The following is a 144,179-nucleotide window of genomic DNA, read 5'->3' as shown; positions in this document are numbered from 1 at the left end:
CCCCAACACACATAAAACGCACACAGCACACACAGAAACACATAACACACACACATAACCCCCAATACACATAAAACACACACAGCACACACAAAACCCACATATATACACACACCATACATAACCCAACATACACACAACACACACAGACACACATACACAAATATACACAAGACACACACAAGTACACATAACACACCCAAACACACACACACACACACACACACACACACACACACAAACACACACACAAATTCCTTTTCTTTTCAAGCATCTTTGCTCAAATGTGAAGAAATGAGACAATAACATAAGAAGAGCGAATCATCTGAGGAAGACGACAATTTTCTCTGCCTTTGAATCTCTAAGTATTTGGCACAATCTTTAGAAATAGTTCAGAGCTATTTCCCCTTACCAGCTGTAAGTTAAATATTAGAAGTGAGCATCCTCATTGTGGAGACAGGCACAATGCAAGAGCATAAAGCTGTCATTTCAAAGCAGATTCTCTTTCTTCTGCAGCTGGTATTTTGTGAAAGAAATTGGGAACATGGTGCTTTTCTTTGCGCTCATGTGTAAACCTTGTGTTGCAGTGCCCACAGCCTGAAGTCAGATCTCTCTCTGTAGAAGGTTTCAAATAATGCTTCACTCAAAGCATAGGTAGAGTGCTGGTCAGGGCCTGGAGGCCATGAATATTAACACTGCCATCCAAGCTCTGCCACCATCCTGGAGTACTGGTTAGAACCCAGCTCAGTCTCTAGAAATGGAAACACACAGAGATATGAAGGAGATTAAGCCAAACAGTTTACAGAACATAGTTGGTGGAACAGGCTGAATGGTTGCCCTCCAAGAAATGCCTGCTGCCTAGAACCTATGAACCAGACCTTACGTAGAAGAATGGTCTTAACAGAAATAATTGTGGCCCTTGAGATGAGATCATGCTGGAATGCCTTTGTGAGTCCCAAACCAACAAGAAGCATCCTTACAAAAGGCAGAGAGAAGACATGGACTGGAGGGAAGAAAACAGAAGATAGGGCCAACCTCAGGCTTGTGTAGTAGTCTCCCCCAAACTACCAAGGAGTCCCCATGAAAACTACCTGTCAAGAGCACACACCCTAGTGACCTAGAATCCATGTCCCAAAGATGCCACGGCACTTCCAAGAGTGCCACACTGGAGACCACGATTCCACCTGTGACAGGCCCTGAGGATCCCTTACACCACACTCAAACCATGGCAGTGAAAGAGAAGCAGGCCATGTTCTTGCACATTTGTGCACTATCAGCTGGTATGCAGGTGACAGTTCTACGCATCAAGCACCATCTTCACATGCCACCCACCCCAAGTCATTTAATCTTTATAACCAGTGTGGACGGTATGCACAGCCTGACAGATGGGAAAACTAACACGCAGAGAAACTGATGAATGTGCTCACGATTGCCAAGAGGGATTCATCATTCTAGAATGCATGCCTGCCATCGCCATGTTTGCTTTCTAGGGATGTGCACACAGTAACGTAAACCAGAGGGCTTCAACTTTCTCGTGTCTCTGAAGACCATAAGTCCAACAGGGTGTCGCTGGCCAGGTTATCCTTTCTCAGGGCTATGGGGGAAAGGGCTCTTTAGTTTGTACACAGCCACCTTCTCAAAGAGTGTTTTGCTTTTTCGTCATTTTATTAAACAATCAAGTTCACCTGTGTCCACACGTCCCTTTCTATGAGAATGCTAGAAGTATTGGACAACAGCTTGTGCTAATGATTTCATTTTACATTGGTTACTTCTGTAAAGACCTTGTCCCCACATATGACCCCACTCTGAGGTCACAGAGGTTAAGATTTCAGCATGTGAATTTGGGAAATATCACAAATTCATGATTGTTATGACACATTGGTCCCTACAATGAACGAATTAATTAATGAAAAGGTGAATTACTGTCCCTTTCCACCAGGAGTCCTGGATCCTAAGGCACACCTCCACTGCTCCTCTCTTATTTCATGCAGTTGAAGGCCAGTACAGAACCAGCAGGTTAGGAATGTCTTTAGTACATGTGAGCACATGCACCACAATCAGTTCCCAGCTCTGACCCTTTCTTTATCTGTGTGACTTTCACAAATACCTCAGCCTTTGAGAGTGCCTCTTTCCTTTTCTGACCTCACATGACAATGGAGAGGCTAATAAGTAAGAGCCTCTGAGGGAGGCGGAGTGCCCAGCAGGGCTTTAGACCTGCTCCTGTATTTATAACCACTCTCCCACTGCACACCAGTTCCGGGGTCATGCTGCTACCCTCTCACATGGGCAGACCACACGTCCTCCCCTCAGCTTCCCACAGTGTTTCCAAATGATGCCAGCCTCCATTGTACCATCACTGGGATCAGAGACTTTCTCAGGAACCAACCTTGATGCAACAGGGAACTACAGGTCTAGTAGCAGAACTGCCAAGCGTCAAGTTGCCCAAATTACGGGGCCCAGATATACAGCAAAATCTCAAGGCTGACTTGGGCCAGTGTCTGTGCCCAAAGAGATACAAATGAGGTGAGACTTCCTGGCTATTCTTTTGTCCCTCAAAACTCCTGTGAGCATGACAGAGCAAATGCTGCTACATTCAGTTTCGAAAGAGTGCAAGGACTTGATTGGGGCCAGTCCAAACACAATGTTCAAAACTGATGACAGAGTCAGTGTCAAGGTGCACAGCTATCAGAGACAACCAGTTAGCTCAGCTCCATTGGCTGAACAAATACTGACTGATAACAAATAAAGCTATTAGTCTCCGTGCCAGAAAACAGCAACCTGAACACGAGTTCTGAGACATTTCGTTCTCCATAGTCAGAGCACTCACAGAGAGGAGCAGACGTGTGCATAGTCTAGGAGGAGCACAGCCTGTGGTGGGAGCACTCACTTGGAGAAAGAGCACACATGTGTGTATTCTACGAGGAGCACAGCCTGTAGTCAGAGCACTCACTTGGAGAAAGAGCACACATGTGTATATTCTACGAGGAGCACAGCCTGTGGTGGGAGCACTCACAGGGAGAAGGAGCATACATGTGCATATTCTGGGAGGAGCACAGCCTGTGGTGGGAGCACTCACTTGGAGAAAGAGCACACATGTGTATATTCTACGAGGAGCACAGCCTGTGGTGGGAGCACTCACCAGGAGAAGGAGCACACATGTGTATATTCTAGGAGGAGCACAGCCTGTGGTGGGAGCACTCTCAGGGAGAAGGAGCAGATGTGTGCATATTCTAGGAGGAGTGCATTCAAGGTCCTAGAGAGACAGGGCTTAGCCCTTCAAGTCCAGGGAAACCTGCGGAGACCTGGACATGCAGAGACAGAAGGTGCTCCCAGTCATCTGGCTTGGGTTACTGGGTAGATCATGTGTGCTCATCTTGACTGGTGGGTGTTGAGGATGAAGCCCTGGGAGATGACCAGGTAGAACAACGGCAGGTTTTTAATCTCTTCTGATGACTTACTCTCACATAAATGCATGAGCTGGAGATTTGCATTAGGAAGTAGCTTGTTTGTAGAGTCATTTTAGTGACCCATTTCTGTAGCAATTGTGGAATCATATGTTATTGCATTAGAATAATGTGATAATTTATCATTTCCTGTAGCATATATTTTAAGTACAAGAGTTCATCAATATTCTGGGGAAATGCCAAATTAAAAAAATACTCCAGATTTTTGCATTCTTCTGCTAGTCACTTTCTTAAAATAGTATTTACCAGTGAAGTTGAGATGCAATATGGCTTATTTTATGCAGAGAAGATCTCCTCCTTGGGAATAAACTAGGTCATCTGAGCACCACAATGGAAAATTTGAAATTTGTCTGTTATTGTTTTATTAATAATTTTATCCTTCATAGACTTTCATTAAACTATACAACAGACTTGAAATTGCAACAAGCAACATTTTTCAGTTTTTTTTTTAAACTGACATCTTAAGTTTCATTTTTCTTTACTATTATTAAAAATACACAAATGGTTTTACTTATCAGGAAACCACTATAATATAAAATAGAAACAAAATGCATCATAGGACTGCCATGCAAAGGTTGGCGAACATCAATTCCAGTGCGACATCTATCACTTCAACACAACTCTTCACCACTCCTCTTCTGTACAGGGTTAGAACTCTGTAGTTTTTTTAAGGCGAAGGTTTATGTGTGCTGTAGTCAGTCATTTCCCATGCTCCTGAGACACCTGTTTCGATGCCTGAACAATGCAGGTTTTGGCACGCCACCAAAGGTCACTCAGCCCTCTTGTCTTCTCTTTTCCTCTGGCCACACTCCTTGCTGGTCTTCCCTGATGAAGATTTCTCTTGCTGTGCCCTTGCTGGACCCTGTGCCTGATCCTGGAAACACCCCACTTGATATCACACTCAATTTCACTATCTGTCGCTCTCTGGCAGCACTGTTGCCTTTCTGACTGTTCTCTCCAACATGAAAGGCAAGGCTTGGTACAAAAAGGACTCTCAGCAAGTGGCAGAGTGAGAGAACCTGGTGTGGCATACACAGGGAGCCTGGGGCCTCCTCCATGCTCAGTTCTAGAACAAGAAGATGACAGAAATTCGCTGATCTTCTTTCTTGGCCTTGTATGACTTTTCCAGTTTTCTCTCCTAAAATCACTTAATATAATACAAGGATATAAGATCTGAACCCTGAGATCCCGACCTACAAAGCACCGTGTTTGTAACTTTTGACCCTCAATGGACACCATTGCAAAACCAAGTGTTGTGGGCTGGAGTTATGAATCTGCAGTTAAGAATACTTGCTGTTCTTGCAGAGAACCCAGATTTGGTTTTCAGCACCCAAATGGCAGCTCACAACAATCTCTAACTCTAGCACCAGGGAATCTGGTGTCCTCTTCTGCTGTCAAATGTCACCCCAACACTTGCTTTAAAATTTTTTAAGAATATTTATTTATGTTTTATGCATGTAAGTGTTTTGCTTGTGTATGTCTATATACTTTGTAGATGCCTGGTGCTGCTTGACGGCAGAAGAGGGTACCGGATTCCCTGGTGCTGGATTTGGATGTGAATAAAAGGTCTAACCTACAAAGATCTTTGCAAGTCTCTGGACAATTATACCTTGCACAGGCAATTGTTCTTAGAGTTTGTGTGTTCATGCACATCAGTGTGGGCACACGTGCTACAGCGCATGTGGAAACCACAGCTTGAGTCTCAGTCCTTACTTTCACCTTGTTGAAAAGCAGACTCCTGTTTTCACCACTGCCTTCCCCAGGCTAGCTGGCCCAGGGTTCTGGGACGTCTTCTCTCTCTGCCCAACTCCCCTGCATCTTATCATGGGTGTACTGGTATTACAGCTGGATGTTATCATGTCTGGTTTTAGTGAGTTCTGAGGCTCCAAATTCAGAGTCTCTCATTTGCACAGCAAACACTTTATCCAATGAGCCATCATCTTGGCTCCTGGAGCATGACCTAACAAATATTCCTTAGCTGGATGTGGTTTTGCATGCCTTTAATCCCAGCACTCAGTTTTCCAGGCCAGCCTGGTCTCCATAGTGAGTTCCATGACACCCGGACTATGGAGAGAAAGAAAGAGACACTGTCTCAAAATAAATAAACATACAAACAAACAAAAAATGAATGAATATTCCTTAAATGATGACTGCATGAATGATTTACAAATGATTAAGTGTCAGACACTTCCTTAAGAGTTTTCTGGGTAGCAATTTATCTCATTACTTCACGCAGACAACTATGCTACAATATGGGGCACCCTGTCCAGGGCACACTCAACAAAGATCACACCTATCTCCTATGGTGTTGGCTCTGTGTTTCTTATTTAATAAGACTGTGGTATTGTGTTCCCACAAAATATTCTATGTTCCCTGAAATAAACTTATCTGGGGTCAGAGAACAGACAGCCACTAGATACAAAGCCACAAATGGTGGCTAGAAAATGGGAAGAGTAAGCCATAGCAGAAGTTGGGCGGTGGTGGTGAATGCCTTTAATCCCAGCACTTGGGAGACAGAGCTAGGTGGATCTCTGTGAGTTCAAGGCCACATTGGAAACAGCCAGGCATGGTGACACACGCCTTTAATCCCAGAAATCGAACCTTCAATCCCAAGGAGTGGAGGCAGAAAGGGAAAGATTATATAAGGCATGAAGGCCAGAAACTAGCAGCATTTGGCTGGTTAAGCTTTTAGGCTTTGGAGCAACACAGTTCAGCTGAGAGCCATTGGGATGAGGACACAGAAGCTTCCAGTCTGAGGAAACAAGACCAGCTGAGGAACTGGTGAGATGAGGTAGCTGTGGCTTGTTCTGTGTCTCTGATCTTCCAGCATTCACCCCAATAACTGGCCTCGGGTTCGTTCTTATTAATAAGACCTGTAAGATTCCTGCTACATAAGACCATTTAGAATTATATCTACAATCTCCATCTATCAAAATCCTGTTAGCTGCTAACCTCAGACTCCAGACTTTACTCCCTCTCAGCTCTGTGTTGAGGTCCCTCTCAGCCTAGAACTAACTCATTGTGAGGAACCACAACCATTTCCTTCAGGGTGGACCCAGTTTTCTCCCCTCTAGGGTCTAACTCAAAAGGCATGGACCAAACAATGATAATCATTCCCAAAGCAATTCCAAAGTCTGACTTCTTCAGCTTTAAATCACACCATGTGTGGGAATCCACCAGTCCAGTTCCAGGAAAATGCCCTGAACCCATCTCATTATCTTCCCTCCCACGCAAGGAGAGGGAACAGCAGACCTACCCTACCCCGAGCCATGGCCAAGTTTCCAGTAAAGGCTCAGACAGGAGCTCTTGCTGACTTTCCATACCTCCCTCTCTCCCTTTCACCCCACTCCCCGAAACATACACACAGACATGTTCACCCCCGCCCCCATCCTTTCTCTCTCTCTCTCTCTCTCTCTCTCTCTCTCTCTCTCTCTCTCTCTCACAAACACACACACATACACACACACACACACACACACACACACACACACACACAAATAATGAATAAGCAATGATTTTCAGTTGTAGAGTGTTTTCAATCATGAATCAAAGAGGAAAAATATCATGAATACAATTCCACTAGAGCATAATTCCTAACTCCCACAATTCATATTCATATCCCATCACTCAACAGGGTACACTGCTTTTGCCTGCCTTGATATTTACAGCTCCTCAGGTGGTTCCAGGCAGAACAGTTGCCCATCTAAGCTCCCCTCCCGAACTCATCCCCTGACCTTCACCCAATCTCTGCTAAAGTAAGCTGCTTCCTGTGCTCTCTAAATTGCTATCATGCTAGGTCAATGAGGAATCCTGGCAGAGATGAGAGAGGGTATGGACTCTCCAGCCCTCTTGCTCTCTCCTGCAAGGTTACCTGAAGCTGGCTGGGCTCCTCCTCCTTCAGGAATCTTCTGATCCTCTAACCATATGTAGCCTTCTCTACAAAGACTCCCCCAGGTCTCAGGGACCACCCACATACACCATCCCCCACCACCACCACCAACTCCAGTCCCTTCAGATCAAGAGATAGTAACATTGATTTGTTAGTACTTGGCTCTGGCACTATCCCTTGGGGTTTCCCCAAGTGGACTCACATCTCTGTAATCCCTTTGGCATCCTCATGGAAGGTGCCAGCCCTTTACTATCCACATGCTAATGGATACCAGAACTGTCCAGGAACAGAGCTCCTGGCTGGAAAAGATAAAACCCCAGGCCCACGTTCAGACACAAGAAAAGGCTTCTGGTATCATCACAAAATTATTGCAAGTCCCATGAAACTATTATTTAATCCAGTCACTTTCTCTCTCCCTCATATTGCCGGACATTTGTTCCTAAATACAACAAAGGAAAGTGTCTGAAAGGAGACAATACAAGTTTTGGCACCTATAGGCAAAATATATTATCATGCTTGTTTCTGTATGCCCTGGAAAAGAAGCAACATGAAGAAAGAGGAGCTTTTATTAGGTGCTGGACAGTCTCCCATTCTGCATTTGTTGCTAATGTTCAGAGCTTATTGCTTTACAGTCTTTTTATATGGAGCAGTGGCCACAGGCACATCTTGTCTTTCATAACCACTTGCCTTGTATATATTATTAAATGTTTAAGCATGGAATGGGATTCTATTGTATTTTTAAATTTTAATGTTTCTCAAATGATACGGGGGGGAAAAAATCTCCATTTGGAGCAAAGTTAAAAGACTCCAGAGATACTGATAGTCTAGTAGTTTTAACAAAGGAATGGCAATTGGGTTTATCCTATGAATCACCCCTCTGGGTGTTAGGAATCCACATGCTATCTAAGAGAATGTTCAGGAGAGCTGGATGTGAACAGGGTGATCTATGCAAAGCAGAAATGGGGCAATGCATGGAGGAAGCTCCCTAGGGACAATCTATGTAGGACAGCTGTGACCTGCTTTAAGATGGCCTTTGTGTTTGGACGTTCACAGCTGTCTCTCCATGCACACTGCACAGCAGTGAGAGTGGACACCACACAAATGAGTACAGAAGCAGCATTGTCAGCTCCTTGTGGGATTCATCTCTGCTCCAGAGAAGGGCAGATCACACCAGCCTTGGAACACTGGTTTACCTCCCCTTGCAAGTCATTTCACTCCTGACTTCCATGCTAATTGACTAGGGCTCACACTGGAATAACTGTGGCCATTGATGCTACTTGGTGTTATCTTGACTGATTATAGGGTCCCCATATTGTGCTTCCTAGGTGTGGCTGAGGTATTCCTAGAGTTGGCTGACATTTGAACATGAGGGATCAGTAATGCAGTGGCCCTAATCCATGTGCATGGGCATTATCTGATGGTTTGGGGATCTGTAGAAAGCGAGGCAGAGGAAAAAGAGACTTAGCCCTTGTTTTGCCTCCCTCTAACTGTGGGTTGAGGCATCTCATCATGTGGACTGGGATTCACACCCTCAGATGGCTCCTGTGTTGTCCAGACTTCAGACATGACTTGGGTCACACCACCAGACTTCATTGTTCTTCAGGTTTGTACACAGTGGACGGGGGATTTCCCAGTCTCCATAATCGCATGAACCAATGCCTCGTCTAATCCTCCTTCACATGCATAAAAACATAGATTGATCTCCTATTGGCTGTGTTTCTTTGGAGACCCCTGACTAGGGCTATAACTAACACAGTTTTGTTGAATATTTGTCTTACCATGCAAAGCATGTCTTGCATTTGTTCAATTATGTAAAGATGTTTTACTTTGCCTGCCTAAGGCACTGATTGGTCTAATAAAAAGCTGAATGGCCAATAGCAAGGATCAAGGTATAGGCAGGACTTCCAGGCCAGGAGAGTAAGTCGGCGGAGTTTAGACAGAGGAAGACAGAGGAAAAGAGAGAGACACTAGGAGACAGACAGACAGACAGACAGACAGACATGGAAGAAGTAGGAAAGCAAGACACACAGAATGAAAGAAAGGTAAGAAGCCCCAAGGCAAACTGTAGATGAATAGAAATAGGCTAAACTAAGTTGTAAGAGCTAGTGGGACAAGCCTAAGCTAAAGGCCAAGCTTTCACAATTATTAAGTCTCTTAATTGGGAGCTGGTTGGCAGCTCAAAGGAAAATGCCAACCACACACAGTCATTTTTCACTCAGTGTTAAGTGACGGTTCTTGGTTCTTGACCTGGGCAGGCCTGTCCTCTCTGTTCTTAGGAGGCTGATGCAGGGGAATCACAGGTTCAAGTCCTGTCTGCTTTACAGAGTGAGTTCAAGGTGAGCACAGGACACTTAAAAAGACCCTGTCTCAAAATCAAAATGGAAGAGGGGTCTGGGACATAGCTCAGTGGTGGAGCACTTGGCTGGAGCACATGTATGCTAGGTTCACTCTCATTACTACAAAGAACAAATAAGAGAAACTAAGAGGCTCTCAATCCCTTGCAGGGTTTTCAAAAGTCTCCCAGCGTTTTAAGGAGACAGAAAAGCCTATACCCTCATCCATACTGCTTTCTGTCATACCTGGAAAGGAGGACAAAAGCTGTAGGAAGTTATGGTGGTTTGAATAGGGATGACCTCAATAGGCCCACAGATTTGAATATTTGGTCACCAGAGAATATCACTATTAGGAGGTGTGGCCTTGTTGGCAGAAGTATGCCACTGGGGGTGGGATTTGGCTCAGCGTTTCTCTCTCTCCCTGCTGCCTGTCAATCCTGATGGAGAACTCTCAGCCCCTTCTCTAGTACCATATCTGCCTGCATGCTGTGAGAACTCCTGCCATGATAATGGACTAAACATCTGAACCTGTAAGCCAACTCCAATGTATGCTGTCTTTTATAAGAGTTGCCATGGTCATGGAGTCTCTTCACAGCAAGAGAACCCTAACTAAGATAGAAGGAGACTAGAATAAGACACTGGAAAGTCAAAGGAGGCCAAGAACATCCACCTTGGTGAATGAAACCGGACTGGCCACAGGCAGAGAGCAGGAGCTAGCATCTTTACCTAACTGCGTTTCTTACATTCTCATAGTTCCATTTCCTTGCTGGGAAGATAGACATCAGATCACTCAGGTGACATATAGAACAGGCCAAGGGTCCGATAAAGGGACCAGCAAAATCAGTGCACTGTTCTTCAACAGTGTGTCAGAGTCTCAAAACTCCACCTTCTTGTACTCATTAAAATCCCTGTAACCCCTCAGCAGACAGCTGCTCGGCAGTGGGTATCATACCAGAGAACATCTCTGAGGACCAACTGTGTTTAGTGACTAGCTCTAGGCAGAGTTCCCCACATTCTGCACCAGGCAACACCTCTAAGAACAGATAGGAGATATGTAGGTAAGACAAGGCTAATGCGAAAGAAAGAAAGAAAGAAAGAAAGGAAGGAAGGAAGGAAGGAAGGAAGGAAGGAAGGAAGGAAGGAAGGAAGGAAGGAAGGAAGGAAGGCGCAAAGTGTCCCAAACTACAACAGACATGGATGCATGAGCACACAGAGCCTAGACTCTAAAGAAAGACACCAGTGATCTGCTGCTGGCTTTTGCTCTTTGCCATGAGAAGCTCTGGTGCCTTGATCACACTTTCCCAACACCCTGGAACCCTGTACAGTCAGGTCCATAAGCACCACTTCACAGTAGAGGAGACTAAAGGGCAGAGAGACCAGGCCTTGCTCTGTCTACACAGCTCCATTCTCCCACTCCGCCTACTGCCTTCTGAGAGCTGAACTGTTGTGGAGTGGAAAGTGTGCTTGTGAATCTGAGGCTAGGAACAATGGGAGGAAGCTGAAGGAAGGCAGATCTCAGGCCCACGTCGGGAAGAACTCCAATGCTGGGGCTGTTCCCAGACAGAAGGCACTGCCTGTGGAGACGTAGTTCCCCACTGCTGGAGACACTGGAACATTGTTTGGGGGTTCAGGGGCTGGAAAGGAGAGTGGACTAACAAAATCCCTTCTGGACCAGATGTCTTTTTAGGTTACTTCCCACCCTCTTGGACTCATTGCCTGTGAAAGTCATTTTCCAAATTCAGAGGAGAAAGAATCACCTTTACCCTCACCGTGTTTCCTTCCAGCAACCAAACAGGACACTGCAGAGAGGAGCTTGTCCCCAGGGCTGGCTTCTGCCCGTTCCACAAGCTGTGGGAAGCTGACTCCAGCACCTTGCATGAACATCTCAGCTGGGAAGTGTCCTGAGCCTCCCACCTCCACAGCAGGACCATTGGCAGTCTCTTTTGCCTTCATGATCATGCATTTGGGAGTGGTAACCCAATACCTTACAAAAGCTTAGCAATCGAATGCAATATAAACTATGAACCAGCACAAGCTCCCTGCATGCGACGCTTTGCAAAGAAAGCTGGCCCAAGTGCTTTAAGCACCTCACAACGTTCACATTGTATTGTGGAATTATTTTTAATGAAGCTGTTATTATGCTACAAGAATGCAATAAAACATCTGAAACCTGAAATTTCCTATTTTTATCACCTCCTGAAAAAAATTTCCAAAAAATGAAAAGATTTGTTTCCAAATGTATACAGGAATAATTGGATAGAGTTTTTCCATGCCAACTTTCCATTTGCAATGAAATCTAGAGAGTGTTGCTTCATAAACCAAAAATATGAGGAAAGGGTGAAGTATCATGGAACATTAATATAATCAAGTATAATGTACCTTAGAAGGAACCACTGATTTACCATCTCCCAGTGCCGATCAGCACAGGGACCTCTTTTATATGACAAAGTGTTTACAAATTACCAGGTTTTACCTGAGTCTCGAATAGTTCTAGGTAGAAAAGCTGTCTGTGTGAAATCTACACATGAACACTGAATGTGAAGGGCTAATTCTATACTGGTCAATCCAGAAGCACAATGCTATTCTGAGTGGTTCAGAGAGACAATCGACCAGTGCCCTCAGATTCCTCTTCCCAACTCTAATCTTAGCTGCCCTTTGCTATAAACTGGTGAAACTGTTATGTAAAGACGCACAACCACAAGTGCTGAGCAAATGTGCTTAGGCACACACATGACTGCACAGTCTGTATTTGCCATGGTATGTGCTTAGGCACACACATGACTGCACAGTCTGTATTTGCCATGTATGTGCTTAGGCATACACATGACAGTGCACAGTCTGGATGCCATGGTATGTGCTCAGGCATACACATGACTGCACAGTCTGTATGCCATGGTATGTGCTAAGGTATACACATGACAGTGCACAGTCTGTATTTGCCATGGTATGTGCTTAGGCATACACATGACAGTGCACAGTCTGTATGCCATGGCATGTGCTTAGGCACACACATGACTGCACAGTCTGTATTTGCCATGGTATGTGATTAGGCACACACATGACTGCACACAGTCTGTATGCCATGGTATGTGCTCTAAGAGCCTCTGTGAGATGACAAGGTCATTACCACATCCTTAGAGGTGTGACTGTACAATAAGGTCATGCCTATGCTATGATTTTAGGTTTCATTTTCAAACTCACACCTTTCTTCAAACCATCCTCAAACTCAGAGACAGCTGCAATCTAAATCCACTTCTTCGTTCTGCAGATGTCTTTTCCAGAACATTTGTTTCAGCCAAAAGATCCAAGGAAAGCTTTCCGATGAGCAACCTCCAACATGAAGTACAGCATGCCTGCCTGCCTGCCTGCCATCTGGCCCTACAAGCAGAAAGTGTTTTCTGTATGAAAGTACACCCGTCCATAGACTAGACTTGCAACCTTTCCAAGGATGCTACTGGTCTCCTCTTTCCAAGGTGACATTATTGATGGGCTAGCAATACAAGGTGAACAGTTTGGAGTCTTACTATGTGTGCTTCAGTAGCTAGAATCACTCAAGAGTATCACTGCCCTTGGAAAATCAACCTAATATTTCGTTTTTGTTATGTGACAATTGAGTTATTTTTCCAAAACAGTTGAAGAAACTCCATCCAATAGAAGCAGCCTAGGTTTCAGTGAGTTGTTGCAGATTGGTTGTTGAAAAGCCCAACACTTACAGGTTGATCTAGAACTGGATCATTTTCCACCCCTTGGTAACAAGTTCTAGCCACAGAAGTCTATCCTAGCATTCTAAATATAGCCACATTGGGGGGGGGGGGCATGAAAAAAAGACATCAGTGAGATGCTCTAATGCCTTGACTGTGTACATTCATAAAAATGAGAAGTGAGTGTAGGTTTCAGTCCTGGTGCTGACTTTTCTTTCTTTCCTTATCATCTTTGGTCACAATCAGAACAATACATGCTACGCTGACAGAAAGAATCAAGGCTGTGCAGCCTGAGATCTACTTGCTGCGACCACTGTGGAAACTTTCAGGTGACAGTTTTGAGACACTTAAGCCACATGAGAAGGGAAAGATTCTTAAGGAAACCTGCCCATCAGCATTGCCTGTCTGTTCAGGGTGGGTCCAAAGTGTGAGTGATCTGGCCCTCTGTCCTGGGAGCTTGTGACTTCACTGTGGTGCACACTCTCTGGGCAAGAAGAGCACCTAGGTTGCACGTGTGGGTGTAATCATGTGCCAGAGTGCACATGTGCTGACGGCTGGCCACAGGGCAAGCCAGGCAAGCTCTTCCATTTGTCTCTGCCTTGGTGTTTCCATAAAGCAAGCTCTTGTCTATGATGTTGTTGGGAGGACTTAATATGTCACCATTCACTACAGAAAATATTTAGAAAGAAGGCATGTTTCAGCCCCGGGCCTGTACGACTGCCATTCCTGGGAGAGAAAGCTCCCTATGGACTCAAAATATAATTCAAAAGTCTGAAACAGCTGGATGAGTCCACTGTTCATATGCTTCTCTACCTCCCAAGATGCTTTCGACTCTGCCCCGCTGTCCTAGCTCTGCACGACACTGTTTACACCCTTCCCCAGAGGCTTGGAGTTCAGCTTGTAGAGAAAGAATGCAGACTTACTTGACTAAGGTCATGCCTATCAGCCCAGGGCCGCATGAAATTTTAGTTGTAGGAAGAGCGTCCAACTGCTTTTTGCATCATGGCAGTTCACCCCACTCTTTAAAGCCTCAGATATACCAGTTAGATATGTGGATTTCACTCAAAAGGACAATTCCAGGGGCCAATGTGTTTCGTAGCTTCCAACATCCTGTATTTTATATCACAATTCAAATACAATGAGAATCATTTTGTTTCTTTTTCGTCAATTATAGTTTTGTTCATAATAATGGAAAAATACCTCATAGTTTCCAGATGGGCACTCTGTAGCAGTTAAAACAATAGTTTAACCTCCTCAGACTAATCCGTCTTTGCCATCTCTCCCTGAAGCTGTCTGTATCTTCTTGTGTTTGAGAAGCAGCTTTGGTGAATGACCCTGGTGCCCATGCATGTTTTGCCTTCTCGCCACTAGGGGGAGCGAAGGCTGATATCAGTGACCCCGGGAGAGCAGGAAGGTGGAAGAGGATGAACACAGCCCACGGGAATGACGGAGGCAGGAGAGCTTTGCTGGACACTGGGGCTCTTTAAGGAGTTCACCCTGATGATGATGCAGTTGTCTGGTAAAGAAATCACAGCCTGGAGGACACACGCCAGAGAGAGACGTGAGTTCCCTTTTCCTGAGGTGAGCAAGGGGTGTCTTCTGCTCTTCCCTTGCCTCTTAGGGATGAAGAATGCACTGAGGTCAAGGTGTGTATGATGTGTACCGTGTGTCTGTGTGTGGTATTGGATGTGTGGTATGGCATGTCTTGTGTGGTGTGGCGTGTGGGGCCTGGAGAGTGGGGTGTGGGGCATCTGTGAAGTCTGTATGTCTGTGTGTATGTAGCTAGGTCAGGCACTACACAAGGGTCTCATGTACACTAAGCACATGCTATACTCCCTGCTACAGAAGACAGATTTCAGAGAAACAATCACCTTCAACATGTAACCCAATCATACCCACGCATGCCTTGTTTTCCTATTTAATAAAATTGCCTCTTGTAACATGCATTCCTTCATAACTGTGGAGATGAGGTGTGTGTGTGTGTGTGTGTGTGTGTGTCCATAAGCCCCAGCGGTAGACCTGGGGAGAGGGCAGCACTGGATGTCCATGCTCAGACTCCACTAGCACAGAGCTCTTCGCCCAGAAGTTGCATCCCTGTCCTATTCTTTAGAAATTATGGCAAAAGTCACTGGTGACAGGGACTCAGACACCAAAAGGAGCAAGTCCTCCGAGGGCAGCAAGTTTCTTGTCACTTGGGCTTATGGGCAGTATTGTCCCAGCCCAGGAGGATGCCTCCCACCAGGAGGAAAGAAGGGAGGGGAGCTGAGAGGAAATCAGAGGCATCTTACGGCACTCCAGGCTGTAGAATTCTGACATCAGTTTCGTCCGTTGTTAGAAGAGGAGCCATGGTCCCTCCCCAGAACACCCATGTGAATTCGTACCTCAGATTCTTGTTCTCCAGAGTAACAGAACTCACAGTGATGGTTCCAGGACAAAGGGAGGAAACAGATTGTGACATGGGTCGTGGGGCTACAAACGAACGCCATGACCGCAGCAGGTGAAGCATGGTCACCTCAATGGGCAGGACACATGTCCCTGTCACAGCTTTGGCTGGTGACAAACTCAGAGGGCGTGTGATGGGGGAGATGCCCCAGAGATGTGACATCTCAAGCTTTCAGAGATTCAGAAAAGACACCAGTTATGAGGACAATGGAATTTGAATGGCTCTGGGCGGAGTTATTGATATTTAGAGAAAGACAATGTGAGGCCCTGGGTTATGAGTCATCATCGAAAGCTAAGTGTGGAAGTTAGAGTCTCTTCCTGAGGCACCTAAGAGACTCCTCATCTCCAGGGGCAGGAAGGTAGAGATGCTGCGGGTAAGGTTCAGGACACAACTTTGTAAGAACAGTGGCTTTCCCAAGAAAGTCCCGTTCTTTACTGAAGCCAACCTTCTCCAACAATGTCAAGGGTCCCAGGGGAAGGAGTGGGGCTCTGCAACCTAGAGGCGGACAGAGCATCATCATGAATGCTCTAACACTTTAAACCTTGCTTGGGGGCTTCTGGGTCTGCAGCAGTGGCTCTGCCCACAGCTTAAACACCGCATTTGAGTGTCGACATTGCAGGACAACACAACTCACCCATTGATCAACACTACCTTCCATTCCTATCAGAGAACTAATTCATGTAAGAATAATACGTGTCAGGGAGCTGTTTGGTGAAGAGAGATAAGAAAGGGATGGTAACTCCTTTGGTATTGCAGGAGAAGGCCAATATGTGCCATCTAAACCAAGACTGCTTGTATGGTAGGATTGGATGGCACATAAAATTGGAGGAGGGTGGGCATATTTACATGGGGCAGCCTTATGTGAGAGATGACTTGCCATTCCTTGGGGGTTCAAGGGGAGGCTTTTATTATGGTAGTAGATTGACTCTTAGAATTCCAGAGAGAATTGCAGCTCACTCTAAGGTGAAATGCCAGAACTGTTATGATAAATGATAGAAGAGGAGATAAGATAAATCTTGTTTCCTGAGACAGTGTTCTGACCCAGAAACTCACTAATTAAAAGAGAGGTCAGGTCCTCAGCAAGGGAGTACAATAATGATGCTGGCATTCCTTTTCACAAGACCTGTGGTCATTTATCTGGGCAACTATAGACTGGAAATGCAGAATTTGCTAACATTTTTAGAAATGCTGGATATGTGATCTGATTTGCCATTCATATCCAGAGAACTCCAGGCTGGTGGAGTTCCCTTATGGAGTGGAGTTTATATAATCAGAGAACCAGTGGGTCCCTGGCCGTCATCTAGGTTGCGGATGTCATCTGGGCCCATGGTCTCACCCAGAACTCATTGTCCTGTCTCCAAAATGCACAATTGGAATAGATGCTGTGATGGTTAGTTTAACTGCCAATTCAAGATCTAGGAGGTAATTTTCCAGGCACATCTGTGAAGAATTATCTAAAGTACCTGAGTATGTGTATGAGGGATTGTTACACACTTGGGGAGGGTCAGAGATCAGTGCCATCTTTAAACACCTAAAAGATATGGGTCTGGTAAGCCCCACCATTTCTCACTGAATGCGCCACTTTGGACTTGACAGAAGTCAGGCAGATATTAAAGGATGATACTGGACTACACGAAACCCAGCCACATGGCACCTCTAGTTGAGGCTGTTGTGGCAGGCAAGATGCCTTTGCCAGAGCATATCAGGAGTCAAAATGGGTCACATTTACATAGAACAAAAATGTCCCCTGCCTGTGAGGACCAGAGTTCACAATCCCGTTGATCCACAGTACAATAAAAATGGACAGCGCATCACATTGGTCCACCATATCATGATGTCATATTAGTGAAAGAGGAGCAAAAAAAGGGAAGGACACTAGAGGCCCATGAAGTATGTGCACCTCTGAACATTTGCAATAAACAGTAAGACCCAGAGACACGCCGTAGCAGAGAGGATTTCGTGTGTGTATTCTGTGGTGTTTCTTTTTCAATCATATTAATTATACAAAATAGAGAATTTCACTGTAACATTCCCACACGTTCATATACCTGTGCATTGTGCTCACACAAAAACTACCCAGAGGACTCTCACCCGCATCTTAGAAAACTAATCAAATTCTGCATCTTAGAAAATCCTTTTTCTAGTCTCATCTTTTCTTAGAAAGTGAAGATTTTTGAGAATCAGTGACCCAGAAAAGATAGGTCATTCTTTTTCCAAAGCAAAGGGCAAATTATCATTTTTCTATATCCCTACTAAGAAGAATGAACGGGCTTAGGAGATAGCTCAGCAAAGAAAGATCGTGCAGCAAATGTGAGGACTGAAATTCATAAGCCCAGCACCCATGTAGATGTGGTTTTGGGTGCTGTGGCCCACAAGTGACTCTATCACTAAAGGAACAGAAACTGGGGATTCATGGATCAAAGTGGCTAGCTGGAATACCCTAAGCAAGCACTGGATCCAAGTGAGAGACCCTGCCTCAGAGTATAAGGTGGGGAGCCATTGAGGAAGATACCCAGTTTTGACCTCTGGCTCCCACATCATGCATGCACACATGGGCACACATACTCAAATATACGTGTGCCTACACACATGCATACCAACAACACATGCAAAAAAAAAAAAAAAAAAAAAAAGCCAATGACAGCCTCCTCAGATGCTGAAGACAGTATATTCTACACTTGAGATACATGTGCTAACCCACTAAGTGTATGACACCAAAGGCTGTCAGCTTGAGTAGCAATTAGATGAGGAAATAACCATGAACCAGGTCTGGGGTGTATAGTAGATTTTATGCTTCAGGACATATGTCTTGCAGACTCTATAATGTCTGAAGTCTCTATTATGAGAAAGGATGCTTTGGGGAATTGGCAACAAGCCTCAGTATTTATTACTCACTATAAACCCCTAGAATTATAGAGAAAAAGAATGCTCACTTCCAGGAGAATTATGTTCTGTTTTGGAGAGCACCGCTTGGGGAGGTACTAATCGATGAAAGAGGTAGAGCACTGGACTATGGTACCTCAACTATCATGTATCCAGACCTGCCCATGTCTCACCCAAAATCCAAAGGAAGATGTAAGTGGTCGCTTCCAATCATGATTAAGAGGCCTGAAAGTCACAGCAAGCAACAAAGTCAAGTGGCCCAGACTGATACGTTGCCCATCCTTACACCAGTTTTTTTTTTATTAACTTTTATTTTATGTGCATTGGGGTGAAGGTGTCAGATACCCCCTAGAACTGGGGTTACAGACAGTTGTGAGTTGCAATGTGGGTGCTGGGAATTGAACTCTGGTCCTTTGGAAGAGCAGCCAGTGCTCTTAACCACTGAGCCATCTCTCCAGCCTCGCTTGAACTGCTTTTATGGCTTCATGCATGGGGAGCCTTACAACAATCTGACAGAAGAGAAAGAAGTGTTGCTCAGTGTGAGATAAAAGATAAAACTAACCACTATTGACTTCAGATCCACTAGGGTATGACCCTAAAAGAGCATTAAAGAAGTCTCTGTGGGCAGAGCTTAAATGGCATATCTTTTTATCCATTTCAGCTCTTTGATGGGAATGTGGAATACAGTAAGAAGGTGAATGGACTCATGGGCACTAGTGAACAGGTCAGTGGATTGTCCAGGCATCTAGGAAGAGAAAGATGGAAAGATTATCTTTGGGGGTGGGGAGTCGGGAAGTATGTAGATTGAATGTAGGTATGTGTACAAAATGTCAAGATTCCCTATTGCATGTAGATAACCATAGAAGACCATCACTATGGAAAGGAACTGGCTCAGCTAATCAACATCAGCTATTTCCTGTGGTTGGCTGCTCCAATTCGGGTACAGATGGGCGTGACCAGAATAGCTGTGGTAGCAGGGATGGAGATAAGACTACATGTTTCTAAAGCATGGGTTCCTGGTTTTTAGTGCTAACACAACTTCTGCTGTGTGTGACCAGGATGTGAGCAACAGAGACCAAGCCTGAGCCCTCAATACTGCCATTCTCAAGGAGACCAGTTAATCTGCTAGTGCCAAGATGACTATGTATACCCCACCTATAACCATGTCTTGTGAGACAGTGGCCATAATACACAGTTTCGTGTTTCTTTCAGGCTCTTTGTCATTCCTAATACCCAAAGGCCAGCATAATAATAACTGGCCCATGGACATTGAATTCCCCCATCACATAAAGTAGTGTACATCTCCTAAAGTAAGTATAGCAATGAGCACAAGATCGTGGGACCCACCAGGTTTGTCATATTTCTAGAAACTGACAGCCTGTTAGAGAGAACTTTGATAGGTAAAACTCAGATTCTAGCAGGGAGGTAAATCCTATATTGGGAGCATTTTCAGGGCTGCAGTTTACACTCAAGATCAAGATCTACTAGGGTACAGAAACATGCCAAAGGAGATGCTCCAGTTATTAGTGTGCACTGAACTCTGAAATAACTTGAAATTCTCATCATGATAACACTGGACCATATGGATTCAGATACCCTGATAAATGAAGGAATATTTTTAGGAAGGAGTCTCTGTAAGAGACAGAAAATTTCAAGCTATGCCATCTGCATGGGCACTTTGATCTTCTCATGCTACCCACTGGGCAATGAAAGGAATTAGCATCCTGGTAGGGTTGTTGACTTTGAATGGTGAGAGAAGGTACATTTGCTTTTACATCTTGGGGCAAAGAAGAATATGTTTGGTACCCAGGTAATCCACTAGGTGTCTGTTATTTACACTGCCAAAACTGAACCAGTATAGATAAGTGCAGCATAAGAAGGGCAATGCGATCATGAGCTTATGCTTCTCAAAAATGGATGACCTCATCAACTAAAGCCCCTGGGCCAGCAGAAGTGCCAGGTGATGGTGGAAGGGATGTAGGATGACAATGACTGTCAACTGAGGTCTAAGATGACTTTACAGTTTGCAGTTCAACTCATCATGCTTCCTCTTATACTGGGAAAGAGATCAAACAAAGCCCTCTGGAAGCTGTACCCAAATTTTTGCCTATAAAACAATAGATAATAAAATCTTGCATGGTGGCACATTTCTGTAATCCTATCACTTGAGAGACACTGGCAAGAGGGTCAGACACTACAAAGGGAGTGTGAAGCCAGCTGGGATATGTGAAACCCTGTCTAGGGAGGGGGTGGGGAGCGGGAAATGGATGGACTACAGGGCATGCTGTGGTGAGCTACAGTTGAAGTCAGCTTGAGTTTATGGTCCCATTCTGGAGAGAAGCCCTGACTGAACAACTAACTAACCCATAGGTGAATGAGGTAATAAAGACCCATTCTTTGAATGGTGATGCTAGTCTAAGTTACCTATGACATCAGAAACTAAGAAGAAATAGCTAATAGCAGAAGTGATCATGAAGACAGAAGTCATATCCCAGAAACTAGAGATGAGCAGTCTAGAGAAGTCTCCTGGGCCCAGGCATGGTGGCATATGCAGTTAATCCTATCACTTGGAAGCCAGCCTTGTCTACATAGTGAGTTCCTGGACAGCCAGTGAATTCCTGGATAGTCAGGACTACATGGAGAGGCCCTGTTCCGAAGGGAGGGAGGGAGGGAGGGAGGGAGGGAGGGAGGGAGGGAGGGAGGTCTTCTGGGATTTACTTCAGTGTAATCTGATTAGAAGGAGAAAGAGGAGTGGATGTGATTACAAACAAAAACAGATTGATCACTATAATTGTAAAGATGGGTAATGGATACAACGGATCTCATCCATATTTTTTCTACTTTAGACATACTTGCAATTTTACAAAACAGAGAGTGGGTATCAGTAAGTCCTGCCTAAGTACCAAATGGAAAGCAGCTCTTCCCTTTTCTTCATCCCTGGGGTGCTGTCCGCAGCTCCCTCGGCAGCCCCGAACATAACTGGAAGACAGGCTTAGCCTTACAAAGATGTTCTCATGAGATGCAGACATAAACAAGGTAATTAGCACGAGGACAGCATCTTTGTGCTATCTTCGTGTTGAATTTGCTTTTTATCCCTCCTCTGAGGACGCAGATGGAGCCTTTGGGAAGTACAGCTGATTGCGATCAAAGAAGTACAATGAAAACCTCACAGGACAGCAGTGAGATCACAGGTTGTGTGCATAAGCTCTGCCTGCACATGCTAACCAACAGGGAGCAGAAATGCAGTCTCCAGTCTCTCCATCTAACAGGACTCACAGTATGAAAGCACCAGTTTCAGGATTCTTTGTGAAATAAGCACTCCTACACCATTGAGCATAGAAGGGAGATGTCACCAGTGGACCAAAGCCAGGTTAGCTGTTGAAAGACTTCTGTCCTGTATCACTCATGTGAAACAAAATGAGTTTGTATTCTTTTTTCATACTCTAAAGCCACAAGGTGAGATGGACAAGCAAGGAAGATCTTACAGAAGTATATGTGACAGGCAGCAGGTTGCTAAGGGTAGCAACCCATTGTTCAGATCTTTCTCCAGCTCATTCTGTTCCAGGTAGCAAGTGAAGTTATGCTTGGCAAATAGGCAGTACAAGCAGTCCTCTAGGTAAATCATAAATCAATAAATAACTACTTAATAACTGACCCTTTCTACATTACTTCACCACCTGTAAGGAATCTGAAGTCAATTATGTATTCACTGGGTTGGTTTTGCTAGAGGACCCACAAGGTGCACATGATAATAGCTGATTCATGCAAGATGACTGGGAAGACCTTATGCAGAAGCTCTGTTGTGTGTAGCTGGTTCTGCTTAGGCCACATATCACACTCTAAATCAACCATTTTCACCAGAAGAGACTGTCCCGGTGGCTGGGATCTTGGCTCCTTCCTTAGGCTGAGGATCCAGTTGCCTTCAAGTGTGGGAGCCCATAGAGGTTTCCTAGTAAGATCTGAGCTTACTTTGCCAGCAGGACTGCATCAGAGGATGACTGGACCATGGCCCTGAGTACCAGGTGTTTGGAAGAGTCTACACTTGGTTGTATCTAGCAAGGGGGAGGTCTTTTGCCTCGCCCCTTGGCATTGTTATAAAAAGCCCTTTTGAATAAAGTTCTGGGCCAGTGAATAAGGATCCTGGCTCTCCCGAGGCTATCCTGTGTTTCTGTCTTTTTCTCTCCCCTCTATACTTCTATCTAAATCTCTTATGCCTCACTCCTCAAGAGTACCCTGGGGGAAAAGGTAGGAGTGGGTCCCCTACACTCAAGTACATGGACTAATCACACACCAGTGGCAAAATTTCTTTCTATATTAGAATCAACAGTAGGTGAGGGCTTTAAGGAAACAAGAGGGGGTTCGAGTTTCTTTTCTGTTGCTGGGATAAATACCGTGACCAAAAGCCTCTCGGGAAGGAAAAGTTTCTTTTGCCCTATAAGCCACCGCCCATCATCCAGGAGAGCCAGGGTAGGTTCTCAAGGCAGGAGACTGAAGGGGAACTGAAGCAGAAATCACGGAGGAGGGTTTCTAACTGGTTTCCTCTCTCCCGGGTGTGCTTGGCTGCCTGTCTTTTAGAACCCACACTCGCTTGTCTTGGGATGGTACCGCCCACAGTGAGCTGGGCACTCCCAGCAGCCATTAATTAAGAAACTGCTTCCTAGATATACCTGCAGTTCAATCCACAGAAGGCTGTTCTTTGATTGAAGTCTCCTCTTCCCAAGTGTTCGAGGTGACAACCAAGATTAGCCACCACAGAGAGATTTTCAGCACAGGTGTCACCACTCATAAAGGGATTTTGGAACTCTGTGGGAATATTTCTGACTGACAAATGATTAAAGAACAACCAGTAGAATGTAGAAGTCGGGAGCCATGGATGCCAAGTCCTTCTGTGCAGGAGCATCTGCACAGGGAAGACAGCTGACCATCGTCCTGTATAACCATGAATCTAGCCCAACATTAGGACAGTGTCCCCCACAGTAGTGTGACACTGAATGAGGGATGCTAGTGTTGAATGATACAGCATCGCCATCCTGATCCATGCCATATGCACACAAAAAAAGAAAGAAGAAAAGACAGCCTTTAGATCTTAAAATAATATGCAAGTCTATATTCATTTATGAGATAAGCATAGTGCCTCATTTTGTCCATCTCACCAAACTAGCATTTCTGGCCTAAATACCACAATGGTCTGACAGCTGGCTTGGTGGTATGATGCATGAACTTCTTTCAACCCATCTGCTTGGTCAGAATCTAGGGCCCCGTTTCAACATACCAGCCTGAGAGCCCAGGGGTGGTGATGCAGGCCTTTAACCACAGCACTCGGAGACAGAGGCAGAAAGAGCTCTGTGAGTTCAAGCTAATCTGGTCTACGTATCTCCAAGGACAGCCAGGACTACACAGAGAGACCCTGTGTCTTAGTCAGGGTGATTATTTCTATGATGATACACCATGACCAGAAAAGAAAGAAAAAGAAAATTTAACAATGACTGCTTTGGGGCCTGGAGAGTTGGCACAGTGGTTAAGAGCACTTGTTCTTGCAAAGGACCCAGGTTCAATTCCCAGCAGGCACATGGAAGCTCCCTGCCTCCTCAGGTACCAGGCATTCATATATACTCAGACATACATGCAGGCAAAACACTCATACACACAAAATAATAAAATAAATTTTAAAAAATTATTGCTTTGACCTTTAATCCCAGCACTCGAGAGGCAGCAACAGGTGGATCTCTGTGAGTTCGAGGCCAGCCTGGGCTATCAAGTGAGTTCCAGGAAAAGGCACAAAGCTACACAGGGAAAACCTGTCTCAAAAAACCAAAAAAAAACAAAAAACAAAAAATATTGCTTTGAATCTATAGATCCTTTTGGATAGTATAGACAATCCAATTCCAATCCAATTCATATGTCATTTGTTGTGACTTACTGTCTTCATGTTTTAGGTTTCTTATCAAGCCTTTATCTGAGCCAGGGATGTAGCTCACTTGTGTGATAGAGCCCTGGCCTCAAACACACGAGGCCTTAGACCAACCCCTAGCCCTGGAAAAGAAACTCTCTTCTTTTTTTGGTTTAGTTTATTTCTACAATTATTTTAATGTATTTTTGTGAATGGAATTTTTTTTTTTCGATTTCTCTTTCTGATAATTCATTGTTGTTGTAGAGTTACAATGATTTGAGTATGTTTGTTTACTACAAATTCAGAGAACTCAATCATTAGTTCTAACAGGTTTTGGAAAGACAACCTGGATGTAAAGTCTTGTTACAGGCAGTGGCTCTTAGAGTTTCGGGAGATTTCTCAATAGCATCGATGGAGTCTGGGTGGCAGAATCAAATATTTCAATGATAACTGCAATAACTATCAACCTAAAATACCTTTCAAGGACAAGAGCAAAGTAAGAATACTTCTAGGCAAAGCCTGACAGTTTATCATTGGCAGATCCTCTGTGGAGCCTAAAGACAGTAAAAGGTGACTCATAATATGAAATTTGATTAAAGCTGTGGTAGCACACCCCTTTTATCTCAGCACTCAGGAGCCAGAGGCAGGAGGCTCTTTGTGAGACCAGCCTGATCTACATAGTGAGTTCCAGAATAGTCAGGGCTATGTAGAACTTGATCCTCTCAAAAAAAAAAAAAAAAAAAAAAAAAAAAAAAAAGGAAGCTGGAAATGTAAGAAAACACCACGAAATTAAAAAAATTGAAAGCAGAATGGCTATCAAGTCCTCCACTCCCTCCACTTTACTGCCAAACCAAGTCACAGATTGACTTGGGACTTTGGTAATCTAAGAACATGCAACCAAACTTCTGAAATTAATCTTTATCATTTTAATTGGTTTATCTTTCCCTGTTCATATTTATTTGCTAAATTAAAGCTTTAATGTGAAAGGCAAGATTTCAAAACATTAAATATGGAAGTTGTTCATGACCTTGAGGTTAGGAAATGTTCTTTAAAATAAGACACAAAGACCGTGATAGACAAGTGTTGTCAACTGTCACTTGGGCATACCTGTGAGGAGGTTGTCTAGACTAAGGTTAGCCTCTTAGACCCATCTTAACCATGACTGGGCACAATTCCCAGGGGAGGGGAGCTTGTGCTGTGTAGGTAGAGCGGTTGGGCTAAGAACTAGCATGCATGTACTCATTGTTCTGTTTGAAGGCAGTAGTATGACCAGCTAGTCCCTCTTCTATTATTATACCTTCCTTCTTTCTCCCTTTCTCCTCTTCCTTCATTTATGGTCCAGTGAGTGTTAAGACTGTTTACATGAGCATGGATGAGGTTATTTCCAACAGCATAGGTAATTCACCAGTGGCTATACCTGTTAGTATTTATTTTGGCGCTAGGAACATGTCCCGAACACGACAAGACCACGGAAGAGTTTTATTAAAGAGGATAGAGGTGACAGACTTGCATGAAACACACGTGGGTGAGGAGATAAGGAGAGAGAGACTGAGAGGCTCATGCAAGATGGCACCGGCGTTTTAAAGGTTGGGCCACGCATGCGTACAGGAACTCCTGTGGGTACTCCACGCATGCGCGTAGATTACATGGCTGCTGCGTGCTTTACGCAACCTCGTAAAGCCACAGAGTCCCGGTCCCGCAAGATGTCTGACCCAGAGATGGCTATTCTGAACCGGAAATAGTTAGGCGGTCCGCCGGGCAAGCCCAACCGTGTGGACATGTAATTATCTATCAATACCAGTAAAGAATATTTCTCTCTTTCAGGCCAATCAGGAGCTAGCCTAAAGATCCTCAGAGAGAAGTGAGGCCTTGTGAGCCCCTCCCCTAGTAACTGTTAACTGCCTAATCCTCAGGGAAGGATGAGATCTGATGAGTCCCTTCTTCCCTCCATGATGGGAGGTAATAGACCCAATCTTGTGGGCAACAGTCATGCCATACCAGGTAGAGAGCACTCTGGAAGTTGTTCTCTGACTTAGACACACACACACACACACACACACACACACACACACACACACACACGTGTATATGCACACACACAATTTTTACTAACAGAAAAAGTTTAAAAATCTAAAAATAATACAAATGTTCTTCAATGGTAAAATTATAAGTAATACAGATATATTCAAATGATGCTATCTTATACACTGAACATAATACAGCTATAGACATCAACATAATAAAATCTCAGGAATTCTGTATTCAGAAAAAAAAACTAGTCCTATAATACACACAATAATAGTATGTTTTGTTAAGCAAACTAAAAATGTGTAGTTTGTGGGATGACACACAAATGTGGGGAAACATCTATGAAGGCATGGAGACAGTTGTCACACTACATTTAGAAACTACTGTAGACACAAGCAAAGTGGCACATAAGGACTGCTAAGGTGTTAACAGTGTATTTTTGACATGACTTTGTTATGATTTAGACCTCGAAATGTTCATGTGTTAGTACCCTGTGAGTGGTGCTATTGGGAGATGGTGGAAACTTCGGGAAGACAGGTCAACTAGGAGGAAATAAATACAGTAGTGGGGTGTGCATGTAAGGGGATATTGGAGCCCTGACTCCTTCTTGTCTCTTAATCAATTTTTAATAAACTGTTACCTATTCTTGTAGTTTCTTGGAAGGTCTCAAGAACTGTAGTGGTAGAGGAGCCCAAAGAGGCTTAGCAGGAGGGCTGCCAAGAAGACAGAGTCAAAGGTGAACAGCAAGAGCTAAGGACAGATTCTTTTCGAGGTTGCCCGAGGCTCTGAGTCAGACATCTCTAGGAGTCCTACTGAGAGCAGCCGCTGAGTAAACACACAAGAATACACAGCAGCAGCAAGATAGGGGCAGATCAGGAGACACTGAGCTTTGGGCAGGAAAGGGGCCAGACGCCTGTCTCTACATCACTGACCTAGCTTTTCAGTGTAGGAGCAGATTCCCAGGAAGCCACAGAGTGCAACCTCAAGACCCCCACATGGAAGAGTCAGGTTCATCTAGAGCTTTGTGGTACCACTCCAACATCTGCAAAAGAAAAGTATGAGTGAGTTGTTTTATGAAAGGTCAGGACATGTATAGCAAGAAAAGAAAGCTGTCAGTCTACAAAATCCCTGAAGCCTCAGGAATGGGCAATTGTACCTGGTAAGTAAAATTCCCAGTGTTGGGGCTGTAGAGATAGCTCAGCAGTTAATGAGAGCTGACTAGTCTTGCCAAGGACCGGGGATGAGTTCCAGCATCCACATGATGGCTCCTAACCATCTGTAACTCCAGTTTCACACAATCCAATGCCTCTTCTGACATCCAAGAGCTTCTGAATAAACGTGGTGCACATACACACACTTGGGCACACATACATGCACATAAAATATGTATTTTTTTTTGGTGTGCAGCTTTGGAGTGCAGCAATAATCCAGCACTTACAAGGTCCTAGGTTCCGTCTCCAGCACTACAGGAAAGAGCTCAGGACCCATAAGTACCCCAATACCTTGAATGAATGAATGAATGAATGAATGAATGAATGAATGAACGAATGGACAGACAGATAGATAGATAAAGTGCCTCCCTGTTAGGAGTTCTTATTAGGGGAAAGAATGAGCAGATTCAGAAGATGATCAAAAAGAATTTATTCTCTACGAGATCACCTCCATTTTCCAGCTGGTCTTGCATATTTATATCAAGTGTGTTCATCATCTATACACTATTTCACAACCTTTCTTTGCATATAAAATACAAGTGGGTTTTACTGGAGTTGGTAAACACACACCTTGCATAACCATTAGGGATGCCAAAACTTACAATTTTAACATAGTGCATTAAACAAATCCCTCACTTTAGGCTGTTTGGGACTGATGATATTTGTGGTCTTTTAGTGTATATGAAAACCTAGTAAACCAAAATGGAAACACTTGTATTTCTAAACTTACTTTACTAGGGCAAATTTCTAAAAGATAGGTTACTTAGTTAAAAGAGATGCATTTTTAAGAATTGCTGGGGTCCTTTGTCAGTTGCCCAGCACAAGCTTTACTTTCCAGCCAACTGCCTACAAATGTGTTTACTTGCTCTGACTTTCAACCATGTCTTTGTCATGTTTCACACTGTTTTCTGTTGATTTACATGTCTTTGCCCTAGGAAAACAAACATTTTTGAGTATTCTGAATATTCAATATGAAAGAAGTAAAATGAATAAGCCTTGCTGAGTGGCAAGATGTGAGATGGAAGAAAGCAGAGCATGGAATTCACGTACTGGGGTGAGTTGGTCTCTGGTAATTGGCATCTGAAAAAGACAGTAATGGGCTGGATGTGGTGGTTCATGCCTGTAATTCCAGCACGATGAGGTAATTGCAGACTGAAGTAGTATTACCCGGTCAGCCTGGGCTACAGTTTAAAACCTTGTTTTAAAAATCAAAGAGGGGTGGAAGGAGAGAAAGGAAGGAAGGAAATCAACATCAGCAATGGGAAAATGTACAAGCAAGTTTAGGCAATGATACTCTGGGCAAGGAGGGCTTGAGGCATAAGAAGGAATATGGTGGGTATGTTCTGAACAATTTCATACTCGGGCTGGGAAGTCAGTCAGGCTCACGTGAACTCGGAGGCAGGTCTGTGACTCACACACAATCTGCTAAAGAGTCTGGTGAGCTGCAGAGGGCCATGAGTGCAGGAGCAGTGGGTCTCACAGACCAACTCACAGAGCAGAAAGACAAAGAGGGAATCAGCCTTCAAAGGCAAATGTCAGCCATTACAGTTAGCAGGATCTTTTTATTTTTAATTAAAGAAAGAATGTTTTTCATTTTACATAACAACCACAGTGTCCTCTCCTTCAGCTCCTTCCCTATCTCAACCCCCCACATCCACTCCTCAGAGATGGTAAGGCTCCCATGGGAGTCAACAACATCTGGCACATCAAGCCCCTCCCCACTGCATCAAGGCTGATCTAGGTGTCCCTCCATAGGGAATGGGCTCCAAGAAGCCAGATCATGCACTAGGGACAAATGATGATCCAACTGCCAGGGGCCCCACAAATGCCCAAGCCACACAACTGTCACCCACATTCAGAGGGCCTAGTTCAGATCAGTTCTCTACCCTGAAGTATAAATGGTAGTGAAAGTGGATTCTTTGACTTAATTATTTTTTACTATGGTAGATAAATTTAAGTATAAAAATAAAATAAGAGACTTCAATGCTTTAAATGTGACTCAATTTCCTAAATTTCACTTTCCTCATTTTACTGACCTCTGTGCTAAGGACCAACAGTGAGGTTATGTGGATGAAGAAATTCAGCATCCCTCAACCTGGTCTAGCTTGTGGGTCCACTCAGTCTTACTCAATAACTTATTCTGGCACTGATCATGTAATACATTACCAAAGCAGCTAAGGAAAATGTACAAATTACTATGAGGTAGGTAGCAATCTACCAGAGAATATAAAGTAGATGCTATACTAGATTCTAAATAAGTACTAATAAACAAAACCTAATACATAAAGAACTAGGTGAATCCAGGAAATCACTCTCTCACTGCACCGAGCTATAAAACACTGGGTCCTGGAACTCATGTTTCCTTCTCCTCTGTGCCTCTGCCTCCTTAGGAACTTTTCTTCCTTAGAAAAGAAAACAGCACACACCTTTAATCCTCATACTAGGAAGACAAAGGCAAAGGGATCTCTATGAGCTACAGAGCAAGCAGGTATGCACAGTGAGTTCCAGGCCAGGCAAGGCTACATAGTGAGACCCTGACTCCAAACAAACAAAACCAAACATGAAACAAAGAAAGACAATGGTAGACTTCATAAACTTGCTGGGCTGCCTTAGCAATTTACTGCTATAGCCCAGGATGCTTTAACTCAGACATGTACTTCTTCATAGTTCTGTGGACTAGAAACCTGATAACAAAATGCAGGGAAGCATAGTCCCTTCCAAGGCCTCTGCCCTTGGCTTACAAGTGTTAGCCAGCCTCTGCCTTTCTTCCCTGGCCAAGCATCTGTGCAGATCTGTGTCACAATCTCCTTCTCAGAGGGATATCAGTCATACCAGATTAGAACTCATCCATGTGACCTCATCTGACCTGGGTTCTCTAAACGACTTTATGTCCAAATACATTCATTTTCATAAGCTCAGGGAATTTCAACATAAGAATTTGAGTGAGACACCATTCAGTCCCATAACATGTGTTAAGAATTCAATGAAAAATTCCAAAGAAATCAGTAGCTATTTACTCCACAGTTCCCATTAGAGGGCTCCTTGAAAGCCCTGGAGACCAAGGAGTTTGAATGGGCCAGGCTTCTGTCAGGTCATAAAAGGGGGCACACATGTGGCCCTTCACTTAAACATTGAAGTCAGAGCTCACAGAAGCCCACCTGAGGTGGAAAGAGGCCGGAAGAAGCCATTCCTAGAATTGCTCTGGGCGGTGAAAGGTATGGGGCAGCAGGCACCTGCTGTGCTGCACCTGGAGCTGAGGACTGCAAATATAAACGTGGTCTGTGGAATAGGAGGCACGACAACCAGCTCATCTCTTCTGCAGGTACCTCCCTGGAATATGCTCTGCTGCCGCTACAGGACAGGAGAACCTACCTGAAGTCAGGGTGGGGCCTGCAATAGAGGAATGATTATCATGGATTCTATGGGCCCTCAGTGCCCAAGCAGTGTAACACAGGGCTGGGGCTCATCCTGGGCCTTCAGAGTTTGTCAGCAGCATTTGTAGAGCCCAAAAGAGGTCAGCTCAGCTTTAGTGTGCCTGCTCAGAAGAAGAGTATCATTCTCAGTAAGAAACACAGAAAGTAGAACATCAGATTTTCCCAGAAGCCTGCAGGAAGCTTTTGTGGCTGCTGTACCAAAGTTTCACAAACATGGCAGCAGTGATAACTTAATCTTCACTATCCTAAAGGCCTGAAGTTCATAGTTCAGGCACTGGTAAGGTCACTCACTGCCTTCAAAGGGCATGGAGAATGGCTACAATTTAAAATGCCTGAATTCTATTGTACCTTTTTTTTTTTTTTGGTCATCAAAAGAATGGGAAACACAGAGTCTCACTACAGTTACCAATCTCAATGAACACCAGTCACGTCTCCATGAAAAATTTAACTGAGAAAATGAAATTGCACACACTGCACAAAAATACTGTTACCTTTTCCTCTGGTTTTAAAAAATAAACTTGAAGCATAAGGGTTATTAACGTATCTAAATGAGACAATGACTCCATAAGTATTTTAAAATGAGACACTGACTCCATAGGCATTATAAATATTAAACAATTTAGGCTAAAGGAAACTTGGTCCTATGTTTCATTTCTTTTCAGAACTTTCACCTGTTTTTTTATAACTTCAAAAAAATTCTTTAATATTCCCTATGTAGAAAAAAAAAGTTACAATCTTACTGTGTCTAGCTGAAAGGAAACTACTACTCTAATTTAAATATAGGAACTTAATACTTCAACTAATGGCAACTTCAAAGTTATTATCAGGATAGAAATAGGGTCTTATCAGCTTTACAGAAGGAAAATTATTCTACTATTTTGAAATACGACAGAAATAATATCTAAGTGCAATGAATATTAAAAATACCAAGAGTGTGTGACGGAAGCCATAAGCCTAAGCAACCCTTGACTCACATGCTGCCATATTTGGACTTCTCTTTTCTTAGATCTAGTCCTTGCTTAAGTCTCCATAGAACCAGAACCTCTTCTCAGATATCAGGTGAATGAGCTGCAGTTAAGCAATTAGGCAGTTAGGCAAGGATAGATAGATAACCTTCAGAGCAACATTTCCTGCTGGCCGAACAGGCTATAATTAAGTCCCTTCCTGCTTGCAACCCCCATAATTAAGTCCCTTCCTGCTCGCAACCCCCTTTTTGCCTACCTATATATGCCTTGAGAGAAAAATAAAATGTTGGAGTTTGATCAGATGTCCTGTCTTGCTCTCATTCTTTGTGTCTCTTGTCCCTCTCATTCGACGGCCCTCCCTTTAGGTCCCTGTTGAAGAAGACCCTGCTGGCCAGGGCAAGTGTGAACAATCTTTAAAGCTTAAATTGCCATAAATAGGGAAAATTTTTAACTAAACACCTGGTAAGATTATGATTGGACTTCAATTCTCACACGACTTGCTGAAAGAGGTAAATATTCTAGTGTCTAAATAACCTTGATCAGATCAGATTTTATAATAAAAAAAAAAAAAAAAAAAACGGGGGGGGGGGGGGGGGAGAGAGGGTGAATGCAGGAGGGCAGCAGTTTCCACCCCAAAGGCTAAACTGGGTAAAGATAAGGTTGGTTGTTCTCAGCTCTAGTTATGTTGGCCTCTTGCAAAATGACAGGCAAAATCGTACTTGTTTTTACAATTGTGTCCACATATGTTACACTGAAAAGGATTGTCATACCCATGGCATCCCATATGAATAGTGTAAAGGACATTGTCTACAAAGTACATGTCACAGTGCTGGCAATGGTAGAGAAGCTGAGGGTCCTCCATCGGCAAAGTTAGGGCCGGAGTGCTAGGCTGGCTGTTTCCAAAGATGGGGGTGCTGGTGCAGTCACTTGGCTGGCTGCTGGGCCCTGCAAATGGACTGCAGTCCCTCTGACTAAATGGTGGGAGAGGAGGCTCCAGGGCTATGGGGGAGCTCTGTGGGGCACTCCCTTGGGCAGAGAGCTGTTGAATCATGAAAAGGTTTTCCTCCAGGCTGGAGTCTCCATCAGCGGAGGCCAGGTTTTGGTGCTCGGGTGGCAACCTAGACAAGCATCCCCCGAGAGTAGACATCTGATTCAAAGCATTGTCCACAAGCAAGAGTTCTTCAGGGTCCCTCGGCAGTCCGCACACCGAAGCTTTATCCATGCGGTCGTAGAAGTCATTCTGAACACTGGGGACCTTGTGCATAAAATCACTGGGGTAGTCTGGTTTCTGAACGACCACAGAGGGTGGACCTAAGGTGATGAGCAGCCCTCGTTTGCCATCCTCCGCGTTGTTTTTACTCTGCAGGTCCCCCCACGTTTTCATGCTGGTGAAGGAGGCGGCCCGGGGCCCGGTCAGCGGCAACGGCTTGTGCCTGCGCCTTCGATGGTGGGACAGGTTGCTCCTGTAGTTGCAGCGATAGGCGCACAGTTCACACTTGTACGGCTTCTCTCCCGTGTGCGAGCGCATGTGGGCTTCGAGGTAGCGCTCGTAGGCGGAGGCGAAGGGGCAGAGGTGGCACCGGTGCGGCTTCTCGCCCGTGTGGATCCGGGTGTGCTCGACCAGCCGCTCCGTCCTCTGGCTGGCGTAGCTGCAGTACGGGCACTGCAGCTTCCGGTCCCAGGTCCTTTCCAAGTCGCCCAGCATCGGCACCGGGGGCCCGTCCAGGGCCTCCCCGGGCACTCGGGGGCCTCGGGCCTGTCCCGCTAGGTCCCAGGCCAGCGAGTTCACCCGGCGGCCCACTCAGGTGCTCCCGGAAGTTCCCCCTGCCTCTCGGCTTCCGCTCCTCCGCGTGGATGGAAGTCACTTCCTCTCGGGCCTACTTCCGTCTCCTCCCGGCCTTCACGAGGTCCCCCAGCTCTCCTCTGGCTGCCCACCCCGGGTCGCTTCTCCCTTCTCCTGCCCCCTCCCCAGGGACAGCGGCGGGAGCCCGGGGGATCCTCCTGAGACACGCTGAGGAACTCCAAAGGCCTGGCCCCACTCAGCCTTCGCCCACCATATTGTCTCCTTCCCAGCTTGGGCAGACCCAAGTCTCGCGAGAGTCAGACAGGGGCCGGGAGGAGGAGGAGCCGTGAGGAGAGGGCAGGGTCGGATGATGATGATGCCTCCTGCCAGTGGGATGATGCCACGCCACACCCCTTGCAGGCCAGGTGCAGTGCACGTGTGCGGGCATGGTGGTGGATGGCTCCATGGGGAAGTGTGAGGGACGGGCACACTGCGCTGGGCATCGTTGGACTTCATCTGCCTTTCCAGCCCAGATCACTTAGTTCTCTCTCCTTCCGCGGCCCCAGCATCCCAGACTCTGGATGCTTGCCCACGGTGGACCTGTCAGTGATGTAGAGAGATGCAAGCAGGGATGGGCCGTGCCGCGTACCAGCTTTGAACCCTCCCGTTACCGACCTCGCCTGTCTGCTGCCTTCTCCCATCCCCCGGCCTCATCGTCTTGGCTTCTTGATTCTCCATCGGGAAATGTTTAGACTTCTGAGTCCTCTCTCCACCTCGCTAACCCAGCCAGCTCCCATTTTGCTTACAGCCTCCAAAAGTGCAGTGAACGTGTCTGATACCACTCCTATTCTTTTTGTTTTTGTGTTCGTTGTTTACACCTTTTGTTAAAATTACCCTCCATCATTTCCTTGGGACTTGGGGAGGGTATGGAAACTGTTAATTGTGTGTTTGTGCCTGTTTAAATAAGCTTTACTTGTGTGGGGGGGGGGGGGGAAATGGGGAAGAGATCTAAAAAACAGTAATGATTAAACTTTATTCCCTTTCATAAGAAAAAAGCTTTGTTTTTAATCCAGTCATTAAGTTTTGCTGAATAAAAGTACTCAATCAAGAGCATTCATGACCACATTTGGATTTCACCTACCCACATACATGCAGGGATTCAGAAACTAACCAAAGGACCCCGGCATAAAGTAAAATGAGCTCTGACTCCTAGCATTTGCGTGTGTAGATTGTTGAGGCACAAATGTTAACTTTACATAGGGACATAAACTGATGTGATGAATGCATGACTTTCTGTCTCTGGTCCATCACTGTGGAGTACCCGCCTCTCCTGAAGTAAACTTAAGCAATGGAGGCATCCCACACCTTAAAATGCACCAAAGTCTCTATTCATGCAAACAAAAGCATAAGCTTGAACTTCAAGATCAAGTGACCCCTGTGAAAAGATCATTCAACCCATAGAGGGGTCGTGCCCAACAGGTTGAGAACCACTGTCTTAAAGGACTATTCCCTACCTCAGATTAGACATTCAGGGAATGAGAGGACCAGCAGTTCTCTGGTACACCTTCCTTTATAAGAGTTTCTGTGGGCATGGTGTCTCTTCATAGCAATAGAAACCCTAACAATGACAATGTTTTAAAGAAACTTGCTGTGCCATAAGATGATGGAGCAGAAATCATGTCATATTTATGTATAAGTAGAAATTAACATATGTTATTTTTTTTTAGCATTTATTTGTTTAGGGGCATGTATGGAGGTGTCTTAGTTAAGGTTTCTATTGCTGTGATGAAACACCATGACCAAAAAGCAAGTTGGGAAAGAAAGGGTTTATTTGGCTTACACTTCTACATCGCTATTCACCACTGAAGGAAATCAGGGCAGTTTCCTGGAGGCAGGAGCTGATGTAGAGGCCATGGGGAGGTGCAGCTTACTGACTTGCTCCTCACAGCTTGCTCAGCCTGCTTTCTTATAGCACCCAGGACCACCAGTCCAGGGATGGCTCCACCCACCATGGGCTGGGCCCTCCCCCATCAATCACTAATTGAGAAAATGCCTTAGATCTGGATCTCATGGAGGCATTTCCTCAATAGAGCTTCCTTCCACCCTTATGACTCTAGCTTATGTCAAGTTGGCACACAAAACCAGCCAGTACAGAGGTCAGAGAACAACTTGCAAGAGTTGGTTCTTGGGTCTAGAGAGATGGCTCAGTGGTTAAGAGCACTGACTGCTCTTCCAGAGGACCTTGGTATAGCTAGAGTTTTCTCTCCAGGTCCTGCCAACCCCCGGCAGTCCAACAGCCCACTTATAAAATAAACACACAAGATGCTTATATTATTTAAACTATTTGGCCTAATGGCTCAGGCTTCTTGATAGCTGTTCTTCTATCTTAAATTAACCCATTTCTATTAATCTATGAGTTGCCATGTGGCTCATGGCTTACTGGTACCTTACATCTCGCTTGTCATGGTGGCTGGTGACTGGCAGTGTCTCTCTACCTCAGCCTTCCACTTCCCAGAATTCTCTTCTCTCCTTGTCCCGCCCATACTTCCTGCCTGGCTACTGGCCAATCAGTGTTTTATTTATTAATCAGCCAGAGCAACACACGAAACATACAGAACATCCCACAGCACCTGGGTTCAATTCCCAGCATCCACATGGCAGCTCACATGGTCTATAACTCCAGAATCCAATACCCTCACACAGACATACATCCAGGTAAAACACCAATGAACATAACATAAAAATAAATAAAATTATTTTTTAAAAAAAGAGTTGGTTCTTTCCTTCTGCTGTGTAAGTTCCAGGGACAGAACTCAGGATGTCAGTCTTGATGACAAGTACCTTTACCTACTTAAGCCATCTTGCCAGACCTTTTCTTATTGAAATAGCTGCTCATATTTTTTGGCTACTGAGATATTCACACTTCTTACTGATTTATAAGCTGTCTTTATTTAAAATATTAAGATGTGGTGGTCTGAATGAGAATGGCCCCTATATGTCATGTATTTGAACACTTGATCCCCAGGTGGTGGAACTGTTTGGGAAGGATTAGGAGGTGTGGCTTTCTTGGAGGAGGTGTCCAACACTGAGGGTGGGCTTTGAAGTTTCAAAAGACTCACACCATTTTCAGCTCTCTCTGCTTCATGCATGTGTCTCAGAATGTGAGCTGTCAGCTGCTACTCCAGTGCCATGCCTCCCCACCTGTGGCCATGCTCCACACCACAGTGGTCATAGACTCACCTCCTGGAACTATAAGCTTCAAATAAACATTTTCTTCTATAAGTTACCTTAGTCATGGTACCTCATCACATCAATAGGAAAGTAACTAAGAAAAAAGGAAAAGGCATCTATGAAGAAAGGAAAAACAAGAGAAACACGGACCCTCAGGTCCAAAATGGCAAGACAAACCCAAACATAACCAAAAGGTGGGGGGGGCGGGGATCATACAAAAATAATGATAAATCAGAAGATTAAACAAGGAATAAAGGAATATAGAAAGAGCAACAAAAAAAATAAGTGAGGAAATCAGATCACTGAAATAGAAATTAAAAGTTTTTAAGAGTTGGCCATGGCAATGTACAACTTTAATTTCAGTACTCGAGAGGTAGAGGCAGGTGGATTTCTATCATTTTTAAGCCAAACAAATTTCAGGATAGAGATACATAGAGACATCCTGTCTCAAAATAAATATATAAAATTTAAAAGATTAGGACAGAGGTGAAAGATAGCCAAGAATTTTCAAGACCATGGTTACATGTTCCTTTCTGTCATATGCATAGTGATACTGACAGTGAAACAGAACACATATGCAAAGACATAATGAAAAGAAGTATGTGTATTGTTATTTTATAAGTGCCAATAAGAGAAAAATATAGACATTAACTATATCAAATGCATAAAAGGCAACCAAACCCAAGTGTATAATGAGAGAAAATACACCAAGAGTGGAAATCCACATAAAGTGGTATGACAGGGTGTGTTTGTTAATTGTTAAATGAAATAGGAGCACATTGTGGAAGAAGAGGTGGAAATAGTATAAGAGCCAGTGGGGATGGAGGACACCAGGAAAACTAAGGCCCTCTGCATCAACCAAGCAGAGCCCATATGAGCTCACAGAGACTGAGGCAGCATACACAGGGCCTGCAAGGTCCTGTGAGTATATATTATACTACCAGGTCCTCTGAGTATATATTATAAACTTCAGCTTAATATTTTTATGGGACCCCTGAGTGTGTGAACAAGTAGGTCTCTGATTCTCGTGCCTGTTGTTCAAATCTTAGATGGTCTTTTAATAAAAAACCCTGGTCCAGATATCAGGGTGGAAGCTGAAAGATGATCAAGGAAGCAGAACAGACAGCCACTAGATCTTACCTCTATGAAATTCCCAGCCTAAAGAGAGTGAATTTCTGTTTCCTCACACCTCTTCTCTGCCCTGCCATATTACTTCTTGGGATTAAAGGTGTGTGTGCTTCCCAAGCAAAGACATGAGATCTCAAGTCCTAGGGTTAATGGTGTGTGCCACCACTGCCTGACCTCTATGTCTAATCCAGTGGCTGGCTCTGTCCTCTGGTCCTCAGGCAAGTTTATTAGGGTACACAATATATCACCACATGTGCCTTCTCTTGGGGTTCTTTTCCTTCTGCTGGGTTGCCTTGCCCAGCCTGGATGTGATGGGTTTTGTTTTACTAATATTTATCATAAACATGACAAAATAAACTATTCTAAGATAAAGAAGCTGTGATAGAGTACTATGACCATGGTAACTCACAGAAAGAAGGATTTATTTGGGCCTAAGGTTCCAGAGGTTAGCTTTCATGATGGTGGTTGTAGATGAGGCAATAGGAGCTGGAGGCTGAGGGCTTATGTCTTGAACCACAAGCACAAAGCAAAGAGAATGAACTGGAAATGGCGTGAGTCTTTTCCACCTCTATGACATACTTCTCCCAGCAAGGTCACACCTCCTTATCCTTCCTAAAACAGTTCCACCAACTGCGAACCTAGTGTTATAGTTTCAACTGCCTGAGACTATAAGGAACTTTTCGAATCCAAACCACTGCATTCCATGCTCTGGCCCTCACAGGCCTGGTGACCATATCACAGTGCAGAATACATAGTCCAACTTCAAACTCATCATCAGCCTCTCACAGTCACAACACTGGTTTTAAATCCCAACTCCTTTCTGAGACTCAAAGCAATCTCTTAATTATCACCCCCTGTGAAATCAAAAAGCAAATTACATACTTCCAACAGGAAGTGGTACAGAATCCTCATTATTGTTCCAAAAGGGAGGAATGGGGGCATAATGAGGAAATACTGGACCAAAGCAAGACAGAAACCCAGCAGTCAAATACCAAATCCTGTAGCTCCATGTCCGATGTCAGAAGGCTTAGGTGGCTCTCCCTTAGGCCAGTTCTTTAACAGACATCCCATAGCTCTCCAGGGCAACACAGGTTTCACTTTCACAGCTTCATGCAATGGCCTCTCAGGACCTCTTGCTCTCAGGTTTTCAAGGACACCACTGCCATATATGTCTTGCCATTGGCAGCCCTCTGAAGCCATGGGGAAAGATCCCATGACCCCTTATCTTTTATGACTCTAAAAACTAGCACCATGTGGACAAAACTGCTGAGTTCAGCTACCAACTTGGGATGGACCCTGGCTCCTTTGAATCACATCAGCATCAGCTTTGGATGGCAGCTGCTTTTCAGGAGCAGAAAATGCCTTCTGCTGTCTTTCAGGAGCTCAGCTGGGTGGGACCTTCCCCTGAGGGTGCCTTCCCTTCTATTCTTATGTAGATCAGTACTTTGTTTATTGGTGACAATATTCTCACGGTCACAGTCTCTCCATCAATGCAAGCTCCCCTGTAATGCCAAGCTTGCTAGTGTTCTTTTCTTTCAAAACTGTCTATATTTTTTCATTTCTTTCTGCCCTAATTGTTCTTTTTCATTGTAGACCTGCATAAGAGTGATCACTAATAAACATATGACAGAGTCCCTATTACAGCATCTTAGAATCTCCTCTGCCAAAGATATTAGTCCATTACTTTTAATTTTTTAAGAAAAGGTTTATTTTATTCTAGGAGTATGGGTGTTTTGCATGTATGTGGGTATATGTGTGCTCCTGTTGCCAACTGGAGGTCAGAGGAGGGTGTCGAGTCCCCTAGAACTGGAATTATGGTTCCCATGTAGGTGCTGGGATCCAGTTTTGAATCTCTGCAGGGACAAGTGCTTTTAAGCGCTGAGCCATCTCCCCAGCCCCTAGTTCATTGTCATTACACTTAGCCTCAGGTAAGTTCTTAGGACATGAGTGGAAAGCAGCCACAATCTTTGTCAAAAATACCACAGAACAGGTCTCTAACCCAGTTTCTAGCTAATATTGCTTCTCTCTGAACCCTCTTGAGTGGAGTCTCCACAGTCGGAATTGTCCTAGGCACTGACTCCCAGGATTCCACTAGGATGTCCCATTAAGCCCTGCTTTCCTAGTCCAAAGACCCAAAGGCTTCTCCATTCCCAAGTGAAAAGCAGCACTGCCAGGTCTGTCACCACAAGAGTTCCACTCCTGCTACCAACTTCTGTCTTAGTTACTTTTGTTGATCCACGACCAAGGCGACTTAGAGAAGGAAAGGCTTATTTGGGATGCAGCTGCACAGGATCAGAGTCTACAAATGGTAGAACATGGCAGCAGGAATGGGCTAAAGCTCAGGGCTCCCCCCTAAAACCACAGGCAGGAGAGTGAACTGGGAATGGTGCATGTCTCTAAATTCTCAAGGTCCATCTCCAGTGACACACTTCCTCCAGCAAGGCCACACCTCTTAAGACTTCCCATGCAAGAGCACTAACTATTGACCAAATGTTTACATGCCCAAGACTATGGGCATGTAACTACCCACAAGCTGTAAAACAGATTTTGAAAATAATGCTCAAATTTACCCTCAGCAAGAAAATATACAACTAGGTTGACCCATCAATGTCTCATTCATCTACTCAGGGAAAAAAAATTCAAGTTGGGCAACCTGCTGCTCAGACCAGCTGTGGGAATGGTGGTATGGTCTTGGGCTGGCTGGAGTGTCTAACCATATTCCAAAGTGAAGTTGCCAGCTTGCACATCTCCCAGATCTGCTACAGCTACATCACCTGACTGTCAATGAGTCCTAGTTGTTCACAAGCACAAGGACAGCTTTGACAGAAGACAGCGAGAAAGATACGCAGTTAATGTTGGGAGACGTAGCAAACAAAACTGCAGGATTCCTAGGTAGTTTGAATTTCAGATAAATAACACATTGTTTTGGTATAAATATGTCTCATATATTGTGTAGACTCAATACAGTATTTGCAACATGATTACGCTAGAAATAAATCATTGTTAATCTGGAGTCGAAATTGAGTGTTCTATAGTTTACCTGTGAAGTCTGTTAATGCCTAGAGCTGCCAAGAAGCATGGAGTCATGTAGCAGAGCATTATCATCCTGACAACTTGATTTCAGGAACCCCATTACTTAGCAACTGCACGCTTTTTTTTTTTTTTTTCTTTATGTGATTCTGTGCACACTACCTGGAAAGTCCAGCTATTTGTGAAGTATAAAAGGAAGAAGTAAATGTCAGATGTTCCTTCCTGGACTTTATTTACATGAGTGGGTGTATCTATACTCACAGGTTCTCACATGGCTTGTCACCTTCTGTGAGTGCAGTGGTCTGGGTGACTTCCCTATAACCAAGCCCCAGGTCAGCAAAAGCCCGGAGGAGTAACAGGGCTTGTTTGCTCTGGCTGGTGAGATCCTTGACCACAATCACCAGAATGCAGAAAGAAAGAGCTGTGGTGGGGTCAAGAGCCCCCAAGCTTCACCAAGCCCAGGCAAGTAGGTTGCCTTCCTTAGGTTTTAAATCCTATGTTGTAAAGTCTGCTTTGTGGTGAACATGGCGGCTTCCAGCCAAAAGCAGGCTCTGTCTTTGTTGGTTTTTGTGGTTTTCTTCTCCTTTATTTGTCTATTTGGACACATGTGAGTCAGACTAGACTCAGCCCTGGTTCAAACGATGGTGAACTGTGAACAAAACCTGTCTGTTCTGTGCTTTAATACACTATGCACACTTCTATTGAAAGGAAAAAATACCATTCACCTACTCAAGCAGGGTAAGGCAGGCATGATGGCAGTGTTGTGGTGGGTGTAGTGACTCCAGGGTTTGCAGCAGAGAGAGAGATAAGGCTTAACTTCAGAGGAAGCAAGGGAAAGTGGGAGGACTGTGAGTCGAGAAAACAGGGGTAGGAAGAAAGTAGAAAACGCTGTAGCAAAACCTCCTAAACATGGAGGGTAATATGAGCAAGGTACAAAATATGCACATGAAAATGTAACAACAAAACCTCTCTTTTGTGTAATTTCTAAAAAAACAAACAAACCTCGAGGGAGCTCAGGCTCTCCTTTGCCACATGAGGAGGACACAGCCTGAAATTGCCATCTTTGATGCATGTTCTCCACAGACATTGCATCTGCTGGTCCCTTGATCTTGGACTCCCCAGCTCCCACAAGAGTGAGCAAAACACTTTTAGTACTGATAATTCCTGTTGAGGCAGGGTGCACTGTGTAGCCCTGACTAGCCTGGAACTCAGTGTGGAGACCACACATGCCTCAAACCCACAGAGATCTGTCTGCCTCTACCCAAGCATTGGAGTAAAGATGTGGACCACCACATTTGGCAGATAAGTGTTTCAAAGGACAGAGGTCTGTACCTAAGGAGAAGAGAAGAGGTTAATGGGGAGAAAATGACCAAGACGAGGCTTGAGAGACAGGGGATGCAGCTAGATCAGCGTCACAGGATTCATGCTAAAGGCAGGCTACCTGGGCTATAGTCCAAGGGTAGGACTGTATCTCCTCAAATGCTCTCTTAGTCAGGGTTTCTATTGCTGTGAAGAGACACCATGACCACAATAACTCTTACAAAGGAAAACATTTAACTGGGGCTGGCTTACAGTTCGGAGATTTAGTCCATTATCGTCATGGCAGGAAGCATGGTGGTATGAAGCATTTATCTAAATTTTTTATTATTTGGAGTAAAATCCTGATTGACCAGAGAAGTGTCAGAGAAGTGACCAGACCTCTTCTCGCCTTCCTTGAACCAAAAGGGCCCAGAAATCTTTCTAAGCTCCTCCCTACCACTTCCTGTGTCTCTCTCCACATATCCTGGGTCCTCCAAATCTCTAATGGCTAATTCAGATCTGCTAATTGCTAATGCTGCCCCCTGATTGTGGTGGTTTGAAAGAAAATGGCCTCCAAAGGGAGTGGCACTATTAGGAGATGTGGCCTTATTGGAGAAAGTGTGTCACTGTGGGGCCGGCTGTGAGGTTTCTTTTTCTCAAGCTTTCCTCAGTGTGATTGTCAGTCGACTTCCTAATGCCTCTGAGTCAAGAGGTAAGGACTCTCAGCTCCAGCACCACATCTGCTTGCATGCTGCCATGTCCCCTGCCATGATGATAATTGACTGAACCTCTGAAACTGTAAGCAAGCCACCTCAATTAAATGTTTTATTTATAAGAGTTGCTGTGGTCATAATGTCCTAACTATGATATTAATTCAAGGTTAAACTTTATTAACAGTCTCACAGTGTCACTGTGCAATCAAATATCCTGCAACTGTGGCATGCAGGCAGACAGGGTGCTGGAGAGGGAGCTGAGAGTTCCACATCCAGATTGGCAGGCAGGGCAGCAGGAAGAGAAAGAGACACTGGGCCTGGCTTGAGCATCTGAAAGTTCAAAGTCCACCCCCAGTTGCACACTTCCTCCAACAAGGTCACACCTCCTAATAGAGCTACTCCCTGTGGGGGAATATTTTCTTTCTTTCTTTTTTTTTTTTTTTTTTTGAGACAGGGTTTCTCTATGTAGTTCTGGTGCCTGTCCTGGATCTCACTCTAAAGACCAGGCTCTGCCTCCCAAGTGCCGGGGAATATTATTTTCAGATGTGTTACTTTTGTTTATGTTGAATTTGTTTAACTCTGTGAAGCTGTGTTACTGTGCCTGTCTAGAACATCTGATGGCCTAATAAAGAGCTGAATAGCCAGTATCAAGGCAGGAGAAAGGATGGATAGAGCTGCTAGGAAGAATTAGTAGAAGGAAAAATCTGAGAAAAGAGAGATCTAGGAGCAAGAGGAGGAGGATATCAGGGGCCAGCTACACAGCAATCCATGGAGTAAGAAACAAAGAAAGATACATAGGAATAGAAAGAGATAAGAGCCCAAAGGCCAAAGATAAATGGGGCAATTTAAGGAAAGGTGGCTAGAAACAATCCAAGCTAAGCCTGGGCATTTATAATTAAGAATAAGCCTCTGTGTGTAATATATTTGGGAGCTGGGTGGACCCCACCCAAAGGAGTAATCAACAACAACAACAACAGCAACAACTCCCTACAGGCCTGAGGGCATTTTCATCCAAACCACCACAGACACCCAGGGTGATGCAATGACAAAGAGGGGGCTACTAGGGCTAAGCTGACTTGTCAGCACTGGAAAACGCAGAAAATATCCAGAAGAGCTTGTTGAAGTTGGCTTAGGCTCGGAAAGGATCTTTATCCACACACTCATCCCATTCAGAGGTCCTTACAAAGGCAGAGCTTCCTTTAGTGTTTGATTGATTAACTTGCCATTCTCCTGACTCACTATAAGGTATGTCTGTGTTGAGACTGTCCTACCCACATCATCTTTGCTGTGTAGGAACATATCTGAACTCAGTCACAAAGCACATAAATACACAAAACAAGGCCTGAAGACTCAGATTCAAGGACAAGCTGTTTAGAGTCTGGTGGGGAAGTGGAAGATTGTAATGGGAAGAGAGAGCAGGCAAATTACTAAGCCACTGCCTTTGTGGGCAGCTGAGACCTCAAACTGCCAGAGGGACTAGGAAGTAACAAAACTTACCTGGGAGTCACCCACCCGAGGGAGGCAGGGAAGAGCAACAAGCTTGGGGCTTAGCATGCTTGTAGGACAGGGCTCTTCCCAAGCTGAGGATGTCATCCTGGCTGGATAGTAGAGTGTGGACTGAGATACAGAGGCTGTATTTAGAGACCACTGGACCTCAGCGGAGAACCTTGGATTAAAGAGAGCTGGCCGCTAGGGAGGGCTGCATAAATAAGGAATAATGTCCCACTCTAGGATGGAAAGAAAGAGCATAGAGAAAAATCAAGGAGAAAAATCAGCTTAAAGAAAGAACAAATAGGTTCAGGGCCACTTAGGAGTACGGATTTTGGTTGAAAATAACCAAAGACATGACTTCATATGGCACACATGTGCACAAACATTTGTCATACGGTCTCAGGGTTATGGCAATGTTTATGTTCATACAGTGGCTGAGTCAGTGGTTCAGCAATGCCATCAGGGATGAAGGGGCAGGGGCAGGGGCAGGCCCATGGAACCCTGTGTTCAAAAGGCCGGCACTTGTCTTAAAGCTCATGTGCTCCTCCAAGCTTAGTGACACAATCCTCAGGAGGCTGAGTCAGACAGATCCCCATGAATTCAAGGGCAGCCTGGTCTACATAATGAGTTCCAGGCCAGCCAAGGCTGCACAGTGAGACCCTGTCTCAAACACACTAACAAGCAAAAATGCATGTGCTTCCCTCCTGACATTGTTCTTTGGGGGGCAGATGGGGTAGGGGTGGGAGGATAAGACAGCGTTTCTCTGTGTGGCCCTGGCTATCCTGGAATTACCTTTGTAGTCCACGTTGGCCTAGAACTCAGAGCCCACTTCTGCTTCCTGGGATTAAAGGGGGCCAAGGACCCATTGTTCATGACCAGCCAGATTCACAACAGCCAGATGCCAGAACACCATCACCACCATACAAGGTTAACCCTGTGAGCATGGACAACAAGGGAGACTAAGAAATAGCATCAGTGTCCTTGATGAATGACAGCTATGTAGTGTTTTTAATAATAATGAGACGGAACAGAATCGAAGGACTGAGACTGCATGTGTTTTTACTTCACTGTCCTAGATGGCTGTGTGTGCCACAAAAACTTCCTCTCAGATACATTTTGGTTGTAAATGCAGTCTAGAATCCGAACATTTTGAATGGCACATTTGCAGGAAGAAACAAAAACCGTAGTTCTGTAAAGGCCTTGGGGAGCCCACCAAGGACAACCCTTCATCTTGTAGTTGAGGAAATTAAGGGCTCCAGAGGTGTACACCTCAGTCAGAATCCCAGGCTGGGTGCTGCAAGGTCTGTCTGTCACCTCGGTGTTCGGGAGATACATGCAGGAAGGTTTCACTTTTGACGCCAGCCTACATAGCAAGTTTGAGGTCAGTCTAGGTGTCATCCAGGGCTCCACAGTGACACCCTGCCTCAAAAACAAACAAACAACAAAACACACACACACACACACACACAAAACAAAAAACAAAAACAAACAAACAAAAAAACAATGAAGGGGCTGGAGAGGCAGCTTAGCAGTTAAGAGCACTGGATACTTTCCAGAAGACCTGGGTTTGATTCCAGAAACCACCCTCTCTAAGTCCTGGCCTCTCAGAGTATGTGGGGCATGACACACATGCAAGCAGACTCTTACGCATAAAATAAGAATAAATAAATGTTTTAGTTAGGGTTTTATTTCTGTGAAGAGACACCATGACCACAGCAACTCTTATAAAGGGAAACATTTCATTGGGGCTGGCTTACGGTTCAGAGGGTTTTGTTGTTGCTTGTTTTTATTAACTAATTAATTTTTTCACAGTCCAATCACACTTCCTCCTTCCTCCTTCCTCCTTCCTCTCAGTACCTCTCCCTGGCAGTCTGCCTCCCACCCCATCCATTCCTCCTCCTTTCTCTTCAGAAGAAAAGCAGGCCTCCCATGGGTATCAGACAGCCATGGCAGGTCAAGTTGCTGTAAGAGCAGGCACCTCCTCTCCTATTAAGGCTGGATGAGGCAACCCAGCCGGAGAAAGGGGCCCAAAAGCAGGTAACAGAGTCTGAGACAGCCCCTGCTCCCTCTCTTAAGTCCCACAAGAGGACCGAGTTTCACAACTGGAACATATGTGCAGAGGGCCTACCTAGGTCAGTCCCATGCAAGTTCTCTGATTAGCAGAGTCTCTGTGAGCCCAGGTTGGTTGATTCTGTGGGTTTTCTTGTGGTGTCCTTAGTCCCTCTGTCTCTATAATCCTTTACCCCCTCTTGGTTAGGGTTTCTAATGCTGTGAATAGACACCATGACCACAGCAATTCTTATAAAGGAAAACATTTAATTGAGGTGGTGGCTTACAGTTCAGAGATTCAGTCCATTATCATCATGGCAGGGAGCATGGCACCCTGCAGGCAGACATGGTGCTGACTACATCTTGATCAGAAGGCAACAAGAAGTGGACTGTCTCAATGGGAGTAGCTTCAGCATAGGAGACCTCAAAGCCCACACCCACAGTGACACACTTCCTTCAACGAGGCCACGCCTCCTAATAGTGCCACTCTCTTTGGATGCCATTTTCTTTCAAACTCCCCCTGTTCCACAGGATTCCCTGAGGTCCACCTAATGTTTGGCTGTGGGTATCTGCATCTGTTTCCATCATTTGCTGGGTGAAGCCTCTCGGGTGACAATTGGGCTAGGCTCCAATCTATGAGTATAGCAGAATATCATTAGTAATCCTTTAATTACCTTTTTTCTTTTTCTCCAGTCACATTTGGTTCTATCTCGGGTCTCTGGCTGTCCAGCCTCTGGGTCCTGGGCCTCCAGGCAGTGCCAAGGTGTGCTGCCTCTCATGGTATGGGTCTCAAGCTGGAGCAGGCATTGGCTGGCCACTCCAGTAATTTCTCAGCCACCTTTGTCCCAGCGTCCCTTGCAGGCAATTGTACATCTGAAGTTTTATAGCTCGGTTGGAGTCCCAATCCCTCTTTTAGAAGTCTTGCCGAGTTACAAGAGATGGCGGGTTCAGGCTCCATATCTGCCATTGCTAGGCGTGTTACCGAAGGTCACCCTCATTGATTTCTGGGCGTTCCCCTTGCACTAGAGCTCATCCCAGAGATTCGTCTTTCCTAGGACTCCCCCTTCATCCTCCTGCTACCTGATCCCTCCTGGTCCCATGCCCACCCCTCAATCCAGACCCCTCCCCTCATCCTCCTGTGATGTCCAATCTATTTTACCTTCACGGTGAGATTCATGTATCCCTCCTTGAGCCCTCCTTGTTATTTAGCGTCTTTGGGTCTGTGGATTATAGCCTGGTTATCCTTTACTATGTGGCTAATATCCACCTATAAGTGAGTACATACCTTTTTATCTTTCTGGGTCTGGGTTACTTTGCTCGGGATGATCTTTTCTAGTTCCATCCATTTGCCTGCAAATTTCATGATGTCATTGTTTTTAACAGACAAGTAATACTCCATTGTGTATACAGTTCAGAGGTTTAGTCCATTTTTGTCAGGGCAGGAAGCATGGTGGCATGCAGGCAGACATGGTGGTGGAGAGTAGTTGAGAGCTCTACATCTTGATCCTCTGGCAGCAGGAAGTGAACTGTGAGCCACTAGGCATGGCTTGAGCATTTTAAACCTCAAAGCCTAGTGATACATTTCCTCCAACAAAACCACACCTACTCCAATAAGGCCACACCTCCTAATAAGTGTCACTCCCTACAGACCAAGTATTCAAACACATGAGTCTATGGGGGACATTCCTTTTCAAACCACCACAATAAACACAGTTAAAGGCCACATGCAGATACAGCTGGTAGACACAGCTGGGATTTTGGACGGTGTAGACTGCCAGGCATATGACTGTAAACACTGGCCCCTTCTGCCTCCTGACACCTGGTTTCCCCAGCTGAGCTCCAGACACTGTAGGGCAGAGGCCAGCCCCTTGAACTGTGATCTGCCTGAACACATGCCCCACATCCTGCACAATGAAATGACTGTTCTCTGCCAATCATTTTTGTGATGACTTTCAATTCTGAAGTAGGAATAGGAAGTGGTTTATATTTCTTCCTATTACAGACTTTTGGATGGTGAGCTAGGAAGAAAAATCCATTCCCAGTCTTATTTTATCCTCACTCAAGGCCGAGGAGTGCCCAAATTCTGTGCTTGATTTGAAAAAAGAAACGAAATAAAACCCGGTTCTGAATTTTAAACGGCTGCAGCACTGACTCTTTGAGCAGCAAATACTTGGCAATCTTGGGAGGATTTGTTAAATGTCATAAAATTTCAGAGGGTGATAAACACTTGCTTAGTAATACAGTTCCTCAGTGAAAATCTCGGTAATTAATCACACTCATCTCTTCTTTCTGCCTCATGTACAACGTTTTCCCCCTTAGGGGACAATTTTTTTTTTTTTTGTTAAAAATTCAAATATGACCAAAAAAAAGTTATGTATAAAAATGCTAATATTTTTAAGTTCTTTTAAAAATAAAAGTAAGTGATGTGTTTCTCTAAAGACCAGCATGGTTAGTTCACTTTCAGAGTGTCTTAGCTCTGCACTTCACTCCCAGCCTTACAGTTTAGATGTATGGCTGGGCGGTGGTGGTGCAGGCCTGTAATCCCAGCACTTGGGAGGCAGAGCCAGATGGATCTCTGTGAGTTTGAGGCCAGCCTGGTCTACCAAGTGAGTTCCAGGAAAGGCACAAAGCTACACAGAGAGACCCCATCTCAAAAAAAACAACAAACAAAAAGATGTAGAATGTCCCCCAAGGACCCTTGTGTTGAAGGCTTCCTCCCAAGACTGATGTACCTAAGAGATGGTGGAAACTTTAGGAGGTGGGGTCTAGCAGAAGGCGTTAAGATCATTGGTGGTACACCCTCGGGGGGATTATGAGACCCCTGCACTTACCCAAGCAACAGGACTAACGACCACGGGCTGCAACCTCTAACACACATTTTCTCTGTAAACTGATTTTCTCAGGTACTTGCTATAACCATGGGAAGTTTGCTGTTATAGTTAAAGTGACTATTGCTTCAATGAAACACCATGACCAAAATCACAGTTCCATATAAGAGTTCATCATCAAAAAGCAGCAAGGTCATAAACTCACACAGGGTGAAACCTGGAGGCAGGAGCTGATGCAGAGGCCATGGCTGAAAAATGTTGCTTGTTGTAATTTCAAGTCTGTTGTATAGTTTAATGAAAGTCTATGAAGGATAAAATTTATTATTATTATTATTATTATTTTGGTTTTTTGAGATAGGGTTTCTCTGTGTAGTTTTGGTGCCTTTCCTGGATCTTGCTCTGTAGACCAGGCTGGCCTCGAATTCACAGAGATCCTCCTGGCTCTGCCTCCCAAGTGCTGGGATTACAGGCGTGCGCCACCACCTCCTGGTGGCTAAAATCTTTTTAGATTATGGATTAGCCTATAGGAAAATGTCTGTTGTAAATCAAACAGTGAAGGGGAAGAATCTCACACAAGTTAAGTAATACATAGCTCTCTGAAAAGATGAAGATAGGTTTCTTTTGTAACCCAGAATCTAATCAATATTTATATGTGTAATTCAGCTATCATTTGGCTTAAAAGGGCTTATTGGGAAATGTTATCATTTTTAATATTTTCTAGAGAAAATATTTTCCAGTTTCAAATAACTCTGGACTTTGGAATTATAATTTGTTTTTATGTTAAAAACAAATTTAAGTGAAAAATGCTGAAGGACCACTGAACTGGATGTTGTATTTACATATCTATATCTGTATAAAATAATCATTATAAATGTTTGTTTAAAAAGGTGAAGTGCAAATGTGAATTTAACAAGGAGTTGTAAATTTTCAATACTGTACACAAACTCCTTTGTTACAATATTTATGCTTCATATAAAAAAAAGAGAGAGAAAGAAATAGGTGGTCCTTTGGAGACAGCTCAGTGGGTTAAAAAAAGAAAAAAAAAAAAGTGGGACTGTAGCCCACTTCAATCCCAGCACTCAGGAGGCAGAGGCAGGCAGATCTCTGAGTTTGAGGTCAGCCTGGAGTTTAGGACAGCCAGGACTGTTTCCCAGAGAAACTGTGTCTCAAAAATCCCAAAAGAAGAAGCAGGGCGGGATGGCTTTTCGGAAGAGATTAAGCCCTGGGGGCTCTGGCTTCAAAAATGGGATTAGATTTTAAGCTGTTGCTGGGGAATCCTTGTCTTAATATTCACTCCTCCTAAGGCTACAGCACTATGGTCTCCTGTTGGGAGCCCAAGCAGAGCCACCACGACTCAACAGAGGACTTCTCAGCCTCCAAAAGTGTGGGTAACAACTTTCTGTTGGGTATAAAATAACGAGTTATTGATATTTTGTTCAAGAGCTCAAAAGCTAAAAGACCCTCCTGAGACAAGTCTTTACTTTCCCTGGTCTTTCCCTAGACCCTTGGGGCTAGGCCTGGAGCTCACTATGGCGCCCTGGCTGGCCTTGAAGTTTTTGAAAATCCACAGTGATGTAATCTTTTAAATAAAACTTAAAAGTATTTAATTAGCTCTAACACATACATCCCGAGGTTAATTTGGGACCTCCTCTGGGAATTGCTCTAATTTTGTGGTTGGCATATGTATGCTATGCATATATGCACAGACTTTATGAGTTTGTATAAATACATGTATTAAGTATGTATCCCCAGCTGGCCTCCAGCTTACTACATAGACCATGTTGACCTTGAACAGATCCTCAGGCCTCCACCTTCCAAGGGGAACGTTTATGTGCTTGTACCACCCACCACATTGGGTAGCAATGGGTACATTCTCAATGTTGGCTAAGGAAACAACACGCATGTCCCACTTACTCTGGCCTTATCTTAAGTATTTTCTTTTTTTTTCCCGAGACAGGGTTTCTCTGTGTAGTTTTGGTGCCTGTCCTGGATCTCACTCTGTAGCCTAGGCTGGCCTGCGACTCACAAGAGGTCCTCCTGGCTCTGCCTTGCTGAGGTAGTCGCGGGAAAAAAAATCTGAAAGTGGCCAGGAACTCCAGGCAAGCTCGGCTTGTCGCGCAGCGGCGGAAAGAGCCGAGCGTGCTCGGCAGCACTCGCAGGCCCGCCTCGGCGACGTCGCCGGGGGGGCGGGGCTCGCGCAGGCACGCTCTGCGCAGGGCATTGTGGGAAGGGCGGCCGGTGCTTGCCGCAGCTGCCATCTTAGGGACTCCGGGCCAGGCCTGCTAGGCCTTTCCGGCGGAGGCGGCCGTGTGCGTGGCGGGTGCGCTCGGGACAAGGCGGAGGGTCCGTGGGCGGGGGGCCGAGCTTCCCGGCGGCGAAGGGCGGCCTGCGGCGGGCAGCGGGTGACAGGCGGCGGGCGCCGCGCGGCGCGAGGATGGGCCGGTCGCGGAGCCGGAGCTCGTCCCGCTCCAAGCACACCAAGAGCTCCAAGCACAACAAGAAGCGCAGCCGCTCGCGCTCGCGCTCGCGGGACAAGGAGCGGGTGCGGAAGCGCTCCAAGTCCCGGGAGAGCAAACGGAACCGGCGGCGGGAGTCGCGCTCGCGCTCGCGCTCCACCAACGCGGCGGCGTCCCGGCGCGAGCGGGAGCGCGCCTCGTCCCCGCCCGACCGCATCGACATCTTCGGGCGCACGGTGAGCAAGCGCAGCAGCCTGGACGAGAAGCAGAAACGGGAGGAGGAGGAGAAGAAGGCGGAGTTCGAGCGGCAGCGAAAAATGTGAGGGGCCGCGCGCGACCGGAGGCGCGGGGGCGCGCTGGGGTGTCCGGAGCGGGGCTGGGGGGGCCGGGCGAGCCGGGGAGAGGCCCGCGGGGCGGGAGCGCCGGCCCGGAAGTCGGAGTGGAGGGCGCGAGGCGGGAGGTTGGCGGGGCGGGGCGGCGCATCGGCGGGCCTGGGGCGTTGGAGCGAAGGGCACCTGGGAGCCGGGTAGAGGGAGGGACGGACGCACACACCTCCGGCCAACACCCGGGGAGCCGCGGTCCCCTCGCCTCCTTTTTTGTCCTGGCCTCGGCCCCTCGAGCGAGCACGCTTTTGAGCCTGCTGCTCCCCCGCCTAAGCATTGGTGGCTTCCAGTTAGAGAGTTCTCCGAGCCGAATTTTCACGCAGAGTGAAGTCGGTGACCGTCGGGGGACTTGACTTGAAATTGGGCAGAGATCGTGGAGTTTTGGAGGCTGGCGTCTTTCGATGTAAAAGTGGGCGTGGATCAGCCAGCCAGGGTGAACTTTTTGTAGGACCCGTGTACTTTTAAAGAAAGGTGTGCTCAACCCTCACCCCCACCCCCCCCCCCCAGCCACGTGGAACAATAGTGCAGAGCGTACGCGTGTGTGCTCCGAGTTTAGCCAGCCATCTTTTCAGAGTTCTTAGTGAAGACTGGATACATGTGTTATGAGGCAGGAACTTTAGGTGGTTTTCTATACGGACTTGTGTAGGGGTTTTTGTTTCCTGCGTTTGAGTTTGTGTTAGGCAGATTGTCCTGAAGCAGCCCTTCGGAGGTAAGGGATTGAACACAGCTAATGCTGTAGGTGGAACTGCCTTGGGCTGTCAGATTGTTTCTCAGTACACCTTGGCCACGCGGAGTCCTGTTAGGGTGTGGAACAAGCCCGTAGTAGCCTTGAAGATGTAGCCCCGACAGCTACCAGTAGGGCATAGGAAAGTTGTCTGTGACAGTGGAAGTAATTCTCCATGTGAAAGCAAAGAAGCTTGATATGCATTAGTACTCTGCACATGGGCAACACAGATGATGGGCGTAGAGCTGTGCTGTGGTTCTGGGTTGAGAGAAGGCAAAGTGTCATTAGCATTTGAGAAGGGACAGGGGTGGCAGCCACCTTAATATTAAATTCTGTGTATATTAGACAGTACTCTAGTGTGTTCTAATGTCTTGCAGAGAGTACACCAAACATAGGTGATGGAGCCTTGGGAGTGAGGGAAAGTAGTTGGTCTGTTTACAGATGCCTGTCAGCTTGTTTATTGAGATAGCGGCTAGTATTTATTGACCCTTTAATACGTGCCAGGAGCTTTGGTAGGTGCTGTTGATAGAAAGATGATTGATAGGCTCCTTCTGAGATCTTGATCTAGCTCAGATGATAGGTAGTAATATAGTGTATCAACAGGAGTGGAGGGTAGGAGATGGTAAGGCTGCCAATCTACATAATAGGGTGTATGTGGACCAAAGGAGTAAGTGTCTTCCTGAATCCTCGGGAGAACAGAATGGAAAGGAGTCTTAAAATTCACGGTGGTGTTGGCTCTAGGAGTACTAGACAGGTGAACAGAGGCTGGGAATTATAGATGATGGGCTCTTGTATGCGTATGATTTAATTCATCTAGGATCAGGAAGTTCTGACAAGGGGATGCAGTGGCACCCTCTAAAAGACCACTTAGTGTTGAAAAGGAGGCATTGTAGGGTGGACACTCAGCAATAGAGAGGGTCAGGAGAGGGAGTGGGAGAGAGCAGTTGGGGTGGAAGAGGAACTGATAGCTACGGTATCTAGGGTGCATGCAACTGAGTGTAGGGCAGTTGGCTGTTGTATTTGTAGCGCCATCACTGCCGATTGGCACTCCTAGGGTCTGGTTTTGTGTATACCTCAGCTGAGCTAACTAAGGTTGGTGATAGGGCTCTACTTGTGTCTCTAAAACATGGGGAATAGAAAGAATGCCCTGGGGACTGTGTAAAGAGAGAAGAGCAGTTGGTTCCAGGGATTGAAAAACCCCAGGGAACGTTATTTGCAGTAAAAAGCCCAGGGCGGAAACAAGATGCTACTAAAATACTTGGGTGTCTAGTGTGTCCTCATGGAGCCTGGGCTTAGATGATTGGGGACCGATTGCTTTGCTCTTTAAAATCTGAGGCCTTAAATCATCTGTGTGTGTGAAATGGAGGTCCATTTTATTGTGAAGATTGGAGATGCTATCAAGTACTTAGTGTTTGGCATAGAGTATGTCAGTAAATGTTACTGAGTATAACTTAACATGCTTCCGGGCACAGCCTGCTGAATAACTTAGAAAGAAGTCCGGTAATTATTTTAATTCATTACAACAATTCAAAAAATGATGAAAAGCTAGGCCTTTACATTTATTCACTTTTTTAAAGAGCTAATTTACATGGCTCCAAATTGAATCAGATCTCCTTGTGCTTGGGTCCCAGCCATGTCATGTGATTCCTCATCCCTGAATTGTACTAATATTAACATTCCTTAGATATTCTTTTTTTTTCCCTTAGAGCTGAGGCCCGAACTCAGGGCCTTGTGCTTTAGGCAGGCGCTCTACCACTGAGCTAAATCCCCAACCCTGCTATTCTTTTAACTTGTATTAACTTAAGTTCTTCTTAGAAAAATAAATATAGCTCATATTGAGGGTAAAGAGCTTCATGACTGAATTGTCTCTGCAGAGCTATATATTTCTGGAGCTTTAAGACAGTGGTGAAGCCAGGCGGTGGTGGCGCACACATTTAATCCCAGCACTCGGGAGGCAGAGGCAGGCGGATCTCTCTGAGTTCAAGGCACAAAGACCTGCAGTTGCGGAGAGTGTACTCTTTCAGTCACTTTGGTACTGTTTCTGTCCCCATCCTCGCCTCACCTTTGTCCTGGAGAAACTGCAAAGTAGCAGGAGATTTAAGGCCATTAGCTTCAGGGTATGTCAAAGGGCCATTGTCACTGCAGCATTCACTGTGGCCCAGTGTTTAGCACTTTATTAGGTATAAAGTAGTTAGTTTACTAGTAATTACTAAGCAATTCCTATAAGTTCCAAGAAGTGAGTTCCCTTGTGCCCAGACCTTGCCTGCCCCTCACTCATTTAGGATGCATAAATAAGGCTATTGGAGGCATCCTGGGGTGCCCTGCTATTCCTCCAGGAACAGAGGGAGAGGATACGGGCAGGCTGGTCCTGAAGTCTGCCTCAACTGTGCCTGGGACTTTGCATTTGCTCTTCTCCCCTTTAGACTGTAAAACCTCTGAGCTGCAGTTAGACAGACCTGCTCCTTAATTCAGCAACTAACTCTTGTCACCTTCCCCTCTGGTTGGTGTCATCACTGGGGTGAAGACTGCCAGAGCTGACAGTTAAGGCTAGTTTCTCTTTTGCTGTATAAGTGAAAAGCTGAATTGGTTTGGCTCATTTTTTCCCCTTAGTGTCTAAATCTATGGGTGACACTGCTGGCTATCTGTTGCTATATTGATGGCTTGACTGCCTGACCCAAAAAATCCTGAATACTATGAGTCTCTTTCATTTTACCAGATAACTCAAGTGAGAGCTTTGCTGCTGACTGATGAGCTTTCCTAGGGTCTTTACTTATTTCCCTCCCTTTCTACTCACAGGAAGTCTCATTATCTCTTTTGTACTTAATACTCTGTTCCAGCTGACACTGATAATTAGGAGTTGAGTTTTTGAAGATGTAAATGCTGAGTTTCTTAGGTATTGCTGTATCTAACTGATTTTTTAAAAAAAAAATAGCTGAAAATTTTCCTTTGGGTGGATAGAAAACCATTCTGTATATAATTGCCATTGAATGGAGCTATTTGTTCTGTGTTGTCATATTCATGGTGGGTAGTTCATTACTTTGGAGGGTATCTGCTGTGTCTTACTAAGTGGCTGTTGACAAAGGCCTACTCTTTAGTCTTTATTTGATGGGAGTTTGGAAAGAAAGGGATGTGTTGAGTCTTAAGCTCTCATATACTGTTGGAGCATTGTAGTTGGGAAGGAAGTGTTAAAGATGCAGAAAGTTCTCACTGCGTTGGAAATAGCTAGAACCTTGAAAAAAACCAAATTTACTGTCCTGTCTTCTGCTGTTTTGGTAGGAGGTCAAGGTATAAGTGTAGAAACTGAAACAAATGGATTGAGCTAAAAGCCCTTGGGTGGGAATTGAGTTGAAATGTGCTTAAAGGTCACACCAAACTAGAAGGTCTTTACTAAGCAAATCAGTATACTGACCACCTCATACATGTGCATGTCAAATAGATTCTAAAGATAAAAGTTGCAAGTTTTGTTAATTTGATAGTTTGGGAGGAAGTATCAATAAATTGGCCTCTTCGTATTTAATTAAATACATCATTAAGAACCTTTGAATTCATTCATTCTGCAGAAAATAATGCTTGTCCTGCTGCTAGGTCGAAAGTAATATGAGTGAAATATACATCAATACTTTTTAGTACCGATATTTAAAGACCAGTGTAGTCTATCCAAAATATACTATCATTTAACAATTTAACCAGATAAAATGGAAGACTATTTTAGGTTTTTCCTCCTGCCAACTTGAAAATAGATGTATGAGACCAGTGACTGTCATTGCTGTACAATGTGCAAGGTTTTTGTGGTAGCACTTTGATAAATGTTCTTAGACAAAATTTTGTTTCCAGTCAATAAGCTAATTGTGTCAGTGAGATTAAAATGAGAACAGTAATATGCTTTGTTCAGCCTTGATAATACTATATAATTTTACCTTTCTATCCTGTCAAATCTAGAACAGCCTTTAAGTAAAATCAAATAATAAATGGAGGGAAAGGGGGAGCTGGAGAGATGGCTCAGCAGTTTAAGACCACTGGCTGTCGTCCAGTGGACCCAGGTTCAATTCCCAGCATCCACTTGATTGCTCACAGCTGTCTGTAACTCCAAGATCTGACACACCTTTGCACAGACATACATGCAGACAAAACACTAATGCACACAAAATTATTAAAAAAAATAAAAGGAGGGAAAGGCACAACAGGGTAAGTTCAGAACGCAGAGTAAAGCCCACAGTGCCATTGTCTGTTCTTCAGGAGGGAGGAGGTGAATGCACTTGTGCACCTCAGCCTTGGATAGAGTGACTAAGCGCCTTACCAGCTGGATAACAGAAGTAGATTCCTGTTCCGTGTTTACAGTTCCTAAACCAACCTAATGAATTAGGTTCTTGTTATACACCGCCTTTGTGTATTTAGAGTGCATGTGCCCCCCTTAAAGATTTATATTCATTTGAATTCTGTATTATTATCCTGACTGCTGTTCTTTGCTGAATGTGATGTGAGAACATGCTATACAATTATTAATGATACAAGGAATTATACTCACCAAGTAGGCTTAAAATTAGTTTTAATTCTTAGGTTAAAATCTGTCTTTTCTACTTCTATTTGCTAGTCGGCAGCAGGAGATAGAAGAAAAACTCATTGAGGAAGAAACAGCACGGAGAGTGGAAGAATTGGTAGCGAAGAGGGTAGAAGAAGAGCTGGAGAAGAGGAAGGATGAAATCGAGCGGGAAGTCCTCCGAAGGGTGGAAGAGGCCAAGCGCATCATGGAAAAGCAGTTGCTCGAAGAACTCGAGCGACAGAGACAAGCTGAGCTTGCAGCACAAAAAGCTAGAGAGGTAACGCTCGGTCGTTTGGAAAGTAGAGACAGTCCATGGCAAAACTTTCAGTGTCGGGTGTGCCTCCTGCTCAGTCCAGAACGAGATGGAATGCGACTATCTATTCCTTTCTCACCTAAACATACATGGCTGCGAAAGATAATTTTTTAGCCAGAAGTGCTGACTGGTACTTAAAAGTTACTTTCTTAAAACTTATTCAAGGATATTTTTTTTTGATCTAACGGAACTGGCTTATGTATTTGAGAAGTGTTTGAAACTTTTGCCATGGCTGCAGGACTACATTCTTTTTTGGGAGGGTAGAGGGAGCCAGGGAGTGGAAGAGGGAAAAGGCTAACCCCCCGCGGTTGCATCTTCTCTCCTGTTATCTCTGTTACCTAGACTGTGAGAGGCTTTTGCCTTCAGTCAGATACAAAGAGCAGGGCCTGACTTGAGTGACAGCACCTGCTTTGATACATAGGTTTTCTCGCTCTTCCTTTTTTCCTTCTGTTCTCCCTCATCCCCTCCCTAAATCCTTTCAACACAGTGGACTAATTCTAGCATTTTGATTATAAGGCCCTCCATTTTCGTAATGTGTTTCAAGGAATCTTTTAAGGAAAAAATGTCCAGATTGTTGATCCCTTTTTTTTTTTTGAAGTACCTACTAACAACTCCTTTTTTTCTCTAGAGAGTTATGAAGGAACAGGTTGTCCTTGTCTGGAGTCAAGCTAAACACATGATTTGTTTTATCAGCAGCTGGAGCAGAAGTTGAAAATGTCTTTCTGTGAGACAGTAATTTGCTACTGAAGCTTTATGGCTTGTTTGCACTGATTACTCCAGGATCGTAAAGTGTGGCCAAAGTCACAGAAACACTCATGGCAAACTGCTGCACAGCACTGAGTGTCCATCCACAGTTTGATAATGAACAAATGAATCCCATTGTGTGACACGGGAAATCTGTAGTTACATTTTCTTGAACATAAATTTATAACTATTCGGCTTCAATCATGACTTCCTGTCATTTCTCATCCTGGCGTTACTGTGGACAAGCTGACATTGTGTTAAGTCTGCTTTCTAGTGAGCTTTGCTTGTACAGTGCACTCCCCTTGTCCTGTCCTAACTACATAGACCTGTTGGTAGTTGGTTTCACAGACTAAAATTCAGTGTATGGTATTTTTATTCATATCAGTGCCTTTAATAATGGAGATATTTTTGGAGTAATTGTGCTATCTTGTAGCGAGTTATTAATCATAGCAAGATTTTTTTCTCTTCATTTGCTTTTTGTTTCATATTAACATTTTTTTTTTTAACACGGACACAATCCTCTGACAGTCTTTCCAAATACTAAAATCATTTGAGTATGTGTGCTGTGATCTGAACACTGCCCAAACCCATCAAGCAATCTTCATATAGTTTGCATTATAAAACTTCATTAAATTCTCCAAGAAAAAAATGACAGAACTTTATTTCCTGACTGTGCATCCCCCGGATTCCTGAATTTCAGTGCAGATTGTAGATGACAATATAAGCTGCCTTTAGTGATTGTCAACATCTGATGTTAAGTCCATGCCCCATGGAAGCAGTCCTTAGTATGGATTACCATTTGTATTTTTCACTAACAGTAAATGTATTTTTCTTATTAATTGTTTGCCTTAGGAATGATGAATTACATTTTTTGTTCCTTCTTACCATAAACATCTGCATTCCTCAGCTCAGCCTTCCTTGTATGTTGTTTCTTTATAAATGGTTGAGCTGCTGATGCAGGTATTGCCAAGCTAACAGTACAAATCATTTTAAAGAGGAAGCTGGCGCGTATGGCAGCCGAGGAGCACACTCTGCAGGACACTGGACAAGACAGTAAATACTCAACTTTTAATGCTGATTAAAGGAGTATAGGTAAAGAATACGTAGGTATCCATAATTGGTGAGACAAATATTCACTTTATTTATATTTTATATATATTTTTAATTTGGTAAATACTATCCAGTTTTGTAGTTGTCCTTGTTGATTTGTGTGATATTAAAGTATTAGTAATAATTGCCAGGAGACTATTAGGGAGGGTTTAGTCGGTTGCTGTTTTGGACTGGGAGGGATGATTTAAATCTAGTGTTAGAAACCAATTTTTTAGTGGCTGCACAGTTTATCATTTGTCAGACAGAAAGGGAGCTGTACAGCTGCCCTGTGAGTCAGATCCAACAGAGTTGAGAGGAAGATTAGTAAGTATTTGCTGGTAGCGCTAAACACTTTACTTTCCTAACGTCCTAACATGTCCTCCCCTGTAGGAGGAAGAGCGAGCAAAGCGTGAGGAACTGGAGCGGATATTAGAAGAGAATAACCGGAAAATCGCAGAAGCGCAGGCCAAGCTGGTGAGTGCTGTGTATGTGGGAGGCATCATGCAGGGTCTTCCAGATTGTGTGGATTGTGCTGTGTGATTGGACTTTGAGGAGGTTCTCAAGGCTACTTCAAGGACCTTGAGGTTGAGGTAAAGTGGTAGAATTACAAAATTTTCAGTGGTTTAAAACATTTCCTAGGGGAGGTATACTATCCCTCGTGCATTGTCTTTAGTCTTGACCGTACTCATATTTCTTAGGCCTGGAAACAACACCAGGGAAAAGGCAGAACACCCAACTTCTTCAGATAGCTGACACAGCAGCACCCCCTTCCTAGACAGGAGGAAGACTCTACATTTGAGCAGTCTCCCGGATCCCCTCCCCCACTGCCACCATAGATCTCGCATAACCTAGGCTGGCCTTGAATTCCTGATCCTTCTTCCTCTACTTTCTTTATGCTGGAATTCCAGGTGTACTCCATAGCAACTCATACATTTTTATCTCTTATTTCTAACTTATAAGCTAAGCAGAATTACAGAGACTAAACTAATTACATTATAGAGTTATAAAAGGAATAGGCCAATTAAAAATATAATCAGCCAACATAAGGAAAGACGATTATAAGTAGTTCAAAACACTAAGACAGTAACCCATGCGTGTAGACAAAACCAGGGGAGATTCCAAGAAAGTCTGATTTGGTTGCAGTAGAATATCAAGACCAAGAAAAGTATTTGCTGCTAAGACTTGCTGTTTAGGGGGAAGAGCAAGTTGTATCACTTAATTTCTCTTTAAAATCTGACTACTCAGAAGAACAGAAAGGGTAGTTGGTCTTGGAGCATGGGTGGATTAAGTGTATGTCCCACTGCAGGTAGAAGAAAGGAGACAACTAATTCAGGTTCTGGAGGATTGAACTTTGAAAGGTAAATGCAGTTTGTGAAAGACAGACATTTCAGAAGCGAATATGATTGTGAATTAGGTCTATGAGGACACGGGAAAAGGATCGGATGGATGGCTGCGTTAGCTTTGACCTGTGGGTGCCTAGATACTCCCCACGGTGTGGCTCTACCCATATCAGTTACTAGTTTACCCATAAGAAGAATATAGCTTCCTCTTTTTTGGAGGGGTTGGGAGGCGGAAAGATGGTGATCACAGTCTAGAGGAACATTTCTCAAGCAGTGGCTAATGGCCAGTGTTTGTTTTTATCCTGTTTCCTCACACCTCTACCTTGTAGAATGCTATTACATGAATTATAAGGAAATGAGGTCAGAGGCTGGAGGGATGGCTCAGAGGTTAAGAGCACTGGCTGCTCTTCCAGAGGTCCTGAGTTCAATTCCCAGCAACCACATGGTGGCTCACAACCATCTGTAATGAGATCTGACGCCCTCTTCCGTATACAGAAGGAAGGAAGGAAGGAAATGAGGTCAGAATTCTGTAAGCCCTCTAGTGCTTTGTTTTCTAAAAAAAAAACAACCCTGGATACATGGATCCCATTTGTGGTCACTGCAGTAAAGTTGGGATCTTAAGAAATGGCTGGTGGGGTTGGGGTTTTAGCAAGCACAAGGCCCGGAGTTCGATCCTCAGCTCCAAAACAAAAACACACACACACAAACAAACAAAAAAACAAATGGCTGGTGTTGAAGAAAATGTTGTTTGTGGAAAGTAGAATGTCCTTTATGAGAGAGTCAGAAGGTTAATTGTATATGAAGATGATGGCGGGTACACGTTTTGTGATGTTCCTCTCCCTTGCTCTTTGGTTTGAGTGCTGCTCTTCATTACTGAGAAGTCTGATATAAAACATTGAAATTCACTCGAATTAAGGACTAGTAAAAGGAAAGAGAAGCGATAGTATATTGTAGACGCCACAACTTGCCCAGGTGGTGCTTGCCTTGCTGAGCCAGCAATTGTATGTGCTGGATATTGTGATGAATATGCTTGTTGATAAGCTGTAGAAAACAAGAAATAGAAAACATTCTACCTGAGGAGTGGTCAAAGTAACCATGCATCAAAATCTGTGTTGACAATCATTTGGAAAGTAGATAAAGAATCATATTCTTGTAAATAACTTAACGTATTTATTGTAGAGACGTGGATGATTCCAAGAAAAGTTAATAATGTTGAAATGGTATGGATGTTAGGGTATAATTGACCTAATTGTGATTGAGTGGTGTACAAAGGCCTTCTAAGAGATGGCTCTTGGAATTAGGCCTCAGATAGCAGGTGAAGAAGTGGCCAAGGCCTTGAGGTGAGTTAGAGAACAGAGTGCATGTGGGATGGAGCCTCTGGGGCACTGGGGAAATAGTAGTGGTACGTACACCTGGTGCACGGCAAGAAGGCTGTGTTGGAGAGCAGAGACAGGCCAGGAGAGGAGGTGCCCTAAGTACATGGTGCGCCTGCTCCTTACAGTTCTCAAAGAGTAACAACAGACATTTGAGAAATACCAGCTTCCGGATGAGAGCCCGAAACATACAGAGTTATTGACATATGGCATGATAAATTAGCTACTGTAATAGAATGGAAAACAGATCCTAACATTGTAGAAATCATTTTTCTCTCCCATTGAGGTCCAGTTGCAGTTAGTTTTCCATTCTTCAGGAAGTGCCCTGTGTTGAGAAAGACAGTGTGAGAGCACTACTGTGGTGATCCTGCGAGTCAGATGGGAGTAACAAGTTTCAGAAACTGCCTAACTCTCTGTACATACCCCACCTTAAACTCTGCTTCTGCAAATGTATTTTATAAGATCGACTCATGTGAAACTCCATTTGCACACCATACTTTCTCTTACAGTCACTTAAGAGTTACAGCCGTCCAGCCAGGGGAGTTTTTTTGCAGACCAAGAACTTCTGAACAGGAGACATAATGAACAAAATAGCTAGATAAAAACTGTTGTCCTTTAGAGATGGACATTTACTGACCTTGTGTTAAAAATAGTTGTCTTTAGTTAGTATTTCCAAGTAGAACTTTACACCTTTCTTCAGTTTATACCTGGTTTATAAGGGATGCATTCCGTTTTTTATGGCCATATAATATAAAGAAAGCTAGCAAAGAAAGTGCACTTAAGTCATCCTTTTGATTAACTCACTTAAGTAGGCCCCTGTTAGGATAACAGTTAAATATGGAGCTGAGCGAGGACTGGAAAGGAACATGCTAGATTTGGTCAGCTAGAGTGTGTGCAGGTCACTGTTAACTCTGTGCATAGCTCTTGCTCATATCTGTTCCAAATGATGTACCAAGATATGTTTCTCTATAAGATGGCCAAACAATTAACACATACATATTTGATTGTAAAAATCACAGAAGCCACATGTGGCCTGGCTTCATTGAGAAGATATACTCCTAGTTTTTAAACTTGAATTGACAACCAAGTACCTTAAAATAGTTAAAGAATTACTAATGCACATTCTTAGTTTCCTTTTTGTGATGTGTATGCACATGTGCTGGCCTACATGTGCACACATAGGGGAGCCCCAAGTTGGTGTCCGGTGTTTCCCTCAGTCACTTTCACTTTCTTTTTATTTTCTTCTTTTTTTTTTTTTTTGGGTTTTTCGAGACAGGGTTTCCCTTTCCTGGAACTCACTTGGTAGCTCAGGCTGGCCTCAAACTCACAGAGATCCGCCTGCCTCTTCCTCCCGAGTGCTGGGATTAAAGGCGTGTGCCACCAACACCTGGCTTTATTTTTTTGATTTGTAGTTTCACTGAACCTGGAGCTTAGCATTTCAGTAGACTGACTCTTGGGATCCACCTGTCTTCACCCTCAATGTTTGAGCACACAAGTTGCAGTTGCATGCATCCCAACAGGACCCACTTTTACATGGATGCTAGAGATCTGGACTCAGTCCTAATGCTGCCAGCCAGTACCTTACCACACTGAGCCCAGCCCTTTTACTTTTTTTAAAGAAACACTTAATTTTTGAGGGTGTTTTCCCCAGGTTTTGTATGCTGTGCCTTTGAAAATGTCAGGTATTGTGCAGAAGTATATGATTCATGAAAAGAAAACAGAATTTGTGTTTCAGTTTTGGTCTTTCTGAGTTGGGTCTGTCTCTAGCCCAAGCTTCCTTAGTGCTCCTGGTGACCCTTCTATTCCACCTCCCATATGCAGTGTTACAGGCATTTTGCTACCAGTAGAGTTTAGATATTGCTGCGTTGTGTTCTGACTAGTTACTGATAAGCACAGCCTCCACCTGTGCCATCTCCAAATCACTGGAACTAGAAGCCATTAGGAGGAGGATGGGTTTTGAGTAGGTGGGTGTTCAAGGTGTGAAGTCAGTGCAAAGTGCAAGTTGATAGATGCGTCTAATAATGAAATAGGTCACCACTTACCCGTGTGAGTTTTATCACTAAGATTAAAAATGCCCTGTGTGAAAGTTAAAAGATGCATACTTGAGTACAAATTAGTGGACGGTTTGCAGTGAAGAGATAGTTCTGAAGAGTTCTAAGGAGACTGCAGGGGGGTTGTTGTTTCTAAGTACACTTGGTGTAGTAGACTGAGCAGTTGACTCTCCCTGCCCCCAGTTCCTAGAATTATCAGATGTTGCTTTATATGGTCAAAAAAGTGAGGAGTGCTCTTTTGCAGGTATGATTGAGTTGTCTTGAGAAGGAGACTTTAATCTCATTTATCTCTTGTGTGTCATCACATGTGTCCTTTTAAGAGTAAGACAGAGGGAGATTTTTCTTCATGACATAAATCAGAGAAGCTCAAGAAAGAACAGAGCAGAATGCGATTTCACAATGTTTGTTTCCCGGGCATGGGGGTGTGTATCTTTAATCCTAGCACGGGTGGAGGCTAGCCTGGTGTACATAGCACAGTCCAGAACAGCCAGAACTGCATATTAGAGAGACCTTGTCTCAAAGGAAAGATTGATTCTAGTCAGAAGATGCACTCCATGGAGGCACCTGAAGCCAGCAGCATTCAAGGGAGCGGAGCCCTGCTACTGCGCTGAGTTCAGACTTTTAGGCTCCAGAATAAAGTTTTGCTTTGAGCCTCCTTTGTGATCATGGGTTTGGAATTGGGTAGAAACTGGAAGATGTTGAGGCACGTGACAGAAAATACATAGTTAAATACATAATTAAAACTGCAGGAATGTGGATTATTTTCAGGTGCTTCTTTAGAATTCAGAAGCACATTAAAACACGTTATTTGAATGTGGAAGGAAGATGATCCGTCATAGCTAGCCAAGTTCTGCCCTGCAGCTGTGTGAAAGGTAGGACTCAGGGATTCTAAATCAAGTGTAGGGCTTCTCGGTCTCTGTGATAAAACAGCAAAAAGGCTGAAGAATAAAATAAATTTAAAAGGAGCTAGCACACTTGGTTATTTAGATTGCAAAAAGATAATCACAGAAGGGCCTGGAAGAGTTGGCTCTGTGGTTAAGAAAGAGCCCTTGCATTTGTAGAGATCTAGGTTTGGTTCCTAGCAGCTTCCATTTCTCTGCCACTGCAATCCTAGGAGATCCCTCTCTGAGCTCTGGGTACCAAATACTTATGGTGCACATACATTTGTGCTAACTAAACATAGGCATAAACTATTGCATTTTGTTTGCAAAGACACAGGAAAACTTGATCTAAAATGAAGGTGTGGCATCTAGACAGCTTTTTGCATGCAACGCACAGGTCCCCAGCTCTCTCAGCATTACTCAGGAATGAAGATTGTCTAGAAAAGGGTAACGGGGAGGGTCCCAGTATGGCGATTTACGTTGGAGACTATTGTTTGAATGCGTCTTTTCAGTGAAGCACTTTGCAGATTGGCTCAGGTCTTGGCAGATAGGAACTCTAAGAAGGACTTAGGTCTTGAGGGCTCCCACTTGGTACCACTTGTGAAAGGCTTGAGGTTGAGACCATCTTATTCTCTCATAGTAAATGCTGCCATGCTGTGCAGTGCATATCCTTTGCTATTATGTAATTGGGGCCACTACTAGATGACTAGCATCTTGAATTGAGAAGTAAAATCCTTTTCTGCATGTACCCCGTCTTCATTGTTGTAATACACCTGCAGGAAGGGACTAAGACATTCATAGTCTGAGGGAGGCCTGGATTGAAAAGGAAGATGGACAGAGATTTGATGATCCTGGCCTTAGTCAGTGTTGAGTCGGCAAGCCAACCCTGGCAGCTCAGGAGTGGGACAGTCTCACTCTTGGCAGAGGCTCAAGACTTTCCAGCAGTCTTGATTTTGCCCAGCTGGTGCTGACTGAAGACCTACCTTCACAGAATACTTCTTTAAACATACAGTCTGTGGTAGGTGTTTTTTTCCCCTCCTTTCAAAAATTTTCTTTATAGTAGGCACATGAAATTAGAGTTGGAAAGAGCACAGGGCACCTTTTAAGGAGTGAGTATATATAGGTTAAAATGTTCCAGTACTTAGAATAGGTAATAGTGCTGTAGTAATACACATCTCAGGAGGTGCCACCTGATGTGTAAGTAATTTAATGTGAAGTGACTAGGAAATCAGCATGAGGATGGGTTTCCTGTGAGGGGTTGTTCCTTGTATGTTAGGGAAGAAAACACTGATTTGTGACCTTATGTTACTGTATTTGGGAAAACAGTATAAAAAGCAGATGTTTGGCTATTGCTCTATGTGTTGACGTTGCAGAGAGTGGCTTGAACAGAAACAAAACATGAGAAGATGGGTTTATGTCCACAAAGTAGCAGTTAGATACTTTAGAGAGAATTGATAAACTTGCTGAGTGGGGCATAGAGGGAGCCAGAAGGGGAAGGAAGACCTCAGTATGATTGTGCCAGGGAACCAGTGCCTGGGTGCTCTAGGCATTGAGGGAAACTGCAGCCATTCAAAGGGAAATGAATGAACAATATACACAAAAAAGAATTTGGAGCATAGAAGATCAAAAGCCTTGTGTGTGTGTGTGTGTGTGTGTGTGTGTGTGTGTGTGTGTAGGTATTATTTTTCCTTTTTAAATGTGAAATTGTATCTTTTAATCTTTAGGTTTGTTCATCTTTTGTATGCATGTGTCCGTGTGTACATATGTGTTTTGTGTCTGGAGTCAGAAGAGGGTTTTAGATTCCTCCCCAGAACTGACTTATAAAGGGTTGAGAACCACCATGTGGGTCCTGGGAATGGAACCTGGTCCTCTATAAGAGTAACAAGCAGGTGCACTTAACTGCTAAGCCATTTCTCCAGCCCTTAATTTGAAATTTTAAAAACATAAAATCAAAAGGAAACCCTGAAGGCATCAGTTTTTGTCAATGTATAGAGCAGTGTTCCTGAAGCTGTGAGGCAGTGTTCCTTAAATCCCACACCTAACCCTCATTTTAGGCAGTACAAAATATCCTCAAGTATCTGAAATTGAAGTTTGAAAATGATTTAGGAGTTTATAAATAATTAAAATTGAGCAGAAAAGAGTAAAAGCAATGGACATAAAATGATTGGGTACATGTTTTCCTCAGGAAGATAAAGTTAGCGTAACTTGGATGCTTGTGTCTTCTTACCCTGCATGCAGGCTGGCTTTGAGCTTGCAATTCTGCAGTTTTACCTCAGCTTCCTAAATACTGGGTTTGCAAGTATGTGTCACCCAGTGCCCACTTGTGTTTTTTGTCTTTTTTTTCCTTTAAATTTTGTACATGAAAACAAGGGGAAAGTTTAATAAAGTTTGACCAACACATTGAATTTTAAAACATTCTTAGTTTGTATGTTTTTGAGGCAGGGTCTAGTAGCTGAGGATGACCTTGCATTCATGATTCTCTTGTCTCTACCTCCTAAGTGCTAGGTATGCCCTACTGTGCATGGCATTAATTCCTTTTAAAACGTGGCGAATGCCTTCAGTTGCACGCCTTTAATCCCAGCACTCGGGAGGCAGGGGCAGGCGAATCTTTCGAGTTAGAGGCCAGCCTGGAGGCCTCTGAGTGAGACCCAGGAAAGGCACCAGAACTACACAGAGAAACCCTGTCTTACAAAACAAAACAAAAACATTTCCTCCTTGTCAAAAATAAGGTCTGCATTAGTATATATGTTCCAGGAAGGAAAATAAATTAAGTCATTAGAATTACAGGTGGTGGCAGAGCCAGCCAGAGCTTTGTGCCTTAGAGAACTTAAAGTGGAGTCCACATCTGAGCAGTGGCATGGCGCCTGTTGGTGCAGTTGTCCATTTTCCCCCTTGCCCTTCCAGTCACTACCATAAAGTGTTTCTTTCTCTCAATTGTTAGTGTTCAGACAGTTCAAGAAGGAGAATGCTAATTATGTTGCAGTGGACTCTGGTAAACCAGATGGAGCAGCCAGGCCCAACACTGAGACAGACCTTGTAGTTTTCTGATTCCTTTTCACCAGCCACTCTAGGCATGAGATGCTGAGTTCTAGGCATAATAGCCAGAAGCAGTGGTCTTAATGACCTCATGTAGTAGGCACTAATCTTGTTGGCCTCTCAGGGGTCCACATGCTCTTCTCTTCCCCATGAAGATACTCCAGTTCTCATTACACCGGGCACAAGAAAAGGAGAGGACAAGTCGGGGCTTAGGAAAGTACCTAGTAAGTAAGGGATTGGCATGGCACCAGGCTCAGATACACTAGGTGACAAACTGACTTCATCACTGGGGAGCCTGGTTGTTAAAAGTGAGAGGTCACTGAAGGTTGTGTTTGAGGATTCCACTTGTGAAGAAATGTGAAGCTAGCTATACTAGCATAAAGAACAAATAGGGATGCATGGGTAGGGCCTTTGCCTGTTTGGCTTATGTGCTAATTCACTGAAAGGCTTGTCATTGCTTCTGGCACTAGAGGTTGACCATTACCAGGCTATACCAGAGATAGGGCAGCCCTTCTAGTGCAGCAGCAGTTCCTAAGTGCAGCTGAGGCTTCAGCTCAGTGCAGTGTTTGAAGCAGACTTTTGCTACTGGATTTTTGCTTGTTTAATGTGATCACATATAAAGTCTTGTTTTGTTTGGTTATTAAGCAGAGCTAATTTCCTGCCTTACCTCATTTGTCTACTTCCCATCCTCCACCTTCAAAGGAGACATTCGGTTATGGTTTTGTTTTTCCAGAGTTCTTGAGTTGCATGTTCAAGCATATATATATATATATATATATATATATATGTTGTATTTTTGTTCTCCCCTGATGAGACACGGAAGTAGTAAGAAAGACCCCTCTGCTTACTATTTGCTAGTTTTCCTTTTTCCACTTAATATATATTGAAGAGTTCTGTTTCAGAATGTACTGGCCCCTTTTTCCCCCCCTCTGGATATTTTGGGGGAGGGGGGAGCGCGAGCATGCACGGAACACACATGAAAGCCAGAGGTAGACATAAGTGTACGTAAGTCTTTCCTATCATTTTGAGACAAGGTCACTTGGTAAACCTGGTGCTAGCCATTTCAGATAGACTGTGACTGCCCAGTGAGCTTCAGAGATCATTTAGATCCTCTTCCATGGTGCTGGATGTGGGCCAGTCACTGAATCCAACTTTTTACAGGAGTGTTGACGATCTGAGCTCAGATCTCATGTTTGTACAGCAAACACATTGCCCTCAGAACCTTCTCCCCAGCTGTTTCTTGTTGCTTTTGAAAAATAGTCTATTTATTTGTATGAGTATTTAATGTATGTCTGTGCACCACATGGGTTGAGTGCTCAAGGAGAACAGAAGAATTATAGGTGGTTGTGAGTCACCATGTAGGTGCTGGGAATTGAACCTAGGTCCTCTAGAAAAGTAGCCACTGCTCTAAACTAAGCCACCTCTCCAGCCACCTATTTTTGTTTTTTCATAAGTATGCAGTATTGTTTTACAGATCTTTATAGACTATTTAGCCTTCATCACTTCCTTTTCCAAACTGTTAAAATAAATATACCCGTAGAATTATGAATCTGAGAGTCCAGGAAGATGGCCTAGTCAAAAAGAGCTTGCTATGTAAGTGTGAAGACCTGTATATTATCTGAATCACACATGTTCTACAACACAAGCTTGTAATCCCAGCCAGGGCAGATGGGGATAAGGAGTGTCCTTGGGGTCTGTTGGCTAGCCATGGTAGCCCAGCCTCTAGCTACAGGCACAGTGAGAGGCAGTTCCAAAAGCAAGGTGAAGAAGCTATTGAGGGAGAGGATCATGGCTTACCTGGCTTGTACACACAGTAATTATACATTTTGCATGTTTACATTAGTATTTATAAAGGAAATTCCAGAAACTGAAATTGTTGAGTAAATTTATTATAAAGGTAATTTTGATGAATCAGGCTGCTCTTCAGTAAGTCAAACATTAATGGTATTGAAAATTACATCTGACTTTGATGACTTTTCATGTATGGGAGGCTGTCCTCAGAAAGAAGATCCCAACGGTTTACCAGGGTCAAGTTAGGTCGGATAAGGTTTCCCCAGTGTGCATGCACCTTGGTTCAGTATCTAGTGCTGGCAACCCCAGATCCATGATTTGATGTAGATAGTTGGCATAAAGTTTTAGTTTGTTTGTTTCCAAGATAGGGTTTCTCTGTGTAGCCCTGGCTGCCCTGAGAGACTCATTTTGGTAGACCAGGCTGGCCTCAAACTTCAGGATCCACCTGCCTCTGCCTCATGAATGCTGGGATTAAAGGCGTGTACCACTGCCACATGGCTGGCTTATGGTTTTAAAGGTGATCTGTGTGTGTGTGTGTGTACACATGTAAAGGTCAAGTTAACATGGGGTGTCCTCTCAATCTCTTGACTTCATTCAGTGAACCAGGACCTCACCAGTTTTCACCTATTCAAGCTAGGCAGCTTGCAGCAGCGATTGCCTGCACACCTGCTTGGCATTTATGTGTGGGTTCAGATGATCTGAATTGCAGTCCTTATCAAGGGTTTTTAATCCATGGAGCTTCTCACCAGCCCCAGGCACATCATTTTTTCTGTGTTGTGATCATTAGTAAAGCTAGAGAAGATGGCAGTTTGAATCTCTGTGTAGGTAGGTTAGTGGCAGTCTCGCCGCTTGCAGGGCACAGTCATTTTGGAAGTTCAGCTGGAATTTTCTTCTTCCATAGAGATACTGGAAACTCGAAGGCAAAGGAGGGGTGTCTTAGTACAGTGTACAGTGGGAACAGTCTACCAGTTTAGGTACATATGAAGTGTGTAACCTTTACCGGGCGTGGTGACAGTAGACTTGAAAATATTCTAAAAGCTGAAGAGAGAATAAAAGACCAGACAGCATGGTCATGAGCAGCTGACTGTTTCAGGGGGAGAACAGGGCGGACAGAGCTTAGGAGTGCTCCCAGCAGACTACCTGAGTTTGAGGTCAGGCTTTGCTATGATGTGATACTCTCAAGTAAATAGGAAAAAAAAAAAAAGTGGCCAGAAGATGGCTCCATGGGTAAAGAAAGGTGCTTGCCTCAAGCCTCATGACCTGAGTTTGACCATCTCCAGAACTGACATGATGGAAAGAAAAACTGACTCCTTTAAGTCGTCTTCTGGCTTCTACAATCATGCTGTGGTGTTCCTCCATCCACTAAATAAATAAATAGATAGATAGATAGATAGATAGATAGATATAGATATAGATAAATAAATGATTTTTAAAATTGGAAAAGGGAACAAAAGAACTTGGCCCTTAGAAAGGATGAACTTATTTTCAGAAAGGGAAAAATAATTTAAATCTAACATCTGTAGAGTTTAGGGTGCTGTTGGATCTCGTTAGTACATTTTTACCAGGCTGCTGCAAAGGTTGCTTAGAAAGAAGACAAAGAATGGGGTGGCCATCAGTGCTCTGAAGTGTTTACCTGGCCTACTGCCAGAGTGCTACTTGGTTTCTTCCACTTTCCTCTTGGAGCTGGGCTTGCAGGGCTCTGGGCTGTACCACCACCTATCTGCCTTTCTGTCCCAAGAATTTCTGTCCATTTTGATAACCACATGACATTAATTTCACATTTTGTGTCCTGTAACATTAATAATAGTCCATGACCTTTCTTATCTTTGCCAAAGGCCTCCAGCCTAGCCACATTGCATTTTACTTTAAAAACCAATGAAAGGAGACCAGAGACACAATGATGGGTAGAGAGTGTTAACTGTGTGAATATGTGGAAGAGGATATTAGAGATAGGAGGAGACAAAGTTGTATTCAAATAACAGGAAATCACTGGATTTGTTGCTGATTACCATCTTAACTGTTTTAAGTAAAATAAGGCAGAAGCAGTGACTTCAGATGTAACTTTGAATGGAAAGGCAGCTCTTAGGATAAAGCGCATGTTTAGGTCAAAGTCAGAGCAAAAATGGGAAACTGGTGGTGACAGATGGAGACATTGAAGGGTTCAAGCAGCCTCTCTTACTCCTGACACTGTTGAGGTTGAGGGTGGGTGGTTCTCTGCTGTCATGCATTGTCTGTCTTCTACCCCCTGGGTGCTATTCCCATTCTCATGTCCAGACTCATCAGCTAATTGATGACTAATGTCCTTTAGGAGAAGGGCAAAGATGACCCATGAGAATTGAGGTGGTGAAAGTGGCTTTTGGAAAGTTGAGACAGGGTTTCTCTGTGTAACCCTGTCTATCCTGGTACTCACTCTGTAGACCAGGCTGACCTTGAACTCAGAGGTCCACCTGCCTTTGCCTACTGAGTACTGGGATCACAGACGTGTGCCACTACACTTGGGTAAATTCTTGAGTATACAGTATAGAGGCACAGTGGTGATGTTTAACTGCAATGCTTGTGTATGTCTAATTATATTATAAATATAGTAATTGGGTAGATAAAATACTTTGGAACTAAGTCTGTGTCTTTGCCTTAGATAACTGTTAATCTTGATAATAAGATAGAGTCAAGTCTATGCTCAGCACATGAAGTCCATAATTTTCATTTTTCATAAACTTGAAATAGAGAAAATATGTAGGGATAATTATAAATAAAGAATTCCTTCCTAAATTATGTTTTCCTCTAGTGATCTCTGTATGTTTTTGTAGGTTATCACTTGGTAGCCAAAAGATCCTGAGAGGTGGGAATAATGACAGATCTCATTCTTATCTAACTTTCAGGCTGAAGAACAGTTGAGAATTGTTGAAGAACAAAGAAAGATTCATGAGGAAAGGATGAAACTAGAACAAGAGCGACAGCGTCAACAAAAAGAAGAACAAAAAATTATCCTGGGCAAGGGCAAGTCCAGGCCAAAGCTGTCCTTCTCATTAAAGACCCAGGATTGAATGGCAAACTGAACTTTTTACACAGAAAAATGAAAACTTTGTATTGTAGCTTCATGTTGAAGTGGTTTTTTGTTTTTGTTTGTTTTTTTCTTTTTTTTTTTTTAATTTGGAAAATCTGGAAAGTTAGCTTGTTCTAATAGGGGCTATGCTCTGCAATCCCTTTATTTTCCCCTTGCCTCCATGGTGTCGAATCCTTATCAGATGGTTGCTGTCTTCTGGAAATGGTGTATTTTTCACCTTTGGGACTCTGTACTGCTTGGTGGCCTGCTAAGAGCAGGTCACTTGGTGACTAGCTGGTCTGGTAAGGTGTTCACTGACCGCTGTTTACTACGTCATCATGCTGGTTTTGCTGACTTTTTGTTTTTTTATACATTTATAAAAAAAGAAAAAGTTGGTAATTGCATTACCAAATTCCCAGGGTTTTGCTGGACCTGTGTGTGGTGTGTTGTTACAGCAGTGTCCTTGTGGCACTGTGGCTCTTGGTGTTCCCGATAACAGGTAAGGATAACAGTTGGTCGCCTGCTACAGAAGCACCTGCAGTGCGGTATTGTCTCTGTTGGACTTTTGTTTCTTTCATTGACAAAATCAAACCAGCATTCCCCACTGTAAATACATGATTTTGCTGAATAAAGTAAAGTCTTAAATTCATATGTTTAAGCAATTTTTTTTTAAGTTCTGTTAAATCTGAAGTGTGGTTTACTTTTAGAAGCCTTAGAACTGTACTAGATTTCCTCCGGTTTATATTTTCACAGGGTTTCTATGTACATTAACTCTACTTGTGAATTAGTACTACTAGCTATTTTTACAGACACTACTTTATGCTGATAAGAGTTAAAACATCAAGTATTATCTTTGAAAAATTCTAAACCTGTGCCTCTGTTATAGATAGTAAGGATTATTGCCACAAATTATACTTACTAAACACTAGAAAGTAGTTTTTAAAATTTATGGAATATTAAGTCACTTTCAGAGAGGGTGGACCATCAGATAGAACTTGGCTTTGTTCAAAATGGCTAAAATAATCTTCATCCTTGCATGTTTATTTTTGGGATAAACATTTAAATTCACTCGGTCTTTGGTTTGGGGGTTTTGTTGGGGTATTTTTGCATGTGGAAACTTAGAGATAACCCTGGATCTTATACAGTAGAATCTGCCTCATTTAATATTTTTATTTGTTGAAGTTTACTAATGTTAAAACACTCAAGGAAAGGCTATAAAATGGTACCAAAAGCGCATAGGCATGGCGTAGTGGAGGACCCGGTCCCTGGAGACAGAATAGTCGCATCATTGTTTAACATTGAAAATGTTGCTTGAGAAGATAAGTGATAGGTTATTTTGTGTTTGCATGCTATGGGAAATGCTGCTGCTGCTTTAGTTTCTACTCTTCAATATGATGAAGAATGATAGAATTTTAGTAGGCATGAGGTCTATATAGTGAGGTTTTAGTAAACAGGATAATCTAACACTGAATACACATTCACTTCTACCTGGATAGATTATAATACTTAATCTCATAAGTTAGCTCAAATTATTTCCTGATTCTATACTTTATTCCTTTGATGTAATTTTTCCATTCAGATTCATTGTCCTCAGTTGTATATAAAGGTTTTGGAAGTGTTCATTAAAAGTTGCTTTTGCTCTGCTGGTGTTCTAAGCACTGTATCTGAGGTAACCTGGGCTTCTAATACTTGAGATCAGCCTCTTCGTGCCTTTTATTCCGTCGTTGAGTTTCTTCTGCTACATGTGAAAAGAAATCAATTGCTAAATGACACATCTCAGTCAGTGTCTGCTGTTGGAGACTCCTAGGTATTAAATTGTTCCTGTGCTTAGTAACTCATTACTGTGGTCCACCAGGCTACAGGATGTCATTGTTAATAATATACACCCACCTTTTACTGTGCTACAACAATGTAGTAACTTGTTTTCTTCATTTGTTCCACTGCTTTTGTGTATATATTATAAGAGCTAAGAAATTTTTTCACAATCTATTAGCAGTTCAGATGTTCCCCTAATTTACTAAATATGCCTTTAATTCCCAGTTTTGTTTTCTTGAGTTATTTGAAATTTTTGATGCATTATAGAATTAACTATTGACTGTTTATTTTTATTATAGTATTTAAAGTTTGTAGTTATTGCCATTAATATTGTGGAGTTTGCAGAATTCTGGACTGTATAAACTAAACCTTTGAATTAGCTTGGTGTGAGAACTCTTTAATGCTTCAAGTAGGGGAAGGGAACCCTTGGCAAGGACTATAGTTTCCCTTAGGACGAAGCAAATGAGCCTGTGACTGTGCTGAGTAATGACTCAGTCACTTAATTGTACTAGTGTAGGTCCCCAGCGTGTGTGTGTGTGTGTGTGTGTGTGTGTGTGTGTGTGTGTGTGTGTGTGTGTGTGTGTAGGTCCCCAGCGTGTGTGTGTGTCTGTGTCAGTGTGCCTGCATGCACACATGTGCTGTCCTGCCTGTGTCTTGTGTGGTCACCTTTCCTAGATAAAGTAGGATCCTCAGTTTGTCACTTAATGGACATTTTTCATGCTGCAATTTGAGCTTCTGGAGTTCAGTTACCTCCAATTCTTTTGCTTCCACCCAGAGCTGCTTCTGTGCACTTGGCATTACTGGCCGTGAGACTGCTGACGATGGGGAGTGACTACCTGCTACAGGAGTCATGTGACTACTTGATACTAGGTTTACTAACAGGAAAGGATCTGAAGGGCAAAGACAGATGGGTAACGGTGTTCCCCAATGGTAGGCAGCTTAGCTTTCCATTTGGTGGACTGCCATTTAACAGGTCTTGATTCCTCTGCCATCCGTGACATATGTTGATGGTTTAGAAGTGGGCTGTCCTGGTGAGGGACACTGGCACCCTAATGTTTGCTGCATGGGCAACACAGCACCATACGTTTTGTAGCTAGTTGCCATTTGCTTGTCATGGTTGGGATGCTTTTCCTTCTGGAAACTAGTGAGGTTACAGTTACTAGAGTAAGTGGTTTGGGAAACAGCAACAGAGCTGGGCATAGTCCAGAGGATTCAAAGTATGGTGAGAGCCCCTCCCTCCATTCTTTTTGAAGCAGATCCCAGTGCCTGTTTCCTATGTACTAGAGTGCTCTACAAATTAGAGTTACATCTATGCTTGTTAAATTGACAGACACTGTTTGAAAAGAGCATTGCTCTTTCCCCAATCCTCAGGTCATTGGTTGGGTGATGTGGGAATGATTTAAAAAACAAAACAAAAAACCTTGTGAGTGAAACGATTGAATTGAAGAGTGATGCATGTTGAAGATCAGCAGTCACACAGCCAGATTGTTTACTTAAAAATGTCAGTTTAGTACCTGCTGGATTAGAATGAAAGATGCTCTCATACATGTGACTGGTTACAGTTTTCATTTAGCAAATGGCCCTTCACTTCAGTCAGTTGACAGATAAGGAATTAAGAACTACGGGACTGGTTTGTTGTAGGTCTCAAGCTTTTTGTAACATGTAAGGGCAAAAGGATTTGTGAGCTAGAAGCAGAAGCTCCTTTTATTACCTTGACTCTGATTCCACTTGACCATTTGACTGTTCATGTTCTTAACCAAATGTCTAATCAGTTCATAAGGCAGAGACCTTGTCTAGAGTAAGGCCTGCTGTATATTTCCTTGTCTACCATAATAGCCAGTGGATGGCTGTACCTTCACAGGTCCGTTAGGAAACAGGATTCATTTCCTAGTATCTGGGCTGCCTACTGTCAACTGCTGTGTCCCTCCAAACCGACCTTTTGGTCAAGGATCGAGTCTGAAGACCAAAACGTTCAGCACTGATAAGGCTTGATGTGAGGTCCATTTTGCTGGCTACGGAAACTCAGCTTTGCTGCCTCCCTCTAAGGAATCATATTCACTTTTATAATAGATTGCACTTTTAAAACGCCCAGTTCTTTAATTGACTTTGAGAAACTTCCTTGGCTATGGAAATCAGTAACTTCCTCTGCTGAAGTACCTGTCCTTGGCATAGAGTTGTGTCCTGTTTTCAAAACAAACCAAGAATTTGTTTGTAAAATGAAGTTCCAGGGCAGAGGCATTACACTGGTGTGGCCATGCTTTAGAATTTCTTTTGTATGCAGTCCTATGGCATTTTTTTTGGGGGGGGGGCTGGGATTATGAATGATGTGCCCACCATTAGATACGAATGGCTTAAGGTTATGCTTTAATTCCCAAAATGACTAGATAAGCAGTTGAGGACCAGAATGTCAAGTTTGCAATGACTCGGTCTTTGTGACCACAGATATCTATCTGCTCACGAAAGTTAAGTCCAAATCCTTGAAAAGTCACACAGTAGGACTATTTCATGTGTGACTTTTTAAAAAAGTGTATTTACATTGTTCTCAAGGTGAAATGCTTTGGGTGTCAGAATATGTGGCTTACTGAAAATGGTATTTTTGGAAACTGGGTTATTTTCAGACATTACACATTTCCTTTCTTTAGAGGATGTAAGGGGAGCTGAGAGGTCACAACTTAAATTTCATAACACATACTGAACATCCGTTCAGACCATGACTTACAGCATTAACTTCACACTAATTTCTATGAATTCCTTAAGTAAAATCTTGAAAACAAGTGCTTTTTATCTCAAAAGTTCAAATAGCAGCGCCTGCCAGTTCTCAGTCTTGGGAATCATCAGGAAGTTAAACAATTATTCCCAGGGCGCTATGTGTGTGAGTCCCTGGTTTCAGACCTCAGTACCCCACCCCCAATCGTTTTGCAGGCTTACTTAAAAATAGTAATTACAAAAAAAGGCTTTCTTAAAGCTGTGTTTGGAAGAGTGAGCCCATTCCATATTTTGGGTGCTTTAGTGTTAGACCAGTCTTTCCAAACCAACTCCAGTTGCGATACACATGAGTTAAGGTTTTTGAAAGCACTTTTTAAAAGTTCCGATTTTGTAATAAAGAAGAATGAAGTGTTTGTGGGTGGGTGGGGACTAGACAGTAACAGTACCAGGTATTTGTAACTGAGTGGGAATTGCGTTAAATAGGTGTGAATACTGGTTCTGTTTGCAAGGATTCTGCTATTGACAGACAGCATTTAAAAACACGTGGTTTTATAGGTTTTGTAGGACCATGGACTGGACTGCATGGGACTGTGCCTTCTGCTTACCGTGGTGTTTTTGAATTGGGAAGTACCTCGATCATTCCTTAGATACTGATCGGTAGCGGGTAGGCTTGTTTTTAAATACGGAGAGGCAAAAGTGGGCGCTAGTGGGCGCTGTGGATCCGTGGAAGTCACCGACGTGCAGGTTCTCAAACCGGTCTTGGGCGAGTACCAGAGGCTCAAAGAACTGCCACTTACGCTCTGACTGATAGTCCTCTGGGTCACCCCTAACTTCCCGGCCACTGTGGGGTCGCGAGGTCTTCCCGGAGCTAGTGAAGGAAAATGCAGCAGCGGAGCTCTGGAGGCGCTGTTCTTGTGGGTGGTGGGCGGGAAGCGGGAAAGGGGAGCTGCGGGGAGAGAGGACCCGAAATGTGGAGCAGGCAAACGAAGACAGGCGCGGGACGTACACAGTAGGGCGCGGGGTCGGGATGGACGGCAGACGGGCTCGCACTGCCGGTGGGCTGCGAAGGTTCGCGCTGCCTCGGGAGAGAGAGCTGACTTGTGTCGGGCCGGGCCCGATCACTTGGTGCCAGAATCAAGCAAGGAGCCATTCGCCAAGGGCCTCGGCGCCGCACTCACGGGCCGGCGCCGCACGGAGAAACGCTGCGTTCACGGACCCTCGCTCTACCCAAGCTAGAGCAAGAACACAGAACCTCGTCAGCCCAGGCGCGCTGCAGGGCGAGGCGACCCTGCGGGCGCGGGCACGACTGACTCGGAGACGGCTGACCCTGCGCCCTGCGCCGCACGGGGCCACTCGTGCGCGGTCCGCGGCGCCCAGCGCAGCTCATCCCGGGGGCGGGGCTCACCTGTCAGCAGCGCCCCACCTCGCGGGGCCCAGTGTCGGGTGGGCGGCGGACGGACGGGCACGCTGCCCAATCCGTGCGCGTTCGCAGAGCGGCGGACCAATGGGCTGCGTGCGACTGGGCGGGGCCCCACGTTTATAGTGCACTGACAGCGCGCCCGGCGCGCTGACTCTCCGCGGCGGGGACGGCGGCGCCGGTCGGATTGCGGAGCTACGCGCATAGCGGGTCCCGGCGCCCTCCCCGCACACAAAGGCCCGCGCGCGTCCGGCGCCCTCGGGGGTCCCAGTGCCCTCCTTCCTGCCTGCTCGGCGGGCCGCGAGCTGCTAGGATTCAGGAGGCGCCCTCTCTTCTCTCTGCGCTCCGGGACATGGAACTGCGCCGACGCGGCGCCCACTTGCCCGGGCCGCTGCCCGCTGCCCTGGATCTATAGTCAAGCGGCCCCTCTCAGGGAGCAGCACCCGCCACCCCACGCCGACTCGCCTCTCCGCTGCGGGCCTTTGTCCCAGCCCTGCGCCCTCGCCGCGCCCGCCCTCCGCGGCTGGCCCAGCACCCTGGAGCCGCACGGGAGCCGGCCGTCCCAGCTGCGTCCGGCGCGGCGCCCCGGAGCCCCGAGTCCGCCGAGCCGCCGCGCCCCGCGCGTTCGACCCCACCCCGCGCGCTGAGGACCGCGCAGGGCGAGCGCACCTGGCCTCGGCGACCGCAGGAGCGGTGCGGCGCGTCCGCCCCGGAGGATTGGGGATCGCGGCCCGTGGCCGGTCCCATCGCGTCCCGGTGTGCGCAGAACTGGGAGCGGCTTGGCCATGGCCATGGCCCGGTCCAGGAGGGACTCCGTGTGGAAGTACTGTTGGGGACTTTTGATGGTTTTATGCAGAACTGCGATCTCCAGGTCGATAGTTTTAGAGCCCATCTACTGGAATTCCTCGAACTCCAAGTAAGTGGCGTCCACGATCCCTTCCTCTTCCCCGGCGCCCGGGCCGATCCCCGGGGGTACGCCGTATGGTCCGGGCGGGAGGCGGCCTCGGAGCCTGTTTCTAGAACCTGAGGCTCCTGTCCTCCAGCCCCCACCCCGCCACATTTCTCTAGGTGGGGACTGGCTGGACTTGCGAGCGCGGGCTCCAAGGGGCTCTTCCTGGGGTTCCAACCTCAAGTGCTCGAGGGTGCCCAAAGCCCTGGCGACTCGGATGGCACGTCGGGAAAGGTGTCGGATGGCACTACCCGGCCCTCCCTTCTTTTTTGGAGATCGGAGGACGTCGCCACTAAAGGGGCTCCAGACGCGCAGGGACTGGCGGGCTCCGGAGACAGGCAGAGATGCTGCGCTCTCGAGGAGCGCGGGAGCCCCCGGCCGGGGCCCCGGCGGGAAGGCGACAGAAATCGGGGGTCTGGGGCAGTGGAACGTCCCTTTGGGGAGGGGACACTGGGCCTGCAGTGTCCGGGAGCCGGCGTGGCTCCGAGTCAGCTCGCTAGCCCGAACGTACGCGGGGAGCTCGCTGGCTGGGCCGGAGAACTCGGGCTGCCAGCCCCTCCGCACGTCGGCCTCTCCCTTTGCGTCGGAAGCGGTGGCCTAGCCCCGGTGAGGTCCGGGTAGCTGGCTCAATTTTAACGACGCTTTTTGGAAAAGCTCAGGGCCTTGCCCAGTCAACGCTGCAGCCTTTGCACTCGGGGAGTCGGGAGTCCCTTGATCAGACTTGCTTTTAGCAAAGCGCACAGCCGGGAGAAAGCCAGGCCTGAGACTAACTTTCAGGTCTGGGCTCCCAGGGTGCGCTCGGGGTTTAGAAAATGAAAGCCATCCTTTGGTATATATGCGGCCAGGTCCCGGGAACCGCACCTGGGTGCTGCCTATTACCTCATCTTCCAACTACGGCCAGAAAGTGCTGTGAGGAATTCTGGACTCAGCCCTGGAAGAGTGTGGAGACACTGGCTGGCTCCTGGCTGGAGGCAGACCTTTGAGATTAGAAGCAAAATCAATGGCCTAATTGGAGTTGGGCGTATGGTGAGTGGCTTCAGAGATGAACGAATTGATTTAGAAATTACCCCATAAGCAAAGAATTGCATCTACTCTCTTGAAAGTGGTCAATTTCAAATTCACCAATATAACTGACCAAACACGTTCCCCTTCGAAAGGGCAAATAAATAAATAAATAAATAAATAAATAAAAATAAAAAAATCTCCGGTTGTATGCGTGTTTGCCAGGAGGCCCCTTGTTTTAAAGTTCTGGGGCCGCCTTTGATGTAGTCTGATCTGGCATAGAATTTTTTGTTTTGATTTTTAATGTAAGGTGCTGTCTGCTCCCCTGGCGTGTCCTCGTTGCAGCCGCACGGGATCTGCAGGCACCTGGTGGTGCCGGAAGGCGCCTGGCTGGGACCTGAGCGCCGCCGTGGCTGCTCCGACTGGGGCCCTGGAGGTGGCTGCTGCTGGCGCTCGCGCGCGGTGCCTACAGAGGTCACCCTTCCCTGCCGAATGCTAGCGATGGGCGCGCCCCTCCCCCCTCCCCGGCTGCTTGCCTCTTTCCACTTTGCACTTTCACTGACAGCCTCCTCAGAGGCTGTCTTCTCTCCCCACGCCCCACACCCCCGGTCTGGATTTAATATTTATATTTAAATCTAGCTTAAAGAAATTCCCACGAAACCCTTCAGAGCAACAGAGCGACCTAAATGTTTTTGTGTGTGTGTGTGTGTGTGTGTGTGTGTGTTCGTAGTGACCACTATACTTGGGTGTGCAGCTGGAAGGATTAGAGATACAGACTTGTTTGAAAAAAAAAAAAAAAAAAAAAACAATAACAAAAAACCAGTATTATGTGTGCCTAGCATCTGGAGAATCCTGTCTTCTGTTTGTTACGTGTTAGGGAGGGAGTGGTGACTTACATTTACTCACTATTTTGATCCTTAATAGTATAGTTTTTCTCAGCTGCGGCCCCAGATGTAGAGAGAGCTGCTAAGGGCCTGCATTTAGGAGGAGCAGGCCTTCCTGAGTGGCTGTTAGTGTGACTGCTCCCTGGCCTCCACAGTAAAATGTCGTCTTACAGTTTGCCTGAGGATGCCTTGAAGTCTTTGGAAAGCATGTGGCGGAATGCTGTCTTCGAGATCAGAAAGATCTCTTCCTCGAAGAGCAACACAAAAGGGCCTTTTAGTTTTTAGTGCCTGGGGTTGCCTCCCTTATTCACTTTTCGAGAGAAAAGTTTCAGTAGATAAGATGTGGCAGGAAGGTAATCAGAGGCTTGGAAGTTTCACTTCACTTTGCATGAACTGTGGGACAAGTCACTTGTCCTGAAACCGGCATCAGTAATTAGATTTGTTTCATGCGGGGGTCAGCCTTTTTAGCAGGTGGTCCACACAGGGAGCATGCAGCAGCTGTGTGCGCATAGGGCCCAGAAAATCCTTTGTAAACTGGAATCTCCATAACTACTTTAATCACACTGCCTGCCATCTCATCCTGGAGAGTTTATGTAATAATCAGAAGTTCTGTGTACTCAAAGATTAGTGGCTGCTCTGTTAGATTAGCCACATTGTATCTGTAGATGCTGGTACTGTTTAGGTCATTTTTCAACTATTTTTAAGTTCTGGAAAGAACAGCAAAGCAAATCATTTCTAATTAACAGTTCAGTAGAATCCCCTTTCCAGCATAGTGTTTTTTCCAGCATGTGGGTTTTTTTGTTGTTGCTTATTTTGATGAATAATAGTTTCACTTTAGGGCTAACAATGCTACACTGGCATAGTACTCTAGAATAAATTACACCTTTGAAAATTTCATTCCAATATTAATTTATGTCCAGAGGTTTTATTCTGTAAGTGTTACATACTAGTTACTTTACAAAGCATTGTGCTTTTCCCATGTAATTTTCTTCCCCATACGTAACACTGAATTCCTGAAATTGATTGGCTTGATACAAAAGAATGACTGAATAATATCCAGATAACCTGAAACACACTGGTCTCCCCCCCAGGTCAGGCTCTGAATAAACACGGGCCTGTCAAATTGATAAACTAAACTACAATGGATAGAGCTGTTTAAATAGCCGTTCAATAACACATACATGCCAGCCTACCTTCCATTGTGTCTGAAATTCCTATTTTTGTAGATAAACAAATGCAGATTCAGCCTTGGCTGAATAGCACCTTGAACTATGCGTACGCTCCACAGTTTGCACTTTGTCAGTTTTAACAGAAAGAAAAGGCACTGGGGTGGAGTTGGTACTGTTTCACGTCCACGTTCCTCACATTTTTGTCAGGGTGATCCACTGTAGGTAGTGGGGTCATCCCTGTGCCACAGCTGAGCCTGGCAGAGCATAAAGACAAATGTGGCAGCCTCTTCAGAAGAGGGTCTGAGCGTCCCGGGACTGCACTTCCTAACCTCTGCAGTTCCAGCTTCCAGCCCCGGCAAAGAGGGCCAGGTTAGGATGATTTGCTGGGCACTTGGTTCTGAAGCGTTCACAAAGCTAAGCTGCTGACACTTGTCCTACCCATGCAAAGACATGCAAATGGCCCCAACATTCCACTGTGGTTCTGACTCGGTGGCTGGAGCCGTAGACAGGTAGAATTAGCCACCCCCTGAGACTACCTAAAAACCAGGCCTTGGGATGGTTTCCCCAGTCTGCTGGAGAACTGGTGGATTTAATTAGAAGAGGTTCTACTCTTTCCATTGACTGAGATGAGTCCTGTCGGTGGGTCCACATGAAAACCTCCTTCAACCAGCATGGGCACAGGAGTAACTAAATCTTTGCTGTCTAATCCTCAGCTGAAATATTTCGGTGGCTCCCAAAGAACTTAATGTGTCACCTAACTTGCATCGACATTTCAAAGCACATTCACAGAATGGGAGACCATTCCTGATCCCAGCATGACTGCGGGGCATCGTCATAGAAGTGGGAGTGGCAGAGACCAGGAAATATAGACTGTAGACCCTGGGAAAAGAATCATTTTAAGGAACAGTATTTCCTTGACACTCCAATGCAAACTTTAGTCTTAAAATATCTAATTGCAAATTGGACTCTAAGATGCCTCCTTCTCCAAAAGATGATTGAAATGTCTCTAGTCACTGCCTGCCTTTGCTACAGACATAAAGAACCTGTTTTTCAGGTCACTTAAACATCTGCATAGATTTGCTTATGAGATCACCCTTTGTTAAAGAGAAGTGTTGGACTGTTTAAAATATTTTGATTAAAATATGCAGATCCTGTAGAACTGCAAGCTTCTAGAGAGGGGTTAGCTCTCCTAGGTAGGGCCCCTCCTCCCTCCCCTTAAAGGGGAGGATTAGAAGGGGGCCGGTGCGGAATAAGAACAGCCGAAAAGGAAGGATAGCAAATGAGACATGTTCGGAACAGCTTGGAAAAACTCCTGTGGCTTCATTGTCTCTATAAAGCCGAAGAATACAAAAGCAAGCAGTCAGCCCTTCTCCCGTGATGGGAGATGCAAACCGTTGACATGGCTCCCCTGTTTAACTTGTTTAATTCTCGTTTTAAATTCAGCACTATAACAGCCGTGTGAACTCTGAAGATTTCTTTAGTAATCCATTTTGTAGTTCGGAATCAAAAACAAAGTGAAAGGGTCTGACACAATTTGCTTTTATTTTTAGGCAAATCAACCCTGGTCATAGTTAATAAGGGGATTACAACCCAGACTACGTCTTTACAGATGTAAAGTAAATCAAGGGCGGCGCATAAAGAAACTGATCCCTTTTGATTGAAGTATGGTAAAAAGGCATAGAGGAGCTAGCGGCAGTAATCTGATTGTATGGCAATAAAACCACCATTTTCTGTCTTTCAGATAAAAATAATGTGGTAAATCCATGCAGTTCATAAGATATAAAGGCAGATAAAGGAGAAGCCATGGCAACATATAGATTAGCTTGATGTTAGAAATGACACGTCCCTGAAAAGGCTGTAGGGTGAAGGCCCTTGCTCCAGGCTGTTGGGTATTATGTGAGAGCCACACAGACTTGGGAACTCGGATTAAGAATCATGAAAGCCCCACTTGTGGTCTGGGATGGCTGAAGCTGTGGAGGAAAGCTGTACAGTTCTTGCTCATTGGTGGAAGATAATATGGCCAAGGTAGCTTTCATTGACGGCCTTTTTATAGACTGGGATGGAGGCTGATTAAACGCACAGCTCTCTGCAGTCCTTAGGGCCTGGAAGCTTTTCCTGCTTAACTCTTGGCCTGACAGAGGCAGCCATTCTGTAGGATTAGCTGCCCTTCGCTGCCCTTGCCTTCATCTATTTGGGCTTCAGGCAGAGACCTGCTGGGCAGCGACGGAGACCAGAGGGAGATAGGTAGGGCCCGAATTATCTGAAAAGAAAACAGAGGCCTTTTGATGTCAGGCTTCCCCAGGGCCCTTCTTCTCTCTTGGTACTGCTTGTGGACGAGGGGAAGGAAGGCTGGTGCTGTTGGCTCTTACCTGGGCCCCTAGCTCTTCTGTGAGGTTGATCTTTCCTTCCCTGGGGAAATTTAAGAAAAAAGAAAACTAGCAGGTGACAGTATTGGAGAGGGGGGGATTCAGTTTAATTCAAATACTCCACCTGGTATGTCAAAACCCATGAACCTTGTGATTCCAGGGGCTCCTGGCTTTCCTGACCACTATGACTAGTAATCTTTGAGTTGGATGAGATGGGCTTCCTGGTGGAGATTATAGGATTCTAAAATGATAGTGTTGACACACACTAACGGCAAAAACAAAACTCTTGGTGTTGCTGACTGATACTGCCCTCTGTCCCTGTGTAAGGGAGCTGGAGTTCAGTGCTGTTTTCCACAGTTCAGTCACTAAACAAAGTGAGCCATTGACTCCATCCAAGTTAGGTGCAGAGGGACACCCATAATGGGTTTAAGCCACCAGAAAGGAAATACTTGCTTTATTGTCATCTTTTGGAATTTTAGGCAAGTCTGACTGTTTCTTCATGGCAAGAGGCGTTCTTCATGGAGTGGGTCTTGGATGTATGTGGCTTACACATGGGGTCTGGGAGCTGTTTTAATAGGAGCAGGAGGGTGTCTAGTCTCTCCTTCTGTGTACACATATGATAAAGGCATATTAAGCCTTAAATGTTCTCTTTAGACCCATTTTGTCGACTCTCTTCCTGGCTCTCAGGCTGGATCATAGTTTGGGGACTGTAGACACGTTGCTTCTGTGCTCTGTTTTTTCTCTCCACTGTGAGGATTATGAAAGACCTATAGTTGCACACCACTTCTGATGCCCAAACACCTGCCACTTTGTGTCTTCCTTTCTGTCTTAATTCTGAATCTATACCAAAATATCCATTTCACTTGTCGAGATCCATCCAAGAGGAGGGACACTCTCTCATTTTCAGGCTGGTCACATCCTAACACCTTTCATTCTCCATTTGACAATGATTGCTAATGGCCCATTCAGCTAAAGTATTTGCTTGTTAACGGGGAACAGAGAATGATAAATGTCCAGCAAGCTTGCCGCCTCCTTCAGCTTTTCACACACAGACTGGCGCATATTTATGGCCAGCAAGTGACAAAGGGAGACGCTGAATCGCCTTGGCCTCCAGCTTTCCGTAAGGAACAGGGTTAAAGTGATTCAAGAGCTGTGCAGAAAGCCCTGCGTGTGTTTACTAACTGTCCAGTGGTGAGCTCTTCTTCACGCCTTTTCTGGACCCTCCATTCCATGGAGCATATCTGGGTGATATATTTTAGGAACAGCCTCTGTAAGGGGAGGACTAGACAGTAACAAAGGCAGGGAAGTCGTGAGGAGATGGTAATGGGTTACCAGGATTCCCAATGTAGCAGCGTTCCAAGCAGACCTGCTTCTGGGGTTGCAACACGGAATCAGCAGTGGCTCATTCAAATAATTTCCATCAGTGTACAAATTCAAATACTTGCTGATTTCAGATTTTAAAACCATAGTGGGAAAAGGCTCTCTTAAAGAAAGCAGATTCTTTCAGCCCAGAGTAATTCTCTAAACAGAACAGGAAGAGCAAATGGGTTCTAGTGAAGAAGGTAGAGTTCCATCCTCCACAGTGGGAGTAGGAACTACCCAGAGGGAGCACTTTCTAAATGCTGTGGATGGGCCACTGGTGATCTACACATTCAGAAAACATCCTATTCATCAGGATTGTAAATAGATGCTCTACAGGATCATTAAAGAACCCAGTTCATTTTCTCCATCGAAATTCAGTTGTGTCTAATTTTAATTACATTATTTATAGCACTTCTCTGGTACTCAAGCCCCTATTGCTGCCAAGATATACACCTATACTTTTCGCAGACACTCATCTTGAGTCTCCCTAGAATATGTGAGTGCTGTTCCTAGGTTCAGCGTATCTGTGTTAGAAGGGAATTTTAATGAGGCCTCATCCTGACTGAGGTCTGTGTGTTGGGAGGCATAGCTTGCTTCTTCGTGTTTGCCTGGACTATTTCCTCACCTATGTGTCTTTCATGGAGTTTCTGTCCTTCAAAGGCAGAGATGTCTTTAAGATGACCTCTTCCTTCCACTCAAGGGATAGCAGATGAGCCTGAGGCACAGCGTGGTTGGTCACACCTCCAAACTAAACCCTTCAGTCCCTGCCTTTTCCTCGACTTATGTTACCTTACTGTGTCCCTAGAACAGAATTGCCCACAGAAAACAGATCATTAGGAAAGACCTTAGATGCATTCTCTTCTGTAATGGATTCTGTCCAGTTTTCCTTTGTAAGCCTATAGGCCTGGCAGTTAACTCCAGGTCTCTATATGTAGGGCTGCTTCCAGGGTGCCTAGAACCCCAGATCTCTCTCTATGTGCAGGGCCACTTCCAGGCATACCCAGAATCCCAGGTCTCTATGTGCAGGGCCGCTTCTAGGCATGCTCAGAAACTCCGGACTGCATGCCCAGAACCTCAGGTCTGCATGCCCAGAACCCCAGGTCTGCATGCCCAGAACCTCAGGTCTCTATGCCTAGAACCTCAGGTCTCTACGTGCAAGGCCGCTTCCAGGCATGCCCAAAACCTCAGGTCTCTATATACAGGGCCACTTCCAGGCATGCCCAGAACCTCAGGTCTCTATATACCTAGAACCCCAGAACCCCAGGTCTCTATACCCAGAACCCCTGGTCTCTATGCCTAGAACCCCAGGTCTTTATGTGCAGGGCCACTTCCAGGCATGCTCAGGTGCTCTCCCCTTGCCTTTTTGGCAAAGCAAGGGGCAGACACTGCCTGATTTCTTCCAACAGTTCACTCACTTCTGACTCTTGTAAGTATCCAATAAGTATTTGTGGGATGTGCAGGCACAACCCAGACTAATGCTGTTGGCTGCCCGTGTTCTTATCGTTGGCTGTTGGAGATCCAAGATCCACCCTCCAGATCCAAGGCTCCTGAACTGAAGGACACCAAAGTCATCTTCAGGGATTGTGAAAACTGGTTTCTGAACCCCCCCCCCCCATCTCCCAGAATTTCTGATTCCTGGGGGCTAAGGAGGGACTGGGAGATACACACTTAAGCAAGCTCCCGAGATGTCTCTAGCTGCTGGTGTTGGTGGGAAAGCAAACCCAAGAGAACTGTTACCTTGGGTCAGCCTTTTGTGGATAGAAATCTAGCAGTCTTCCTACTTTCAAAGGCTCTTTAGGGCCCTCAAGGAAATCTGGCCTTTAACTTGTCCCCCTCCCCGCCCCCATTCTTCCTTTGAGAGGTCACAAGGGCCCAAGACAGTTGGCAGTTGTAACTTGATTAATTCCATACGTGTTTATTAATGGTCAGGTCCATTACTCTGAGAATAAAGTCAAGGCAGAAAAATCTCTTTCCTTCAGATTGAAATGCCAAGTAGAAACTGGAATTGTATATAGAGGTGACAGGGGAAGACCAGAAGGCCTTGGGTGGGTGTTCAATCCAGGTGAGAAGAAACTTGAGTTTTTAAAGACAGTAGTTTCTCTTAGCAAAGTCATGCTAGATTGCTGAAATATAGTAGTGCACAAGCCAGAAGACTCTTATTTCAGCCTAGGGTAGTGTATATAATGTGCCTCTGGGTGGCCATAGCACAGAGTCAAATCCTACAGAGTGGAACAGACAGACCCTGTGACATAGCAGCTCATTGATTTCAGCAGCCTCTCTGATGTGGGAATTATCAAGGACCCATTGTTTCACACGTGAGTGTCATCATGGTCAGGTCAGGCCATTGATTTCTCCAGGACAGTGGCTTGGTTTGATCAGGAGCACAGGCTTTGGAGTTCACATGTGTGAGCCAATCCCTGCTTAGCTATGCACCGGCTGTGCGGTTTGGAAGAGTACCCTCCATGTTGCTCGTTTGTCCAGCTTTAAGTCAGAGACAATCATATAGCAGTGCTGAGTGAGAAAGTCATAAAACGGTGTAGATGTAACCGTCTTGTTAAATAAGAAACACAGAGCCAATTGCAGAGTTAGAAGCCAAGAGGTCAGAGCAATAGCTGAGAGCTGAAAACCTTACCCTTCTCTGCTGCTCTGTCTTTCCTCTCCACCAGAGGCCTACTTCTGTGTGTGTTTTCTTTCTTTCTTTCTTTCTTTTTTATAGACTTCCTGTTCTGCCTTCTCATTGGTTGTAAACCCAACCAAATGACCTCCTCGTCACTGCCTGTCTGTACAGACCTCCAGGTCTTCTATGGTTGGTGTTGAGATTAAAGGCGTGTGTCTCCATACTGGCTATATTCTTGAACACACAGAGATCCGCCTAGCTCAGCCTCCCAAATGCTGGGATTAAAAGCGTGCACCACCACCGCTCAGCTTCTGCTATGGCTTGCTCTGACCCCAAGGCAACTTTATTAATATACAAATAAAATCACATTTCAGTACAAATCAAATATCACTATAAAATGGTGGTCAGAATGCAATGTGTTTAAGGGGCCTAGCTCTGAGCTTGGCACGACAAAGCCAGTAAATGTCAGGTACTGTTAATAAAATCCACTGGCTGTCCACCGAATACCATCCCCATACCAAGAAAAAAGTGAAACACTTTGTTAAAGAAGAGGAACATTAAGATTTTAAGCTCTCTGGTGTTACTTTGTTTTTGCTTGCCTGCTATTGCTGCTGATTCTTTAAGATTCTCTGGTCCATGAAGCACCTTTTAATTCCCCCATCTACTGTCAGTCTAGACCTTTTCCTCTGCCTCCCTGTTCCTGTGCTTTCTCAGAACACAAGTGTGTGAACAAGCCCTGGGCATTCTTATTAAACTGTTCAGTTGTGCATTAAAAGTAGGTTCTTTGGCCAAACCTATTCTGTGTATCTTAGTAAAAGATGTTTGTCCTTGAGTGAATACATGAATCCAGCCTGGGTTCAGGGATGGGCAGTGTGGCAGTATTTTTTTTTTTCATTTAGATCCCCACTTCCTATTGCTCCCTGTTTTATGTAACAGCAGTTGTATACAGGGCTTACCACATACCAGTTGCTGCTCCAACTGCTGGATACATACTTATTAAACCTTCTTTTTATAATTTATTTTTAATATATTTTTATCTTATGTGCATTGGTGTTTTGCATGTATGTCTGTGTGAGGGTGTCAAATCTTGCAGTTACAGACACTTGTGAGCTGCCATGCAGGTGCTGGGATTTGAACCCGGGTCCTCTAGAAGAACAGTCGATGCTCTTAACCACTGAGCCATCTCCCCAGCCCTCCATCATTAAACCTTCTTGCAGCCACCAGTGGGAAGGAAATATTTTTGTTATCGTCTTAACACTAGTGGAGAAATTGGGGCCAAATTGATTAACCAAGTTACCCAAGGTCCTCGGAAGCTAAGATGTAGATTTGAACTGAAGGGCTTTGGTTTCGCTCTCTGGCTGTTAGGTTCTCTGCCCCTTTTCTTTTTCTTTTCTTTCTTTTTTTAATGCTGTCACAAGAAGAGGTTAGCTGTGGGTAAGTTAAGTGTGTATTTGCTCAAAGCAGTCCACACAAGGTAGAAAAAGCAGAGGCACTGAATGCGATCTTCCCTTGTTTGTTTGAACATCCATCGAGTAGCCCTCCTTTCTGCTGGATGTCCAGTTCCAAAGGGATCCTTTGAAGACCTGACGAGACCATACTCACTGGAAGCAGTCATCATCAGACCGTCTGAAGGATGACTGGGCAGTTTTTATAGTATATAATATTAATGCATTTATTGTATATGACTTCTTTGACTATCAACATTTTCCTTTTAAGAATTTAAGTGATTGGTCAGTTCCCCCTGGGAGAAAGTCAAGCTTCCAGAGTCACCTCTAGTTTGCTGCTGATTGTGTGTCAAGCTAAGGAGATAGTATGACATCTTTTTTAGAGTCTAGTCACAATTAAATGCCATTTTATTTTGGATTGTGGGAACTGTGCCAGCTTCCAGCTTGTCAGAACTAAGAAGACTCAAATCAAGCCCAGGCCTATTTCTACAGCAAACAGGGAGTCTGGCTTCATGCCTGTGGATTCATTCAGTTCAGCCCATCTGGCTTTTGATGTTCTGCAAGTTTGGAGCAGTTTGTTTAAGGAAGCCGGGCGGTGAATATTGGTGGGCTTGGGGTTCTGTGGACTCCACAGTGTCGCCTCTGGATTTGCATTTGCTCCACTCCTGCAGCACACACTTCCGGCGAAGGCAACCAAGTCTTCACTTCTCTTGGAACTGATGCTGCATGGCATCCTCTCAGCTAGCTCTTCCCTGCCCAGTTCTCTCTGTTTCAATGTCAGCCTGCTGGAGTCACTGTTAGGGCCTAACTCTGGAACTGTTTTGTGATTCCGCCAGGGAAGAGAATTACAGCAGAGCACCATTCGTTCATATCTCCGTCTTGTGACAGGTCCTGGGTGACGTATATCAATCAGTAACCAAGTCCACTCCTCATTTCTGCTGGTGGCAGTTTTGTTACCCATTGGGTTTCTCTTCCCCCTCTTCCCCTATCCCATTGGCTGTGAGAGGAGGAAGGTAACTCCTACCACACCCACGGGCACCTGTGCCTGACCCCTCCCCTGGAGCCTGGGAAGGAGGAAGTGCTGGGAAGCAGCCGCTTAGGGGCTTGTAAAGTCAGGGCACACAGCCTTGTAAACTGTTTGCTAGACCTATCAAGCTTGCCTGTCAAGGAGCCTCCCTTCTCAGACCCAGAAAGCTGAGTGTCATGGTCCCTTCTGTCTATTGTGGACTTATTCCTGCTTCTGTTGCAGAAGCCCCTGTTCCAGTGCTGCTCTGTGGGGGGAAAGGAGGGGTCAGGCATGGGGGGTGGAGTGGAGTTCTGTTGGTTGGATACCTGGCTAAAGGGAAAGGCTTTCATCTTAGTAGTAGGGACAAGAGTGAATTGTGTTCCACAAAGGCAGGACACTTTGAAATGAAGAAGCATGACGGTGGGGAGGAAGAGGATGGGGGGCTGAAGGGACTGTGTGCATGGCCAGGACCACTCCTGGATGCCTGGTCTTGGAGTGTTGAGGAGGCAGACCACTCAGTCCTCCCTCGTTAAATTTGCATGTGGCTTTCACCCCTGTGACTTCAGCACTCAGGTAAATGAGCAAATAGCTCCAGAACAGCAGAGAACCAGCTGGAGGTGCCCTTTGGACCCTTTCTCTGTGAGAGCCATCTTCCTCTCTAGGGCCTGGCCTAGAAATAACATGGGTTCCACCTTCCTTTATAGACTCTTGCTAAAAGCACGGCTGGGAACATGACCGTACAGGTACTAACAAATTACAGTTGAGAAAGGAGGCTGCAATGCCTCCTGTCACTGGGGTTATGAAATCGGGGTTTCAATCAGGGAGCCTGCCTGGTCGGCTTGCCAGCAGGGCCGTCTGGCATGTACCATCGCTTTCTCGCTTGTTCACTGCGCACCCCCCACCCCTCCAGCTTCATGCTCTAGCCCTTGAGTCTTGCCTTGGCTGGCCACAGAATTTGTGTAGAGTTTTCTTTCTTTTTTGTAATTGAAGGAGGGGGTAGAGCAGGCAAAGAATGGTCTTTGGTCAATTGCGTCAAGGAAACCTTAGTTTTGCTCTTAATTCCATAGCAGATTTAAATAATGTCTGTCAGCTTGTGGAAAGACAACTATGGTATCTGCCCCACGCAGGTGAAGTCGGACTTGGAGACGATTAACAAACAGGAGATACGTTTTTCAACCTTAGCCTGTTACAGGTGTGTGTGTGAAGGTGTTGAGGGGGTAAAGACAGTTACATGGATATAATTGAAGTAAATACCTGCACTATTTTCCCTGGAGGGGCAACCAAACCATTTAAACTGTGGGAATATTATCTTTGAGCATCTTAAAGTGAAATCTGCTTTAGTGACCAGTGTTTTCTAGCATCATATCACACACACACACACACACACACACACACACACACACACACACAAACAAGATTAATGTCAAAAGGCGTCAGTTTCTGTGCGGTTGTGCAGCCTCGTAAGCTGTGACATTTAATGTCCTTTTGACTCACTGGTCACTGTAGGAAGACAGAGGGAGATGATGAATTTGAAGAAATGTATTCCTCGTGGTGTGACTGTGGAAGGCAAGCTGAGGCCATCAGGCCGGAGGCCCTCCACCATCACGGTGGTGCTCGGTGAGCAGAACTTTCTTCGGACTGTGGATCGGTCCCTTCCTTCCTTCGGTGCCCAGGCCAGCTCCTCACCTGGCAGAGTTGCTGAACTGGTTCCTGGGGCTGTGTACTCTTCAGACGCTTGGATTTCTGCACTTCTCATTTTTCGGCTCTTGAAAAGGTTTGGCTTGTGGTTGGTGTGAAGTTTGAAATGCTCACCCCTACCCCCTCCATGTCTCGCATTTAGAACACTTTAATGGTCCCCAATTGTACAGCCTGCTTTTAGGTCTCCTTTCTTATCCTTGAATAAATCGGGTTCAAGTTGCACAGAGTATTTGTTTTAGAAAACTGAAAGAAAGGGGCACCTGTGAAAACAGGCCACTGTTCCAACACACACACACACACACACACACACACACACACACACACACACACACTCGAATTAAAGCAGAAAATGTCAGTTAGAGCCTCCAATTACTACTCACTTCTTGGAGGTTTGAAGCCGCTGAGAAGATAGCGGTGTGCTTGCTGGAAGTTTCAGGGTAATTACTCTAAGCATGGTATCTGGTAACCTAGTTCTGTGTGAACCTGACACCCTATAGCTAGCTACACCCCACTATTTCTCTGGTTTCAGAACTTGTTCTGATGTTAAAATGCCAAAGGGGGCAGTAAAGTGCTGTTCACTAAAAAGGGGGAAAAGTGTTTCCCAAGTGTTTCTTCTAGAGCTATTGCCTTGTCTGTCCTGGGTGCTACTCCTTCACTTATTCATCTTGTAACAGGGGCTTCTGTGGGGCAGGGGGGTGAGGGGTGGGGTGGGGGCATTCTAGAGCAGCTGATTAAGCTACTGCAGCACTCTAGTAGGAAATGGAGGTAACGTGACATGGAATATTCTGCCTGTTTATATCAAGTTTACACACTCATGATGTGAAGAAGCCTTTCTTGGGGAATGTTCATACTCCCACTGCATGGAACATTCCAGAAAGGAATGTGTGATGCTAGCTAGCTTAGCTGCATATGAACATCAGAGGCATTGCAGAGTTCAGGGTCTGATCCTGAGGGGTTCTGGTGTCCACATTCAGTGGGGAATGAACCAACTCACACATTGCCCCCCCCCCCAGCCTTTACACTGAATTAAAGTAACAATACATGCATTTTATGGAGAACAGTATGTTTCCCAAAATGTAGCAAATCTCAAGTGTCCTTGATATACAGGGCTAGCTCAGGAATAATTTGGTGTGTGAATGTGATTTGAGGTTTTCTACCTTCTAGGATGAACCAGTTTATAAAGCTCATTCCTTTAAAATGTCAGCCCACTTCCTGATTTGCTCAGTGATGAAATCTAATTCTGTTTAATCTCTTATTTCTCATTTTTGGGACAAATATCTGTTCTACAGTTGTAGACCAGGGGGCCGTTTATTGCGTAGACCACCCTGTGCACTACAGGCCTTAAATATTTAAAATGCTTTCAAAATTAAAGCTAAGAAAGCTAGTTTAAAGAGCTAGCTCAGGTTTCTATGTTGGTTCACTGAACTTTTGGAGTCCTGGGGGTTGAACCTAACCACGTACAGGACAGGCAGGTGCTCTGGCCCTGAGCCATCTTCTCAGTTCTTTCTCTGCATCTGATCTTGAGACATGGTCTCACTGAGTTGCCCAGCCTGGCCTTGAACTCACTCTGTAGTGCAGGCAGGCCTCAGGACTGTGACCCTCTTGCCCTAACCTCCTGTGGAGCTGGGGTTACAGATCTGTGCCTCCAGGCCCAGCAGGTTTAGTTTTTGAAGCTGTATGTTAAAAAGTAATGTCCACCTGCTCACAGAGTCTGCTTCCCGAAGAGAACTTTGAAGCCCACTGACACCTAAAAGTCACCATAGCCCCAGATGGTTACAGGTTACAGGTGTGCTGTTTCTGTTGTCAGTCCAGTACATGTTTTACAGATGTATCTATTTCCGGCTCGAGTGAGTCATCTGTGTGCAGTGGTCATACACAGTCCTGGCTTGCCTGACAGTGAGGCATCTTCAGGGAATGTGTCTTTAAATGGGTCTGGGCTATATGAACAGCTCAGTGTTTACTCACCCAGGCTAAGACCACTTTTCCATATGCAGCCTGAGACTGACCGAAATGATGCTGTCAAGTGTGCAACTGTGCTAGATGCCATTTTAAATGAAAGGAAGCCTAGGATTTTTAGTAGGGTCTGCCGTATCTTCGCTTATGCATCTGACTTTGCAATGTTCTGCAAGTAGGAAAACTTACTCTCTCCTGTCCTCACCTTCAGGTTTCTGTGGCTGCATCATTTTCTCTGTGAGCTCTGGGGACATACTTCATAGATGCTTCGTCCCTGACCTGATGGTGCAGAAGTAGGAAATAGTTAAATCGATTTTTCTATGTGAACCGTGTTAGGGAGCAGCTGACATTTTCTCCTCAGAAGCTGTTGCTCAGCGTTTCTAAGACTGCCATCCTCCTCTCTGGAGGGGGCTCTACCTGGCCCAATTCACTAGACAGAGAAACTGGTCACTCCTATGTGTTGCTGACTTCACCTGTGCGGTCACAGACAGCATCAGCGTCCGGTAGCTGTATCATAATTTCTAAGATCGCCTTCGCGGTTTGCCACTGTGAGGAAACACATAGAATGTAAGGAGGCATCTGCACAGAGGTCCATACAGTGGAACTGAAAGAAGAGCAGGGGGAAATGAGATTTCCCTGATGAGAGAGAGGAGATGGAGTGGAACTTTAGGTCCACAGCTCTGTCACCCACCAAAGTATCTCATCTCCTATGGCCTAGGGAAATGGTCAGAGGTGAATCTGGCAACAGCTGCCTCCATCTGCTCCCAGGCTTCTGGTGACCTGGTGCGTTGCAACCACAAAAATCGTATTTCCAATTCCATCGGCTGATCTATGTGTTCCCTGCGTTATTCCAGCGTTTTAAACCAGCCCAGGTTCACACACGGGCTTGAGTTTCCTCCTCTGCTCCTCGTTAATTCTGCTATGTTCTCAGCTGTGAACAGGAAAGAATATTACGTCACATGATGCTAATAGAGGTTTTTACAATGAGAAGTATGAAGTTAAGGTGTCTAATTTAAATGATGAGAGTTCTAATTTAGATTACTAAACATGAGTGTCTACTATAGATCACTGGAGTTACTCTCAGTATGCTGTGTGGAGCACTTTTGTGAGAGTGTAGTTTGGCAGATGCCTTTTTCAAACCTGAGTTAAATCAATAGGCCACCGGCAGGTAAAAATAGATTCTGGCGTCAAATCCTTTTTATACCAGGCCTCTGGCTTTGGAAACCCTACTTCGGAGTTGCCTGTTTGTCCCAGTTCCGGTCTCTCTCTATCAGAGTCAAAGTCATGGAGTCTATTGTCTGCTTGGAAGTGATTCACTGGGGAACACCAGAGGAGTGGCCTGTTTCTGCTCAGGGTTCCCCGTAAGCCCCAGGGAGCTCCCCAGAGAAAGTGAATGGAGCTAGGGGGCAGTGCTCAGGCTGCCATGGGGTGGTCCATGCTCCTGGCATGCGAATAGCAGAGTGCTGATACTCAGTAGGCAACATGGAGAGAAAATGTCTGACCCTGCTCTGTTCTATTCTAGCAAGGCCGGGACCATTGTCCCGGACCTTAAACACCCTACTCCTCTGTACAAACGGTGTGAGTGGTGGCTGGTTTTGGTTGCAAGGTGATCCTAACCTGAATATGCCAAAACAAGTCAGAATGTCGCTCCCACCATGGATTATCACCAGTAATTTAACATTAACGGGTTGTTGTCACGTAACTTTTAGAACACTTTCTCCTGGTCACCCCTTGCCAATGTATTGTTGTTGAGCTTTGCCTAATATTCTAGGCACAGATCTGTGTGTATGAGGTTTGACTCTCTCAAGATACACCACAGAAAACAAATCCAAACCCAAGGCTTCAAAAAGAGCTCTGCTTACTGACTTCATTATCTATAGCAGATTTTATGGCCCTGTGTTTGTTTAAAAGGTGATTGAGAAGCATCCCATTTGCCGTTGATAAACACTGTCTGCCTGGAATATTTGGAGTTCATCTGTAACTTCATATCTAAAATACAAATTCTAGGTGGTGGGCCTATTTCTTTCTCACCTTTTGGTTCTTGGCCTCCTAGAGCAAGGGATGGATGCCATGTGGCCTCCTCAGAAGGCCCTGCTTGGCCCAGCTATCGTACGCAGGGCAGGCAGCTAGATTTTCGTAGCTCTTTGTGGGATTCTTGTAAGCCTGAGTGTGTATTGACTTTCTTTCTCTTCCCCTTAACTTCATAGCTTATCTATGAAAACCTTGATCTAGAAAAGCATGTATTTCACAAAAATAGATTTAGATACTAATACGATACAGTCGGAACTGAGAAGGGCAGGGAAGGGCTTTCCCTGTTGGGTTTCATCTCTTTCCCCGAGGGCTTTAGCTTTTCAATGAGGTGTGCCTGTGTGGCTTAGACTCTAGGGTGAGAGGTAAGGGGAGCAAGGCTCAGCTCTGCATCAGACAGGCTATGGCCTTGTGGTTAGCAGCCACTGGGTGTGTGTGGCAGCCATCTTATGCTTTAAATAAGGAAGTTGGAGATTGTCAGAGGCCGTGGAGACCCACAGGAGGCAGGGTCAGAAACTGCCCAATGAGTCAGTGGAATGACACATTGGCTGGGTTCCGCTATGTGTTTGTCCCAGTGAAATGGCCTGTCTTGAACTCCAGTCGTACCTGTGACCTGCCATCAGTTTGGGGCACATACTGTGAGTTCAGCATGTGTCGCTGCTGTTAGCTTGTGTTTGCTCACTCCTGTTCTCCCACGAGGACATAATTTTATCAAGCGTTATCATACAGCAGCCACATGGGCACTTGCTGTGGGATCACACACATGTGGGAGCAGCCCTCCTTTGGGGAGCAGAGTTGTGAGCTCCTGAAGACCCAGTCTTTATCTCTTGATGTCACTCAGAACATCTAGAACAATATGCAACTTGCTAGACATGCACATTTGTAATCCCAGCCCTGGGGCAGTGGAGGCAGGGGAATCAGCAGTTTAGGCTAGCTTCACTTACATAGTAAGTTCCCAGCCAGCCTGGGGTATATGAGACTGTGTCATGGGAACTCTTTCCTTGGGAAGATGTAAGCAAATGCCTACTCCGTCCTCGTAGGACACCAACAACAAACCAAAGTATGATTCCATCAAAAGTCCAACTTGGGGAACCAATGAGTATTTTGGGCTCCTTTGCAGAGCAGGCTGAGGTATTGCCTACAAGAGCATGGGTGACCCGAAAGTAGCCACACCACTGAATAGTCTCACACCGGCATGGTTGGTGACTTCCCTGTAGCTGCATCCATGGACTTTGCCTTCAGTAACCTTTCACAGCTTGTAAATGCTAGCACCTCTAGACCATACAAGGCCGTGTAATACAGAAGAATTGCATACAGCTAGCTGGCAGGTGAGATCAGAGTCTGCAGGTGCATGGGTCCTCCCGCCCCTTCTTTCCATGAGGAAAATGTCGGCAGGCAACAGGCCCGATCCAGGGACTCTTGCAAGCAGTCCCAGCTGTGGATAAAATCAGTGGTTGTGCTGGGAGGACAGCACTCTACAGTCCCTGTCCCGGCTCGCAGCAAAAGCCCCAGCCTCCCAGCATGGCCGCCCCAGCATGGCCGTTGTGTTGTGTTACTCTGGCTCTGGGAAGGGGAGGGCGCTCTAGAGGTCTGCTCTGAGAGTCTGCGATGGCTCTCCTCTGCTCAGCTATATGCCTTGTCTCACCAGTTGGTGTGATGGTGTGCTGACCCTCCACAGACAGACTTCAAATAGTCGGCACAGCCCTTCAGTGTGGAGTCTTTCCTGTGGATTGCCCTGCAGAGGCTTCTCTCTTTCTTTCATGAACACTTGGAACAGCAACTTTTTCCGGGCGAAAGATCAAATTCTTGTATTTATCTTCCTTAAAGCTTTAGAAACAGTAGGTTTGGCCCCAAACTATATCATCATGTACATGTACTAAAACTTAAGATCCCACCCCTCCAACTGTGTGTTCACAGGTTACCATGCTGCTCTGTCACCAAACTGCACACACTGAATTAAAACTGAACATCAAGGCTGATTTGCAAGATGAATCAAAAACTCATTAAATTATTTATGTGATTTATACCTCTGAAAATTATCATAAAAACCACAGCAATTCTTGAAGCCACACCAGCTGATATGCCCGGTGTTCCTGATGTCAGTTCATCAGCACCAGTGTTGGGACTGGGGTCTGGTGACCTGGTGATAGAAGAGACTGCTGGGTCGTGACTTATCTGAGTAGAGGGGACCGCCTCTACAAACAGCAAGCATCGAGAGAACTATCCTCATAGAGACCTTGGGAAAATTTTGCATGAAGAGAGAGCTTAATGAGCGAGACTTCAGACCTAAGGGATACTATGGCATGGGTGGGTAGAGGTGGATTGGGGAGTATCCCAAGACTTGCACAGATACACTGGTCAGCTGGGCATGGTGCACCACCCTTAAAGAACTGAATGGGAAGATGAGGACACACCTCAGTTAGAAAGACCCCGGATTGTTGAGGCCAGGGAACCATCCCCTCCCACCCCAAGACGGTGAAAAGTTCTGGCCTGAAGGACAGACAGACATCTGTTTTTATACAGGAGACATGTACCAAGGCTAGCTGGCATGTTGCATGGTGTCCCACTGTGCCAGCTACACCAACTACAAAAGGAACAGATTAGGGAGAAGGAAAGTGTGAGGCAGGACGGGAAGGAAGCCTCAGGTGGGAATTGGCCCCCGTGTTTGCCAGTGGTTTGTATGAGCCTTAAGGATTTCCTTTAAAGGAATAAGAAGAACCAGGAGGAAGAGCCATATGATGTTCCTGGAATTTAGTGTAGTACCTGTTGCCCCCCATCTTGTCCTGCTACAGCCACAGGACACCTCAGAATCACTTTGGGGAAAAGGAGGAGAGGGTGATATGTGGGCCCTGTGGAACTTTGTTGAGCTTTATCCAGCAGGAAGAACCCACTTAGAAAGAATGAGTTATGTGTAGAGAAGCCCTTTAGTCCCTGGCGTTATATTTTCCCAAAGTCTCCTGATAATTGTGGGAAATGACAGAGAGGCCTCTTCAATTGTTCTCTCAGTTTGTTAAGAGTTATAGAGAATTCTTCAGCAATATACACATGGATGTTTTAAATTCGTTACAATTTATAAATTCATTTTGAATTCTGTTTCACAGAAAGATTTCATTATAAATCAATCCTGTTCACCATTAAATACACACACACACACACACACACACACACACACACACATTTTGTATTTCTGGGGGATGGCTAGTGCAGGTGGCAGTGTGCTCTACAAGTCAGAACTATGACTTGGAGGACGCTTCTTCCACCATGTGGGTCCCTGGGATTGAACTCAGGTCATCAGGCTTGGTTGCAAAGCCCTTTTACCCACTATGCCATCCTGCCTGTCCTACTTTTGTTTTTAAGTGAGTGAACAGTAAATATCATATGTTCTTGCTAAAGGGACTAATTTAATTAAACAACAGTTAAAAAAAAACAACTGGTGTCAGTGGACCACCCTCTCTTTGAGGTTGTGCAAGAACAGCCGAGGAAGTAACAGGCAGCCTTGTGCATATGCACCGTGTGTGTGTGCGTGTGTGTGTGTGTGTGTGTGTGTGTGTGTGTGTGTGTGCGCGCGTGAGCACCTTAACATTTTCAGGGAGTTGTTTTATTTTTTTATTTTTTTAAGGCATGGAGCTGTGAAAGGAATGTATGTTTTTTTGGGGGGTGGGGGCAGTGGGACCTGGAGGGAAGGAATAGGGCATGTTTAGGACCAAGATACATTGTATACATGTACAACGTTTTTTAAAAATTAAAGTATCAGTTTTGAATATGAGTCCAAATGTGAGTTGTGCCTTCTGCTACTTTGTAACCGAATAATACACTGGCTGAGAGCTGGTGGCTTGTTACATAAATCATGATAGTTGGTGTGGATTTGAACTTTGGGAGCCCCATCATCCTCTCCTTATCTGTCGCTGCATCCTGGCCCCAAGGGTCATCAAGGCTGGTGGGCATCTCTGGCTAAATAATGCCAGAGTCCAGGCTGGAAGGATTGGGAGGCAATGCTTTGTTCAGGAGCTTTAATATTTTAATGAGCCTGCAGGCTTGGCTGCTCCCTCTAAGTGTGCTGTTAAGGTTAGCACTGGCAGAAGGATGTTCATTAGGAAGCTCTTGTTTCGGTGTCTCAGAGAAACTCCCCATTAAGGAAGATCTTTCAGCAACATGGCCAGCAAGAAAGGAAAGGAGGAGAGCTTTTAGCTGGGAGCATCCGAGGGATTTTGTATCAGTAGTCTTAGTTCTAAAGATTTGTTGAAGAATTAATTGGAGCAAATATATCTCAAGGGAGGCGGGGAAAGGGAAGATTTGTAGACCAAGGAGGTACTTGTCGTCCTCACGAGGAGAGGGCTCTTCATCTTGCAGCTGAATCAATACGGCGCTAATTATTTCTGGTTATCTTTTATGGGTTTGTAAGACATTTCTTTTGTTCTGTGTAATAAAAAACCCATTGTTTGATCAGTGACTGACTAATTATGATAAGTAATTTGAAACATTCTTGATGAAACTTGTCTGTTAATTAATATCAACAGCATATGGAAACTACCAGGACAACAAAGGTTCTGTGCATGCGCTGTTCCTGGAATTGATGGGATCTCGCTGGCATGCCCAATAAACCACAATGCCAATGGTTAAAAAATAACAAACAGGTGGGAAGGTCTGACTCACCACCAGGGAAGAGTTGTTATAAAGTTGCACAAAAGAGTACTGGAATATTACAAGGGCGGGGGTGAGAACCAAGTGTCAGCAGGCTGCCAGGCCTGATGGTTCAAAGAAAGGATAGTTCATCCTTTTGTTTTCTGAGGTTAATTCCTCAAAGCATTTGTCCCCTGAAGATACCGTTGTTGAATCGGAGTGTGGTGCTGCGATGTCCGTGGTTGGGGGTGATGGGTAGTGTCTGGTTCTTTGATGCGTGTCTTCAAGGATATTCACTTTTACCAACTCAGTGGCTTTTCTTTTATGCTTTTTAGATTTCTACCCGGACAAGGCCTGGTACTATACCCACAGATAGGAGACAAATTGGATATTATTTGCCCCAAAGTGGACTCTAAAACTGTTGGCCAGTATGAATATTATAAAGTTTATATGGTTGATAAAGACCAAGCAGACAGATGCACTATTAAGAAGGAAAACACGCCCCTGCTCAACTGTGCCAAACCAGACCAAGATGTGAAATTCACCATCAAGTTTCAAGAATTCAGCCCTAACCTCTGGGGTCTAGAATTTCAGAAGAACAAAGATTACTACATTATATGTAAGTATAGTTCTCTCTCTTTGTTTTGTAGGAATTAGAATAAGCTAATTAGGTTTGTATTGATTTCTGTTTCCTTTAAATTACCATGATAAATAATTTGTTGAGAAGCTTTGTTCATTTTTTTTTTCAAAAAAAATTAATTGAAATTTGGGACCCTTTAGTAACAGTATTAATTAAATATAAATACTCATGGGGCAAACCTGCCAGGATTCTTAGGGTGTTGAAATGAGTAAATTATCTGAAGGGACTCAGCATTTCTAACAAAGCCACCTTTAAGGACCTTTGGTGAGGTTTTGATAGGTAAATCTGTGTGATGCTTTTTCTCTCCACCCAGCCACCTGTCCATCCATCTATCCATCCTTCCATCCATCCACTCATTCATTTAGTGTGCAATTCTGTTCCAAGAACTGTGTTTCAAAGTTAGGACTCAATAGGGCAAAGTGTAATAGTGGTACACTTCTCCAGAACAATATCATTCCAGACAGGAGGAGCTCAGAGCTTAGAAGCATGGGGCTTACAGACAAGTGTCAGTACGATTGGTCATGTTGAGTCCTGACTAAAAGCCTAGGTGTGCTGCCTGAATGACACCCCTCCCCCTATCTGTCATAATAGAGGAGAGATATTCACGGGGGTATCTGAAGTGCATTTGTGACCTGTGCCCTTTGTGACACATGCCTACTGTGCACACATCACAGATAGCACCAATCAAGTCTCCTGGTCCCAGTGTCATGGGTCTTGGTACAGCTGCTCACATGGGTTCAAACAATGAGATTCTGGTTAATTTGTTTGTTTTCATGGTATACTCTTTGTGGGCTTTTTGTAGTTGTTTTAAATTATAGTATTTAGGATGCAACTCCTGATTCATGTAGGCGAGTACTTGACCACTGAGCTACATCCCCAGCCCTCAAGTTATACTCTTTCCTCTATTTCCCTAGACTTCAGCTCCTTGTGGTACAGTTGGCCCCTGGCTTGGCTCCCTTAGCACTGTATCATTAGATTGGAAGTCTGGCTTTCTCGAGTTATAACCTATTTTTTACATTACAGAACCTGTATATTCATCTAGTGTTCCTTGGTGTGTATTTTTTACATTAGTAATTAAAGCAAAGGTGGTCACAGCCAGTAATTTTCTTGTCTGTTGCTTCAAATGCCACAGAGACTGAGAACCGGTTTTTGAAGCTAACATGATACATACAAAATAGATTTCTAAGAATAACAAAAAACAGGAGAGAATGGTTAAGTTAGATATTTAATAGAATAATCACCATAAACTGAAAATAAAAGCATTGTAAGATGAAACAAGGCAGATGGCCGTCTTTGAAGATATGAAGTAGTTACAAGGTAAAATACATGGAAGCTAAGCTTTTGGAAACACACGTACATATGAATAAGGACTTTTAATGGATACCATGATCTAGCATGACGTTTGGAGAAAATGAAACTGACCCCAGGTCAGTCCCCTTCAGAAGGTTACTGCTCCAGGTGAGTGGAGAAAGAAGGTTGAGCATGTGCTCGAGCTGTTCCCAAGATGGGAGATGCCTGACCTTGAAAATGCTGTCAAAGGAAATCCTAGGGCTCCTACATTGGGTGGGGAGCGCCAGCAGATCTGAATAGTTCTCTCCTTGATCTTAAGCTTAGATTTTAACAAGATGGCATTGAAAATCCCAACTGCCTAGGAGGGCAAGTGGAAGCTTGGTAAACACTAGAGAGTTAACCTTTCATTTCAATAATATACACAAAATGCAGCTAAATGATTGGTTCACTGGCATCTCTCAGTGCATCATAGTGAGCCTGTCATAACTGCTCTTCAATGTGTGGGAGGTTTGGTTTGGACTTGCACATGCAATTTGATCTGTAGTTAATAGCACTCTACCCAATAATAGCACCTGTTGGTTTTCTTGTTTTTCTTTTGGACAACCCATTAGGCCACATGAACAGGTTTATAATATGCTTCTCATTCCTCTGGCCCCCCAGAACTATCCTTAGAGTTAGGATTTGCAGTGTCAAAGCATGGGATGGCTTGCTGTAATTCAGGAGGCTGAAGCAAGATGATCTCAAGCTGAAAGCCAGGCTATCCTACACCACACGCAAGGTTCTTCTCTACATCCAGTAACCAGAAAGCATCTTCAAAACAAACCTTGGCTGTCAAGCAATGAGATGCTGTGAGAATACTGCTTGCAGCAAGATGTTCCCAGGCCTGTGAGTGGCTCCGGACTTTAACAGGAAGCCCAGTGCAGCGAGCTTGAAAGGCTTCCCCCACGTCACAGGCAGAAGAGGATATTCAAATACTTAGCAACATGCAGAAGTCAGTTTCTCACACACCCCATAGCAGCGTCCACTGCCGTATGAGTTCCCTTGAAAGGAGGGAAGTGATAAGATCAAATTTTAAAATAGTATCAAAACAGTCAAGGGATTTGAGAAAGTCACCAAGTCTCCTATCAAACATGTGTACAGGATGCAGACACACACACACACACACACACACACACACACACACAATCACAGTCCCTTTCTTCTTCTTCTTTTTTTTTTTCAAAAGGAGTCTGTGCAGGCAATAATCTTTATACCAGTGCATTCATGAAGATGGCTGGGTAGCACAATAGGAAGTGCTCACATTCATAAGTATATTTTAACACTGCAAAGCACTGATTCAGTTTTGAGGTTGTAAATGATGGTGTATTTGCTGACTCCAAGACTTAGCAGCTGGCTGCTGGGCACTTGCACCCCAGGCAGTGTCAGAAGCATCATATGCTAGTTCCGTCCTGGGGGCAAAGGAGCAGATGTGGTTTGGAGGAGTGCTTGGCATGGCCCTGTGGGGATGTACATGGCTTCGCCGGTGTTGGGCTGTCTCCTGGGAGTCCAGAGCCTTATGTCTTACTTGTGTTGCCTGAGCTTAATGAGGAAGTCACTTTAATTTCCTTCTCTCGGACATTATTTTATCACTGTTGTCCAAACTGATGGTCAGACACATAGACCCACTGATGTGTCCATGATATTTCCCGGGTAAAGCCAGCAGGATCTGGCCCCGATTTTTTTTTTTTTTTTATAAGGATTTTTTTATTTGACTTGTCATGTTACCCAGCTAAAAGTCACTGCATCTTTGTTTTTTTTGTTTTTGTTTTTTTTTTTTCTTTCATCTTTGGGTTTTATAGTAAACATAAATGTGTAATTGGAACTGTATTTTATACCCCCCCCCCCATTTCTCCCCTGAGTTCTCTGAAGAAGTAACATGGTAGACAGATAGGCCTCCTCATTAGTCCTCCTCCACAGTGATTCTTTGCTTTGACATGTGGCAAAATGATATATATGGGGTTTCTTTGTGTTTAGAATTGACTTTTCCATCGACCTATTTCAGTAATTAGCCTTGGGCTTAATTTGCATAACTAATAAACTCTCCTAATTTCGAGTGATCTGACGATGGGGGTATTGTGACCATGTGGTCTGAGAACACACTGCTCTTTCCTTACGTTCAGATCCTAAAAGGCCTCAAAGACAGAGCTGGCTTAGATTTAGCCGGTAGTTATTTTTACTGTGTCTTTCATTTCATTGTTTATGAAATAACTATATCTTCTGATATTACCCATTTGTGATAGAAGCTGGCTGTTGGATATAGGATTATAAACGAGCTGTCCGGTTTGTATTGGGAAGGCACCGTCCTCTGCATGCCCCAGTTTTCTTAGAGAAACTGTCTTTGCTTCTTTAGGGCTGAGTCAGCAAGCTCCTTGTGTTGGCCTATAAACTCTGTCCTGAGGCAGGTGCTGTGGCTGATACCAAACCTGAGATGAAACCTAGCAAAGTTACACAGAGTGACCACCTGAGTAAGAGGTGGAAGCGGCTGCCTTGTATTCTTAAACGTCAGTTGAACAAGGGGCTACCCCACGGCTGGAGACAGGCTCCATGCTGGACCTTGCCTTTTGTTTTATATAGTTCCTCTATTGTTTTAGTGTGTACCCCTCGGCAGGTCATAGCCTTCCAGCATCATCTAGAAGTCACCATTTCAAAAGATCGTTTGGTTGTTATTGAATCCACATAGTGTCCCTCTGTGGCTCTCCATGTCCCATCTGCCTTGCTGAGCCATCAAGTCTGGGGGAGCCTCCATTTCTTAGGCCTCTTTCATGGAAGTGTGCAAAACTGGTAGGCTCCACAGACACTTAATTTTTTTAAAGCATACATTTCACTTTAGAGCAAAAAAAAAAAAATCACAAAATAAAGAGCAATAATTGCACAGCACACACACACACACACACACACACACACACACACACACACACACCACACCTCCCCCCCGCCCCAAATAACAGTATTAAAGAGCCAAAACAATAGTTTGTTCCTTATTTGGTTGAACATATGTTGTATTTTTTTTCTGGCTTTGATTTGCTCATTCTGGGTGGTGAGTGTAGCAAGTTACACTAACATATATTGAGTGTCTTATAGTATCTCTTTGGAAAAATACTAAATCCCAGAGCAGCTTTCAGATGCCCCTTGACATGAAGATAGCTTTTAGAACATGTAAGAACACACAACAGCCATAAAGAGATTTTGAGGTTTGTTTGATGGGTTATTTATGTATAAGTGTAGCAGCCACACTCCCTTCATTACATACTAGATACTAGGTATCTTGATGATAGAGAAACCGCCTCCTGTCTTCCTGTCCCCTGTCTTAGTGATAAGATTTGTGTCTGGTACTTTCATTGCCCTCAGTTGCTGAGTTGAGGCATTTAAGCCCATTTCTAGTTTTCTCTATAGCTGTTCTTTTTGTGATGGACTCTTGCCAGAGACCATACAGTCAAAGGCACAGAGAATGAATACAAACCACACTTAGAAGCACAAGTTAACATAGGAGTTGTGAGTCCACATCTAGCCACCCTGGACTTTATGTGCCAATAGACAAGTAACTCAGGCTGATTTCCTGCCTAGGTCTTCTCGTATTTAAAATGGGCATCATGAGAACACTTGCTCATGAGGTAGATGTGAATTCCCATGAGGAAAAGTGTGTCAGGTGGCTTGTGGCCATGTATGGCCACCAACCAAGTACAAGTGAACATCAGAACAGGGAGGAAGTGAGAGGCTGGAGGCTGGAGGCTGAAGGCAATGCCAGGCTTTGTTGTGAGATGGAACACCTGGGAAGTTTGGGTCCTGAAAGCATCCTTGGCTTCTTGTAGTCTGGGCATAGACGGAATGTTGCCAGCCTCAGTCACTCTGGGCAGCTGTACTCAATAGATCTGCTCACTTTGTCTTTTTGACTGTCTTTTTGACCTTACCGTCCTTTGAGTTCCCTTGACCTAGAAGCACACATTTACATGGGGTGAATTCTGGAATTGCCTGAGCTTGCTAGCAGGTACTTTGACGGACTCTGAAGACTCAGACAAGGAGGAGTCTTGACACACCCACAGCTGTGGTTCTTACTTTCTAGTTCACCAGCTTCTCACATTCCGTGGCTCCCCAGGACACAGGAGATTCTTCCTTTATCAGTCAGCATGCGAGGGTTGCCTCATGGGCTCCATCTGTAGGGAAGCCTCTCCCAGGGTAGATCAGGAGGATCCATGTTGAATTTAATATAAAGAAAGCTCAGCTTTGCTTCTGCCCATCTTGTCATGCACCAAGACACTCAGGTTTCTTGAGCCCAGTGGAGTCATGGCCACCTGGATGCTAGCCTGGGTGGTGCAGAGGGGAGCAGAGGATGAGGCTGCCAGGGGTAGAGACTCTGTTCATGCTCCTTGGCATCTCCTGGGATATCTCATGTAAACCACACAGATGTAGACCTGCCATTACTACTCCCCGCCCTGAAAGTAACCAATGATAAGATGAGATGACAGATTCCCAGCTCGAGAAGCAAAGATTGGGGAAGAAGAAACACCATAATATAAAAGAAGTAAGATGAAAAATAAAGGACTTAACATAGCCAAGGGAGTTATTCAGAATAAAAATGTCTTTATTATTTCATAGAAATCGTCTTTGTATCTCTACCCTTGTATTTACAGCTTGTGAACGTTCACACAGATTTATAAATAATTGAACAATACAAGAGACCTAGTGGATAAAAGGGGACATGTTTCCTTCTTAACAGCCCTTAAATATTCATCATGAAGATGAAATTTTAAAGCAAAATAAAACACTTAAAAATTAGCCAAGAGGCACAGACAGACGTTTAGGGAAGAAAAAAGAGTATGTTGAGAAGAACTAATTTATATAGTTTAAGGTACGTGCATTTATCCCCAAGGCTCTGAGTCTGGGTGTGTCTGATCCTTGGGGAGATGCCGTGGTCTCCACGCCCATCTTATTTTCAAGTCTAGCAGCACAGGGACTAGAACAATTTTTACTGCTGTGAGGAAACCCAGACAGTGTGATTTAGAACATTTGACACACCATGAAATGTCAGGGGCAAAACCCAACGCAGGGCAGCCAGACCCTTAGCCCATCATTGTAAGTGTGTAGTGTGGCTCCTGGGCCGTGTGTGCACTATAAGGAGAACACACAGAAATGCATGGTGTGTGTGCAGGGGTAGCAAACAGAGTGTGTATAGAAAATAACATTGGCTGTAATGTACAGACATGCAAAGCACACACGTGACAGTGCAGAGAGTCAGACACATTGGAGCAGGCATGCATGCATGCATGTACATACATAGGGAGGGTAAAGACAGGAGACAGGCACAATGCATACATACTGCATATGGAACCACGTTAAGCTCCGCAATATAAATGACAAAATGTTTCTGTCAAACGTGTTGGTAGTGATGCCTGGTCAAACATTTGATATACAACCTACTTTATCAAAAACTCCCAGAGCTTGACTAAGAAAATCTTACTAGGGTAGAGGTAAGCTGGATGCCCAGAAGACCAAGTTCAGGAGTTGAAAGCTAACCTGGGCAACATAGCAATACCTACAGGGTAGAAAGATGGGAGAGATGCCCTTGTTAATACTTCAAACTTTCTCTTTCTTTTAAAATCTCCTAATAGGTCTAAAAAAATCTGTTTTTTTTTTTTTTTTTTTCAATATGGTTATACTAGATTTATTTTAGGACATTAGCAAATACTTTGAGCCCATCAACAGAAAGTTGCTAAATAATAATGTAATTAAAATTAAGTTAGGGTTGGGGATTTAGCTCAGTGGTAGAGCGTTTGCCTAGCAAGAGCAAGGCCCTGGGTTCAACCCTCAGCTCAAAAAAAAAAAAAAATTAAGTTAGTCCAGTATAGAAACAGAGACATTAAGAGATGTTAACTTTCCATAGCTAAGTGCTAGTGCTGCAGATATGTGGGTGGGTGGTGGCTGGTGAGTGATCTTATGAGTTGGAATATGGATGGTAGATAAGAAGATAGGTAGATAGTGGGTAAGTAGATGGGTGGGTATATGGATGGTGGGTGGTGGATAAGAAGATAGGTGGATGCCAGGTATGTAGATGAGTAGATGGATGGTGAGTGGATGGATGGATGGATGGATGGATGGATGGATGGATGGGTGGGTGGGTGGGTGGGTGGGTGGGTGGATGGGTGGGTGGGTGGGTGGGTGGATGGGTGGGTGGATGGATGGATGGATGGATGGATGGATGGGTGGGTGGGTGGGTGGATGGATGGGTGGGTGGGTGGGTGGATGGGTGGATGGGTGGGTGGGTGGGTGGGTGGGTGGGTGGATGGATGGATGGATGGGTGGATGGGTGGATGGTGGGTGGGTGGGTGGGTGGATGGTGGATGGGTGGGTGGATGGGTGGGTGGGTGGATGGATGGGTGGATGGGTGGATGGGTGGGTGGGTGGGTGGATGGTGGATGGGTGGATGGATGGGTGGATGGGTGAGTGGGTGGGTGGGTGGATGGGTGGATGGATGGATGGGGAGATGGATGGGTGGATGGGTGGGTGGTGGATGGGTGGATGGTGGATGGTGGATAGCAGGATAAAGGCTGATAGATCAGCCCTCCCCCCCTTGGGCAAGAGCCTAATCGATCGCATTATAGAGGATGTGTTGCTGAGTGACAGCGTTGCTTTGAAAGTCACTTTGCTTTAGTGAATTAGCCCAGTTTTGCTGTCCCTGCTGTTCAACTATGGGGTGAAGTCATTCTTTTACTGAAATACACATTTGGGAAATCACCTTGGATTCTGTGAATAAAGAATGTGTGTCCTGCATGGGGTAAGGATCACACATAGGGCGGATTTAAACAGGGGTACTTTCTCGGAGTTCCTGCTGGTCTCTCAGTGGTCAAAGCAAATAATTTCAGGACCATCTAAACTGTTGTGCCGCAAGAGTAATGCTGATTCTTCTGCAGCATTCCATCCTAAACTGTCAGCGGACATCAGTTCAGCCACTGCAGAAGTTGTGACCACCTAGCCATGAACCACACTCGGATGGATGCTTTCCACTTCACTGCTGCTCTTTCTGTAATTACTGGGTCATTAATATCATTGCCTGCAATTAGTGACAGTCGGGTGAACAAGAGGATTGTGGGATGTCCTTCCCCACCCCCACTGCCCGTGAACTTTTACTCCAACCCTTTCCTAGCTAGATGTTTCTGTTTGGCCACTAAGATATCTTTAAAAACCAGAGAGTAGAGAATAGGCCATGTGTTACAAATGGTCCACTCAACTGCATGAGGCTTATGACTGGGGGTATTTTCATGAGATCTTATCACTGACTTGAACAGGAAGTTTGTATTTTTAAAATCTGGGGTTTTAAGTTAAGCTAATAGACAATAGAGAATTATGTTTTATCTTTAGAACTATTATACCTTTTTTTTTTCACTGTGAGTTCAGTCATTACTATTGAAATGGTCATCTGGCAACCTATTTTTAAGACACAATTCTCTTAGTAGTTTTAGCTTGTGCCATGGTGACTACTGTGTGGAATTATTACTTTACTGTTGACCATACTATCCTCATTTCCGTGACTGTCTCTGAGTCATTGTAGCAATATCAAAACACCTGGAAGTGTCTAAATAGGAAAAGTATTTTTTAAGTGAAATTACGTTAAAAATTGTTACAATTGTGTACCTAATGAGAAGTCCTGTCTGCATAAGTCACCACAGAGTTAGCTATAAAATCTTAGACTAGAAAGCTACATTTCCCTCAGTAGAACTGGTTAAGGAATCAAGAGACCCAAATTGGCACAAGCAACATTTTGAGGGAAAATACACGGCTTTATAACTGATCTCCCATGTTTAAGCATCTCCTGAACAAAAACAGGACCAGAGGTAGTTGATGGCCAGCACTGCTCTGACCTTTCTCAAAATAGTCTCGGGGTCTAGACTGAGCTCAGGGGGTCACAGACTGAGCAGCCCTGATCAGAAACACAGAGTCCAGAACCTGAAATGTGGTGCTAACAACTCTGCAAGTGTTCACTATCCCAAAACACCCAGACTAGCCTGAAAGTCACTATGTAGACCAGGCTAACCTCTAACTCACAGAGATCCAACTGTTTCTGCCTCTTGAGTGCTGGGATGAAAGGCATGTGCCACCGTATCTGGCCCTCAGCCTTTTTTTCTTCATGTATGCTCTCAAATGTGCATACACACATGCACACTCACTCAAGCACACACACTCACACTCACTCATATCTCTGTAGACACATGGTGCAATAACAAGCATGTGTCTGCCATGTATTCCTGCTTCACTTTTAGCCATTCACTTTTGAGGGTCATTCATCATGGGTAACTGACTCTTACCACCATCTAGGATGGTCATGTCCTTAATCTTTGTGTAATTTTCAATGGTTAAAAGGTTTTAGGAGTAACCCCGATAAATCTTTTCTTTCAGAATGACAGTCATGACTAGATATTGTGGCTGTCCTCGCAAGGGATTGCTATCCCTTGGGGTTAAAGTCTTGTTTACTCTGCTGGCCCTTGCACACTATCGGTAGAGTATCCTCAGTTCCTAAAAGTGGCCGAGTGGCTGATGCCATTAAAGTCTTCCCAGTATACATCCAACTCGCTAGGAGATATGTCCAAGTGGCTACTTTTTTGTTGTTGTTTTGTTTGTTTTGTTTTTCGAGACAGGGTTTCTTTGTAGCTTTTGGAGCCTGTCCTGGACTAGCTCTGTAGACCAGGCTGGCCTCGAACTCACAGAGATCCACCTGCCTCTGCCTCCCGAGTGCTGGGATTACAGGCGTGTGCCGCCGCCACCACCACCCGGCTGTGGCTACATTTTTAAAGACTTCTGTTTCTGAGCTATCGATGAATTACCCTATCATAGTTCATATAGAATACTTGAGCTCAGAAAATAAAGTTAAGACATCCCTCCAAAACACACACACACACACACACACACACACACACACACACACCTCCATCTCTGTTCATAAGTCATGGATTCAGTCCTTCTTTAATACTGGAAGAGGAGAGGTGATTTTTTTTTTTTTTAATGTTTAAGTCACTCTGCTCAGTGCAGAAGCTGACAGATGATTGCCTTATGTGAAAGCTCCTGGGGCAGCTCTTCTCTGTGCATGATTGGCTGCTTGGAGATTTTGGAATACAGTAATGTCAACACAGTTTCAATGGGAGTGATTGTTCCTGTGAGTTGGGCCCGTGTTCCCTTGGATGAGAGATGAATGTGTCCTTTACCCCTGCTGGTCTGTGATGCTTAAGAGTGGAAGGTCCTCTACCTGCAAAGAAAGTTGATCAAATAGGAGTGGCAGCCCAGCCAGGAGCCACATTGGGTTGTTTCCTTGTTGTGTGTTTATTTATGTTTTGTTGAATGAATGTTTCTCTTTGAAAATCTTGTGCTTTGTGTTTTTGTTTCTTTATGAGACATTTGAGGGACGTGCCATGGTGCTTCTGCCCAAGGACAAGGCAAGCTTGGCCTTATGGAATGAGGCCCTGTGAGACAAGGAAGGCTCCTGGGAAGTCAGGGGGATGCGGTCCACTCTATCCCTGGGAAGCCACAGTGAAAACACAGGGAAAGACATGAATTTCCTCTCTTCTCCCTTGTGCTTTGAACAGACATTTGTTTGGGGCATTTTCTCTTTTAAAAACAGGCATTGATTTTTTGACTTTTCCTGGACATTATTCTTTCTGTTTAGGATTTTCCTCCATCTGTGTCAGTTATCTTGAGAATGACCCTGCTAACCAAGACATAAAAACACTGGGCTCTGGAGATTGAATCCGCCTCTGTGGTACATACTCTGAATCTGTATTGTGTTTTTGGAATTTAAACGGATGCCAAGCTACGTTGGAGGATCTTAGCTCCCCGGCTTGAATGTTGACGTTAAACAGCTGTACCTTATTCAGCATCTTTGTGTCTCACCTGACACGCCTCATTCTAAATGTCTTTTATTTTGTTGGCACTCAGAGGTACACACCCCTGGTGGGAGAACACAACAGCCTGGTCCTGTGCAGAGTTGGGGTGACTTTATAGTCATGTGTCTTTCTGGATGATGCTTTTTCAGTTTCCCGGCTAGGCTGCTGCTTTTCCTCAGATGTCTGTGCTCAGTTTGAGGGAAGGGTGTGTAAAGTCTCACCCAAGAAAGCAGAGTGAGTGTGGCTGGCATGTGATACATGCTGGGCAAGGACAGGATGGATAGAATTTGGTGTTGGCAGAGATTCTCATAAAATGCTGTTTGCTAATCAAAGGTGTTCCATCAAGGTCAGCCCTATGTAAGGCTAGAGCTTCTGTGGTTTTCCTGACCTTATATACTTATCATGTGTCTCTTTGGTGAACTTGTTTTCATTAATTGTTATGCTTACTTTCAAATGTCTGCCCTCATGGCTCTCATGGCCACTTAAAAATAGTTTGCCCTATCCTCCACAGTGTGAGTAGGCATTCATACACCATTCTACCCATAGGACCCAGAGCTGTGTCCTTCGTGGGATGGTACTGAGCCATAGAACGTTTTGGCTCCTCCCTTCCCTAGTCTCTTTGGGAACAAGGCCCACATGTGAACTTTTTCACCCTCCATCTCATGAGCCCACTCTTACCACTGGACTCCATCCAGCTGCAGCTGCAGCTTGGCCTTCTAGGAGCAGAGAAGAGCACGCTGTGTTCCTCTCTCTATTGGGAAGATTCTGTCTGTGTTGTCTGTTTTACCAGCTCCCACCTCCCTGTCTCCGTTTGTCCTTATCTAGCCAGTATCACCGTCCAGTAGGAGCTGCAGATCATAACTCAGGCCTCTCAAACTCTGAACATTTCTTTGGTTGTTTTTGTTTTAAGAAAGAGTCTTCCTAAGTTTCTTGCACTGACCTCAAACCCTCAACCCTCATGTCTTAGTCTTCTGAGAGCTAGGATTGCAGACATGGATACCACACGCAGTCAGGGGGCTTTTCTGCTGAGCAGAGATTTTGCTCACTCCAGAGAGGAGTATGGGGATGACTGGACAGTGTAGTGGTGATGGTGTATACGCCCCGAGATGCAAAAGCTTTTAATGCATCTGTTGTTGTTGTTGTTGCTGGGGACAGGGTTTCTCTGTGTAGTTTTGGTGCCTGTCCTGGATCTCCGCTTGGCTCTGCCTCCGAGTGCTGAGATTAAATGTGTGCTTCACTGCCACCAGGCTGCAAAAGCTTTTAAAAGCCAGTTGTAAAATAACATGTATCTTTATTAAGCCTACCTCCCAATGAATGGAGAAACTTTAAGTAATTTTTAATTTTATAACGTCTATTTCCCTCCCAACTAGGCCAGGGGAGAAAAATGTCCGGACACTAAATAAAAGCTTAGGTATAACAATGTTATTTTCCTGTCTCTCGGTGATTAAGTGCAGTTTTTACCCACTGGGTAATACAGTGGTTGTGGCCACATTAGACAATGCTGGTAGAGTGATCCAGAGGGAAACTAAACATGAGGTCACGTTTATTTTTATTCTTTAAGTTAAAAATTCCCTGGGACGTTCAAATGAATGATATGAATAGCTGGAAAACTTTCTAATGAAATGGAAATAGATTTTATCCCTAAGTATTAGCAATTTTCTTGTGATGTTTCAAAGTCAGTGCTGAGCTTTTGAAAGCTTCTAGGTTCCAGGTTGATGGGGGAATATCAGAATGCTAGTCTCGTGGTGTGTTTCAGTAGTTCATGGCCAGGAAGGCGGTTCAATCAGGATAAAACATGCAGGATGGGACATTGTTCCTGTAGGGGCAGGTCCTCTGGAGCAAGGATTACTCTACCTGTTGAGGACATGTGGAAAATCTAATTTGCATCAGATCTAAGGCTCATATCTCATATAAGGCTTTTTTCTACCATGTTGCACTCTGGGAGATTACAACCTTCTGAAGTTTCTGTTGGTGCAGACATCTGAAAATGGGTTTTTCCATGACACGTCGTTCCTAGCCGTATCCGTTACTTTCTCCTGTTGCTGTGGCAAACACAGCCCAAGGGAGGAAGGGCTGCTTTTGGCTTACAGTTTATGGGGACACAGGCTATTGTGGTGGCCGACAGTTCCCTGCCACTTGGAGTGTGACACTACTTGCTCACCTCTCAGCAGATCCTGAAGCAGTGAAAGGGCCTGAGCTCAGCAGCTTTCTCATTTCATCCCTCCCACGCTGTCAGGGACCCCAGCCCCAGGCCCTGGATGGGACCGCCCACAGGTAGCACAAATCCAGTGCCTCAGTGGTCTCCATCCGGGAAGAGATCTGACACACTCAAAGTGTGTCACAAATGCCCTACAAGTTTCCTAATCCACACTTCCTGTGACCACTACCTTTAATGGTGGTCCTTGGGACAGTGTCATACAATTCGCCTAACAGCAGTTGGTAATGAGTTGTGCTCAGGATCTTCCACGGGCTTTCCAAAACTGTCCTTGTTCAGAATGCTGTGTTTGGCCCCCAGTCTTTTCCACTCTTCCCACCAAAATGACATAGCATTCCCTCCCCTACTTCCATTTCTGCCCTCCCTCCTTCCCTCCCTCCCTTCTCTCTTTCTCTCCCTCTCTCTCTTTCTCTCCCCTTTCTTCTTTTCTCTCTTTCTTTGGTTAATCAAGTGGAAGAAACATTTCAGCTTTTAAAGCTGTGAAGTGGTTTCCATTTTATGCAACCCTGCCTCCCACCTACAGTTCTCTGGTCTCTAGATGCTAAAACACAGATTGAAATTTAATTCAGAATCCTTTAGAGAACTTTATATTTGGGGGGTGGTTTGGACATCCCCTGGGGAGCTCAACATAAATGTTCTGGCTTAAAAGAGGCACTGGCCTACAAATTAAAAAATATATATAAATAATGTGTGTGTGTGTGTGTGTGTGTGTGTGTGTGTGTGTGTGTGTGAGAGAGAGAGAGAGAGAGAGAGAGAGAGAGAGAGAGAGAGAGAGAGAGAGAGAATGGGTTCTGCTCCAGTGCCTTCCACATGGTGGAAATCAGCAGGGCCCTGCTAATACAGGTGCCCGCAGGTGATGGAGCTTCCTGGCCTGCCTTCCTTTTGGTGATCTTTTCTGTTTGAATCTGATTTTTCCCTTCAAGATTAAACCAAAGAAATATGTAGCCCTCCCCACCCCTTGCTCAGCATTCAGTCACCACAGTCCTTTTTTCAGAGGAGTATTCAAACTTTTAGCAAGAAAAAAAAAGTTGTTTATTTAACTTTCAATAGGATGTGCTTTAGCATGAAGTGCCTTGTGTGTTCATGAGTCTAAAACTTGGAATTATCCTTGAATTAAGTAAACTAGACACTTGACCGGTGGTTTCACGAAACAGATGACTTTTCTACTCTTTTCTATATGGAGACATAGCCTGATTCCTGAGAAATGAAGTGAGAAAACTCTAAGCAGTAATTGAAGATTCAGCACTGCCCTAGACCACTCCACAAACAGTGCCCAGAGAACCCCACACTGTGAGAAGACTTAGGAGAGAGACTATGAGGCTGAGCCACTCCCCACCCCCCACGCCCTCACAGAAGGTAGAGGAAGGTGTGGGAAAGCGGTAACAATAACAACAAAGGCCCTTCTTTAGACTCTTAGAAACACACAGTCTCTCTAGACAGTTCTTTGGACTTATCTGACAAGCATTTTCTCCACCGTCTGTGAGTGGATACTTTTTACCTTACTGAAACTCCCCAACGAAGTTATGATGGCAACTGTTACCTATTTTCCCAGAAAACCCTACAGTGTCAGCAACAGCTGAAAAGAGATGCAGTTATGAGACCCAATGTTAAGCACACTCTCAGATAAGTGAGGAGATATTTATACGCAGAAGAGACACCCTTTGTTTTTAGGAAAATAATGAGAGTAGAGGTCGATAATTCCAGAACACACAAGTGAATTCGTGTCTAGTTTTTTCAGTTACAAACTTCTACTGTGAAGGCGTTTGGAGCTGTTTGGTGATGGTATGCTCGGAAAACAAAGCAAAACAACCCGGTGGAAAGAAGTTGCCAGAGTACCTGTCCCCTTTTCGTTCTCTTCCGAGTAGGGTGTTAGTGGACGGGACTTTGATATAGTGGACGGTGATTGAAGTTACAGGCGTGTATATGAAACACTTCTGGTCCTTGCCCCTTGAACTCAAGGGGAAGCAGTGTCCGGCACATTCCACCCTCTCCTCCCACTCAAACTTGAACTGTAATTGAAAGCCTGCTCCTCATTACGTGGCCTGACAGCCCATCTCTTTGCAGCTTTTCCTTACAAAGCCATTTAGAGAACTCACTGGCCTAAGGACAAACAGCAATGTGTGTCGATAGAACATAGCTGCTTTGAAAGACAGAAACACGTTGGGAGAAGGGATGTGCTTCTTCTGGCCCCTCATTGTTAAGGTGGGAAGGGAATCCAGTGGGCCAATGAGGGGCAAGGTGGTTGCCCCCACCTGGTTGTATCCAAGTTGTTGTACGGCGTGCTAACCCTCTGTCCCGCTGGAGATTTCCCCAGCAGGAAATTTGGCTGAAGTGGCTGATGGGGTTTGATAAAAACACATACTTGCAGGAACTTACACAGTGATGAGAAGGCAGACTATGAAGACCCGAGTTCTAGGATGCTGCTTCAGCACATTTCAGGCTAGAGAACGGAGCAAGGGGGTGTCAGAAGCCTCCCCTGCTGGTGTTTGCAGAACTTGGATGCCTGACAAGCCCAGCGTCAAGTTAATTGTTCTTGAAGCAGGAAGTCTGGAGTGGAGGAAGCAGGTGTTGGGGGAAGATTACCAAGTTTTGAAATTACCAGGCTTGCTCTCTTGCACTTTCTAGTTTGGCCCCCTAGGAGTCCGTGAGTATTTTGGGAGGTGCTGTCCCTTTTACCTATAGAGTAATACTAAATCATATGTGTACTGAGGGCGTGTTTAAGTGCATTTGGAAGCAGGTAGCCTACATGTAGCAATGTTTCCAGGATCCATTTCTCTTTGTTTATTTTTCTGTTTCTTTTTGGCTTTCGGCATCCCATACATTCAGAAAACCTGTGACAAAGAGTGAATTCTTATTTTTCAAATTGTTTTCAGACATTTCATGTTCATGTAATCTTGGCCTATTGATTTCCTGATTTTTTCTTTATTTTTTTGTTTTGTCCATTTTATTTTTAATCAGCTACATCAAATGGGTCTTTGGAGGGCCTGGATAACCAGGAGGGAGGGGTGTGCCAGACAAGAGCCATGAAGATCCTCATGAAAGTTGGACAAGGTAAAGATCGTCTGCTGCTTTGTGAAGCCACTGTGACGTGGTGTAGCCCCCAGCTAGTGTGGCACCGAGGGCGAGGCTCACTGTCACCCCTCTTTTTAGTTTTGAAGGCAGACCCTCTTCTGCACTTTGAACCACTGGCAGAGTCCCCCAAGGTGATATCCTCTGCTTTCCTTATTGGAGCCCTCTCTAAAAGTTCAGGTCAGCGAGACATAGCATCTATGTGTGGCCACAGATATGCGTATCTCTCTTTACAAGGCAGAACGCCTCTTTGATTGAACAAAATCAAAGTGTCCCGGCATGTAAACACTGGCTCTGCAGCTTTGTTTCATTTTCAAATCTGGACAACCCAAGAGCCGCGTTTTCATGTAGACTAACCTATTGTGCAGAAAGAAAGAATTATTCTTCTAATTAGAGACCGGTATAGTAGTCAATCAACTTGCTCAGTTAAATTGAAATGTCATCTGCAATGCTTTGGCTGCCAAATGCAAGAATCCCTATAGTTTCCACAGATGGCCTCCTAATCTAAACCTCCCAAATAACGAGGATAACCGTTTTGATTAAAAAGGAAGGTTATATTCTTGTATTTCACAGTGCTTTGCATAAGGAGTCTTATGTTCATTGCTATTCATGCCTCTTGAGATATCTGTGCAAACTCCTGACGCTTGCTGTTGTCAGATGTCTGTGCCACGATTAATCGCTTGCCCTCCATATAGATGCAAGTTCTGCTGGATCAACCAGGAACAACGATCCAACAAGACGCCCAGAGCTAGAAGCTGGTACAAACGGGAGAAGTTCAACAACGAGTCCTTTTGTGAAACCAAACCCAGGTACAGCCGTGTGGTGTGCGTGTGTCCATCTGTGGGGTGCATTTTCTTAGAACCCCAAGAGGCAGAGAAGCCTCTCACAAGGCTTCCAAACCAGCAGGATTCACTCGTGGGCGCAGATGCCTGGGATCTTTGCTCTCAGTGAGTCGGTATTAACTCTGCCACTAAGACAGACTAATTCCTCCCCGTCAAAGTCTTACAGTCACAATAGCAGAGCTCACCAGATGGGTCATTTACCAGTGATGTCCCACCAGACGAGTTTTCATTGGCTGATGCTGTGTCCTGCTCACTGTCGACACCATCGCAAAGCTGATGTTAATGTATATATAATTTGTGCCCTAATCCCTGTCTAATATCATCTAATCCACAAAGAGCCTCGCCGATGCTTTTCTGAATCTCAGAAAACGTTGCCTAATGGCATACTTTCCAGGTGGCTTGTTCTTAATGTTTTTTGCATTCTCTGTGTAAAAAAAATAGTAAAGGGCCCACTGACCAAAGTTCAGGGTGTCACAGAAAATGGGCTCATTGTCTCAACAGTCCTGCTCTGTTGTGCTGATGCCATTTCACAAAACAGCTGGTGCACACACACCAGCACTTACTTTTGTATTAGGGATCCCTGTGCTGGTTTGGAGGTGGTGAGAATCTGTATCTACCATAATATTATGTTCTCTTTCCAAGAGTCAAGGAAGTTGTTTTTTTTTTTTTTTCCCTCTAACTTTCAGTGACAAGATGTGTCAAATTCTTGTGACAAATTGATAAATGGATAGGATAATCGTGCCAGGCAATTCTTCAGTGCTAACATTTGGGTTAGCAGTCTGTTCAGTGCCAGAGCGTCTGCTGCCTTCCAAATATATTTTAAGTGTAAATCAAATAATACAACCGAGTTTCGAGTTGAACCCTTTCCCAGGCCCATCACTCCTTCCCTTCTGGCCGTCTCTTCTAGTAGGCAGGGCTGTCTTCAGAAGGCAGGGCTCTCTTTGGAAGGCAGGCAGTGGAAGATACACGGCATCTACAGTGAGGGAGGAACGGGCCAGGGCAAGGATACACCTGGCTCTGGAGTAGTAGCAGGTGTCGTCTCCCCACCGGCCATGGCCTGGTGCGTCCTGAAGTGCTAGGGAAGCCCACGGCTGGCTGTCTCATCGTTCTGCTGCAGGCAATGCAGATAAGGAAGAGGCTGGGGATGGTGTGTGAGTGCTGGACCTCTGAGCTCCTTCACCTCATCTGGGGACCTCTGTCAAGTCTGCCCTGGGAGTTGAGCGTTGGCCGTGCTTTAACTGTTGCCTTTCGAGGGCCCTGCAAACAGCAAGGCGGTCCCAGGACCACAGTAACTGACTCTTCTTGGTCCTGTGCAGGTTCCTCCAGCACCGACGGCAACAGCGCGGGGCATTCCGGGAACAATCTCCTGGGTTCCGAAGTGGCCTTATTCGCAGGGATCGCATCAGGATGCATTATCTTCATTGTCATCATCATCACCTTGGTGGTACTGCTGCTCAAGTACCGTCGGAGGCACGGCAAACACTCTCCACAGCACACGACCACGCTGTCACTCAGCACACTGGCCACACCCAAGCGAGGTGGCAACAATAACGGCTCGGAACCCAGTGACGTTATCATACCGCTAAGGACTGCAGACAGCGTCTTCTGCCCGCACTATGAGAAGGTTAGCGGGGACTATGGGCACCCAGTGTACATCGTGCAGGAGATGCCCCCACAGAGTCCTGCCAACATTTACTACAAGGTCTGAGGCCTGGGACCTGCGCCTGCCTCCCAAGGGAACTCGCGCCTTCTTGGGCGCACAGTGACTGCCTGAGCCGTGGCTGTGGGGGCGGGATGCCTCCTGGAAGAGCCTGGAGCTGGACAGTTTTGTAGTCTGTAGCTTTTCGGCCTTGGGGAACCACAGACCCTCCCCGGAAGCTGGAAGACTGCTAGGAGATCCCCACTTGGACTGCCGCGTTCCCGCGCGGACCTCCAAGCCATGCACCCAGCTGCCACTCAGGCCTCTGCAGAGCCCAGGGAGGACACGGTGGGCTGTGGATGTCGCAGCAGCATCTTAGGAGAAGGTTGTGCACCAGACCGGCCTCTGCCTCCAAGTTTCCTGCCGTGCACACTGGACTTACCACTCGGACCTCGGGCTCAGTAAGGTTTTACAAAGATCTCTAGCGTTTAGTCCTCACTCATTCCTGTTGCCAGGGCTCTCCTGGCACTTCCCCAGCCCCTCACTCCACATCCTGCATCCTTAAGGGTCGTTCACCACAGAGTCCCAGCTCCACCCTTGACACCAAGATCAAATGAGATGGGTCTTAGGTACAGAATCCTGCTTTCCTGGAGGCTGGGTCAGCCGGGAGGCCTGGGGGGTGTGGAGGAGTGAATGAAGAAGGTGCTGGCTGCCATCAGTCAAGGCTGCTGCTCCCGGGGCATGGTGGGGGAGCAAGAGGGAAACAATAGATAGGGCGGAGAGGAGAGGACAGAGGCTGGTGGGAGAGGACAGAGGCCGGTGAGTGGTGGGGAGTTCACTATCACACAGCTATGCAGCAGGGAATCAAAAAGTCCCTCTCCTGCAGAGGAACAAAAGGACCCTTGTGGAAGGACCAGCCAGAGCAGGGAGGGAGGGAGAGGACAGGCCTCTGGCGAAGCGCTGGGGCAGGACTGTTGAGGTACTGGCAATAAAAAGCGCAGCCCTGGAGCTGTGGGAGAGAGTCCGTCTGCTTTGGGAGATGTTTTAAGCAGACTCAGCTGCTATATTACCACATTTTTTTTTTTTTTAATTAAACACAGGGAAAGCATTTAGGAGAATAGCAGAGAGCCAAATCTGACCTAGAAGTTGAAAAGCCAAAGGTCAAACAGGCTGTAAGTCCATCACCACTGAGGTTATTGGGGAATTCTCATTAGGAAAGGTAGGTCAGATCCCCTAGTCCCCGTAAGTGCCCCCCCCCCCCATTGAGCCTTACACTTTGGTTTTTGGTATCTGGCCATGCTGTCCGGGCTGTGAGGCTGTACCGGGCTCCATGTCAAAGTGAAGCACACGTGGCCCACCTCTAAGAGTCCTTAAGATGGAAGTAAGTTATGATGTCGAGGGGAAGGAGGGAGATAGGTCATATTTATAATAGGTGTATAGAACACAAGGGATATAAAATGAAAGATTTTTACTAATATATATTTTAAGATTACACACAATACACACCAGGAGATGTGGAATTCATTCATTAACAGCAATTAAAGCGATCCCAGCCCTTTAGTGCTTTACAAAGTAAGCGATTGGCTAGCTAACTTCTAAGAGAAGCTGTATCACCCCAAAATGCTTTCGATAATGAGAAAAGTATAGGTAATGGGAGCAAATGATAAAATAACAAAGTCCCGCAGACATCTCACAGAACTGTAGACTAGAACGCCAGCCCCTAAACACCAGGAAACCGACGTGACTGCACCCTGTGGGCTGAAGTGTTCTCTGGAATCCAGCAGGTCACACTGAGGGGGTTACAGTTGAGAGTTTAGCTGTGGGTCCCTCCTCCTCTCCTGCCCTTATCCCTGCCCTTCCAGAAGAATAAACAGGAAGCAGGAAGCCTACTTTTTTTTATGTGCTATGCAAAATAGACATCTTTAAGAGTCCTGTTACTATGGTAACATTTTGCTTTCTGAATTGGGAGGAAAAAAAAATTGTAATGACAGCTTTTGAAGGTTCTCAGACCTCCAGTGAGTACCTGCAAAAATGAGTTGTCGCAGGAATTATTCCCTACTTCCCAAACCTGAAAATGATGTTGGTTCAATGTATGTGTATGTGTGAGTGGGTGTGTGGTACACGTGTGTACATATATGTATAATATATATCTCCAGTATATATTATATATATCTATATCATATTTCTGTGGAGGATTGCCATAGTGATCAACCACAGTACATATGTAATTCTTTCCATCACCCCGACCTCTCCTGTGCATTCACACAAGATTTTCTTGTAAGCCATCAGAAGTTGTAGGAAGGGGGAGAGGGACGAGGAGGGAGACATGGGAAACCGTCTGATTTTGATGAAATCGAATGTCTGTGTCATCAGTTGGCCACATTTTGGTTCTAAACTGTGAAAAATCAGATGAACTGGTGAAGAGTTACCTTCAACCGACTGAGAAGTGTCCTGTGCGTCTGTTTTGTGTCTGGTGCAGAAAATGACAATCTACCAACTGTCCCCTTATCTGGAGTTGGTTCAGCTTTGGAAAGTTACTGTAAATGCCTTGCTCGTATTGTCGTCCCTAGTCATGTGACTTCGGAGCTTGCACCATCCTGTTTAAGTGGAGGTACTGTAAATAGATAGGTTCAGATCTTACCGTCTATGGATTTGGGGTGTTACAGTAGCCTTATTCACCTTTTTAATAAAAATACACATTGAAAACAAGACAGAAAAATGGCTTTTCTTACCCAGATTGTGTACATAGAGCAACGTTGGTTTTTTATAAAGTCTAAGCAAGATGTTTTGTATAAAATCTGAATTTTGCAATGTATTTAGCTACAGCTTGTTTAACGGCAGTGTCTCCCCCTTTGCACTGTAATGAGGTATAAAAGGTTGCCAAATTGCTGCATATTTGTGCCGTAATTATGTACCATGAATATTTATTTAATTTCGTTGTCCAATTTGTAAGTAACACAGTATTATGCTTGAGTTATAAATATTTTTTTCTTTGTTTTATTTTAATAGCCTGTCATAGGTGTTAAATCTGCTTTGGTTCCACATTGACAGTTAGCCCCAGAAGATGAGATCCGAGCAGTCACATTCCACGTCTGTTTCAAACTGAATTTGTTCTTAAAAAAATAAAATACTTTTTTCCTATGGAAAAAGCGCCTTCAACGTATTTTCCTTTCCTTTTTATTTTTTTCTTTTCATTTTCTTTATTTTTCTGTTTTGTATTTTGATTTCCTCCCTTTAATTCTATCCAAAGTCACAGTTACCCAGAGACTTCTGCTCCTGGATCCTTTTATGTCCATGTCTCAAGACAAGTCATGCATGTATTACAAATAAAGTTTGATTAAAGCCCTGACATCCCACTCAGGAAAAGCCTCTGCTTGCACCTGTATCACACAGTGGGAATGGTCAGCTACGCAGTGAACCCTCAAAGAAAGGAGGAAATCATGTATTCTACTTAATTGCAGATGGATTACATTTCTGTGTCAGCCAAGCACTCTGGCAGGATGGCCCCGAGTTAAAGGCAGATGTCAAATGTTCTTCATAAAGTTTTAACTTGAGGAAAACGTGTTATAAAATTGGATTAAGGCAAGCCAGAGGCCAGCAATGAGATTAAAAATTCAAGACTGGGGAGATGCTTCAGCCAGTAACTGGCCATGCAAACCGGAGATCTGATACCCTGAACCCCAAAACTGAGTGTGTTGATCTTTAACCCCCTGGGGAAAGACTATCTAACTAGTTTCATTGAATAAATGAGCCTTGGGTCCATTTCTCAGAGAATAAAGGTGGGTAGTCACCAAAGGAAGACAGCCGATGTCAACCTCTGGCTGCATGGGCATGTGCTCAGTAAACCTATGCACATCTACACTTACAAATATATGTAACACATTTTTGAAAAATGAAACACATTGTGCCTTCAACTACCCTGGGGGTTGGGAGTATTTCCCAGGCTTATTGTAGACTTTGGGGTCTTAATCTTTGCACTCCATGGAAACTTTTTAAGTAGTGAGAATCCAACCCACAGTGGGTTAGAGATATTGTTAAAATCAGTTGCTATCCCACCTCACTTTAGTTAATCCTTGGCTCACGGAGTGAAATAACTTAGGTCAGGCGAAAAGAAAAGTCCCCCTGAGGTCAGTCAACAAGACAGAGACTTCCCAGACCTGACTGCTGTGTTCAAGATCACAGCCCCAGCAAGTGGAAGAAGTCTAGCATTGTAGGTGTGAGAGTCCACCACCCCCACCCTCTCCCCAAAAGCAAGCGATAGGAATGAAAACCTAGTGTGGAAATCTATGATGCTTCAGGCTAGACGGGACTGGCAGAAGCGAATGTTTGGTGAGTAAATGCTCAGTTACAGCCCAGCAGAGACCCCCCTCCCTCCAGTTGAGTCTTCAGAGTTTTATCTCCAGCCGGTTTTCCTTCAGCTCCTGAATTGCTGTTATTTGCAAGTTTCATGTCACTAAACTGGACCCTCAATCCTGCATACCAAGGCTAGTTGGACTTAAGGTGGGCAGAAGGTAACAAGGAGAGGTACCACTTTTCCAGCTTTGGACTCCGTGGCTTGTGTGCTCATGTAAAGTCTCCACGTCCACAGTATCGTCACTTCCCACCTTTTTTCTGAGACAATTCTCCACACTGAGCCAGGGTCAGTGAAGAAAGGACTAAGATGTGTCAAGGTGGTTTTCTTCTCTACTGGGGAGAAAGATTTGCATGAACCAGAAGCATCTCGCAGGATGACATTAGCAGGTGTTCCAGTCTGAAAGGGTGAGCTTGCTGTGGGGAATCTCCAACTCCATCAGCCACCACCCAGTCTGCAGCTGCGTTCAGAGTGAGTCTCATCACCACCAACTCTTTTTGCTTCTTGTTTTCTTTTTTAACCTGAGAGCTTCTCATTCAAACACTGGTAGAGGTTTGCAATGGAAAGGAGAAAGGTTCTTGAGAAAATGCTGCCCACTTAGGAAGTGCCAGTCAGCCCTGTCAGATTCCAGAGCCAGCTGAGAGAAGAGTGATTGAATAATAATAATAATAATAATAATAATAATAATAATAATAATAATGAAATTCAGAATGGTCACTTCAACTGTGTGTAAAGATGGACAACTGCCTTACTTTTTGGCTGGGTTAGATCTTCAGATGGCTCACAAGAGGCAAAACTTCCACTATGGACACAAACCTGAGAATGTCTGCAAGCTTCGGAAATGCTGCACCACTGAGCCACATCTCCATCCCTTGTCACATTCCTCAATGCCCTTGTTTGATGAGACAGTTTGTGGCCAGGCCTCATGGTAAGTGGTGGTGGTGGGGCGGGCGCTCCCTTCCGCCAGCTCAGGCAACTCTTGTAGCCTGCCTCCCCTTGCTTTCTTTCCAGACTTGAGCTTAATTGGCTCTGTGTTTCTTCTCGTGACCATGTCTGAAACACGTCCTTTACCTCCTTTATTATTTAAACCTGTGGGTCGACAGTCTGCTACAGAAAACCCTGTCACTGAAATTTTAGTTGATAATAGAGCTGTTATTGCCTGACTAAGTACCATTCATTCCTAATAAAGAAGGTCTGGATATGTGTGTGCTGTTATTGTTAGAGGCATAAGAACTTTTTTTTTAAGTCCAAGAATAGTAGAGGAGATAGATGTCTTCAAAGAAAATTGCTTCAAACCAACTGGGATCTTTAAACACTACAAAATCCCTCTTCAGTCCTGTCATTTTTTGTGCAGCGGCGTCGTGAAGACACCATTAAAGGAAGTAAAAAAAAAAAAAAAAAAGTGAAATTCATATGTAACTCTAGGATCCACGGAGTGGAGAAAGAAGGATCCAGGGGAGGGCTTCTAGTTCTATGCGTCTGCATTTTATCTGGTCTCTTCAGTGTTTGGCTGTTGACTGTGTATTCACTCAAGACGTAAGAGGTATGAGATGAGTCAGCAGGTAAAGGCACTTGCCAAGACTGAGGACCTGAGTTTGATCCCCAGAACCCACATGGTGGGAGGAAAGAACCGACTCCTACAGGTTGTCTTCTGACCTCCACATGCATAGGCAATTTGGCATGTGTAGCTATACACACACACACAAATCATCATCGTGGTAATAATAATAATATTTTCAAAAAGATGTGAGATTCTTACAGCTGTAACCCCAAATTTCTCTGATTTACATAGGTAGTTCTTCAGTGAAGCCTAGCTTGACACTCAAGAAGGAAAAGTTTCTGGGGCATCGGTGATGTCAGCAACCACTGCCCTGTCATGTCACCCAGACAGTCAGTGTGACTGCTCTTACATTCCCGCATACCCACACTGGGACTCCCTGTGGGAGGCTCTAATTTGAAGCCAGGTTGATAAAACAACAAAGTCAAAGTAGCATTTCTAGCTCAGGTAGAGACACTGGCAGGTTAGCAGAGAGCACAGACTTTGACCATCCTCACATGAGTATAGTTAGACTGGCCCAAGATGCTGGAAATTAATCTACATGTGTAAGTGGACTTTTTATCTACAAGTCTAGAAGTCTCTGTATGATGATCTCTTCCTCTTTCCCTCTCTCTCTTTCAGACACACACACACCCTAATCTGTTCACTTATACAACGTGTATTTATTATCCCTTATTATATGCTAGACGGTGTGCAAAATATTGGCTATTGCAACATGAAAGACAGGCATCCTCTTATTAGGCAATTCAGAGTTTAGTCAGCAATTCAGAAACTTCCATGAATAACAATTAGGCATCTCAGATGCTGGTAAGGAAGGAAATGATAAGGCTGGTAACCACTGTGTTTACTTTCCTTCAGCATCTTTTAAAAAATGTATTCGTCTATTAGTTCTCTTCTTGTCATCCATCTCTGCCTTCTCTGTCTGTGGTTGAATTTCTTTCGTTTTAAATCTTTCATTACATAGATGCCAACTGGCTGTTAGGATGCTAAATTTAGTCCGACTGTTCTGTTCTTTCCAGCGTCTTAGGAGTATGCCTTAAGAGCGTGCCTCTGGCCTTAAAGGACAAGTAAGAGCATTTGCAGTTGGTTTCCAGCCCACGTTAAATATGGATATGTATATGAAAATATGTATATGAAAGGGTGTTTCTTGGCTCCACTTGGTGTTCTTGGTTCTGTGGAAAGAACTACAGACAGTGTCTACTACTAATAGTTAGTACTGAGTGAGAGAGAGCGAGAGAGAGAGAGAGAGAGAGAGAGAGAGAGAGAGAGAGAGAGAGAAGGAAAGGGAGAGGGAGGGAGAAAATGGATGGATGGATGGACGGGCAGGCAGGTGGATAGATAGATAGACAGACAGACAGACAGACAGAACTATCTATCTGGGTTGTGTGCCAGTGACCCCTTAGCTCTGTACCACCCCAGCCTTTCAGCTAGGTGTCTCCTACCTTGCTCGATCCTGTGCTACCTGCCCTCCTGGTTAAGAGGGCTGGAAAGACCAGGGTTTCCTCCCAGTTCCCAAAACAGACACAGTATGGATAAAATAATGGCTGAGTTCATTACACCTTCACTCACACACTGCTGGCTGGGTGTGAGGAAAACAAAGACACCCCCACTTTCCAGGGGTACATAGTCAGGGGTGCAGACTGTCTCTTACAGTCTGTGAATTTGCACAGGATGTTCTGGGTGGAGACAGAGAGAGAGAGAGGGAGAGAGAGGGAGAGAGGGAGGGAGAGGGAGGGAGAAAATGAATGAATGGATGGATGGATGGATGGATGGATGGATGGCCCTTACCACCACCTCCAAAGAGGAAGGCACAGCAGACCCTGGAAGATGTGGCTCCTTGGTGCTTTTCACCCATCTCTTGCGCCATACTGCAGAAACAATCTCACTGCAGGGCTTGCTGGGAGAGTGGGAGATGTTGTTTGTGTACAGCCCCGCACACAGGCTCATAAATGCTCCAGTCCTGATCACTATCAAGTGGGAGTGACCACTGTTCCCTGGAGGGTCTTCTGGGAGAGCAACAGGCAAAAACATACTTTGACCTTGAATCACCCATCCCCTCAAGCACCCAGAGAGAGTGGATAAGTCATGTGGCTTTTCACCGTAATGCTCCTAAGACTCATTTATATTAGCTCTGGAAAAATAAATGTTTGAAATGTAACAACAGAATTATTTAAGTGGAACCACCAGCAATGCAGATATGGGGATGATGGTGGTGGTGGGACTCGAAGAAGCGTAATCAGGCCTCCCACCCTTTGCTCAGCTTTTGGTGAATTCTTTGAGATTTACATGTGGTGTGTTTTGAGTCCCTTCCCCCTCCATGACAGGGTGTTAACTTGGCTTCATCTTGTGCTGGTCTTGTGTAGGCAACCACAGCTGCTTCCCATTCATGAGAGTCATGGTCCTGCCATATCCGGAAGACACCGGTTAGCTCCAATCCCCCAGATATCTGGCTCTTTGCCGCCCTTCCCTCCAGTCTTCCCTGATGGTGCAGGAGGCTTGTGGGGGGTGTGACACAATGTCCCATTGGTGGCTGAGCTGACAATTGTTCTCTGCACTTTTTTCAGTTGTCCCTCCCAACTCCTTAAAGCCAAGAGCAGACAGACCCCTTTCTCAAAGACTTCTCCAGTATGGCTGTTTCTGAACTTTCCCCAGAGCACAGTAGAAAGACTCTGTGTCCCAATTCTGTGACGTTTATCTTTTGTTTCTCTAGCCTTTTACTTTGAAAAAGTTTCAAATACAGCAAAAAGTTGAAAAACATCTTGATCCTAACTCTCTGCGTCAATGATGTTTTAAGCATGAATGCGTAGTCTGTGTTCTAACACACTTATACAGGTGTGTGTGTGTGTGTGTGTGTGTGTGTGTGTGTGTGTGTGTGTACCCACTTACATGTTTTACATGCAAACTTTGACACTTCTCTCTAACCCAGCATCTTAGGAGAAGGGACCTTCCCATATGAGTACAATGTCACTTACACCTGGCAGACATCTAAAAGCATTTCATAATTCGACCAACTTATGAAACTCATCTTTGTAGTTAAAAGGTTTGTTTCGGTAAAAATCTGCTGTAAGATTGTGTTTCCTAGAAATGACAGGAAAGCCATGCCCATGAGACCTCAACAATATGGCTGCCCAAACGAGACCTGACCAGTGACACTGATAGTCTTTCCCAGGGATGAGCCTCTAATGTACTATTGAATATCAAATGGTCAGTCCCGAAATCCTATACATACAAGCAACATTAAACAGACTCATCAGGGTGTGTGTGTGTGTGTGTGTGTGTGTGTGTGTGTGTGTGTGTAACAATAATAATCAATGAAGAAAAAACGTGAGGGGGTTGGGGATTTAGCTCAGTGGTAGAGTGCTTGCCTAGCCAGCGCAAGGCCCTGGGTTCGGTCCTCAGCTCTGGAAAAACAAAACAAAACAAAAAAAAAACATAAGAGGGAGTGAGGGTGGGGGTCATGGAAGGCATTGGAGTGAGTAAAGGAAAGGGGGAGGAAGTGATATAATTATAATTTAATTAAAATTATAAAAATAAAATATGTACTTGCAAAACAAACAAACGTGTTTCCTCACACACATTCCTCCATCCCTCAAAGTTACCATTGTAAATTACCTCTCCAATCCATTTAGAAGTGTGCATGTACACACTTGCATATACATGCATGTACTTTTTACAAACTGGTCACTCTAAAGATCAAGGGGTACACCTTGTTTCATGCTTCTAGTATACAACATTAGAAAAATATAATATTTCTAAATACTGTATCTAGATCTCTTTCCTTACCAGCATGTTCAGATCAATTCACTGAAATCATCAGTTCCTAGCAGGATCTGGCTTTCAAGCTGCCTCACACCACATCTCACATAGACATACACCTTTGGTTTGTGAGATACAGTGGGATTGATTGGGTGGCTGAGGTATTCCCCACTTTCTCCTGCTTACAGTAAGGTTGGGAGAGGGGTCATAGCTGGGATGAGGAGGGAAGCAGGCAGGAGCAGATATCGGTTATGTACCTTTCCCATCTCTTTGAGGTACTGAGTGAGGCTGGTACTAGTGTCAGAGGGCGCAGATCAAAGATGGAGACTTGATCAAGCTGGTCCCTGGGTGACGTGTGGACCAGAGGCTCCTACCAACCAGAGACACTGAGCTCTAAAGTAAGTAAAATGAGTAAGTGAAATTGGAAGGTGTTGGGGTGCCTTCCCTCTCATACACGCATCTCAAGGTACCTCTGTGCGCAGCTCCGCATGTGAACGCCTATGGTGGAACTGCTGTGTGAAAGGACATCCGTGACCTTTGGAGCTTTGCAAAGACACTGCTGGGCTGCCTTCCAATTTCCTTTCATCGGCATCTCAGGTTTGACTATGCAATTCCTACTCCACCTTGTTCACAATTTCTACCCTGAATGTCCCCTAAAAATCTACAAGAAGCAAATAGAATGCAAAAGAACCCTCTCTCCTGTATTTCCTTATTGCATCTATTTATATAGTGTATGTGTGCGTGTATCACACACACACACACACACACACACACACACACACACACACACACACAGTGGATACCCACGTGCCACAGCATGAGTGTGGAGATCAAAGAATAACTTATGGTAGTCAGTTCTCTCCTTCCTATGGGTCCTCAAGCTTGAACTCAGGCTGTCAGGCTCGTTGGCAAAGTACCTTCAGAGACTGAGCCATGTCACTGGTTCCTGATGGCCCACCTCTTTCTAGGTCACAGTTGTTAAGCCAGTATGTAGCATGTTGGCAACAGCTTATATGACATAGTCATATACATCATAAAAATATCAAAAGCCTCGAGACCACCTTCTGTCATGGCTTTCTTCCCTCCACTTTGTAGGACACATAGAGCTTATTCATTAGTGTATTTGCTGCTAATACAGGACCTGCTATGTGAGTGCAGAGACTATGGCCCTGAGCTAGAGCCTGACCCATGACACAAAGACTTGCATGTCTGCTTCTAACAGAAAAGGTGCCTGAACCTAGTTCACTCTATTGCTGGGGCTTATCCTGCTGATAAGACAAAATCAAGTATGAAGGACAGAATAGAAACTAATCGAGTGATGCTCAGAGGGTTCAGAAACATCACATATCCTCTTTGTGGGTACCCTATCCTCATAGACCCACATCTGGAACCAGTAAAAAGAGGTTAGCAGCTAGACACATAAGCCTGGAGGCACAGGCATGGTCATATGGTTTATATCTCCACTGGATGGGTCTCCATCTACTACACACTGTGAGGTCTTTTAGAGGGAGTCCCAGGGAACCCACAAGACTTGTAATGCAATGTAAGCAGAAATCATGCTATACAATATAAAAGGGCTATGCATCTAAAGAACATATTTTGTTGTTATTTGGTTTTTAGAGACAGTGCCTCACGCTGAAGAAGCCCAAGATGACTTAGAATATACTGTGTAGCCCAGGATGACCTTGAATTTGTGCAATCCTCCTGCCTCAGCTTCCTGAGTACTGGGATTATAGGTAGAAACCATCTTGCCTGGCAATAATTTTTCTTTATTAGGAAAAAATGAATTTTAAAAAATAAATCACTGTTTGAGAATCATAACTGTCTATAAAAGCAGTTCTATTAAGAGAGAGAGAGAGAGAGAGAGAGAGAGAGAGAGAGAGAGAGCCCTGTGCTTGAAGCCAGTTCTGGTTCAGTAGGGCTGGGTGTGACACAGCACTTTTCCCAGCAAGCATAGAAAAGTTGTTGGCATATAAACCACTCATAACAGCTTGGAGGTTTTTTTTTTTCTTTCCCATGAGAATAGTTTCCTTTTTAATAAGGCTCAATCTCTTCAATTAAAGGATTTAAGAGCTAACATAATTTCACTTAGCAGCTAGGAGGAACAGGGTTAAGGATACACGTTTTGGACATTCCTTCACTGTCTTTCCAAGTAACTCCGATCTGAGGCTGACCGTGGATTTATCCTCCTTAGACAGTGCTCCCCAAGCACTTTGCCAGGGGTAAAACGGGGCTGCTATCAAATGACTTCACTTAGACAAACACCTGCTCTGGGCCCCTTTACTGCCCTCCTGGACTGGGCTTATGCATTCAGACTTCAAATGGCTTGAGACGAGATCAAGGGTAAATAAGAGTTCAGCAGGCAGACTAGCAGACGACCTGCTCTGAGAAGCCTCTCCTCCAGGCCTCAGCAGCTGGTCCAGGGACGGGAGCATCCGGGAACTTCAGTTCCTCCCGCCTCCTCAACCCTCATCACCACACACCACCTTATGCTTGGGTATGGAGCACAGCCCTGAGGTTCCTGGTTGATATCTCAGCTCCTCCACCTTCAAATTCTAAATGTCTAATAGGTTGGACGGCTTGCCAGGGAGACTCAGGAAACTCATGGCTTATTGGAGTTCAATGCCCTGTTTTTCTCTTTCTTTCCAATGCTGCTGCAGCTCATAGAAAGTCAATACAGAAATATGCCTTCTGGCCAGGAAAACGTCTCTAACGTTTTAGCTCTGCATCGTCTGCATCCAGATGTTGGACCGGCTTTGTCCGTGGCTTCCGAGGACAGGAAGTCGAAGCAAATTTTCTTTTCTTCCTTCTCACACCATGAGCCTTCTCGTTTCTTCCCCCCTCCCCCCATAGGAATTGAGAAAGTTGGTGCCGTTTTTGATCATTTCAGCAAATACAGGCCATCGACAGCTCCTGATAAGGGAGGAGAAAGGGAAGTTGTCTGTTTGCTCTCAGATTCTCTTCCTTTCTTTCCTGCTAGTTTCCACCAGTGGGGAGATAGCCCACAGGGCTGGTTCTCTGCCGTGTGAGCTGCAGGAGGCTTTCATAGCGTGCTGTGCAAACACATTAAGGGAAAGTCCTGTTGTGAGGAAGAGTAGCGTGGGCCAGCCAGCACCATCTCCCCCTGTGCTAGGCATCCAGAGGTATGCAGCTCCCTGAGGGGCTACACATCCCCACCCCTCTCAGGCATCCCTCCCTGAACAGTCTGCAAGTGAAAATCTTCTCCAAGCTGATGCATGCATCTGACATGGAAAGGATTTCTTTAAAGAATGCAATGCTACCCTGGGCCAGTTTTCATGACATATACCCAAGATGACTGTGTGTGTGTGTGTGTGTGTGTGTGTGTGTGTGTGTGTGTGTGTGTGCGTATGCTGTGGTGCATACATGTGTATGTGTTCATGTGTGTCTTTAGATGTGTCTGTACATGTGTGTGAAGGCCTTAGGTCTCCACAAGTGATTTCCTCTATTGGATGTCTTCAGTTGTTTTTTTGTTTTTGTTTTTGTTTTTGTTTTTCTTTTTGAGACAGGACCTCTCACTAAATCTGGAGCTCACTGTTTGGCTAGGCTGAACCCCTAACAAACTCCAGGCAGGAATCCACCTGTCTCAGCCTCCCCAGTGCTGGGATTACAGGTGCATGCCCCCACATGTGGCTTTTACATGGCTCTTGGACATTAAACTCCAGGCTTCATGCTTGTACAGTGGTTACTTCACCCACCATCTCCTCAGGCCCCCAGGGTGGTTTTCCATTGCTGATAATTCAGGAATGAGCCCTGGCCTGCTACTTACCAGCTATAACTTCTCAAGAAAGCCAGTTTGCCTGCTGGGACTTTGCTCTCTTCCTGAAGGAAAATAGGCCTGTCTAGACCCACCTCAAAGAGCTCTTATGAGGTCAGTACAGGCAGCCAGTGCAGATGTGTCTGCCAGGCAGTAAATACTCCATGAGGACACGAGAACCTCTGACCAGAGTCTGTACTTCCTGCAGCTTACCCCACGGCCTGGCTTTACGAAGGCCCTTACTCCTGACCACTGGTCGTTGTCAATAGTCTCACAGCTGCATGTCTCTAGTGGACGTGTAGACATTAAATGATAACATTGTAATTTCTACCCCGAGTCTTCTGATATCTCCAAATGACAAGGACACCATTCTCACTTTTCCTTCCCAGGGTGAAAAGGGCAAATGTTCTATATTCCTGGTGCCAGTACACCCTTCACACTAACACGCCTCTGACTCACACCCAAGCCAAGATCTGGTTTTTCCTGGTTTGTACAATAAACCAATGGTTACAGTAGCTATGACAATGTGAAAACATACAAAGAATGCACCTCTGCGGAATACAGCATCTAGGTCAACAGTTGCAAGATAGCAGGATGTTTGCAGGGTGGGTAAGGGCTAAGGTTGGGCTTGAGCTCTCCACCGACAGCCACTGGCTTCCAGTCTTGACGACGTCAAGGTATCTGCTCTGGCTACAGTCACAGTAGCATAGGCTTGACAGGTGACCTTCGCAGAATATTCAATGGATATGCAAATCCCCCAGTATCCAAAGTATGGGCTGGATTGTGTACCCCCAAATCCAGGTGTTCAAATCCAGACCCTGAGTGCTTCCAGAGTAGTGGTTATTCTCAGGGTTCACAGAGAAACTGAGGTGAAAAGGCAGCCTCCATAGTAGACCCTAACTGAGCATGAAGGAGTTAGAACACAGAAGCGGCATCCAACCTTCTGGCTTCTCTGGCCCACATTAGATGAAAAAGAATTGTCTCAGGCCACATGTAGAGACCGAGGCAGGTGGATTGCTGCAAGTTTTAGGCCTTTCTGGGGCTATCCAGTGAGTTCCAAGATAGCCTGAGTTGTAGAGTAAGAACAAGAACATAATGAGACACACACAAACATGGCAGATGGTGGTCTACTATGCCATGGAGGGAGGAACCAGCTAAGGACACCTTGGCCTTGGACATTTGTCCTCCGGAGCTGAGTGCCCTGTGAGAGAGCAAATCCCCATTGTCAAGTCACTTTCAGACCAACCCTTGCAAGCTCACACTCCCAGCATCCCTTCACTTCACCTTCATTCTGACAGGTGTCCTCTGTGTCTCTCTGCACAGCACACAAAACACCAAGTGGCCTTCCAGTGTAAGGAGAATATGGTGTTTCCATAGAAAAATTAGGTTTAGTAAAAGGAAGACAGAGAACTTCATCAAGGGCTGGGTAAGATCCAGGTCAAGCTTTGTGGGTCCCTAGTGGTCACTCTGCCTTGGTGTCACGGGTGTGTGTGTGTGGGGGGCAACAAAGGCCACATGTAAATGGCATGGAACAGGGTCCCACACTTTCCTGACAGGAACTCGGGGGGCTCAGACCCGTATCTTCCAGGTTATATGACTCATGTTTTCTGTGTTTTTTTGATTGAGAATTCTAAAAATCTATAGACCACTGACAGCAGTGTCTGAAGATAGCAGTGAGCTTTGTCTGGAGGGGACATTGGATGGATTCTCCTGTCACTGTGGATAAAGCTGGGTGTTTGCACTTTCATTTTCATATTCCCAGAATTAAAAAAAAATCGGCCTGGCCTCCATTTGTCTCTCATTATTATTTATTTATTTTGAGACAGTGTCTCAAAATGAAGCCCAGGCTGACCTCAAACTGTCAGCAATCCTCCTGCCTCAGCCTCCCGAGTGCTGGGATTGCAGGCATGGGCCTGGTTGTATCTTCCTTTAACCTGGCTGTTACGTTTAACTAGTTCCCTCATTGAAGAGTTAAGTAGGGCTGGCGGTATAGCTCGGGCCTAGAGCACTTGCCTAGAGGGCACTTAAGGCTCTTGGTTTGATCTACAGCACCACAAACTGAGTAGCCTCTCTAGCATCATCTTCATTTTCTCCTTGACACGAGAGTCATGATCTGCCCTGTGTGAGGAAATTATCCTTTAGCGCCATGCAAAAGAAAGACGTCGTGAGCAGAATAAAACAGTGGCTGCAGTGTCGTGGGGAAGCATGAGAAGCCCATGTGTGAGGCAGGAGACAGCCTGCTTTCAAGGTGGGTAGGCAGACAGTGTCTTCGCTCTGGACTCCTGGGTGACCCTGAAGCTTAGACAGCCAGCTAGTTCAGAGGTGAAAGGTAAGACGTCAGATTCCATAGCTTTTGGATTGTATTTCTGACCTGACCATCCTGCTTCATGACTTTGGGCTTCCTTCCAAACTGTGGGGCCTAAATATTTTCTGTGCAAAGTGTGGTTGGTGGTAGTTCCTGCCTCCTGAGAGAGAAGTCAATGATAACAGCGCCTGTGGATGGGCCACGGGGCTCCACTGCTCACAGAGCAAGGGCTGATTAAATGAGAGTAGTTACTCCTGGGAAGGCAGGAATGAAAGCGGAGACGGGGGAGGGTGAGTGACAGGCAAAGGCAAGGCACTGTGGACGGGGAATTTTGTGTGGCTCAGCATTTGGTTTTAAAGAGAACTCTAAGCTGTCCGCGGCCTCCAAGCTTCACAACACCCGGAGGTTTCCTGGACCGTCTTCTGCCCAGGTTTGCGGTTCCGAGGTGTAGGATGAATAGCTAACAAAGGAACACACTATAAAGCTGTTTGCACAGAACGTTGGTGCTGGGGATCTGTAAAGCACCTGCTGGGTCCGGCACAGCCTGAGAAGATTCTCAATCCGAGGAAGTATCAGGAACTATTGTCACTTGAGGCTGAGAGAGGAGGCTTGCGTGGGCAGGCGTCTCTTCCTCAGGACTGCTTCTGTGTTCGCTGGGTCCTAAAGTATGCGCCCGGTACCAACGTTTAGTACATTTCTCTGAAGAAACTGTTACAGCATTTTATTTTATATAGTTGTGTTCAAACTATGTTTCATTCAAAATATCCCTGGTATGTTTACTGTGAATAGTACTCAATGTGTGCCTGTATCTAAAACATCTGAACATTGTGCTGCCTCATAAATACGTACAATTTTGATTCTTTTTTTGTATCAGTCAAAAATGTATTGATATAGAATACAATTCATGTAAAAATGCCAATACACACCAAAAACAATGCCCCTCAAGAGTCACAAATGTTTAGTGATCTGAATCTGACAAACACAAAGACAAGGAGAAGTCTGAATGTCTGAATTCTAACCCAAGAGAGGGAGAGGAAGGGCCTGCAGCCACCAGCCTGTGCCTCCTGGCCAGGTTAGTGTTAAGTCACTGCAGGCCAGATGGACATGGAGGCCTCTGCCTTCCTTCTTCCTGTGGACTGTGGGGGTGAGGCCTCCATTTCTCCTTGTCTGTGCTTTCGTCTGGCCTGGAAGATAACACTGCACCACGAGGGAGCCTGATTGAGGGCTGTATTGTGCTCAAAAGCCAGGTGATAAGATTGATTCTAGATAAGGTTAAGGGACCAGTTCCGCATTCTCAGGTGGGGTCAGTTAACCCAAGCCCAAAGCCATGCAGCCCTGCCCAGTTCGGGTGGGGAGGTGTTTGTAGAATTCTTATGATTACAACCCAGCTGCGTATGTTATGATTATAACCCACTTTTGTGTTACACAGTGCACGCGCACACACACACACACACACACACACACACACACACACACACACACGTGTTAAGGAATTCATTGAATTTATTTCACGATACTTTTCCACTTTTAGCAGGTCAAACCCCACAGTCTGAAGCCTGGCAAAGCAGCCATAGGATTCTCACCCAAAGCAGTTATCGGGTGTCACATGGCAGCAGAAAGCATGCTCTTGCCTCTATTTGGTGACATATTTTAAGGTGGCCTGGGACTCATTATGGAGCAAAGAGTGGCTTTGAACTCATGGCAATTCTGCTGCCTCAGTCTCTCAAGTGCTGAGATTACAGGTGTGTGCCACCATGCCTCACTCCTATGAGGATCTCTGTTTTTAACTAATAATTTTTTTTCCTATTAAAATCAGAACTCACGGGCCAGTGAGTGGGAAAAGGCATTTGTCTCCAAGCCTGGCAACCTGAATTTGATTCCCAGAGCCCATGTGTTGGAAGAAGAGAGCATGGGCTGTCATAAAGTGTCCTCTGACACCCACATGTGCTGTGGTACCTACCTGCGCCCACAAACACACAAATAAACAAGTAGAAAGAAGGTTTATAACTCTCCACTGAGAGCACATTCCACCACTCTTCTGTACCCCAGTGTCCTCATCTGTAAAGCAAGTAACTAATACTCCAATCTCATTGGGTGGTCACAATGGCTGTGTGTGTTAATAAAACCCGTATCTGCCTGCGGTTGGCTTCTGGGCCTGACATTGTTGTAGCATTAAATGGATAAACATAAAGCTTTAAAATGTGATTATTTAAGTTTAAAACCCACACCTGGGGATGGATGCTTCCTCTCACCCGCCATGTCAGGGCAGGAGGAATGATTGTTAAAAAACAAAAAACAAAAACAAAACAAAACAAAAAAACAGCGAATCATCAGCTCTTGTGGAGTTTAGCTTAATTGCCACCAAGTGAAAGGTGACAATGTTTCCAGTTTATTACCCCTACAATCCACCAATGCAAAGAATATCGGCAGCACCCTAAGCCAACTTGGACAACAGCCACAGTGACATCACAGTTCACAAGGATGTCGCAAGTGGGAACCTAATTGATCCTTTAATTCCTGGAGATAGCAACCTGGGCTGCAGGCCCCTATGGACAAGAAGAAACACGGTGACTCAGTCTTGTGGTCCTGGGAATGCCGCACCGGATAAGCTCTGCCCTGACTGGGAATCTTTCAAGAACCCTTTGCTATTGCCACAGGAAGTTGTCCTTTATAAACTTAACCGACCCCACAGCTGGATTTCCAAATACATCAAAAAATCTAATGATGTTTTAGGTAAGCTGCATTAGGTGGGCTGCCTTCCCATCTACCACTGGCCAAATGTGGCTCTGTACGACGGGGTGGGTGAGCTTGGAAGGCAGCTCCTGGAAGAATGCTAGGAACCTTTTTCACTTGGGAGCGGTGCGCAGGCAAAGGGAATGAGACTTTCCTCCCCTCTTATCCCCAGCAGTGATCTGGAGTCTGATAGCTTTGTGTTGTTATTCAGGTCTGTGAACTCAGACAAGAAACACAAGCAAACCCCCAAACTGCCTCCTCATCTGCACCCCTTTCCTCAGCTTCCCATCTTGTGCCATCATGAAGAGAAGCAAGGTTGCTCCCAGCTGCTTCCTCTGAGCCCACGTTGAGTCCACCTGACTCAGGAAGGGCGTGATTCTGTTGAGTCAAGATACTGGGAAGTGGGGACAAGTGGGTTTGGTCAACCAGGTGGCTCCTTCAGAAGAGCCTGGGGGTGTGCGTGGTTACCCCAGGAAGCTGAGTCAGAGCAGGATGAAAGTCCAGAGTGAGAGGGTGAGACAGGCCTGGAGCCCACACAGTGCAGGAGATAAGCAGCGATGAGGGAGCCTGGAGTTTGTAAAGTGGAGTCTACCTGCCTCGCCTGCTCCTTCCAGCTCCTGGGGCATGGATGACTCAGAGCTGGGCAGGGCTGCCTGCCTGGTGAACCCACGCTGCCCCAGGAACTGCTGGTCCTCACCCTCAGCCTCAAGAGCCACTGTCTCTGCTCAGTGAGGCAACTCTCCTTCAGAAAGTAGAAGCATTTGTTACATCTATGAAGAGTGTGTCATAGTGAAGCAGCCAAGAAGGAACTCTTGATAAATTTGGTGGTCAAGGGACCCTTTTTGCAGATTGGTAAGTCATGGGTGTCCTCCTTTTTGATGACACTATTTTAGAATCCATGAAATAAAGTATATGGCACACCACAAAACCAACTATGTAGAAACTGTTCCCAAATATCCTGAAATATGTTCATGGAATATTGTATTTGTGATTATGTAAGACACACATCTCTTTCACACTCATGGAGTAACTAGATACCCCTTAACGTAGTAGTGATGAGTACAATGGCCTGCCTTTTTTTTTTTTTTTTTTTTATTGTGGTGGTAGAACCCAGGCTGTGTGGATGCTAAGCCGGTGGTATCCTGCAGAACTGCAGTCCCATCCTACAGGAACATTTCAGAGTCCTGCCCAAAATCTTGACCTGTGATGCTCAGGTGGCATCTGTGTTACAAACAAATGTAATGTTTCTCATGCAGCAGTTGGGAAACAGCATGATGCCCTTGGAGCTGGGCAATGGGAGGGAGGCTCCCTAAAAGGAATCACTCACTGCTGCTGCTTGCTGCTTATGAATCCGTGAAGGCCAAACAGTCGAGTTTTCAAACAATTGCTGTCTGGGATGGGGAGGCTTGTTCAGATGGTGGAACACATTGCTCTGGCCAGGCGGTGATGAATGCACCCTGGCCCGGCCCTCCTCTCCTCTCCTTCTCCTTTGCTGGCCTCCTCTTCCTATTCTGCCTGAACTGTGCCTTCAGCACATGAGGCTGTGCTCCAAGACTTGTGGCCTGTTGTGGCCCTCAAGCTGCACTCCTGAAAGTTTTCACCATTTCCTTTATGGTGACTCAGAGGCTAGGTGCACAGGAGTAACGGAACAAAGACTTGGGGGTCATGACTTGATCCTACATTTTGGTGTGGTGAGGCCTGGCGGTGTGAACCTGTCATCTCAGCTATGGGGGTGATGTGATAGGAGGATCCTTGGGTTACAAAAATAAGTTTAAGGCCAGCCTAGGTAACTTAGTAAAAATCTGTCTCATAACATAAAGCAAAAAGAGGGCTGGAATATAGTTCAGTGGTAGAATGCTTGCCTAGCATGTGTGAGGCCCTATGTTCAATTCCCGGCACACACACACACACACACACAAATAGATAATCAATTCTGATATGAGCCTCTTATGTCAGTGGCTATAACCACACTATTAAAATGTCAAGAGAGAGAACAAGAGAACATGGATGGCAAGGACTTTGGGAGATGGGAAGACAGGCCAGAGGTTTCCTTATTAAACCTCGGAGGACTGAGGGGCCACTTTTCACACAACCTAGGTGTGGTAGCTTGCATGTAATTGGCCCCAGAAACTCATAGGGAATGGCACTATTAGGAGGTGTGGCTTTGTTGGAGTGGGTGTGGCCTTGTTGGAGGAAGTGTGTCACTGTGGGGGTGGACTTTGAAGTTTTCTATGCTCAGGATACCACCCAGCATCTCAGTTGATTTCCTGTTGCCTGTAAGATGTAGGACTCTCAGCTACTTCTCCAGTGTCATGTCTGTCTTCCCACCATGATGATAATGGACTGAACCTCTGAAGCGTAAGCTGTCACCCCAATGAAATGTTCTCCTTATGAGTTACCGTGGTCACCAAGTCTCTTCACAGCAATAGAAATCTTGACTAAGACACTGGGAAAGTGATGGATTGTTTGGGGCCAACACACAGTAACGTCAGGCGGAGGAGGCTCCGCAGCCTCCCTGGCACCCGGAAGGAAGGGAAGCTGCTCTCTGAGGACGTTTTCTCTGGAGATAGGACAAGAGTGAGAAGATGATGTGGTGACCAAGTGTCTTCAAAGTGGTTCAGATGAAAAACAGCGTGGTGCACACAGCGGGGATCCTGGTGTTCAGGGCTTTCCTGTGTGAGGTTTTTGACGTCAGCGCATCTAAAACCAGGAGCACCATGAGCCACTGAGATGTTCTCACTTCAAAAAAATAAATAGTTGTTTTTGTGGTAGATAACATTTTTTTTTAATTTTTAAAAAAGATTTATTTATTATTAGGTATACAGTGTTCTGTCTGCACATATCCCTGCAGGCCAGAAGAGGGCACCAGATCTCATTACAGATGGTTGTGAACCACCATGTGGTTGCTGGGACTTGAACTCAGGACCTTCGGGAGAGCAAGCAGTGCTCTTAACCTCTGAGCCATCTCTCCAGCCCTAATTTTTTTTTTTTAATTTTTTTAATGTAGCTCTGGTTGGCCTGGAACTTCCTATGTAGACCAGGCTACCCTCAGGCTCACAGATCCATGGCCTCTGCCTCCCAAGTTCTGGGAACAAAGACATGAGCCACATGCCAGCCTTAGATAGACAAGCTGTGTAGCGATGAGGACATGTGGTTAAAATGAACCCCTAACCTGCCTCAGCAACCACAGGATGTTCCTCTCAGGTCTCTAGCATCTCTCGAACCCATGGTGAGATGCTGAGAGCTTCCTGCACTGACAGAGACTCTGATTTTACTGTGTTTCAGTCTAGAAGGAAAGTGAGAAGATTCACGTACATACATCATGAAGACCAGAGCCTGTACACACCAGGGCCGGTTATTTATCCGGTTTTCACCCATCACCCCCACTTTGTCAGGAGTCTTACATGTCAGCAGTACTTGGAGAGGTGACTAGGCTTCAGGAGCTCTGTCTGGATGTCTTCTCTGGGCATATAGATGTAGACATACACAAACCTACATACAAACACA

General features: G+C 45.0%; 3 protein-coding genes across 4 annotated transcripts; 2 read left to right on the top strand and 1 right to left on the bottom strand.

Moving 5' to 3' along the window:
- Window positions 1-32,917: 32,917 nt before the first annotated feature.
- LOC118597676 (zinc finger protein Pegasus-like) lies at window positions 32,918-33,946 on the bottom strand. Its single transcript, XM_036209304.1, has one exon. The coding sequence runs from the start codon at window positions 33,944-33,946 to the stop codon at window positions 32,918-32,920; it is 1,029 nt and encodes a 342-aa protein (XP_036065197.1).
- An 18,058-nt stretch (window positions 33,947-52,004) lies between these two features.
- Window positions 52,005-74,206, top strand: Arglu1 (arginine and glutamate rich 1). Its single transcript, XM_036166487.1, has 4 exons — window positions 52,005-52,568; window positions 57,948-58,173; window positions 60,433-60,516; window positions 73,394-74,206. The coding sequence occupies exons 1-4, from the start codon at window positions 52,228-52,230 to the stop codon at window positions 73,556-73,558; spliced, it is 816 nt and encodes a 271-aa protein (XP_036022380.1). The 5' UTR covers window positions 52,005-52,227; the 3' UTR covers window positions 73,559-74,206.
- Window positions 74,207-79,655: 5,449 nt separating this feature from the next.
- Window positions 79,656-124,332, top strand: Efnb2 (ephrin B2). Of its 2 annotated transcripts, XM_036166778.1 has the most exons (5): window positions 79,656-80,411; window positions 102,930-103,213; window positions 119,603-119,695; window positions 120,409-120,522; window positions 121,872-124,332. In XM_036166778.1, exons 1-5 carry the CDS (start codon window positions 80,281-80,283, stop codon window positions 122,261-122,263), a joined length of 1,014 nt encoding a protein of 337 aa, XP_036022671.1. In that variant the 5' UTR covers window positions 79,656-80,280; the 3' UTR covers window positions 122,264-124,332. The 2 variants fall into 2 exon arrangements, with proteins under 2 accessions (XP_036022671.1, XP_036022672.1); XM_036166779.1 differs by lacking the exon at window positions 119,603-119,695.
- The last annotated feature ends 19,847 nt before the right edge of the window (window positions 124,333-144,179 follow it).

Source organism: Onychomys torridus, chromosome 17 (genome assembly GCF_903995425.1).
Source record: "Onychomys torridus chromosome 17, mOncTor1.1, whole genome shotgun sequence".
Lineage (NCBI taxonomy): Eukaryota > Metazoa > Chordata > Mammalia > Rodentia > Cricetidae > Onychomys > Onychomys torridus.
This window is presented reverse-complemented; position numbering and strand designations above follow the sequence as displayed.

Excerpts from the sequence above, each read along its gene's own strand:
- LOC118597676 (XM_036209304.1), bottom strand. The coding sequence starts at position 33,946 with ATGCTGGGCGACTTGGAAAGGACCTGGGACCGGAAGCTGCAGTGCCCG.
- Arglu1 (XM_036166487.1), top strand. The coding sequence starts at position 52,228 with ATGGGCCGGTCGCGGAGCCGGAGCTCGTCCCGCTCCAAGCACACCAAG. Across the intron at positions 52,569-57,947 it reads TTCGAGCGGCAGCGAAAAAT|TCGGCAGCAGGAGATAGAAG; the intron begins GTGAGGGGCCGC and ends TCTATTTGCTAG. Across the intron at positions 60,517-73,393 it reads CAGAAGCGCAGGCCAAGCTG|GCTGAAGAACAGTTGAGAAT; the intron begins GTGAGTGCTGTG and ends TCTAACTTTCAG.
- Efnb2 (XM_036166778.1), top strand. The coding sequence starts at position 80,281 with ATGGCCATGGCCCGGTCCAGGAGGGACTCCGTGTGGAAGTACTGTTGG. Across the intron at positions 103,214-119,602 it reads CAAAGATTACTACATTATAT|CTACATCAAATGGGTCTTTG; the intron begins GTAAGTATAGTT and ends ATTTTTAATCAG. Across the intron at positions 119,696-120,408 it reads CCTCATGAAAGTTGGACAAG|ATGCAAGTTCTGCTGGATCA; the intron begins GTAAAGATCGTC and ends CCCTCCATATAG.